The sequence below is a fragment of the Medicago sativa genome, chromosome 3, assembly GCF_051527215.1.
Source record: "Medicago sativa cultivar Bolivia chromosome 3, Bolivia_mono, whole genome shotgun sequence".
Classification (NCBI taxonomy): Eukaryota; Viridiplantae; Streptophyta; class Magnoliopsida; order Fabales; family Fabaceae; genus Medicago; species Medicago sativa.
Window position 1 is genome coordinate 23,559,129 of NC_140751.1, and position 106,322 is coordinate 23,665,450.

A 106,322-nucleotide genomic window follows, 5' to 3' on the forward strand; every position below is an offset into this window, starting at 1 on the left:
TAAAGCTGAATGTTTATAGTGGAGAGCTACTCTATTTATAGCTTTACAATCGACTTAGAAACTAAGCAACTAAAAGGGTAAGACAGTAAAGCTGCAACAGGGTAACTTGGGCTTGAAGAAAAGCAGCAAAAGTGGATTCTGGATCGGGCACGACCGTGCCACATGTTGGCACAGGCCGTGCCAAGCTTCTGACCATGTGGGATTATATTTTTGTCCCATATCTTCGTATTCTTGAACTGTATTTGCTCCAGTCCTCTTTCTTTTGCTCCAAGACACCTTCCACCATATATTCGTTCCTAAAATAAAATAAAAAGCAATTTGTAGTAAATTATTCAAAAAGGAAATAAAATGCAATAAAATAAAATCAAATCTTAAATAAAACTAAACTAAATGATGCATTAAATTAGACTAATTATTGACTCATCAAGATGAAACAAATAATAATTTTGCAGCACTACTTAGGGTGATTTTGAATCTAGGAGGAAAGGACAATTACATCCGAGAAGACTTCCTACGAGGATAGATAGCCCCTAAGCATTTGCAGCCCCTTGTGCTTAATTGTAAATCTAATTTAATTTTAACTTAATTCCCATCACTCTTATATGAAATGAAGAAAAGACTTTTCTCGGTTACTTTAGCACTAAGGATAGAAACTATTCCTCATAATATCTGTCTTATACAGGAGCAAGAAAAGGGTTGGACTGCACACACACTCACTTGAGACTTGATGTTGGGTAGAATAGGTTCATGAGAAGTATTTGAATTTGTAATTAGTGTACTTGGAGCAAAACCTTTCTTTTGAGACATGTGTTCTTAATATTGCCATAATAATCTTTTAGTTGCTGCTATGTCCATTGCCTTTTGCTTGAGGACAAGCAAAGATTCAAGTGTGGGGGAGTTTGATGAGTCATAGAATAGTCTATTTTATTGCTTTATTTAGTTTAGATTTACTTAAGATTTAGTTTTATTTTATTGCATTTTATTTCCTTTTAGAATATTTTACTTTAAATTGCTTTTTATTTTATTTTAGGAACGAATATATGGTGGAAGGTGCCTTGGAGCAAAAGAAAGAGGACTGGAACAAATACAGTGCAATGATACGAAGATACGGGGCAAAAATATGATTCCCCCTTACCAGAAGCTTGGCACGGCCCGTGCCAACATGTGGCACGGCCGTGCCCGTCCCAGAATCCTGTTTTGCTGCTTTTTCTTCGGGCCCAAGTTACCCTGTTACAGCTTTACTGTTTTATCCTTTTAGTTGCTTAGTTTCTAAGTCGATTGTAAAGCTATAAATAGAGTAGCTCTCCACCATAAACATTCACCTTTACTTTGCATATTTTCAGTATTATTTCAATAAAAGTCTTTATTTCCTTTTACTTTCTTTTCTCGCAATTTACTTTATCGCATTCTCTCTTCTTCCCCCATATCTACGATGAACATGAGTGAGTAGACTTCTTTGTCTTGGGATTGTTGGATAAGTCTAATGACGTAATCCGGATCACGCCAAGCCTTAAACCCTAATTATTTGTTACCTTAATTCCTAATCTAAATTCATCGTTTTAACATGAATTAATTATTATCAAACTGTGGAAGCGAACGCGGAGGGTTTGATAATGGTTAATTCATCATCACAGATATCAATTCATAAAGCGAACGCGGAGCTTTGATATCCGAACAAGTGAATTTAGACAAGGTATGCGAAACATGAGAATAGTCTAGCAAACCTTGGGACACATAAAGTTTCGATCTTCAAGGGTCCCAAAGGCAATCACCCATGAGAATAGGTGTGGTTGTTGGAGGGATACACTCACTGACTTCGAGAGAAGCTGTGATATGCTAAAGAGAAACTTGTCCTTAGTAATTAAGATTAACGCATAGTTATAAGTTTAAGGCTTGCTTGTGAAAAGATTCGTTATTATGATGAACCAATGATCCCAAGGCTTTTTATTAATATTGTTATTTACCTTCAGCAAACAAACCTCCCTTTTACTAAACTTTCCTCTCCTCTAATCATTTTCTAAAAGCTAATTAGATTGACCAACTCCCTAGCGGAACGATACTCTTACTTACTACTATTACTTCGATAGGCCGTGCACTTGCGGTTTGGCCCTATCAGAGCAACAACTCATTTCTATAGATAAAAGCAAAAGAGTACAAAATAGAAAAGGGGAAATAACCAAAAACCTTTTCAAAAGGTGATGTATCTAAAGTTGGGCATTCCCAACCTATTCTTGATGTACTCTTCCCTAACAAAGTCAGGGACGATATCAAACCAAAATAAATTTAAAGAAGACAAAGTTAAACCTGTTGGAACAAAATATGTTTAACAATGAACCTTAAAGAGTTTTGATGATAACAAGGTATTAAAAATTGTAAAATTGGTCTAGCTAATATTTCTTCAAGTGTACAGGACCACAGTTAAAAAGTTACATCATTGATTGGTTCTGAATGAGCAAATAAAGAGCAAAAGAAAATGAAGCTTAGATGATTCTGAAGGCAATACGCTCCTGAAAGTAAAAGCGCTCCTGAAGTCAAGCTGCTCCTGAAGAAATAGCGCTCCTGAAGTCAAGTTGCTCCTAAAGATAGTAAAAGCGCTCCTGAAGACAAGAGGTCCAGAAGCCACAATTATCAGAAGCTGCACCATCAGAAGCTGCAGTAGTTGCTTCATCAGAAGCTGCATCATCAGAAGCTGCCTCATCAGAAGTCATTTCACCAGAAGCTGAAGATCAACTGGATTTGCAAAAGATTCAAAGATTGAAGAATCTACATTGCAAAAGCTGTCTATTGGATTCGAAAACATAGCAGAAAATTAGTGGAACATTGCAACGGTCATTTCAAAGGTGTTTGAAGGCATGTGCTTGCAATTTGGACGAAAGCGTTGACATTGTACTATTGTACGAACTGTACAACCACCTTCTCCACTACTCTGTTTTGTGTCCACGCTACAAGACAAGAAAACAGCTCCAGAATACGGTTTCGCCTGCACATATGTTCCTTTGGATAAGGAATGGATTTCAAATTGGTTCTTCATAGGACAACAACCAAATCAGGCAAAAGATCATTGGTGAAAGATCAAGCTTCAACAACGACTCTTTGGTGTGCTGGCAATTTCACAACGTCTCTTTCACACCTCTATATAAAGGAGTGAAGACCTAGAGATTTGGTAATGCAAGAACGCTGAACGAAAGACTCACAACATTTTTACAAGTGCAAACCTCTGCTGAAATTGTTCTGCATTCACTTAGAATTTCTGTGTATTAAAGTCATATCTTAGAAATTCTTAAGTCCATTGAGTCTGTATCTTATTTGTATTGTGAGCACCTCTGATTGTATATCAAGTGTTCAACCTTAAACAATTTTCTGTGTAATTTTGTTTAGTTAGGAAGTCTCTTGCAATTGTGCTTGAGCAGGAAGTCTCTTGATTGTGTTCTTGAGCAAAGGAAGTCTCTAGCTTGTGTGCTTGAGCAAAGGAAGTCTCTTGCTTGTGTGCTTGAGCAATTGTAATCAGATATTACTCTTAGTGAAATCTCCTTGGAAGTGCAAGGGGGACTGGACTACTTCCGGATTGTGGAAGGAACCAGTATAATTGCTTTGTGTCGTTCTTCTTCTCTCTCTCTGTTTTATTCCGCTGCATTTAGATTCTGATTATCACTTCAGAAGTTGTCTCGCTTAGCTTCTGATCAGTGTGTTCAGTTTTTAGGAGAAACGAAGAATTTTTCTAAAACACAATTCAACCCCCCTTCTTGTGTTTTTCTCACCTTCAATTGGTATCTAGAGCCTTGGTCTGTTGTGTAACACTTAACCGTGCAACAGTCAAAGATCTGAGAAAAACATGTCTATTCCTCCTCCTACTGGTTCTGGTGATACTAGCTATAAAAATGTCTCACATGATTATAGTGATAGTAAGAAAACCAGTGTTGGAAAAGTTCCAAAGTTCAATGGAGATGCTGAAGAGTTCTCTTGGTGGAAGACCAACTTTTACAGTTACATCATGAGCCTAAATGAAGAATTATGGGATATTCTGGAAGATGGTGTTGGTGATTTAGTCCTTGATGAAGAAGGAGTTGCTGTGGATAGAAAGAAACATACTCCAGAACTGAGGAAACTCTACAAGAAGCATCATATTATCAGAGGAGCTTTTGTCACTGCCATACCCAGAGCAGAGTACATGAAGATGAGTGACAAATCCACTGCTAAAGCTATGTTTGCTTCTCTCTGTTCAAATTATGAAGGGAGCAAGAAGGTCAAAGAAGCAAAGGCTCTCCTGCTGGTACATCAGTATGAGTTATTCAAGATGAAGGATGATGAAACTATTGAGGAGATGTACTCAAGGTTTCAAACCTTAGTTTCTGGGCTACAGATTCTAAAGAAGAGCTATGTTGCTTCTGATCATGTAAGCAAGATACTCAGAAGCTTACCTACCAGATGGAGACCAAAAGTGACTACCATTGAGGAAGCTAAAGATTTAAACACTTTAAGTGTCGAAGATCTTGTTAGTTCTCTCAAAGTTCATGAGTTAAGTCTTAATGAACATGAGTCTACTAAGAAGAGTAAATCAATAGCTCTTCCATCCAAAGGCAAATCATCAAAAGCTCTCAAAGTGGTTGAATCTGAAGAGGAAGAACAGTCAAGTTCAGATTCTGAACCAGATGTTGCTGAAATGGCCATGCTCTCAAACAGACTTCAATATCTGGCAAAGAAGAACAGAAAGTTTCTCGCCAAAAGGGGTAACTCCAGAAGCTCAAGGAAAGAAGATCAGAAGGGATGCTTCAACTGTAAGAAGCCGGGACACTTCATTGCTGAATGCCCTGATCTTCAAAGAGAAAAGTCAAAGGACAAGTCAAAGAGGTCTACAGTCAAACCAAGCAAATTCAAGAAGCAGATTAAGCAGAGTTTAATGGCAACCTGGGATGATTTGGGTAGTGAATCTGGATCTGATAAAGAGCAAGCTGATGAAGATGAAAAGGTAGCTGTTGGGTTGGTAGCAACAGCAACTTCAGAAGCTGGATCAGATTCAGACTCAGAAGATGAAAACGAGGTATATTCGAAAATTCCCAGAGATGAACTTGTTGAGTCACTTAAAGAACTTCTTACACATTTTGAAGTAAGAACCAATGAGTTGAAGGATTTAAAAGAAAAATATGCTGATTTGGTACAACAGCAAAAATCAACTCTATTGGATCTGAAAGCTTCTGAACAAGGACTTAGGGGCTTTGACTTCATGTGTAAAACATATGAAGATCAGCTCAGGTTCTTATGTCAGAAGCTACAAGAAAAGTGTAATGAAAAACCTTTAAGTAATCATGAAATTGCTCTTGAAGATTTTATTATATCTGGCATTGACAGAAGCAGAGTAGCTTCTATGATTTATAGCATATACAAGAACAATGGCAGAGGAATTGGTTTTCCAGAAGTGAAACTTGAGAAAACCAATCTAAAGTCTTGTTGTGAATACATCAAGGAAGGTCTGAAAACATTCTTTGTACCAGAAGGGGCTGAGTTGCAAACTGTTGTTCAATCAGAACCTGAAGCTTCTAGTTCTAAGGCTAAGATTACTTCAAAGCCAAAGAACTCTAAGTCAAAGGCTATGATCAAATCTGATTCCAAGATTTCAAAGGTTAGGATCCTGAAAAGATCAGAACCTATTCCTCAGAGTCTGGTGAAACCAAAATCTGGGGTTCTGAAGTCTAAATTTCAGAAGAAGTCAGTTACTGCTTCTGAAGTACCAAAACCTAAGGTGATGGTTAATCAGAAGCAACCCAACTCACAGCACAAGGTACAAGAAGTGAAGAGTAAAGCCTTAAGTACTAACCTTCCAGGACCCATAGGACAATGGGTACCTAAATCTAAAAATGTCATTGATGCAGGTATGTCTAAGAGCAGTGCCAAAGCAAAGATCATGGTACCTAGACAGCGGTTGCTCAAGACACATGACAGGAGACAAGTCCATGTTCCTCAGCCTAACAATGAAAGAGGGAGGAAATGTGAAGTTTGGAGGAAACCAGACAGGCAAGATCATAGGTACAGGAACTATTGGTAACTCCTCTACCTCAATTAATAATGTATGGTTGGTAGATGGTCTTGAACATAACCTTTTGAGCATTAGTCAATTTTGTGATAATGGTTATGATGTGCTTTTTGAAAAACTCAACTGTACAGTAATCAACAAGGAAGACAAATCCATTGTGTTCAAGGGAAAGAGAGTTGACAATGTCTATAAAATCAATTTTTCTGAACTGGCTGATCAGAAGGTGATTTGCCTACTATCAGTGAATGATAAGAAATGGATGTGGCACAGAAGGTTGGGACATGCTAACTGGAGGTTAATCTCTAAGCTTAGTAAGTTACAACTTGTGAAAGGGCTACCAGACATTGACTATCATTCAGATGCACTCTGTGGTGCATGTCAGAGAGGGAAAATTGTGAAATCATCTTTTAAAACCAAAGACATCGTTTCAACCTCAAGACCTTTAGAATTACTCCATATTGATTTATTTGGACCAGTGAGTACTGCATCCTTATATGGAAGTAAATATGGATTAGTCATTGTTGATGATTACAGCAGATGGACTTGGGTGAAATTCATAAAGAGTAAAGATGTTGCGTGTGATGTATTCAGTAGCTTCTGCACTCAAATTCAATCTGAAAAAGAATCAAAAATTTTGAAAGTCAGAAGTGATCATGGTGGAGAATTTGAAAATGAGCCATTTGAAACTTTTTGTGAAAAACATGGAATTTTCCATGAATTCTCTTCTCCTAGAACACCACAACAAAATGGGGTTGTAGAGAGAAAGAATAGAACTTTACAAGAAATGGCCAGAACCATGATTCATGAAAACAATTTACCAAAACATTTTTGGGCAGAAACAGTGAATACAACATGCTATGTTCAAAACAGGATCTATATTAGACCTATTTTGGAGAAAACAGCATATGAACTCTTTAAAGGAAGAAAACCCAATATCTCTTACTTTCATCAATTTGGATGTACATGTTACATTCTGAACAACAAGCTCTACCTAAAGAAATTTGATGCCAAGGCCCAAAGAGGAATCTTTTTAGGTTACTCAGACAGGTCAAAGGCATACAGAGTGTATAATTCAGAAACACTCTGTGTTGAAGAATCTATGCACGTTAAATTTGATGACAAGGAGCTTGAAGATAAAACTTCAAAGCAAGGTGAAAGTTTTGCAGAGATACAGGTTCCTGAAGCTACTCCAGAACCTGATCAGATAGCTGAGTCTGAAGATAGTCCAGAAGCTGAACCCACATCAGAAGCGCAAGATGAAGCTGCTTCTGATGAAGCACAAGGTGGCTCACATCAAGCAGATCCTCCCAGAAACACATTCAAACATAAGTCTTCACATCCTGAGGAGCTAATCATTGGAAACAAAGATATTCCAAGAAGAACAAGATCACATTTCAGACAAGTGGAGTCAATGATTGGACTAATCTCAATGATTGAACCTACAACAGTTGATGAAGCACTTTCAGATGATGGATGGATCCTAGCTATGCAAGAAGAGTTGAATCAATTTCAAAGAAATGATGTGTGGGATCTGGTACCCAAACCTCAGCACAAGAACATTATTGGAACAAAATGGGTATTCAGAAACAAGCTGAATGAGCAAGGTGAAGTAACAAGAAACAAAGCCAGGCTTGTTGCACAAGGGTATAGTCAACAAGAAGGCATTGATTACACTGAAACGTTTGCTCCAGTTGCAAGATTGGAAGCAATCAGGTTACTTCTTTCCTATGCAGTTAATCATGGCATAATATTATATCAAATGGATGTCAAGAGTGCATTTCTAAATGGTGTCATAGAAGAAGAAGTGTATGTCAAGCAACCTCCTGGATTTGAGGATATTAAATATCCTGACCATGTTTTTAAACTGAAGAAATCACTATATGGCTTGAAACAAGCTCCCAGAGCTTGGTATGATAGACTAAGTAATTTCTTAATCAAGAATGATTTTAAAAGAGGACAGGTTGATACTACACTCTTCAGAAGGACCCTTGGGAAAGATATTCTTGTTGTGCAAATATATGTTGATGATATAATATTTGGTTCTACTAATGCATCTCTTTGCAAGGAATTTTCTGAGTTAATGCAGGATGAATTTGAAATGAGCATGATGGGAGAGCTGAAGTTCTTCCTTGGCATTCAAATCAATCAATGCAAAGATGGAGTCTATGTTCATCAATCAAAGTACTCAAAGGAGCTTCTGAAGAAGTTCAAACTTGAAGATTGTAAAGTGATGAACACTCCAATGCACCCTACGTGCACCTTAAGCAAAGAAGATGAAGGAGCTAAAGTAGATCAGAAGCTGTATAGAGGTATGATTGGTTCTTTGTTATACCTCACTGCATCTAGGCCAGATATTTTATTCAGTGTATGCTTGTGTGCAAGATTCCAATCAGATCCTAGAGAATCTCATATGACTGCTGTCAAGAGAATTTGAAAGGAACAACTAATCTTGGACTCCTATATAGGAAATCCTTAGATTATAAGCTAATTGGATTCTGTGATGCTGATTATGCTGGTGATAGGATTGAAAGAAAGTCAACCAGTGGCAATTGTCAATTTCTGGGTGATAATCTTATATCCTGGGCTAGCAAAAGACAAACAACTATTGCTATGTCTACAGCAGAAGCAGAATACATTTCAGCTGCAAGTTGTTGTACACAACTACTTTGGATGAAACATCAGTTGGAAGACTATCAGATAACTGCTAACAGTATTCCCATTTATTGTGATAATACTGCTGCTATTTGTTTGTCTAAAAATCCAATTTTGCATTCAAGAGCTAAGCACATTGAAATCAAACACCATTTTATCAGAGATTATGTTCAAAAAGGAATTTTAGATATACAATTCATTGATACTGAAAATCAATGGGCTGATATATTTACTAAGCCTTTAACTGTTGAAAGATTTGATTTTATAAAGAAAAATTTGAACATGCATTACGTGTCTGAGTAGATGTTTGCTTGCTCCTGAATAGGATTTTAGGTTCTGAAGTTAGTTCAGAAGCAGTAGTCCATCAGAAGCTCTTTATTGAGGTTCTGAGGAAAACTCGCTTCTGATGATGACGTCAGCATCTGAAGTCCAGAAGCTGGATTTATTGCTTTCAAATAGTTGAATTAGTGGAAACGTTGGGAGTTACTTTTTAAAGTAACTTCTGGCCCACTAACTTGGTAGTTACTCTATGAACTTCTTACGTGGCCTGTATGTGTTGGTGTATAACTAAAAGGGCAATGATGATTTAATAGCTTTGAAAGTACTTTTCACACGCCCCCAATTTTGTCATTAATGTTATGTTTGTTTGTCTCTTTTGAATTGCAATCGTTTTACTTTTAACACTTTGTCAATTCACACACTACTCACTCACAACAAACACATTTTTCTCTCAAACCTCTTGCGAAGTAAGCGCAAAAACCTTAGAACCCTAAATTCTCTAAATCTTCTTCAATCATCATCAAATGGCATCATCAAGTTCTAAAGTTTCAGAATCTACTTCAAGCAAGCAAGGCGCAACAGAATCTGGGTCAGTCTACAAAGAAAAGACTATGGATATTCCATGGAAATCCTTAATCGTCCAAGTAGAATCGCCAGTGGACTTCACTTCACTCAAGAAGTACGAAGTGGACATGGAAGGTTATGTAGAAACTCAGAAACTGTCCGGATACTTCAAGATGCTAAATGGGCCAACGTATGTGAACTTGGTCAAAGATTTCTGGTTAAGGGCTGAAATCGTCAATGGAAAGCCTGTGAAGGTAGCAGGTAAACAAGCCGGGTCGAAGAAAGGAAAGATGGAGATAGAGTTGAATCCCACTTCCTTCAGTAGCCTTGAGATAAGGTCTGAAGTGATGGGTATTCCCGTAACCATCACAGAGGAGATAATTGCTAAAGCTTGTAGAATGAATGCAGAAGGAAGGTTTCAAGAAATAGTCAGGAAGGAAGATGTCCTGCTGCAAAGCTACTACAACACTCTTCTGGGTGGTAACAAAGATGCTAAGCCTTCAGAAATGGACATTCATCACAGGATGTTGGTGAAATTCTGCACTGATTGCTTCTTTCTAAGAGCAGGAGGGTCTGACCAACCAAATCATCAACAGAAACTGGCAATCTACTTCATGGCCATGCTTGAGAAGATTAATTTCCCCAGATATGTCATGGATTATCTCTGCTGGGCTATTAATGAAGGCACTGTCAAAGGAAGGAAACAAGTGCCCTGTGGAAGATTGTTATCAGAGATCTTTTATCAAGGGAGAGTGCTGGATTTATTGAGAAAGACAAGGGATGCTTCTGATAAATGCTTCGAAGTTTCTACTGCAGAGAAGACTATCAGTAGCAAGACATTGCATTATATGCACATATTCAAGACAGCCCCTAAAGATGAGAAGTGGTTGGAGATGACCACAGAAGAATCTGAGATTATCATGGACTTTCCTTCCATTGTTAAGGAAAGTAATCCTGAACACTTAGCTAAATTAGTAGCTGAGTACGTCTTGGAGGAAGATGCGAGTTCTCAGGAGGAAGCTGCTCTTGCTAAAGGGAAAGGCAAGAAGGCCAAGGCAGTTGCTGTGTCAGAAGCTGTTGTTTCTGATGCACCTAAAGGAAAGAGAGCCAGAACTAGTTCAGAATCTGATGCTGCTCCTACTAAAGGAAAGAGGGCCAGAACTAGTACTGTGTCAGAAGCTGCTGTTGCTAAAACTGAGAAGCAAAAAGTTGCTAAGTCTGAAGCTAAATCTGTTTTTGCCAAGGATAAAGGAAAGATGCAGAAGGTTGGTGCTGCTTCTATTCCTCAGAAAAGAAGAAAAGGTAAGGCAGATTTGGTAATCACCGAAGAGCAGCTGGAGGAAGCTCTTGAAGAAATAGAGAAAGAAGAGGCTGAGCCCAAGCTGAAGAAGAAGAAGGCTCCCCTTCAACTTGTGAGTCTTATGGTTGAGATGACTCCAAGAATGAAAAGGATGGCAGATGAACGTGCTTCTGATATTTTATCAAGCAAAAAGGAACTAAAAGCACAATACATTCAACAAAGAGATGACAAGCTCAAGACTTTGGGTATGGAAGACTGTGATAGGTTCTTCAAAGAGAAATTGGCCGAAGTAAGAACAATTGCTGGTAAGACTGATGAAGACAACGAGGAAAAAGAAATGATGATCATTTTTGAAGATGCTCCAGAAGATGGAACTTTAGAAGCAGTAGATAACTCAGCAATGTTATCTAAGGTACCTCAAGTTTCTCACACATCTTGTACCACATCCTCTATTCCTTCTGAAGACACTTCCTTTCTAGATCACCTAGAAAGTCATTATCTAGGTGAACTACCCCAATTTAACTTTAACTCAACCTCAGAAAAAGCCTCTGAGACAACTCCAGAAGCAGCTGCTTCTGATAAAGTTGTTTCAGAAGACCCCCCTCAACAAAAACCTTTACCAGAAAAAGCCTCTTCACCCCCTACAACTTCATCACCCCCAATTGTTCCTGAACTATCTGTTCCTGAACAACCAACTCCTCAAAAGACCGTTCCTGAACATTCTGTTCCTGAACAACCAGTTACTAAACCCATTACTGAACCTGAACCTGAAACTGCCGCTCCTGAACACATTGTTCCGGAGCTAACCTCTGCTTCCATATCTTCTTCACCAGTTCAAGTCATCAAGATCATCCATCATACTGGTGTATGTGATATGGACACAGACTCTGAGGATGATCAAAATGATCATGCCTCTGATATGGTAGTTGACCCCACTCCTGACCAACCATCAACCAGCCAATCCGTAACTACAAATGACCAATCATCACCGAACCTACCAATTATTCCCTTAGCCCCTCCAAAACCCTCTAAACAACCTTCACCTCCCACCATATACCTGGATTCTCAAGTTCTAAAGGATGTGTGGGAAGATATTGCTTCTGAAGTTCTCAGACTGATAGCAAGTAGAAATGACCTGGGTCATACAATAAGCTATCAGAAGCAATGGAGAAGGATCAAGGAAAGGGTCGTCAACCTAATTTCAGCGCTGCATGATTCCTGTATTGAGGCTCAAGAGCAAGCCAAGCAGAAGCTAGAAGATTGGTTGAATGGCATAGAAGAGAATACTGGAGATGTTGAAATTCTTGGTACTTGGGTGAAGAACCCACTCAGTATCAGAGGCAGAGCACCGGATGAATTCCTGCCTAAGGAGCTGCATCTGAGTATTCCTTCTGAGATCCTAGAGAAGTTTGATGCACCTAACCTGGCTCTAGCTCAGGAGAACAAGGTGCTCAAAGAAGAAAATGAGAGGTTGGAAACAGTGCTAATAGAGCAGAAGCTGAAGATATCAAAGTTGGAAGCTGACATGCAAGAAGCCAAGATTAGAGAAGACAACTACAGAAAAGATATGGACAAGAAGTATGCTGATATTCAAGAGCTTCTGAAGAAGATTTTAGAGAAATAAGCCAAACCCATAGTTGCACACTTTTAGCTTATTTTTCTGTCTTTTTAGGCTTTTGATACTCTTGTTCATTTCTGCTTCTGATTTCTTTCGCTTCTGATATTAGATGCTTCTGAATTTTTCCTGCTTCTGAAAATCTTTAACTGTTTATACCTTGTATGTTATTATTTGCTATGTCTGTTTATTTAATCTTTGAAGATGGTCAATGTGCTTTAAAATGATTTGAATTATGCTCTGAACCTTTAATCTTATGTTTTTCTCATCTCTTCTTTTTGTTTATGTCTTTTTGCTAATGACAAAAGGGGGAGTATATGTGATAGTATTTAAAGGCTCTGAGCCCCATTAATTAATGTTTGAAAATTTTGAAAATTTCTATCTCTTTTTATCGGTGTATCAAAAAGGGGGAGTATCAAATTTCAAATAAAAATTAATTGAACCATTCTTCTTATCTATAAGTCAATTCTTTCAATTTTTTTAAGCTCTGATATTATTGTGCGAAAAATGAATTTAATTAACCTGGATAGAACTTAGGGGGAGCTTACAAACCTCACCTTAAAAACTATCAGACTCAGGGGGAGTTAGAGCTTACAAACCTCAGACTCTGAGCTTACAAACCTCAGAACCCCAAGGTCAACTTGTTAATTAAATTAACAACAATTGATCAATTTTAAATACTATTGTTTGTCATCATCAAAAAGGGGGAGATTGTTGGAACAAAATATGTTTAACAATGAACCTTAAAGAGTTTTGATGATAACAAGGTATTAAAAATTGTAAAATTGGACTAGCTAATATTTCTTCAAGTGTACAGGACCACAGTTAAAAAGTTACATCATTGATTGGTTCTGAATGAGCAAATAAAGAGCAAAAGAAAATGAAGCTTAGATGATTCTGAAGGCAATACGCTCCTGAAAGTAAAAGCGCTCCTGAAGTCAAGCTGCTCCTGAAGAAATAGCGCTCCTGAAGTCAAGTTGCTCCTAAAGATAGTAAAAGCGCTCCTGAAGACAAGAGGTCCAGAAGCCACAATTATCAGAAGCTGCACCATCAGAAGCTGCAGTAGTTGCTTCATCAGAAGCTGCATCATCAGAAGCTGCCTCATCAGAAGTCATTTCACCAGAAGCTGAAGATCAACTGGATTTGCAAAAGATTCAAAGATTGAAGAATCTACATTGCAAAAGCTGTCTATTGGATTCGAAAACATAGCAGAAAATTAGTGGAACATTGCAACGGTCATTTCAAAGGTGTTTGAAGGCATGTGCTTGCAATTTGGACGAAAGCGTTGACATTGTACTATTGTACGAACTGTACAACCACCTTCTCCACTACTCTGTTTTGTGTCCACGCTACAAGACAAGAAAACAGCTCCAGAATACGGTTTCGCCTGCACATATGTTCCTTTGGATAAGGAATGGATTTCAAATTGGTTCTTCATAGGACAACAACCAAATCAGGCAAAAGATCATTGGTGAAAGATCAAACTTCAACAACGACTCTTTGGTGTGCTGGCAATTTCACAACGTCTCTTTCACACCTCTATATAAAGGAGTGAAGACCTAGAGATTTGGTAATGCAAGAACGCTGAACGAAAGACTCACAACATTTTTACAAGTGCCAAACCTCTGCTGAAATTGTTCTGCATTCACTTAGAATTTCTGTGTCTCAAAGTCATATCTTAGAAATTCTTAAGTCCATTGAGTCTGTATCTGATTTGTATTGTGAGCACCTCTGATTGTATATCAAGTGTTCAACCTTAAACAATTTTCTGTGTAATTTTGTTTAGTTAGGAAGTCTCTTGCAATTGTGCTTGAGCAGGAAGTCTCTTGATTGTGTTCTTGAGCAAAGGAAGTCTCTAGCTTGTGTGCTTGAGCAAAGGAAGTCTCTTGCTTGTGTGCTTGAGCAATTGTAATCAGATATTACTCTTAGTGAAATCTCCTTGGAAGTGCAAGGGGGACTGGACTACTTCCGGATTGTGGAAGGAACCAGTATAATTGCTTTGTGTCGTTCTTCTTCTCTCTCTCTGTTTTATTCCGCTGCATTTAGATTCGGATTTAGAAGCTGTCTCGCTTAGCTTCTGATCAGTGTGTTCAGTTTTTAGGAGAAACGAAGAATTTTTCTAAAACACAATTCATCCCCCTTCTTGTGTTTTACTCACCTTCAAAACCAAAGTTAGCCATGTTATCTGCACAAGTGTTTCCTTCCCTGTAAATGTGTGTGGCGTAGAACCTCATCCTGTGAGTTAACTTGAGACAGTTTTCCCACCTATTTCTAAGGCCCCAGGGAACAATGGAGTTGAAAGGAAGAATAACAAGTTGAGAATCAGACTCAAGTCAAATATTGAAGAATCTCATTGAATAAGCTAATTCTATAGCATTCATATCAGCAAGCAATTCGGTATATAGAGCATTTCCATTACCTAGAAATTGAGGTAGACTTACAAAGTTGATGATGTGTATTTACGAATTTTCTACAATGTTTATCTTGATTTTTTTTAAATGTTGTCATGTCTTTTAATAACAAATGCACGTAAAAGTGTTTTAATACAAAAAAAAACTATTTAATACATTTATGGCTAATTTTAAAAAAGAAAAATATACACGAGATATCACTAATGATCATTGCACCATAATGATTCTTGGGGTATAACATTTATGGTGAGAGAGTGTTCATTTTGTCCAATGTAGGAAAGACCTTAGACCATCCACATGGAGCACCTATTTTAGGTGCTTAAGTGGGTCATATGTATACACATCATCAATTTTATAATTTTTTAAATATTAAAACTGAATAAACACTCAATCTCGCCAACCGAGCACCTCACAAAAAAATGACCAAATGTCCCATCTGCACTTCCAAGTTCTTCATGCAAGTTTCGTATCGCTTGAAAATGACTGAAAAACATGCTAAGAATAACGTAAGATGGCATGTCATCGGCAGGACAGAACCCACAATTTTGGAGGTTTCGGAAGTATGGGGTCGTTTTCGAACACCCCTAAGTGTTTCTTTTGATGTGTTTGACTGGTTTTTTAACCTTAAAACCTACTTGAACATCATTTGGATTGGATTAAAATGATTTTATGAATTTGAGATGAAATTTGGTTGAAAATGGTCATGAACTTGGAATTTTCCAAAAATTGTTTTTCTTAAATAAAATGATGGAGTTATGATTTGATTTCTGTAGCAATGAGTTTAGAATGATCATGTAAGGTGTATGTGAGCTTAGGACTTGGTCTTACTTTTAAAATGAGTTGTTTTTAAAAAATGAGGAAAAGGAGACGAACTTGTAAATTTTTGAGAAATAAGCGGAATTGTAAAATGAAAATGCTACATATGCACTACTAAGATATTTTGTGATATATGAAAATGATTTGTTGATGACTTTGAACGTGAATGCTTTATTTTGGTGAAATACTTGGAAATAGGTGTTTTTTAACAAAATAGACGAACTTTGTCGAAATGAGGTTTTATGATCGAATAACTTGCAAATGGATTTGTAAACATAATAACATGGTGAAATAAGAAGGAATCAATAACTACAAACCAATCTCCATTATCCCCCCATTTTCTGCCACCCCGGCTGGACCCCGACCCCCCAGTGTATCTCTCTTCCGGAGATAAGCTCCGTCGCAGTTGCCATCGAACGAACCTAGGACGGCCACCACGTCTCCACTCATCTCTCTCTCTCTCTCATTTTTTTTGAAATTTTTTCCTCGAATAAAAGTCCTATTAGGTATCTCATCGAGGAAGTTTTTTTGGGTTCTTATTAGAGCTGTCAAAACGAGCTATTCAGTCAATTTAGGGTCAGCTCTAACTGACTTTGAGCTTTATCGGGTCGGGTCAAAAAGCGCTATTGAAATATGGTCTTGAAAAAACCTACCTGAGCCCGGCGCTACACGGGCTGGCAAGTATTAAAAATTATATTTTTTTAAATAAAAAAGTACAAGAAAATACTCCTATAGAATTTCTTATACATAACATTTTTTTATATGTTTAAATAATGGCTAACACAAAAAAAAAATTATAAACGTTTTTGTACAAACGTCGTAAACTAAAACAGAGAGGAAATAAAATATGCTTAAATAATACCTAGCCCTTCCTCGCCCTCTAATATCTCCGATGTAGCCATTGATTGTGGTGGTGCGACGAGCTCTACCTTCGCATCACCCACAGATCCCTTGGGGTCGCACAACACTGATTCACTCGAGTTTTGGTGGATCTGGATGTTAAACCCATTTTGGGTATGTCCTTGGTTCTCGATACCAGAGTTGTTTCTCCCGTGTTGAAGTAGTTTGGGTTGTTGTTTCTGATTCAAAAACCCATACAGGTCGGTTATTAGCAGATCCACATATCAGTTTGATTTCTGGTCATGTGGGTCGCAACCTTTTGCTGGTGGTTTAGTTTCCTGACTTTTACTCGATTTCTAACTGGTGTTGTGCTCATCTTGCCTTGGATTCCTGATTCTTACCCAAATCTGTTAAGATTTGCAGGATTCAAAAGTATACATATTTGCATCCATTGTGTTGGAGATACGGGGAAGGTTTTATTTGGTGGTTGTAATGAAGTTCCATTTTCCGGCATGTGTTGATTAAGATTGGGTTGCGACGTCGTGTTCAATTGGATCTAGTTTGGCTTGAAAGAGCGATTATCACTTGCTACTGTTTTTGCAGGGAGTTGATGGATCTTGGATTGATTCTGTGTTGGCAGACGATTCACACGCTAGCTTAAGATTCGCCATTTACTTTGTTTGGTTTGGAATGTAGGTCTCGAAAGAGTCGTTTCGCTTCAGTGACTGAGGGTTCAATAACCGCATCGAAGACCTTTAATTAGTTTTAGGATTAATTAGAGGTTGATACACTTGTGTGTTGTTTTAATTTATGTATCACTCATTTGTGGTCGACATACAATCTCGTGGGATTTTACTAGGTTAGGTTTATGTCACCCCAGCTTTTATGTTATTTTTCCTTTTTTTTAATAATAATTATGAGAATTTGACAAAATATTAGAGTAAGGTACCAACTTAGTAGGGAGCCACTTTTTTATGTCATTTTGCTCTAGCCTTATCAAAAAAATTATGGTTATATATATATTTATATGTTCGATCTTTAAAATTATAACGAGCGAAATGGGTAAATGTAATTTCTTATTATTACTTTTATATTAGTGTGACGATTCATTGAATTTTCACTTTTATTTTTTAATTTAATAATCAACTAAGTAAAAATTTATTTAAAAATATATTTAATATCTAGGAATTTTTGTTATGCAGACTAAACTAGCTATCTGCGGCCCATACGGTCTAGCCCATATGGGTACCAAGTTTTTTAGGTCTAGGCTAAAATGCCCTATTAAAATTGGGACTCAATATTTAAGGTCATGCCTTACAATTAATCGGGCTTGACGGGTCGGCCCATACGAGCTAGCCCGTTTTGACAGCTCTAGATCTTATAAGATCCTAGGTTTCACTTTTAAACCTCACTTATAAAATGGAAATTCAGATTTTTTTTTAATATTAAAAAATTAAAATATAATGATATAAAGTTATTGATAATTGATTAGTGAATCCAATTAAAAAATGGAAAATACTAACAAGTGCCCTAAGGGCATTGTTTAAGCATCTAAAAGTAGCAATTTTTGCATTGAAAATTGTACGGTTATGACTTTAAAAAGTGTTTGACTTGTATTTTCAAGACGTAGTTTCTTTTTTTAGGTTCCTTAAACAATGCCGTCACTTGTCAGCAAAATCCTTAAAAATAATTGTGTGAGATAATGTGGTTATTATGGATGCTTTTAGTCACTCAAGCAAGTGAGAGCATGCTTCCAAGTTCCAAGTGGAACACTCACCACTCTCTGCATCGGATAGACGGAAAGAAGCAGCAGCAGCATTGTGAAGCGATGGACATACCATTTCCTGTTGCCTTGAGACTGAAATCCCTCAACCTAGCAGCAGCAGCAGCAAACCCTTTTCATTTTCGATCCAAACTCTCTCTTTTTCGTCAACTTCACTTCAAACCCACCTCACCTTTTCCCTCCATTTCCTCTTCTCTCACTACCAGTAATCTCTCTCTCTCTCTCTCTCTCTCTCTCTCTCTCTCTCTCTCTCTCTCTCTCTCTCTCTCTCTCTCTCTCTGTGTGGTTAATTTGCTTCTTTTTTCTTTTTCTTTTTTTGAAAACTTTGTATGGACTAGCCCACCGAAATTGCCAGAAGAATTGAACAGGAGACCTTGATTTTGTTGTTTTAATTATTTTCTAATGTTGTTTTGTTTTTTTGTTTAAATGGTGTTCTAGATGGTTCTGTTGCTGCTGCTGCTGCTGAGAATGAGATAAAGAAGGAAGGTAGTTTGCCACATGGTGTTGGAGAGGGGATTAATGAAGCATCACATTCTAAGATTCTTCAAGTTGTGCTTGTTTCACCTCAGGTATAACATTCTATAATTCAAATCCAGATTTACCGAAATATATACGAATAACTACTATCCATTTGAATACTTGAATATATGTCAAGCCATGTCACTGTAGTTCCCGAGTGAGCCACCAAATTAGTCCATGACTTTGTAGGGCGCTCTCAAATAGGTCACTGTTTTTATGAATATTTCAAAAAGGTCCCTAACTTTGTTAAATGTTTCCGATATTAGTTCTTCAAGGAATATGCTAAGGACTAAATTTATAGTATGTGGATAAACTTAGGAGTCAAACTGATAGTAACTTGTTAAAATATTGGGACTTATTTAAGAGTCAGAGACCTGTTTGAAATATTCATAATCTTAGGGACTTATTTAAGAGGGGTAACCTTGGCGCAACTGGTAAAGTTGTTGTCATGTGACTGTAAGGTCACGGGTTCAAGTCCTGGAAACAGCCTCGTGTGTAAAAACAGGGTAAGGCTGCATACAATACACCAAATGGCAGGACCCCTTCCCGAACCCTGCGTATGCGGGAGCTTTAGTGCACCGGATTGCCCTTTTTTTAGGGACTTATTTAAGAGTGCCCCACAAAGTCAGGGACAAATTTGGTGGTTTACATATTCCCCTAAGCATATAAAAATTACAAAAGCATCCACAAATGTGTCTTTTGGTAGTTAGTTTGGTCGTCAATTTGTCTTATGTTAGTTAATTTGGTCGTCAATTTGTCTTTTATTTGTTAGTTTCGTCCATGAAATTAATAACAGAACACACACTGAAGAATGTTGTTTAGATTCAAGAAAAAAACTGAAGATTGTTGTTTAGGTTTCGATACAATTAGAGACTACAATGATACCATCTCCCACATTTAGGGACCAAAATGAATGTTTACTCTTTATTGTATACCAAAGAAAAATAATACACTGATGAAGTAAAGTAGGGGTAGGTGGGTAAAAACTTTATAAAACTAACAGTTACATTTGTCTTTGAACGTGAGGCGGTGTCACTATAGACTATAGTTCTTGAATGTATGAAAGTTACAAAAACATCTTTGAATGTATATTTTGGTAGTTTGTTTAGTCCTCGATATGTCTTTCGCTAATAGTTTGGTCTTCGAATATGTTTTTAGGTAGTTAGTTTGATCCTTGAGATTTCTAACAGAAGACACTCTTGAGGATATTTTTGTATTTTTAGTACTATTAGGAATTATAGTGACAATGACTCACATATTCAGGGACTGTGACGGTTTACTCAAACATAACTTAAGAACAAAGATGATATTTATTGAGTGAATTATCAATTTAGTCTTTGAAATTGTAGGATGTTGAAAATTTGAAAATCTTCGAAATTTTGAAATTTTGTTAATTTCACAGACTAAATTGACACTATCTTACAGTTTTAGAGACTAAATTGGTGATTCAGTTGAAATTTGATAAATCATGGAATTGCAAGGTTATTTTGGACTATGTAGAAAGACTATTGAACTGTCGAGTATAAGCTTTAGCAACAAACATGATAGCAAATAGAAATCATAATCCTCTCATGGGTGTGTCAAAATGTACTCTTCTACAAATGAAAATTTTGATTCTTGGTTAAGGATTGGGATTTGAGTATTTCTAGAATGATGTAATTGTTGTAATTATTATATTGAGAGGGCGGAGAAAGAGGGCATAGAAACTTAATACTCTGAAATCAGATGATGTTAAAGAAAACAGATTTCTGATTTTTTTTATTTATACTAATAAACTAGACTCCTTGAGGAAAGAATCACGAGACACAAGAAAATATGCAACTTGATCTCAACAGATAATCTAAAATCTTCTAAACTATTGTAGTGTAAGATACAATATTGATATTATGAGTTATTTTTTCATCTACTATTAACAGTAGTATTGAATGTGCTAATAATTATATTTTTTGTTGGTTGTGAATGTATACATTCTTAAGGAAGTTGTCATATTGATTAACTGGGGAAGTTTAGTTAGGGCAGTGTTAAGTTTGTGCTATAGGATTGTGGTATGGTATCCATGACCTGTCATGTGCAAAAACCTTCTTGCTCTCAGATTTGAGTTTTTTTATGAATATTATCGGAGTTGGTTAAGTAGCAGGAACTGCATTTGAGCTGGTGATAACCTAGTTCTTACCTCTTTGGTTAGAACTCTGTTGTATAATCTCAAGTGCTATTCAAGTGCCAAGAGAAGAGATTATTTTCTCTATCTTTTTAAAAAATTATAATCATACTTGTCAAACATGTTAGTGCGTCAATCAATATCACAAGAGAGACTAGTTTATCTCATTTTCCTGATGAACTCCTTGATGCGCTAAAAAGGACTTGTATTCCAAAGAATAACCAATATTATGAAAATAATTATTGCAAAATGAAAAACTGTATATATTTTTTGAGGATACTGTATTAAAGTTGAGTACAAGGTTGATCAATAACAAAAAAGAACGAAATAAGTAAAAGTGGGGTTAGAGCAAGTCTTGGCAATTTTGATTTAAATGAATATTCTAAGTTTAAATCACATGCAAAAAAGTATTTATGTTCAACCCCTCTACTGTAAATTTACTTTGGTGTACATATTCTTAGCTTCGATTAAAATCTCTCAATTACCTAAGGGTTCTTTGATATTTATGTTGTTCTTCGTAGATTCCAGGAAACACTGGCTGCATTGCTAGAACATGTGCAGCATCAGCTGTTGGACTACACTTAGTTGGGGTGAGTTTTGTTTTCTAACACAACGGTTCTTTACATTTGATAATATGATTGTCTTCTATTTTCATGTTTGTTGCAAATTACTTGTGTTGTCATTTGTGAATCGCAAAAAATAGCAGTTTGTTCAAATTCTGTTACGCAACACTGCTATAACGGCAGCGCCACTATTTGACAACATTTTGTATTTGATAGTGTATCGTGGAACAATATCAATTCGTCCGAATTCTGCTACGCTATTGTGCTACTATAGCCGCTATTTAAAAACACTGCGAAATACTAATTATTGCCTTTGTATTCCTCTATCTTTTCAGCCATTAGGATATAAGGTGGATGATACCAAACTAAAGCGAGCTGGATTGGATTACTGGCCGTATCCTTGGATATATCATATATGCTTCTTTAACGTTGAAATCTTTATCTCATTTGGATTTTTCATGCTATTCTAGAAAAACTTTTCTACCATGCCGGGTAGTACTAGAATTAAGACTGTTCAACAAAAGCCAAAAACTTATTCGATCCGTTAAATCAAACTGAACGAAATTGAACTGTGATGGGTCATGAACTATCCCACAGTTTGGTTCTTTTCGGTGTAGTTAGCTTAACGGTTCGTTTTAGATTTTGTTTTTTTACCAAGCTTAATATTTGGTTTGTATTTTATATTTTAATATCCTAATATATGTTAATAGTAGCAATTTGGTATGGTTCGTTCACAAAGAATTAGTTTGGTTCGAAAAGGGACATTTCAGTTTTCTATAAAGGACTAAAGGTTGTTCCGGTTAGGATCGGAAACACGGAACCGGTGCACCAAACCTTTGTTATACCCGTTCAGTTTCGTTTAACCGAACTGTTGTAATGGTTTGGTTTTTTTCATGAACTGAATCACGAACAGTCTACTTTTTTTTTATAAGCAAAATTATTAATGTGAATACAGGTGTACTCTGAACCTTTTACAATGGGACGAAGTTACAAGCTTTAAATACAAGCTAGAGGATAATTGAGCCAATCGGAAAAATTAAACAATTTCTCTTACATACGATGTTAACGAACCAGACCTAAGTACTCCTTTTGATGCTATTAACCACTTCCATCGAGTTAGTCACCTTCCCATTAACAAACAGTCTACTAGTACCATTACCTATCTGTCTATCGTGGTTTATTGAAATTGAGTTCTGCTTGACCCTTATTGGCTCCTACGCGTACTCTAAATCTTGATTTTACTTGTTAAAGTGTGTTCCTTTTCAAATTTAGTACATCTAGTAGTTTCACCTGATCTAATATTGTTTCATCTATAAAAAATACTTAATATTGACTTAATTGCATTCCTGTTATATTTGTTTACATTAACAAAAAATTGCAGATATGTGGTTGTTAAAATTCATGATTCTTGGGAAGGTTTTCGTGATTATTTTTTGCAACAGGTGATTATTATCTTAAATGTTATGTTCCTGGAATCTTCGTCATAACTATCTTTTGACTGTACTTGTCTCCATTATTTGGTACAGGAAGGCGAAAAGCGGTTGCTAGCATTTACAAAGAGGGGAACAAAAATTCACTCTGTGAGTTCCTCATCATTAAGTTTAATAGCATAGTCCCTTTAATGATAGCATTTCTTTATTTCATGCATGATGACTGACCTGTCTCTTATTATGTCATTTATCCAAGTTATGTCATTACAAAAGACGTTTTTTTTACTCGAGGTAATTTTTCACGCAATTTCAAAATTGTCGGTGATGGTTATTGTATATTTTTTACTTCAGAACAGTGCCTATAGCACAGTATCTAAGTTTTATCCATTGCAAGCAATATATGGAAAATGAGAATGGATTACCCAGGCCTTTCGGGGGATGTAAATCAAACAATATTGCATGATATTACTTATTGTGTGTTAAATGGATTATCTCTCTTTTCTTCCAAAACAAAGTAATAATATAAGGAAAATGTTTATAGACCGTTAATTATGGTTCCTTTGCATGTTGCAGGACTTTTCATACAGAAAAGGTGATTATCTTTTATTTGGTGCTGAAACTACTGGTCTTCCACCTGAAGCATTGTTAGATTGCAAAACCGAACCATTTGGTGGTGGAACTATCAAGATCCCAATGGTTGAAACATATGTCAGGTGTTTGAATCTATCAGTAAGTGTTGGAATAGCTTTGTATGAAGCTTCTAGACAACTAAACTATGCATCACTTCAGATACCTTCAGAAACATGTATTGATACTGAGGAGGAATCATTCATTACTGAAGACATTTTTGGCTGATCATTATATAATTTATTTTGTTTCAATACAGAGAACATTCCCTTGGCTTTTTTCTTAATTGATTATGCTTGTCATGACCTGAAACCTGATCAAGGGCACAGTCCTACCTTAGGGAGCTTTAAGAAGAATTAATCTGGGTATATCTTATGATGTACATACTTATATTCAATGTTTTAAAAACTAGACCGAATCGGCCAGTTCAACTAGTTGAATCAGGAACTGGCGAGTTCGTCGGTCGGTTTGATCATGTTTACACTGCAGTCTGGTTGAACTGGTTTGTACCACGATTGAAGTGGTTAAACCGCGGTGGATTCAACTAAACTACACGTTTGTTGGTTTGATCATGTTTAAGCAAATTACTAGTGCAATTGTAACTCCCTCATAAATGATCTTGTCTCCTCATAATGTTTTGGAGGTTACATATTACCATGAGATTCTCTTCAGCAAGGTAGCCAGGACTTACTTTCTCTACACCAAATAAGTGTGTTCTTGCACACCCTTTTTAGAAAATTGCTCCTCTCTCAACAAAAAAAGTTCACTCTCATACAAACTGATCAAAATACCTCCCGCGTAAGTTAACTCACGCAGGTGTTAAATCCAACGTGACTTGCTATCCCATGTGAGTTAACTCACGTAGGTTATAACCCTAGCGTGAGTTAACTCATGTAAGTTATAACCCAGTGTGAGTTAACTCACGCAGGTTTAACTCACGTAGGTTATACTTCAGCTTACGGAACGTGGGTTAACTCACGCGGGGGGTATTTTGGTCAGTTTGTATGGGAGTGAGCGTTTTTGTTGGGAGAAGAGCAATTTTCCCATTTTTAAGCTTTCTTGGACACTCCATGCATCAGCCCATTTTTTTCAAACAAAAGCACTTATCTGTCATTGTTTCTCGGGCAAACCATCATTTTGGTCCCTAGATGTGCACCTCATGGTCATAGTAGTCACTAACTCACGCAAAAACACAATAACCCCTGGCTCAAAAATTTGTTAGCCATATTGGTCTGTGACGTTAACTTCAGAAAAATGTGAAAGGAATTTGCTTTCATTTTTGCCCGTGAGGCCACATATTCATATCACTTCTCTAAAAAACAAAAAATTGATAAATCATCTTTTTATCGAGTTAACTGTTGGAAACTAATGTCATGGACCAATATAGCTAATGGATTTATGAGTCAAGGATTAATTTGCGTTTTTGTGTGAGTCAAGGACTACTGTAAGTCTGACAATAAGGTTCACATTTAGGGTCCAAAATGGTGGTTTGCCCTTGTTTTGTAAGTGTTTCATTAATGTTCTTGCTTATTATGTCCTTGTCACTGAATAAGGTCACATTTGAACTTGATTGTAGCTTGTAGTGCATAATGTGACTAAACCAACAAATGATGTTTCTGAATATGGTCCCTTTATTTAGTAAAATGTCAACTTTACTTGACTCTAAACCTAACTTTTTAGTTCTGTTAATAACGACAGGACAATAAGTTTGCTCACTTGTTAGCAAAAATGGCACTATTTTTGCCCAGATATCGATTTTTGAACTATGCTACATCTTTGTACATTCTTGAAGCAATTTCTAACGATATGCCATGAACTTTATCCGGTAAAAATATGCAATATTGAAAATATTGGAGAAAAGAGAAGTCCTAGAAGCACAAGTTCACTTGTAATCTCAATATCTACAAACCTAATTTTTTTCTTTTCAAAAATATCAATTCCTATCTCTAGAATTGTTAACAAAGTTGTCCCGTAAAACATTTCAAATAATAGTTGCAAGAACATTTGATATGTTGAAAGTTATGTTTAAACCTGCAATTTTTCACTTCTCAATGTTTAGTATGTGTAAATTTTACCACTTGGACTCTTTCAAACAAAAGAATCATTTCTCCAACTTATCAATTAACTAATTGTTACTATGAAAAGGGTAATCCATATTAATAGTATAATTTGCACTTGATCATGTTATCTTGTGGAAGTGTGAAACATCGAATTTTTTTTTTCTCTAAGTTGTCACTTGGTTAATGGTGCAGGAGAGAAAAATGGACTAAGGGAAACTTGATTTAACTATAAACTTAACTTATTAATACCAATAAATTTAATATTTTTTTAAACTAACGAAATGACTTTTTGTTCAAATGAAAAAGGTGTAATATACACATGTACGTATTGGTAAAATTTAGTAGAACATCGTCTAAAAATCGTAGAAATAAAAAATCAAATATTTATTTAAAAAAGTTAACCTAAGGAGTTTGTTTTAAGAGTTTAATGATGGTGTGTTGTCAGTTTAAAACAACTTTGCGCACACAAACAATCAAAACAATTTGAATTACTAAAAAAATTTAAAATATTAATTGATGTGGCGATTCTAAATATTACGATTGGTTATGTTTGTGTGTAAAATAGTTTTGGACCGTCAACTCGTCACCATAGTTTAATAGAGAATGACCTAACATATATCCAACATATCGTAGATTTGTGCTTTCATTTCATTGGTTTTCTGTAAGTAAATATAATTTCTTTTGTATTTGTTCACTCATCTCAAAGGTTTTAACTTTTAACTGCCTTGAACTATGCCATCATTTCATCACAATAAATTTGTCTCGAAAAAATATTTAGTATTAGGGGACTAGCCCTTTGCCCCTCAAATAAATTCTAGAATAAAAACTAAATTTTTTTCTCTAATAATTTTTTTAGTGTCCAACTAAAATCTCTAGCAAAAGGAATACGAAATTAGTCTCTCGTATTTTTATATGGGAGACAAATTAGGTCTTCTATTAATTCAATTGAGGGATTGATTTGAAAGGACTAATTTGGTATTATTTTTGGTCAACAATTTGTTTAAAAGGTAAATTAATATATTAGATAAAAAGGAGCATAAAATTATAATGCTCAGTTTGGATACAACTTATGGAACATCATGCAGGACCAAACAATGTTATGCGACCAGACAATGATTCTTCCTCGTAGCTAGTCCAACCACCGCAAGCCAGTACATCGTTGCACTTAGCTTTAGATAATGTCACAAATGAAGTAGGTAATGCTTCTGCTTTGGTAGGACATGCTAGTAATGAGCATATTCTTTTTTATTTTTGAGCTAGTAGTTCAACATGTCAGCCCCCAACATACACCTTCAGTTGTTGAGGAGAACACTAAGTAGCACAACTCCCATTTCAATGGTCCAACTGAATTGGCAGTGCATGAGCATGAAACCATGGGAAGAATTGATACAGTGGGTAAGGTTCAACATTTTGCGCGCAACTTCCCTATTTTGGAGTTGTCTATCATCAATGTCTCACCTTCTCAGGTAGGAGCTGCCTTGGAAGCACAATTTCATGCAAAAATCCATGTTGCATCATCACAAGAGGAATTTGTTCCAGAAACTCAGTTAGCCAAAGCGCCACTAGTGGCAACTCCACACAGATGCCCTATGTTGTTGAAGGATCTTGAATTAGTTCAACAATTTTGGTTACCGTGAACGAGGATTCAAAGGCTCCTTTTACTCCTTATTTGACGAAGCATTAGAAGAAAAATTTAAAATTGTTAGGGACCGAATTGGTTCCCAAAAAATTGTGGGTAACTTTGAGTTTATATTTGTAGTTTTTAAATATAATTTTAACTTTTTTATGAGACTAAATATGATTTTTACTCGTTTTTTTAGGAATAAAAATGATTTTTTTAAGGATGGAAGAAAAATATTTGTTACTCTTAAATTTGTTAAATATACTTTTATATAAACATTTTTTTTAATAGAATGAGGGAAATTTAATTTTAGTTATGATAAAATTAAACACACTATATATTTTTTTTTTATTAAAAAGAACCCACATTTTTGTATCATGTTATTTGTATGAAATTTCCATCATCGTTTAGCACAGACTAATCTCCGTCAAAAAAATTGTATGGCATACAAAGTAAATTTTACCTTTCAATCAAATGTTTTCAATATGTAAAAGTCAATCGTTAAAGGGTCTAAATCTCTAATCATTAGACCAATTCATTAGTCAAATACACTTTATTCCTTCAAATAAAAAAGAATGAAGACTCAATTTAGTCCATTATAACACTTTATTCCTTCAAATAAAAAAGAATGAAGACTCAATTTAGTCCATTATAATTTTTTGACAGGCCAATTTGGTTAATATTTTCATACGAAGAACAAATTGCTCCTTAATTTATTATAACAAATAGACTAATTTATCCATAATATAAAAATGTGAAGGATTAACTTAAGTTATATTTTTATCAAAAACTAAATTGATCCCTTGGAAAATTACAAGGACCAAAACAAGTTTTCACTCAAAATACATTTTTGAATTAACATATCGCAACTATGGTCTAAATATTCTTATGGTAAATATTCGAAGTAAGTAATCAAATAATACCCCTCAAAAAATAAAAAGTAATCTAATTCCAATGAGATTTTGCTTAAATAAAAATTAATCCAATAAGACCCCACCGAATACGTGCTATAACCAATCAAAAACAAGAATCACTCCATTACTCCGTCACTTAACACTTTACTTCGTTTCTTCTTAAACCCCCTCTCTCTCAATTTCCTTTCTCTTCATTCTCATCAAATTGAATCAAAATGCATTCATTCGGTTACAGATTGAACGCTTTGTTCACCTTTGCAGTTACGATTCTTGGTTTCATCTGTGCTATCGCTTCTTTCACTGATACTCTCAATTCTCCTTCTCCTTCTGTTCAAGTTCAGGTACCTCTCTCCCTCTCTCTCTATCTCTATATCACTCGCTCTCAATTTTCTCTCGGCTCAATTTAGTTACGACAAAAAATTAGTCTCTGACATTTTTATACCGAGGACGAATTAGTGTCTGATTTATCATAAGAAATAGACTAATTTGTCCTTGATATAAAAATGTCTGAGAGAAAATTGTGAGGGACTAAATTGAGAATTCACCCGTTCTTAAATTTATATGGGTGTTTGTGTTTGGATGTAGGTGTTGAATGTTAACTGGTTTCAGAAACAGCCCAACGGCAATGACGAGGTAAATCAGTTATTCATCTTTCAATCTTTTTTGGTAGTAAACAATTATTTTGATATGGTCTGACACTGACACGACATTGGATCATGTGATTGCATCTAATTATATCATTTTTTGTTTCGGTTCAAATTATTGTCAGTGTCGTGTCATGTGTCGGTTTATTGACTGAATGTATTGAAATTATAAAAATATTGAGTGAACAGACATTTTGGTTTTTTGGTCATGAGATAAGTCGGTCATTTTCAATGTAGTCTTTGAATGTATGAAAACTACAAAATTATCCTAGAATGTGTCGTTACTAAATGATAAGCTAAAATTACAGAATTAGCTAGTTTGGTTATTGAATGTATTTTTTGTTAAGGCTTTGTTTGGATAAACGTCTTAATTTGCAGCTTGTAGCGAACGCGCTTATTATGATAAATACTTATGTATAAGTTATTTCTATAGCAAAAGATAAAATAAAGCCCTTAGTCATTTTAGTCCATGAAATTACATACAAAAGATACACTCAGGGATGTCTTATAATTATAATGCATTCTGGGACAGTATTGACACCGCCCCAAAATTATGATTTACTCTTACAATACCCCTAATGTTGTATGTTGTTAGTAGTTTTAGACACAAAATTGACTAACCGAAGACAAATTTGAGGACAGAAATTCGACCAACCAAAGACATATTTGAGGATCAAACTAACTAATAAAAGACATATTCAAGGATCAAATTGATTGACGAGAGATGCATTTATGTATGTTTAGGTAAATTTGATATATTAAGAGACTATTGTGACATGGTCTCACATATTTAAGGACCAAAATGATTGTATACTCGTTTTTTATTCTGGTTCTCTCTGTCTCTCTCTGTAAGGTGGTTATATGTGTATAAGCGTAATAAGTTCCATAATTATGAGAGTGATAGGTGGAAATTCAATTCATATTGTGATGTGCTAGAATTATATTGAAAAGGGAATTTAGTGAAGGGGAAAAAGAGAGGAAACAATAATGGTTAGGGTTTGTATTGCCCTTAAGATTGATTTCTGAAGGCTTGCTTAATTTCTGAAGGCCTACTTATTCTTAATTTCACTAAACCTTCCATTTAGACTTGTATGTACTATATGAGATGAAATTCTAAAGTCTGTTTGATCTTAATATATCTAGACAGGCTCCTTTATTTAACATATAAAATTTGTATATCAAATCTAAGATCCAAACTCCTTTTCTGGGTGTGACTTCTATACTATACCCCCGATTGACTTGCTTTTTAGTGTTAAATTGCAAATAGGGGGCCAACCTAAGTTATACTTGTTCCCTTGACCAAAATTCTGGTATACATGTACCAGATTTTGTGCACCTTAGTCGCTAATGAAGAAGACTTGATCCTCATTGTCCAAAGTGAACTATATTGCTGCGGTTGAGCTCAGGTTTCGCATACACACTGTATTAAGGATAACAAAACTGTCAGAAAAGTTTCATCTCAACAGCTTATCTAGTTTAACACTTCTGCTGTCTTAATATTTAGCACTTTTCTAGACTGACACTTGCACATCACGGGTTTCTTATTTGACTTGGTGATTACTTATGGCTTGGCTTTTGAAATTGTCAAAATAACTTAGAAATTGAAATTCAGGACTGGTATGGCAATAATTTGAGTGATTGGATCTCAGTTATACAGAGTGGGTATGTTTAGCTCTATAGTATCCTGGACTTGAAGTATATAACTAGCAGTTCAAACTGCCAATTGTGCTGTCAAACCTCCAAATGATTATGTCTGAATCTTGACAGCACGTCTGTAGTTAACAAAATTTCTGCATAAGTAGGCACAAAATGACTTGTAATATGAGCTGAAGTAATGTTTTGGTATCATAGCAAAGGACTATTTGGCTAGGAAGTAACTTGCATTTTAACCCATTGATTCACTCCTTTGTCGCTCGGTTTACCTATAGATATTCCCTTAACTATTTTACCGAAATTCGTAATGTTTCTTTGTCTGAAGCGAGAGCCTTTCTATTCATGCAGGTTTACTTGACACTTAATATATCAGCAGATTTACAAACCCTTTTCACGTGGAACACGAAACAGGTTCGTGACTTCAATTTGCATTTTTCACCTTTTTTTTTTTTCCTTTCTGAAAAGTATATAGTATATAAAAGCAATAAGTTAATTATCAGGTACGGATGGGAAGTATGAAAACTACATATCTTGTTGTATCATGAATTTAATATGCACTTTGGTTTCACGCATCTTAGTGTTTTGGGGCTGTCCACAGACTTAGTTTTGCTTCTTTTCTATGCTTGCAGGTTTTTGCATTTTTGGCTGCTGAATATGAAACTCCAAAGCATCCCCTGAATCAGGTTAGTTACTTAGTTTGCATCAGTTGAAATACACACATAAGGGTTACTTAGCTAGTTTGCATCTTCTGTTGAAATACAGAGGGCCCGTTTATTGTCCAGGTTTCTTATTTCTTTTCACTTCAACTAATAAACATCTGAGAATACAGATCCGATATTTCTCTCACAATTTTCAAAAGTAGATCTAGTATTTTCAGAAACTTTGAAGAACGCCAAAACACTGTTTTTATTGTTTCTGAAAATGCATTCTTCCTAGCTTGTCTTCCATATTTTTCCTATCATAATTGTTCACTTCATCTCCTTGGAAGCAATTTAAATTCAACACAAATTTTAGAAAATGAAAATCGAAAATAGTTTTTAAAAGTTTACAGACCCTTAAATATTAAACTTGTCAGCTCCTTCTTCTAGAGAGAGAATAGATAAAAGAAAGTCATGGTAATAGATTGGTTTGTGGATCTCAAATTTCCATTGTTGAGATGACAGCTTCAATGTTTGTTTACGTTATTCATGATTTCATGTCCCTCAGATAGATGTGTCTTCGCATATTATGCTCTATGCATCTGTCATGTATATGTTGTGTCATATTGCTTAAACTCTTGAGATGCAATTTTACAGATATCCCTCTGGGATGCCATCATTCCGACTAAAGAGCACGCAAAGTTTACGATTCACACATCAAATAAATACCGTTTCGTTGATCAGGTATTTAACTCTTCAAGAATATTGTGTCTAATCTGAATTGCTTTAAATTTCATTAAGCCTTAATCATGCCATTTTGTGTGTCCAGGGAAGCAATTTGCGCGGAAAAGAATTTAACTTGACTCTGCACTGGCATGTCATGCCGAAGACTGGCAAAATGTTTGCTGATAAATTAGTCTTGCCAGGTTACCGGTTGCCTGCACAATACAGATGATGCCTTTTTGTCATGTTAATGTATTTTGTTGTGTAACTTTAGCCTTTTCTATAACAAAGTATAGAAGGTTTCTTCAAAGAACTAGAATCAGAGGAAAGAAATTCTGGTATTGGATTGTGGAAATGAATAGCATTTAAATACTTGAATATTTGAAATTTTATTGTGGTGTGGTCTCTTAACTGTCTCAAGTTTATAGTTCATCTGGTAAACTCCTATTAGTTTTTGAAACTCCCTACTGTTTTTTAATATTATTTAACATATATATTCGAGAGAGAGAAAAAAACATACCCTTTCTGAGGTCTCTTTGTTCTCTACCTGGATCATCTGCACCAAGTAAATCTTACTTAATTGCAATCCCAAATTAAAAGTATTTTGGCACAAGGAAAAAAAAATTAAAAGAGAATAAATTTAGTCACGTTATTTTTCAATATTTAAAATCTTTTTAATTCTTTTTATTTGTGTTCAAATATTTTTCATTTAGGATTGTGACCAAGCAAAACTTCTCCATCTGCTACGACTGCACCTTGATGCTTCTTATATGTTTGGTTCCACTTCTAAAGTGACTAGAATTGATTCTAGATTGATTCAGAATTGATTCTACTTGAATCTAGGATTTGTAGCTTTTGATTCTAGAACTGATTTTTACACACAAATTTATAGTACAACTTGCATTTTATATGAACGTATCTAAACACAAACCATTTTTAATTAAAATCACATTTAACCAAAATCAATTATACAGAATCGATTCTTCACACCGCACAATCAAAATTTAGGGACCATTAGGTATAGTGATGAAGCACAGCTATAAAGAATCAACCTCTCTTCCCTTGGTTCTCCCTTGTTTAGTACAGTACAGTCTCCACCATCACGTCTGAGCACATTAATATAGGCATGTTGAAGAACTTTATACAGTGTAGAAATTCTTAAAAAAATAATGAATCAGAACCAAACAAATAAGTTAACTTGTCTCCAGAAAGGTTGATTGTGGGCATAAAAATAGGTTGATTGTGACATTTTGTATGTTTTCTTTCAATAATAATTCTAGATTTATTTTATATACCAGAATAATAAACTAAACAAACTTTTACAAATCTAAATACTTTTTAATTTGATTCCATTGAATTATGATTGAACAAATCTAATCCATCTAATGAATCTTCAATATTCTAATACTTCATTTTCTAGCCTAGCATAAATTCTCAATTGTCTAAAAAAAAAAAAATATCATTTGCCGTCATCACAATCCCATTTTTTCCATACACACTCAACCCTCTTTGCAACCACCTTACAAAAGGCAAGACAAATTCCAAATTACACTGGATAGAAATCTTTATGCTATTCATAGACTCACACACATAAACTCAATTCATGAACACCTATGTGAATTTAGTTTATCTATGTGTGTGTGTGTGTGTTTTTTTTTTTTTTAAGGAATGTTTGTCTATGTGTTAAAATTATTGTTTGAGACTTGAGTAAGTTAGTTAAATTTTGGTACGGTTTTCAAACGTAGAACAAAGAAGATAGAAACCAGTAAAAATGATAAAAATGATTTCTACCGATTCAGTAAGTATTAATGCAAGGCTTTATACTTTAATCTTTTATCAATTTTTGGCACTCAATGAATGTTCGTAAGAAAGATCTGAAAACTTAGTGCAAGAGATGAAAACAGAATTTTTTAAGGTTTATTATATAAGTCTCTCAAAAAAAAAAAATTATTACTCCATATAAGTAGTAAATAAGAATATTCTCAGTATTATGAATAATTTCTTAAATAGTGAAAATTCTGGGCAAGTTAGCTTTCAAATGTTTTATACGATGTTTTAGCATCCGACACAAACAGAATGTTGAGATTAATGTTTAAACATCGAGATAGCAGAAAACGTAAATTCATATGTAGAGGCATACATGAATGTCACAATCAACCTATTTTTATGCCCACAGTCAACCTTTTTGGAGACAAGTTAACTTATTTGTTTGGTTCTTATTCATTTGTTTGGTTCTGATTCACTGTACTAAACAAGGGAGAACCAAGCAAGAGAGGAGAGGTGGATTCTTTATAGTTGTGCTCCATCACTATACCTAATAATATGTTGGTGGTTATATTATAAACCTTGAGGAAGAACTATATTCTAGCCTTTCCATTGGGGCAGTTCAGGTTCAATCAACACATGTTGAAGCGATGAATGAAAAATAAAGTGAAGACCAACAAAGCAATGAACTTCCTGATATGCGCATTTTTGGTCTTTGGAGTGATGATGTGGCGGACTTGGATTATATTCAAGATCCCCGTCTTGATATGGTTTGAGTTCTACCAATGTCATGGTTCCAAAAAAAAATGTTTTAGATCCTAAAATCGCTCATGACTTGGAGATTTTGCAACCATATTTAAAAGACAATGATGCTTGTGCAAGTGAGCCTCGGGTTTATACTGATGAAGAAGAAAGAGAGACAGCTATCAACTACTTAAAGAACCGTTTTGCTGCCGGAGAAGAGCCTTTTATTGAGGATTCTAAGACTAAGAAAATGATTGTGCAGAAAGATTTTCAAGTTTATAACACTCGTTCTAAGGGTAGGCCTCCGAATTGATTAGAGTTCTATTTGTGGGCTTCGTTTCGTTCCTTGCTTTCTCTTGGATCTTTGTTGCTTTTTGTTTCTATCTTTCTTTGTTTTTCTTGTTTTCCTTCTTTCTTGTTTGAGAAGGTTCTGGTCTATGTCCCCTTCTCCTTTTGTTCTTGTTTCTTTTTATCTATATATTTTTAAGGTGTTGCGTTTGGTTCACCATATGCACATTTTTTTGCTTAAAAAAAATAATTTACTCATAAAACGTAAACTCAATTAATAATGTTATATGTTTAGCCATAGGTGAATTTAATTGGTAATGGCATTGGCATTGGCATGTGTAGAGACCATACATGAACTCAATTTGCTTAAAAATAAATAGGCATACAAGAATTCGAGTAAACTCTAAAAAAAAAAAAAAAAAAAAAACTAAGTAATAATTATATATTTGAATTTAAATATTAACTTAGTTCTTGTACACTGGATAGAAATCTTTATGCTATTCATAGACTCACACACATAAACTCAATTCATGAACACCTACGTGAATTTAGTTTGTCTATGTGTTAAAATTATTGTTTGAGACTTGAGTTAATTAAATTTTGGTACGGTTTTTAAACGTAGAAAAACAAAGATAGAAACCAGTAAAAATGATAAAAATGATTTCTACCGATTCAGTGAAGTATCAATGCAAGGCTTTATACTTTAATCTTTTTAATCTTTCATCAATTTTTGGTCACTTTCAATGAATGTTCGTAAGAAAGAGCTGAAAACTTAGTGCAAGAGATGAAAAGAAATTTTTTTAAGGTTTATTATATAAATAAGAATATTTTCGGTATTATGAATAACTTCTTAAATAGATTTGAGTGTAAGCTTAGCTCAGTTGACATGTAATGAGAAAACTAAGAACAAGGTGAAAATGAGAGAAAGTAAGAGAAAATGTGAGAGAAAATTAACATTTCATTGAATGAATGAGTTTTACAAGGTCACAACTATTTATACTTGTATACTTGCTGGTCTAAGCTAGCTTATCATGAATTACATAGAGAATATAGCTACTACACTTGCAAGTAACTAACAGAACTGTTATAACTGTTTCTACAGCTTAGGGTTCTGATATCTTGTGTAACTAGTAAGTCTGGTGTAGTGTGTTCCTCTTCCTTATCCTTCAACATCGTTGACTCTAGGCTTTCCTTACTATGTTTCAATAGCCTCCCACAAGCTGGAGGGAAATAAATGTTTATCAAGCCCATCTTGGATACAAAAGAACTAAACTTTGGAGGTGGTAATGGTTTCGTTAGAAAGTCTGCTAGTTGCTCATCAGTAGAAATGGGGAGTAACCTCAATATTCCTTTCTGCACCTTTTCCCTAACCAAATGACAATCAATTTCAAAATGTTTAGTCCTCTTATGAAACACTGGATTAGAGGCTATGTGTATAGCACTTTGACTATCACAATATAATGTTGGTTCTCTGACACATTTAGTTTGCAAATCCTTCAAAAGATATAAGAGTCACTGAAGTTCACAAGTTGCAGTGGAGAGTGCCCTATACTCAGCTTTTGATGAGGATCTAGATACAGTCTGTTGTTTCTTAGCACGCCAAGATATTAAGGATGAGCCTAGAAAGAAGCAAAAACCAATAGTTGATCTCCTTGAATCAATGCATCCTGCCCAGTCTGCATCTACATAGCCATGAACTTGTAACTCTGATTATCTAGGGAAGAACAATCCAAGGCCAAAGTTTTGTTTCAAGTATCTGATGACTCTACATGCTGCTTTGTAGTGTAATATGGTGGGAGCATGCAGAAACTGACTGAGCTGTTGAGTTGCTAGTGTGATATCTGGTCTTGTGGTGTTGAGATATAGAAGTCTTCCTATGAGCCTCCTGTAACAAGACACATCAGCAAAAGGTTTGCTATTGTCTTGATACAACTTTGTGGAAGTGTCTAGAGGAGTAGTAGCAGGTTTAGAGCCAAATAAACCTGAAGATTCCAAGAAATCTAAGCAATACTTTCTTTGTGATATGTAAATCCCCTCCTTGGAATGAGCCACTTCCAAACCTAAGAAATACTTCAAAACACCTAAATCTGTAATCTTAAATTGTGTATCTAAGATGGATTTAATTATAGCAAACTCATTAAGGGAAGATCCTGCTAAGATTATGTCATCGGCATACACTAAGAGAGCAGTAAAATCATTGCCTTGTTGATGAGTAAAAAGAGAATAATCTGAACCTGATTGTGTATAACCTTCTGCTAGTAATAGAGAAGTGAGCTTCTCATACCACTTTCTACTAGCTTGTTTAAGACCATATAAGCTCTTTTGTAATTTACATACTGTGTTAGGAGCACTGGAAACACCTTCAGGGATATGCTTATAAACATTCTCTTGTAAATCTCCATGCAAAAAGGCATTATTCACATCTAATTGATGTAGATGCCAATTTTGAAAAGAAGCAATAGCAGTAACATTCTCACTGTGGTAAGCTTAGGTACGTGAGAGAAAGTGTCAAAAAATCAATACCCTCAACTTGATTATAGCCTTTAGCAACCAGTCTTGCTTTGTACCTTTCAATGCTACCATCAGCCTTATGCTTAATTTTATAGACCATTTGCTTCCAATTGGCTTGATATTAGATGGAAGATCAATAATTGTCCATGTTCCATTCTTAGCTAATGCATCTAATTCAGAATCCATGGCTTTTAACCAATGCTCAGACTGACAAGCTTCTTTGTAGGTTTTTAGCTCAGTACAATTTGTGACAGACATAGAAAAAGATTTGTGTGCAAATGAATGATATGATGAAATAGGGTAAGGAGTACCTGAAGAAATTGATGTTGATGTAGAGGAGGAAGAATTACACACATAATCTTTCAGATGAGATGGGGAATGTTTTGATCTGATGGATCTAGTAGTAACTGAAGGTTCATTGGTACAAAGGATATCAGTGGATGGAATTAATGGAGGTGAAGGGAGTGAGGTGTGTGGATCAGTGATATCTGAATAAAGAGAAAAATCATGATTTTGTGAATTATTTGAGTAGTATTGTCAAGTAGCAGGGGATGAAATAGGTTGATAGGGGAAAATATTTCATGTGATATTTCTAGAGACAAAATTTTCCTTATTGTTAATGCCTAGCAAAACTACTCCTTTGATGCCAGGTTTATATCCCAAAAAAAACACATTTTCTTGCTCTGGAAGCAAGCTTAGTTCTATGTGCTTGTAAAGTAAAAGAAAAAACAAGAGATCCAAAAACTTTTAATGCATGTAAATCAGGTAATTGTTTAGGTAAAAGGAAGTAAGGAGTATTATTATCAATGACAGGGCTAGTACTATTCATAATGAAAACATCATGAATAGCAGCATAAGACCAATATTGTTTTGGAAGATTAGATTGGAAAAGTAAAGCTCTAACAATGTTCAGTATATGTTGGTGTTTTCTTTCAACCCTGGCATTTTGTTGAGGAGTTTCAACATATCTAGTTTGATGTAGAATACCTTTTGAATTATTAAAATTAGACATAGAGAATTCAGGCCCATTATCACTTCTGATAGTTTTAACTTTGCATGAAAACTGATTTTCTACTAAGGTAATAAAATTGATAACATGTTGTCTGGCTTCAGCCCTAGTTTTCATAAGAATTAACCAAGTGAATCTGCAAAAATAATTAACAACAGTTAAGAAATAAGAATGACCATGAATGGATTTAACAGAAATTGGGCCCCAAATGTCAACATGTATGAGCTCAAAAGGCTTATTTGCCTTATTACAACTAGGAACAAAGGGAAGTTTCCTATGTTTTGCATAATGGCATACATCACAAGTAGCTTTGCTATCTATATTGACAAAAGGAAATTGAGAATGTAAAGTATTCATTCTAGAAAAAGAAAGGTGGCCTAGTCTAAAATGCCAAAGTACATTGTCTGGTAAAGGAGGGAATGAAGAGTTGGTTGTGCTTGAAGTGCAAGCAACCTTATCTGAAAGAGTTAAGTAGTATAGTTCTTCTCTTCTTTCACCAAAACCAATCATCTTCTGAGTGTTCCTTGCCTGAATAAGACACTGAGAACCATTAAAATTGACTATGCAGTTTAAAGCATGACATAATTTTGAGACTGATAAGAGATTAAAATGGAAGTCAGTGACATACAAAACATGAGAAATAGAAAAATTTGGTGCAAAATTAATGGTTCCGGCATGCTTAGCTATTGCAAAGTGGCCAGTAGGCAATTTTATATGAATAGCAGTGATTTCATTGTAAGAATGAAACCACTTTAGATTTCCACAAATGTGATCACTAGCTCCTGAATCAATGATCCAGGAGTTTAGAGTAAAACTATTGTAAGTTATGGAAGAAATGAAACTTGTATTGTGCTTACCATTTTATGTATGACCATTTGGTAGTGAAAAATCTTGATTAGAAGAAGCTTGTGCAGGTGTTGAATCTTGTTTAAAAGATGAATTCTGCAGTAAATTCATTAGATGTTCATATTACTCAGTAGTGATAGATCGTGTAGCAGCCAGTGGCGGAGCCAGGAAATTTATGGAGCCCGGGCAAAAAATTTGTTGCAAATTCACATGTGAAATAATATAAATACAATCATAAATCGAAATAAAAGAGGTTCCTCATTTTCTCAACAAAAGTACAATTTAAAATAGCATGTATCCTGAACATGTAATTCGAGATTTTTATTATTTATAACCCAGTAATATACGCGAAGTCCAGAAAAGGAACCAAGGGATTGAATTTTTTTCATTATTTCTTAGAGGCGAGTTAAGAACGTTAAAATATGGCTTTACACTGAAAAAATTATAAATTTTCGACAAACGACAAATTAATTATGAATTTTTAAAGTGTCAAAAACTAAAAAAAAAACGGAAATCTCGACCTATAAATCGAATTTTGAGCTCATTATTTGTAGAGACATCTATAAAAATACATAAAAAGGATATATGTTTTGTATTTTACAGAGTCATTTTTCAGACATAATGTATATTACAGGGTCAATTTGAACAATTAACCCGTTAAAATAAGAGAGATGAATCCGTCAATAGTGTGCTAAATAAAATTAGGAGGTAAATGTCTTTTCCGAGCCTATTTGCGTGTGAGAATTTTCCGATTTTGCCCAAATTTTTCTTTTTGTAAGTGTGTTAATGGGCTTTTGGATTGGGTCTAATGTGCAAAAATTATCGATCGAGCCCGGGCGACCGCCCGGGGTCGCCGGGCGGTGAAACCGCCCCTGGTAGCAGCACTTCCTGATTCATGCTGGGAAGATGAATCCCCATTATCATTATCAATAGAAGCATGAGTAGCTTGTGAACCATTGTAATTTCTCTGAAGATGAGGAGGGTAACCATGCTTCTTGTAGCATGTTTCTACTGTGTGATTGTTTCTACCACAACAAGTGCAAACTCTAGGTTTATTGTAATTGGAATTTGAACCTTGATTCATACCCTTATTCATGCTACCTGAATATCCATTCTTGAATTTACTAGTATTCACAGCATTAATAGAAGACAAAGGATCTTCAACAATAGGTGCAAAATTACCATGTCTTTCATGCTGTAACACAATAGAAAATATTATATTCATAGGAGGAAGAGGATCCATAAGAAGGATCTGTGACTTAACCATGTTGAAATTGTCATTTAATCCAATGAGAAAACGCATAGCATATAGGAGTACATGATTCTTTCGAGCATTACACGTAGATTCACAAGAACACTGAATGCTACAACTACAGCTAGGCATGGGGAGATAAATTTCCAATTCTTCCCATAACACTTTCAATTCAGAGTAAAAAGTAATTACTAATTTTGAATCTTGTTTCAAAGCATAGATTTCTTGCATCAATTATGAAATTCTTACCAAGTCACCTTGAGCAAATTGTACCTTCAGATCATTCCAAACATCCATAGCATTATCCATGAACACAATGGACTGACAGATTGAAGGATCTACTGAATTCAAGATCCATGAATGTATTAACATGTTGCGGCGGTTCCATGCGCGAAAAGAAGGATCAAACACATCAGTAACTGGAGGGATCGTTCCATCAACAAGGCTCGTGATACCATAATGAGAAAACTACGAACAAGGTGAAAATGAGAGAAAGTAAGAGAAAATTAGCATTTCATTGAATGAATGAGTTGTTTCAAGGTCACATCTATTTATACTTGTATACTTGCTGGTCTAAGCTAGCTAATCATGTATTACATACAGAATATAGCTAATACACTTGCAAGTAACTAACATAACTGTTATAACTGTTTCTACAGCTTAGGATTATGATATCTTGTGTAACAAGTTTGGTGTAGTGTGTTCCTCTTCCTTATCCTTCAACATCTTTGACTCTAGGCTTTCCATACTATGCTTCAATAACATGGACAATGCATAATATATGCAAGGTTTGGGGTTCAAACCCCGACCACCACAAACAAACAAAAAAAAATATTTTTAGGGCAGAAAAAAAATTTAATAATGTTTTTTTTTTAGATGGATGAAGGCTTGTTGAGAAAAAAAATTAATAATCTAAACACATTATAATACTCCACCCGTCTCAAAATAATTGTCTCTTTAGCATTTTTTTTCTTGCCTCAAAATGATTGTCACTTTATAATAGCAATACAACATTTTTTTTCCACTATTATACTCTTATCTATTAAATTTAATTCAACTTAATTACCCCACTAACTATAATTAATAAGGGTGTTTCAATAAATTGTACTAATTTTATCATTAAAATCAACAAAATTAATCATTTACTTAAAAAATGATACACAAACCTTAAACACCTATTACCTTGAGAGGGAGGGAGTACAACTTTTATGTTAAGCAAATGTAAAATTTCACATAATGCTTCTTCAAATAGCATATTCCTTATGAAATTTTGAGACCCGTCCATATATACTATCTTTCATGCGTTTCTTTAAATTTTACATGAAAATCCACTTAATTAGAGTATTTTACTTTTAAATAGATCTACATAATATATTCACAAACTTGAATTAATATTTTGACTTTGTTATAAGATTAATCTCAACCAAGGTGATCAGACAATATAGAAATCTCCGCCTCTCTCCCAAATGTTTTTTGCGTACTATATAAGTCACATCTATTAAATTATAGATAAAAAATTATAGATAAAAAAAATCTATTAAATTATTGATAAAAAAATGTATAACTGGTTTTAATATATATGTCCCTCGCATTTAATATATATTTTTAATTAAATTGAAGATTTATTTATGAAAAAGGAAAATAAAAGTCTCAGAGACATGAATATAATGCATTAGAATAGAAAATGAAAAATAACAAGAAAATTAAAAAAAAAAAAAAAACATCTCACATTAGTATGTGTTGTTTAAAGTAAAATTTATCATGTGAGGGACTTATAACAAAGCTCGGTGGCTTTAAAAGGAATGATAATTTGCAAACCTTTTGAAGTGGGCATTTGCTCTCAAACTAGGGTCCATAGTAAATTAAGAGGTAGAAATTTTCAATTTGAGTATGATTTAAGACATTTAAAAAGGATGTTAGTTGTGGAGAAAAAAGTGATCTCATCGTCACTACCTCGGTTAAAATGTTGTCTCGATCAAAGTCATTATCAAGTAGCACTTAGAAACTAATTCCTATATAAACTCAATTGCTACTACACGCCGTAGATTTGGGGTAATCAAGCAAAGGAAAAAAAATAGAGGGTCAACAAGGTAATAGATCCTTATATGTGGATTATATTTCTTCTTATTTTTTGTATGCTACCGCGTTAGGTTTATGTCTCCGACTTTTATTTTTCTTTTTTCATAAATGAGACAAACTCCTCGAGCTGCCTGAATTTGCAACTGACTTCTTGCGTTTTTTATAATCAACGGTCGACATCTGTTGCACACGAAGCAGATTGAAGAACAAAGGAAGAGTAATAGCCAGAAACACATCTCTTGTTGTGTTTTTTGCGTTTCTCGTTGACCTTTTTAATGTTGACTTTAGTGTTGGTAGGGCCGACCCTATACGATTTGGTTGACTTGTATGAAGTTGACTTTAAATGATTTAGTTAGTGTCGGTTGAGCTGACTCTTCATCATTTGGTTGACATTTTGGATGTTGGATTTATTAGCTTGTCTGAGTGTAGAGTCAGGCTTAAACTCGGCTAATCGACATAATATTAGCTTGGGATGTCAAGAAGCCAACACTACAAGTTAGCTTTAGATTTTTTGGCCTTTGCCCCAACTCCAATGCTAACCCGACACTATATTAGTGTTAGCGTCCGTTTTAACCATGTTAGCGTGGGTTTCAGGCCGACACTTGAATGCAGTTTTCTTGTAGTGGTTCTTTTTATGAGTGGGGATAGTTGATCTCCATTAACGTTTTATGCGAAGATTTCAACAAACATGTTGAAGAATTGAGAACAAGATGCAATAAAATCATTGAATGAGTGATGCATGTGGTCACATTATTTATTCAGTGAATCTAAAAAGTAGTTATTTGTTTATAATAGTGGTTGGAGGAAGTAGTTACAATGTCCTACAATGGCTTGTAGCGCAATCAACTACAAACAACTATGCAAAATCACTTAATTATTCTCACAATTAATAGTTACAATGATGGAAATAGTGCGAGTACGGGTGAAGTTCTTTCGTTTGATTATGCTTTTAAAAGGGGTAATAGTCATTTTCGTCTTTGAATGTGCAATGAGTAATCACAATAGTTCCTCGATATATCAAAATTTTAAAATAATCATTGATTATGCGTTTCGTTAGTCAAAATAGTCTTTGATGCTAAAATAGTCCATCAATGTTGACATCTTATTATACAAGGATTGATGTGACAGTGGCGACTGATTTGAGAACAAGTAAATATATTGAAGAAATAATATGACAATATTAACGAAACATTTTGATGTAATGAAATATTTTGACTAACATATTACACAATCAATAATTATTTTAAAATTTTGATACGTTAAAGAACTCTTATAATTATTTATTACACATTCAATGAACAAAATGACTATTAGTACTTTTTTTAAGATTGATCTCATGGTAAAGTTACCCTGACTTTAGTGCCACAAAGTCAGGCAACCTGGATCCAAGTTTATTCTTTATGTTTTGGTACAAGATGCAAGTTTATTCTGCTGCCTGAATAATAATTATCTGAACACATTACAATGACAACTTTTTTTGTGAAGTCTCCTAAAAAGAATATCTTTTTCAGTGATGCCAATGTAAAGTTCCACCACATCGAATATGGATTGGACTTGTGTGACATTATGTCACGGTGACATTAAATCTGGGCCACACAAAGGTGGTGTGTTGTGTGGCCCAGATGTGTTGTATGTGTTGTGTGGCCCAGATGTTGTGTGGCAATGTGTGTTGTGTGGCTCAGATTTAATGTCACCGTGACATAATGTCACACAAGTGCTGTCCCATCGAATATGATGATGATAGAAATAAAATTTGTGACAGGTTTATAAAAATTTCAAGAACAGCCCGTATCTTTCATGTGTTTCAAATTTTTTTTTTGAGAGAATTCATGTGTTTCAATTTGTTTTTTTTTTTTGTTTCAATTTGTTTTTTTTTAAAATATAAGTGTTTCTACATTTGAGACGGGTTTGTGTATAAGTTTAAGATGAGTATTTATATCCTCATTATTTATCTCTTACCTGTATTTTGAAATCGAACACCTACGAATATCAGTTTTATTGTCATGCATGTCCACATGCCTGAATATTTTGAATTTGTTATAAGATTATTCTCAACTAACGTGATTAGACAAAATAGAAATCTCCGCCCCCTCTCCCAAATTTGATAATAAGTGTTACACTCTTTAAAAAGATAATAAGTGTTACACAGATATTGAACCTATATAAGTCACATCTTTTTTTTTTTTGTGATATAAGTCACATCTTTGTTTTAGTACAGCTATATAAGTCACATCTATGAACCCTAAAAAAAAAGAGAAATGATATTTTGACAACCACTTTTTGACAACTTTTGGACAACTTTCTCTCTCATACTCACATGATGTTGTTATCCTCTCTCTTCCTTTTTCTCTCTCCATTGTTTTTGACCAATAAGAAGTGAGAAAATCAAGGTTGTCAACAAAGTTGTCATTAAATGGATGTCAAAATATCATTACTCAAAAAAAAAAAGTAACATAACGTGTGGGTCATATATTCATAAATCAAACATTATTTATACATATTCACTTTAATTTTGGTGCAATCAATATTGTCTCACATTTTAAAAATTGATTCTCACATGAAATAGTGAAATTAGCAATAATTTTATCAATAACTATCAAAATGAGTGTTAAAAATAGAATGTCATAAACATTTAGTAATTTAATAGTTTGAGAACCGCCTATTAACAACGTTAACATTTTGTATACTACTCCCTCCGGTCACATTTATAAGCAAAAAAGCACTTTTTAGGTTCATTGAATATATGATGTATTTGGTCTATATATTGACCAAATACATTATGTATTCAATGAACCTAAAAAGTGTTATTTTGCTTATAAATGTGACCGGAGGGAGTATCATATATTCATAAATCATTATGTAACTTTTCTCTTTAAAAAGAAAAATATCAATCCCTTCAATACCAAATTTTCAAATCTAAATTTACTAATGAAAAACAAAACAAATTCTAATTTAATAGCTCAACTTTCTCCATCATTTTGCAAGGATAGGTCAACTTGCGCCCATAAAAATTAATAAATCATTATGTATAATTTCCAAGAATTAGTTTCTACAATTGACTTCTAAACTTGTGCCTTAGAGCATTTACAATGGTGAAGTCTTCACCATTTAAGACCTGGTACCTAATAGGTACTCCCATTGTGGAAAAAAAAATTGGAGGTCTTAAAAGATCCAAGGTCTAACTTAAGACCTCCATTCTTAAATGAGCCCACATCACTTTTTATTAAAATAATAATTTTCAAGGCTATTAAATAATATTTGTGAGACCCTATTAGACCCTTTGTTAGAGGATCACCATTGGAGTGGTTGAGATCCTATTAAGTACTATTATTAAAAAATTATTAAAAAGTGATGTGTCCATGTGGGACCCATTTAAAACCTCAAAATTGAGGGTCTCCATTGTGGATGCTCTTAAGGGCACAAGTTAACATTTCCCTTAAAGGGTCATGTCTCATACTATATTCTTACCTTTTTTTCGATGAAGTGTCTGACAACTTATTCAAAAAAATATGAGTTTGATTAACAATTCTTGGCCAATCTCATACTATATACTTACCTTTTTTTTTTTTTAAGAAGCGGTATACTATACTCACCTAATGATCGAACTTCAAACTATTAGAATCTCTTTCATGAAAATAGGAGTGTTACCACACCCAAAAAAAATTAACATGCAAAATGAGCTTCTAAAAAATTAAGAATAAAGTGAAATTTTGAAAATTGTACCAAAAAAAATTATTAAAATTGTAACGTCAATATTAAAAATGTTACCCCACCATGTCAAGCACCGGCAACACCACATGGTTAATGACAGTAAAACACAGAGCGCAATAACACCCACACAAGGGGCAATTTCGTCACTCACCTCATATATATAAACCCATGCAAACCCCAACAAAATCACTTAACCCAATAATGGCTTCTTCATTCACAATCTCCGTCGTAACCGTTTTTCTCGCCACCGTCATCCTCACCGTACACGGCTGTTCTCCGTCAGACAGAACCGCCTTATTATCCTTCAAAGCCGCTCTCAAAGAACCCTACCACGGCATCTTCAACACATGGTCCGGCGAAAACTGCTGCGTTAACTGGTACGGCGTTAGTTGCGACTCCACCACCGGCCGTGTCACCGACATCAACCTCCGTGGCGAGTCAGAAGATCCGATCATCTCAAAATCCGGCAAATCCGGTTACATGACCGGAAAAATCTCACCGGAGATTTGCAAAATTGATAGCCTCACTTCCTTCATCCTCGCCGACTGGAAAGCCATCTCCGGTGAGATTCCACAATGTGTCACTTCTCTCTCCAATCTCCGCATTTTGGATCTTATCGGAAACCAGCTCACCGGAAAAATTCCGGCGAATATTGGAAAGTTACAACGACTGACTGTTCTGAACCTCGCCGAGAATTCAATCTCTGGCGAGATTCCAACGTCAGTCGTTGAACTATGTTCTCTTAAGCATCTTGATTTAAGTAGCAACAGTTTAACCGGCTCGATTCCGGTTAATTTTGGTAATCTTCAAATGTTAAGCCGTGCGTTGTTGAACCGGAATCAATTAACCGGTTCGATTCCGGTTTCTGTTACGAAAATCTACCGCCTTGCTGATTTGGATTTGTCCATGAACCGGTTAACCGGTTCAGTTCCTTATGAACTAGGCAAAATGCCGGTTCTTTCGACTTTGAATTTGGATAGCAACTCGCTTTCGGGTCAAATACCTTCAAGTTTGTTGAGTAATTCGGGTTTGGGGATAGTGAATTTGAGTCGAAACGGGTTTTCGGGTACGATACCCGATGTTTTTTGTCCGAATTCGTACTTCATGGTTTTGGATATGTCGTTTAATAATTTGAACGGGCGGGTACCCAGTTCGTTGTCGTCGGCTAAGTATATCGGGCATTTGGATCTTAGTCATAACCATTTGTGTGGATCGATACCGTTGGGTGTGGGATCGCCTTTTGATCATCTTGATGCGACGTCGTTTAGTAATAATGATTGTTTGTGTGGAAACCCTTTGAAGACTTGTTAATAATGTGGGTCATATCTCGCAGTTCTATCAAAGTTTCAGATGGTGTTTGCCACTTAATCTACAGCTCCATCCAAGAATATGTGGGTTACCCATTACTCGAAATAAGTGGATTACCCGATTCGTTTATGATATACTACTAGCTATGAAGTAATGAAGATAAAATGTGGGTCATATCTCGCAGTTCTATCAAAGTTTCAGATGGTGTTTGCCACTTAATCTACAGCTCCATCCAAGAATATGTGGGTTACCCATTACTCGAAATAAGTGGATTACCCGATTCGTTTATGATATACTACTAGCTATGAAGTAATGAAGATAAAGTGTGATATATTTTTTTATGTAATAGTTTTGGTTTTATGAAGTGATGTAACATGATATATTGTAGTGGTAAAGTTGAAATGAACAAAAAGAAGTTTGTTGAAAGGAGCATAGGCAATTGAATGCACGTGCATGGCATCATAATATGGCTTTGAAGGAAAGAATTTATGTTTAATTGTGCATAGTTTAAGCTTTGTACTGAAAATGTTCCTGTTTTGCATATATGTGAGCTTCCTAATATAAAATATTTGAATTTGGATAAGATCCCATTACTACTCTATCTATTCAATTCAAAGTGTTTGATTTAAATATGTTATATAGGGTTTGAATGTTTTTAATGGATAACTTGAATTAGATTTGTGTCAAATCTACATTATTAGAGGATATTATGACATTATTAAAGCCAACTTTCCAAATAGTTTTAGATTCCAAATCTTCACAAAAATAGTAAGACAACAAATATATAAACTTTTTTACTTTAATGTCGGTCAACATTTTCATATTTTCATCTTACCTCAAAATTCTTACTTGCACTAAATACTTCAACAACTTTATATATGCACATTCTTTGTTAAGATGGAGTTTATAGCAGTGTATGAGGGGGCCACTATGGGTTAGATATTTGTAGTTTTGTTAAAAGTATTATCGACATGGAAATAAGATTCCGATGACAACGGTATATACAACAAAATTGTTAAGTAAATTTGGAGGGCAATTGACACAAATGTACAATTTGATGTTGGTAACCTCCAACATGAAGCTTATTAGTATTGTGTTATGGTACACAGGGGCGGAGCCACCCCCCAGCTAGGCTGGGCTAGTGCCCAGGCTCAGCTCCAACTTTCCTTTGTAGCCAGCCCAGCAATTACTACAACTTTGAGCTTTTCCTGCGGAATTTTGGGCTAATTCCTGCAGATTTTCGTGAGCTTTTCCTATGGAAACACATTTCCTGCAGATTTTGCCAAGGATTTAGGTTCCCAGGTGAGGTAATACTAGGATTTTGCCCAGGCTCTAGAAAAATCCTGGCTCCGCCACTGATGGTACATTTATTTATGTTTAATGGCAAATTATAGTGTTAGAATATGTTAGTACATTCTGTTGTTATGGTGCATTTATATGAACTTGAACATATGTTGTTATGGTGCATTTATATGAACTTGAACATAGATTTTGTAGAGAAGAGTTTATTTGTTCCTAAACAATGCATAATAATATATAAGGGCTAGGGTTCGTAACTTCGTATCCTGGACACTTTAGTTACGCATTTTAAAAAGTGAATCCGATCTACTAGGGTATTTGATAAATAAAAAATTAGGAAATATTGTCACTATAAGATGATCTACTTAAGGGTAGTGTATATATCTATATATAGCTGTCTTCAAAGGCCAGAAAGGATTGATACAGTTTTTGTTCTTTTGAGGCAATTTCTCTCAAAGGCTAGAAAGGGTGGATACTCTTTTTCCATTTTGAAGACACTCAAATGCAGAAAAAAGAATAGTGAAATTAAGAGAACAATAATACAAGCCAACTACTACTTGGGGGGCACATGATACTGCCGTGCATATGCATTAACTATGAGCCAGGTCTTTATGTGCTTGCTATTCAAATCCACATAACATGTAAAATAAAGCAGAAATAAATGCAAATCTCAGAAGTAAATAAGGGATGCACTATCAACTCCCAACCATGCATATGTCTTTATTTACTCTACCAAACACATACCATAAATATGGTCCAATCGTTTCCTGGCAAAAATAAGGACATGGACCCTTCATTTCTGTGGCACCCTCATATTCAATGGTCCTCTCTCATGTGGACCTATGCAGTAGCCAATAAGGATTATTGTGATTCTGTGCAATCAATTACAACCATCCTCGGAAATGCATTCTCTATTTTCAAATAGTGAAATCTTATAGAAAAATAATAACAAGTGTCTCTAGATACTCTTTGAGGACTTTAAAAATTAAGTTTTTATGGAAATTCATGTATTTAGTGTATTGAAAATTGAAATGTTAGACTTTATTAAAAATATTTTGAATTTTAGAATGTTAAGTGGTTCGGGGTACTCGTTAGTAAACCACAATTTTATAGGACAAGACTTGTTGTGTTGTGTGGTACCTCTCATCTCAAATTAGAGCACTCTTTTGAAATTTACACAATTACTCCGTCCGGTCACTATTATAAGCAAAAATCAACTTTTTAAGTTCATTCATTAAATGATGTATTTGATCAATAATATAGACCAAATACATCATTCAATGAATGAATCTAAAAAGTTGATTTTTGCTTATAATAGTGACCGGAGGGAGTATTAGGGAAATGATTAGTAGTGCTGATTTCAATGATAAAATGTGTTTTATTTATTAAGGGAAATGTTAACGAGTGATTTCGGGACACTCTTTAAGCACTTTAAATGGTAAATTTTTATGAAAAGTTGTGTATTCAATTTGGAAACTGTAATAGTTGACTTTTTCAAAGAATAATTACTAAATTTGGGATCATTAAAGACTGCTCTGGGGGCACTCGTTAACAAGACCTTTAAAACACCATTATTAATTATATACTCCCTCCGTTTCAAAATACATGTCCAATTTTTGCAATGTGCACTATTCACTTGACTTACTTTGACCATACTTTTTAACTAATGTATAGATACAAATATTAGCATGTAAGATGTTGTTTGATTTGTCTCGACAAATATTTTCAAAATATTAAATTTTTATAATTTTTTACTTTAGATAATTAAAGATATTAACGGTCAAAATTGTGCATTGGCATATGTGAAATGGTTGACTTGGACATGTATTTTGAAACGGAGGGAGTATAGTGTCTGGAGTACTTAGATGATTGAAATGCAATAAATAAGGGTGTGTTAGTGAAAAAAATAATAAATGTTGTATTGATATTATAGAATAGACACATAATTTGAGATAAAGAAAAATACTTCTTCTCTCTCAAAATAATAGTCTCTTTTGCATTTTTTTCTGTCTCAAAATAATTTTCACTTTAGAATATCAATGTAGCATTTATTACTTTTTTCCACTATTATACCTTTATTTATTGAATTTCATCAAACTTAACTACTCCACTAACTATAATTAATAAGGATATTTTAGTAAATGATACTAATTTTACCATTTAAATCAACACAACTAATCATTTCCTTAAAAATTATGCAAAAATTTTAAAAAGATTATTATTTTGAGATGAATATAGTAGTAAAGAGGATATCTATTATGAGACAGAGAAAGTAAGTGTGAGTTGAAACTTGACCGTCTGAAGAAGTGATCGACAATATGCTCATTGATTTCATAAGAATTTGTTAACATATCATCACCATTGGTCATGGAAGTGATTAGGCTAGAAGCAGAACTGATTCTGGCCACTATATAGAAATATGCGGTGTTTCTGTCTCCCTGACTATGCCAATGAGCCTTAGGTTTTTGTTGCCAAAAACTTTCTTCAATATCCAAGACTTTTCTAATTGAACCTATGACAACATCTCTTGATTCAAGGGTTCATCAGTAATTCCAAAACTATCAATCTCCTCTTGAATAACATTCATTTTATCAATTGCAGTTTTGACTTAATCATATGAATATCTAAGCTTTTTAATAGTGGAAAGAGTTACCATGTTGCAAGCATTGAACCAGTCTTGATTACAAATTGCTCTATCAAGTCTTCTTTGAGTGTGATGTTTCCCTCTTGTCCCATTGGACTAGGTAAAGGTTGCTCCGTTAGTAGGAAGATGAATGAGATGATTTCAATATGTGCAATGTTTGAAATCTTGCATTTAGATTGTTGAAGGTTTATAGTTGCTTCTCTACTAATGAGCTCCAAGTATAGTGTTAAATTCTCGTAAACAACACTAGTGGCTAAAAGTACATGGTTAATAGTTTTGGAACAAAAACACAAGAGATTAGGAAGAAGGTTTATTATTTACACAAAAGAGTTTCATTGCTATTTTGTTGAACCAGTTAAAGGAAAAATCCATCTAGGGTTCAGATACAAAACAAAATTCTGGTTTATGAGTAACCAGTAATTTTTTTAGGGCCAACTTAGTAAGGGAGTTGGACAATCCCCTCAAATTCCAAAATTTTCACTTCATTTCAAAGGATTGGAAGGGCCAACATTTGATATGGTAGTATAGTTGCTTTTTAACAAAGCATCTTTATGAGCTTTTCTAATGCCTTTTGATATAATTTGTTGGTAAGCTTGATCATCAACTTCAATTTGTGGTATATTTCGACATTTAAAACTTCTTGTATATTTTCAGTGGAAACAGATGCATGTGCATATTTACCTTTGCTTGTGTTGTTAACTTGTACCTCAAGGCACCTAACCCGCTAATCTTCAGTTTCCAATTCTGCAAGGTTTGCCCAGGACTCCTTAAGACATTAAATATATTTTTGAATCATATGCTTACCTTAGAAAGAAAACTTCCACACTCTTCAATGAACTCTCATGACTCTCTTCCTAAGTAGCCGCCACAAATTCACAATCATCACTACAATCTTCCTTATCCGATTTATCTCCATTCAACATAGAAAAAGAAACATTATGAGCTCATTGATTTCATTCTCTAATGCTATATCTTATTTACTTTTCTCGTGAATAATGAGCACTTACTACATTCTTTACAAAATAAATATAAATTATTAAAGAAATAAAGAGTCAAAGTTTTTCTTTCTTCAAAGTATCACATATATGCTTTGAATTTAAAATTTAATGAAATATAATTAATATTTATAATAATTTTAATATAGTATATTAAATGATAATTATCATACTCTCTTCAATAGTCAATATAAGCAATTTTTGGGTCTCAAATAAAAGAAAATACTCCCTCCATTCTATAATATATGACACGTTTGACAATGTAGACTATTGACTTAATATACTTTGACCACATTTTTCTACTAATATACAAAGATAAATAAGATCACATAAGATGTGGAATAGAGAATTAAAGATATTAGAGCATAAATATCGGTTGACTTGGATGGTGTCTTTACTTTTCCCAAGAACTTTACTACCGTGGTTTACTGATATTTGAGAAACAAAGACACCCTCTGCTATACCATGGTGGTACTGCAATGCAACGGTGCCTTTCACTTTTTGCAATGCCAACATCAATGTTTTTATATTAAAACTCCCAACTTTTCACCTTTTTGCTATATTTTATTAATTTAAAACACAAAGTTGGTGTATATTGTAAGATTAGTGGGATCCATTTTAAAGTTTTAGAATAGTGGTATGAATATTTAGAAAATGTAGTTGAGTGGTTTAAATAATTGAGAAGTGTGAAGTAATATAAAATATTAAGTGGGACCCATTTATACCACCCATATGAATGGCATGGATGTGGGTGCTCTTAAAGATAAAACATATGCATTGGTATGTGTGACAGAGACAACTGTGTCACTTAATATGGGACGAAGGGAGTACTACTTGTTTGACTTTATTTAATAATTTATAGTCAAAATTACTCTCTAATTGCTCCTATGGAACGAGTTCCACAATTTTCAATACTCTTATATTTTTATGAGATGAAAAAAATTAATTAAATATATCTAAATTTCCCCATAATTTTTAAATTAGTTGTTTTTTTTTATGATCAAGACATGAGTTCATATACAATAAGATTATTCATAGTATATTTTTTCTATACAACTATGATTAAGATCGTTTAAATCATTTGGCCTCCCAAGGTATCACCAACAATGTAGACTTTTGAACGTGTTATGAGGTTGATCCTCAAGTTATCGAGACATGTTTTTTTTAGTATTATGAGACTAATCTTCAAGTTAATGTGAGGCATCTGATTTTTACTTTAACATGGTGTTATCTAAAATGAATGACTCTATGAATCGTATTCAATAATATTTTATAATATTATATTATATATATAATAGATTTAATAATAATTTAATCATGTGTAATAAGTATATATTAATAAATAAACACGCTCTGCTAGGGCTTTGGAGAACATGGAGTTTTGTGGAGTTCAACCGCCTAAGCCACCTGATGAGAACAACAGGACCGTTTCCTTCCGTGATAAACTCACCGGAGAGAGGAACCTTCATCCAAGAATGGAGAAGATGAACCTGATTGAAAAGAATCTCTTTAAGATCCAGTTGGAGGGAGGAGATCGCTTGAAACCTAAGTGCTTTCTGGATGAGAGTATCATAGAGGAGTTACGACGACCGATGCAGCAAGCGATTATAGTAAAATTGTTAGGGAAAAAAATTGGTTACTTTGTGATGATGGAAAAATTGCAAACAATATGGAAACCTACCGGAGGTATGGAGATAATAGATATTGGCAATGGATTCTTCATGGTGAAGTTTGATGTGAAGGAAGATTTGGAAAAAGCTATGGGTGGAAGTCCTTGGATGATCTTTGACCACTATCTTGCGATTCATCCATGGACACCTGACTTCGATCCCTTTGAAGTAAGTATTGATCGAACCTGTGTTTGGATCCGTATACCCGGACTAGGCATGGAGTATTATGATGAGAATGTGCTTATGGCCTTAGGTGCAGCAATCGGTCGTCCGATTAAGGTTGACATTCGTACGATTGAAGCGTCCCGAGGAAAGTTCGCACGCATATGTGTTGAGATTGATTTGAACCTTCCTGTTGTTGGGAAAATTTGGTTTCGAAACAAATGGTTTCATGTTGAATATGAGGGATTGCACTTGCTTTGCAATAAGTGTGGATATTATGGTCATGTCTCACGTAATTGCATACATACGACACATGGTAATGTTGAAACTGCGGCAACATTACCAGAATCTGAAACGACGACAAGGCAAAAACAGAAGCAAGATCGCAAAGAAAAATTGAATCTTACTGGTAGTGCAGCTTCAAGCGCTATTGGTGGAGATAATCAAGGAAACAATATCAGTGAAAGTGAGATGATAACACAGGAAAATTATGGAGAGTGGTTGGTTGTTTCTAAACCAAAAAAGAAGGCTAATTCCAAGCCTAATTTAGGAAAGGCAATTAATGCTAATCACGTGACTGGATCTGATCCAAAAGGTCAATATGTTATGCAAAATAAATATGAATTATTAAATCTTAATGAGGAGAAAGAAAGGGATAAAGTGATGGCTAAATTTGTTATGGGTGCAAGTTCCATATCTCATGATAAAAATAATAAGCGAAGCATGGATAGGAAAAAAAGGCCACGACAAGATATTATATCAAAGAAGAACACACCGGAAGCACTTGTGTCCAAGGTTATCAAAATCGGGACTTTACTTCAAGTCGAAAGGGAGTAGCAAAATCGGGACTCGTAAAATCGCAATCAAAATCGAAGGATTTTACTCAAGGACTTTTGTAGAATCGATGTAGGATAGCAAAGTCGGGACTCGTAAAATCGCAATCAAAATCGAGGATTCTACCAAAACAAAAATAATTTTAAATATATGTTATAAATTGCATATAGTCATAAATGACTAAAGTTCAAAGTCCACAAAATACATATACATAAATGTGGGGGAAGTGAAAGAATGAAATTTTTTGGCCTTTTGGGTATTTATAGAACGGGTTATGGATTCAAATCGGGTCAATTTATGAACCGGGTAAAAAATTGACCTTTATAAAAAAATGAACAAAATCCTTCAAAATCCATCAAAATCCTGCGATTTTGAATGGATTTCACGATTTTGTGCGATTTTGATAGGATTTTGCCTGTTTTTGGGACTTTGTTATGGATTTGAGTCGTTGAAGCTACGCAAAGTCGCAAAAACCAGGATTTTGGGACTTAAGTCGCGTTTTTGATAACAATGCTTGTGTCTACTCGTACAATTTCTGTGGGACCAAATAGTAAAAAGTATCCTGGACAATTTCTTCTTGTGCAGGACCACCAAACTAAGTCAGGGAAGGTGATCCCAATAGCTAAGCCGGATGTTCGAAGCCAAAACACGTCCAAAGTCTACGAGCTTCCTCATGGAATCAAAACTACCATGCCAGCTATTGCTGTTAGCCCAAACAGGCTCCAATTTTTTGAAGATACCAAGCCACCAGACCCTTTAAATAACAATACATTTAAGACAGACAATAACATGAATATACTTCATGATGGAGATGGGCGAGAAACAAATGGTGATGAGGATGATTTTGATGAAATGGTGGATGAAACACCATTATCTTGATGGGTAAGTGTATTTCTTTCTCTTATCAATGTTTATGATGATGAGTTTCAAAGATTTTTCTGTCTTATCTTGGAATGTTAGAGGTTTTGCAAATCGCAAAAGTCATACTCATATGCATGAGATTTTAGGACGCTTTAAACCGGACTTTATTTTTCTTAGTGAGACTCATACTCGCTTTGAGAAATCAAAGAGTTTCTGGGATAGAGAAGGTTATGAAAGTGTTGAAATTGTCGAAGTAGATGGCCAAGCTGGAGGTTTGTGGGCCCTGAGGAATCTCACTTCTCCTTTCTCTTTCTCTGTGGTGGAATGTTTTTGTCAATGTATTACAATTAAGGTGACTCGTAACAATGTGTCATGGGTTTTCTCTGGTGTTTATGCTAGTCCCATTATTTCAATTAGAGAAGGACTTTGGAACTATCTTCGCGAACTACGTGCTCGTGTGTCCCTTCCCTGGATGCTACTGGGGGATTTTAATGATATTTTGCTCCCATCAGAACAACGTGGGGGAATCTTTTCTCAGACAAGAGCTTCTAAATTTTCTCAGGTCATCTCAGACTGTGATCTCCTTGACTTGGAGTTTTTTGGAAGTAAGTTCACTTGGCAGGCTAATTGTAGAGGAGGTCGGTTAGTCTCAAGGAGGTTAGATAGGGGTATTAGTGATATGAATTGGAGACTTCAATTTCCCGAGGCGACTATTGAACATCTAGTTCGTCGTCATTCTGATCACAACCCTATTTTATTACGTTGTTGTAATGTTGTTTCAACTAGAGATGGCAGGCCATTTCGTTTTCAAGCAGCTTGGTGTACCCATGCAGATTATCCTACCATTGTTAAGAATGCTTGGAAGAAGGATCACGGTAACATTTCAATTTCTCTTAGGAATGTCAAGGATGAATCTTTGGTTTTTAATAAAGAAACTTTCGGAAATATCTTTCAGAAGAAAAGGGAATATGAGGCTAGACTTCATGGAATACAACGTTCTTTGGAACACGTGGACTCGGCCTCCCTTCTTATTCTGCAACGTAAACTTCTTCAAGAATATGAGAATATTTTGTTTCAAGAAGAGACACTTTGGTACCAGAAGTCGAGAGAAAAGTGGGTTCGTCTTGGGAGTCGGAATACTTCCTTCTTTCATGCTCAAGCAATTATCCGCAGAAAGAGAAACAAAGTTCACGGTCTTACTCTTCCCTCTGGTGAGTGGTGCACTGATACTGACATCCTCAGACAAGAAGCCCTTTGTTTTTTCAAAGGTCTTTTTTGTACAAAAGACGTCTTGATCCGATCTTCGAGGATGATGAGTTCTACTCCTCTCAATTGCAACCAAAAAATAAGGCTTACAACCACCATCACTAAACATGAGGTTTACCATGCTCTCATGGGTATGAAGTCTTACAAAGCTCCAGGTCCAGATGGTTTCCAACCTATTTTCTTCAAGATGTTTTGGGAGGATATTGGAGATGACATCTGGTTGTTTGTGAGGAGTGCTTTTGAACAAGGTTATATGGATCCTCAAGTAACAGAATCTCTTATGGTTTTGATACCTAAAGTTGATAATCCTCGTACCTTTAAAGAGTTTAGACCTATCAGTCTGTGTAATGTGACGTGTAAGTTAGTTTCCAAAGTGCTTGTGAATCGCTTGAGACCCATGCTTAATGATATTGTGAGTCCTTTGCAGAGTAGCTTCATCCCGGGAAGAGGAACAATAGATAATGCTATTATTCTTCAGGAATTTATCTATCACATGCAAAAGTCCAAAAGAAAAAAAGGGGACGTGATTTATAAACTTGATCTTGAGAAAGCCTATGATAGAGTTGACTGGGATTTTCTTCAAGATACTTTGTACTACTTTGACTTTCCTCCTCTTATTATTTCCCTTATTATGAGTAGCATATCTGCAACCTCAGTTTCTCTACTTTGGAATGGAAGTAGGACAGAGCCATTTAAACCTTTACGTGGTCTCCGGCAAGGAGACCCTCTCTCCCCCTATCTTTTTGTTCTTTGCATGGAAAGATTGGGCGACATGATTACTCAAGCAGTTCAAGACGGAAATTGGCAACCCCTACATCTTACCAAGGATGGTCCCAAGATCTCTCACCTCTTCTTTGCAGATGACGTTCTGTTGTTCGCAAAAGCTAAACCATCACAAGCTCACTTTATTGCAAACCTTTTGAAAAGTTTTTGCTCTTTTTCAGGTCTTAAAATTAGTCTGGAAAAATCCAGGGCATATGCTTCGAAAGGTGTGTGTAGAGGTACTAAAGAGTCTCTCGAGTCCATTACTGAAATCAAGTTTACAGACAGATTAGAGAAATACTTGGGATTCAAACTTCGTTATGGACGAACCAAGAAGGATGACTTTCTTGAAACTTATGATAGAGTGGCAACTAAGTTGGCTTCTTGGAAAGGAAAACTTCTAAACAAACCAGGTAGAGTCACCATGGTTAATGCAGTTATTACTTCACTTCCCTCTTACAACATGCAAATTCAGTGGTTCCCGCAATATGTTTGTGATAGATTGGATAGAACAGCGAGGAACTTTATTTGGAAAGGATCAAATGATAAGGGTATGCACATGGTTAGCTAGAAGAAGATGGCTCAACCTAGGAAAATGGGTGGACTAGGAATTCGTACCGCACATTTTCAAAATGTGGCACTCCTTGGTAAGCTTGTTTGGAGCTTATTGCAGTCAGAAAATAAATTATGGGTTTCTTTGTTGACTGATAAATATTTGAAAGAAGGAGCTTTGTTTTTGGATATAGCAACTAATGGGTCACCAACTTGGCAAGCAATTTTAAAAGCGTTGCTTCTCTTGAAGGACGGTTTCACCTTCAAAATAGGAGATGGGGACACAAATATTTGGTTTCGACCTTGGATTTTGAAGCAACCTTTATGTGAAGTGGTCCAGGATATTGCTCCAGGTGATATTTGTTTGAAGATCAGAGACATGTGGGATGGCGAGGTTTGTAATGTTGCAAGTTTACATACCTTGTTGCCTCCTAATATTATTACATCCATCCAACATATAGTTCCATGTTTTGTTGATTCCTTGGAAGATACTTGGGTTTGGAGTGCTAGTCTGAATGGTCAATATACCGCAAAAAATGGCTATACTTGGCTCTTATCTCAACATAATAATGAAGTTTCTCAAGAATCTTGGTCGTGGATTTGGAAATTACATCTCTCAGCAAGTGTGCAATTTTTCTTATGGCAAACATGCCATAAGTCTCTCCCCACTAGAAGTATCTTGTACCATCGGAGAGTACTTTTAACTCCTACTTGCCCTTTCTGCAGTGAAGATGAAACTATTTCTCATTGTCTAATGTTATGTCCACGCTCAATTGAAATTTGGGCTGATTGTGGGTTTAGTGATGTTCAAGCGATGTGTCACAAGGTTGGTCTAGAAAATATTTCAAAGATCCTCGCGACTTTAGTGGATGAAGCGGGTATTTTAGCTCCATTAATAATGTGGAATATTTGGATCTCTCGTAACAAATTTATTTTTGAGGGAACAACTCCTGTGAAGTACCAGATCATAACCTCTATCTTTACTCAGCTACATGTTTCCAAACAGGCGTTTGAAAATCCAACCTCCCACTCCACTCGAGCAATTCGTGAGGTGTGTTGGAATAAAGGGGATGAGGATGCCATGATTCTCAATGTCGATGGAAGTGCTCTTGCTAATCCAGGGAAGGCAGGGTTTGGTGGCTTGGTGCGTAACCATGATGGAACATTTCAATTTGGTTTCTATGGGAGTGTAGGTTTATCTAATATTCTCTATGCAGAAATACAAGCACTTTTAGTGGGCATCAGACTGTGTTGGCAGGCTGGATATAGGAAAGTAATGTGTTTCTCAGATTCCTTGCATATGGTTCAACTTGTCACAGAGGGAACATCTCAGTTTCATCATTATTCGAATGAGCTAGAGATTATTAGAGATTTCATGGCAAAAGATTGGTCAATATCGCTTCATCACACCCTTCGCGAAGGGAATGCTTGTGCAGATGTGCTAGCAAAGTTGGGAGCTAATAACGTAGATCCTTTAATTATGCTCCAAACGCCTCCTTCTAGTTTGTCATTAGCTTTGCTAGCTGATGCTCTTGGGGTGTCCTTTGTAAGGATATAATCCCTTTTTTTTCTTTTCTTTTTTCTTCTTTTTCTTTTCTCATGTAACCAAAAAAAAATATATGGAATTAATATTATAGTGACAACATTTACACTACTTTTTATAATTTGTTCTGAGGATTCATTCCATTTGGCTATTTTTCATAAACTAACATGTTCTAATAAACTTCTCAGCAATTTATATTGATTTTCATAAAAAAAAATATCCATGAGAATACTCTTTTTCCAGAATTTTTTTGAATACCCATTTCAAAATATATATATATATATATATATATATATATATATATATATATATATATATATATATATATAAGAAAAATATAATTCAAAGTCAAATGTATTTAGTTTAAATTTTAAAATAATTACATTTGACTTTCGGAATTATTAAAACTTGTTACAACTTCAATTTTAATTACATTTATTCTAAATTTTAGAATAATTACATTTGACTTATTAAACTTAAATCTCAAGATATTGTTGAAACATTTAATATTTAAAGTTGTTTATAACTAGAGAGATATTTGTACTTATCCAAAGCGGAGCCTGTCAAAGGGTTAGTCTACCAAGACAATGACCTTAGACCTAAAAAATTTAAGAAATAATAACTAATCAATTTATCCCATATTCTTCTATTTTCAAAATTAAATTAACTAATACAAATATTTTGATTATCTTTTCTTTGTATGATAATGAATCAAGTGTAATATTTCTTTATTTTCATAGATATATATTATTCTCTTCTAAGTATGATAACTAAGAAAATAAACTTCATCGTATAGTTAAAAATATATTGTCAAATAACTCCATGTCCTTAACTCAATTACTATTTTATCTAATATTAATATTAATATTACTATATCAACAACCCACTTGGGTTGGCCTAGTGGTAATTGGTTTGGGACCTGGAAGTGTAACCATCCTTAAGATCTCAGGTTCGATTCTCTCTGGTGTCAATTTGGATGGGCTAATTTAGCCTCTTCAAAAAAATATTATTATATCAACAAATTCATTAAAAAAAAACCACAAATTAAAAAAACCACAGATACATAAATCGTAAGAAAAATAAATAGAGAAATTTTAACATGTTCTTGATCATGATCATAAAGTAGACATAAATAATTAAAGAAAGATTAAATTTCTACCATAAACTTAAATGAAAAGATATATTTATTACATGTCCTTGATAATACATGTAAAAAAAGGATCATTCATAATCTATTGTCAATGTCATAAAGAAAGATTAAATTTTTACCATAAACTTAATTCATAAGAATATATTTATTACATGTCCTTGATAATACAAGTAAAAAAAGGATCATTCATAATCTATTGTCAATGTCAAAAATTAAAATCAAAATTTAACTTAAAACTTTTGAGTTATACACAATATCAAAAACTGCATAGAAATAAATCACATAACTAATATCCTAAGAGTAAAAGTTTGGTAGTAGTGGATTTCGTGCTGACATGTTCATACTCGTATCCAAATTTATGCTAGTTGCATTCTTGAATTCTTCCTCGGCAACAGTTCAAACTTCCAACGTATTATTTCCAATTCCCTTAATCTCATAGTTGGTATCAAAATTGTTGTGCTCTCCATATTGACACGTTTAATTTGTCCTATCACATGGATATTCCAGTATGGTCTATGGTAATGTAGAAACATTTCAAGCATGTTTTAGTTGTTTTGTAAAGGCTTAAATATGAAAATAGTCCCTGCAAATATCTGACATTTTGGTTTTAGCCCCTGTAAAAATATATTTTTGGTTTTAGTCTCTACAAATATAAAACATTTGGTTTTGGTCCTTGGTATTTTGTTTTAGTCCTTGTAAAATTGATTCATATTGGATTTGGTCCTTGTAATATGTAGAATATTTGATTTTAGTCCCTCAAAATGAGAACTAAAATGAATATTATAGGGACCAATTTCAATATGAAATGATTTTACAAGGATTAAAACAAAATATCAAAGACCAAAACCAAATATTCTATATTTGCAGGGACTAAAACCAAAAAAATATTTTTATAGAGACTAAAACCAAAACGCCTGATATTTGCAAGGACCATTTCCATATTTAAGCCTTTTGTAAATGAGCATAATGTTTTAGTTTTTGTTATTGTTATTGTTGTTGCTGTTGTTGTTTCTTATCTCAATTCAAGGATTAGTTCAAGAAAGAACAACCATGGAGTAACAACATATCTCACTTGTTAATGATGGTATACTTTTGACCTTTCATTTGACTTCTTTGTTGATCAGTTAGGATTTGGATATCCACGTGTATAAAAGAGGTGGCCACCTCATTTTTCGTGAAAACAACAACATTGAGAGGCAACACCTTGGAAGATAAAACCGTGAATGATTTCTTCACCTGGTTTGCAAAAAATAAGATGTATTATTAATTCCCTTCAATAATAACAATTGGTAGAGGAAAAATATGATCTATGATTCATAATCTTATTTCAATGAGCTTCTCAGTTGGTTCAAGTTTTTTTGCCACATTTTAAACTTATGGCCTTGAAAATTAGAGTAGGAACATATTTAGATTGTGTACTTTTTATCTAGATGGTGTATACTTTTAAAAATTTAGTTAGTAACTTCGATAAAAGAACTATATTGTGATGTATGATTTTGTAGAGTTAGTTATGTTTTTTTGTTATCATGAATCCATTGACTCTGTGATAAACCAAAAAAATGGATCTTGTCATAAAAAAATAAAAAATGAACTACTTCGAATTTTTTTTTAATAAAAATTTATGTGATAAATTTAATTTTTAAATTACAATACATGATTTGTATTTTGTGTGTGTAATAGATTTTAAAACAACTACACATCCATGAATCATTTACTATACTCTATAATATTATTACTTACATTACAACCACTCTTGTTGTTGTTGCTGCTTCAATCATGCTTCTGAACATGCAAATTATGTGTCAAAGTCGAGAATATCAATCAAATTTTCACATTAAAAATATTGATAACAAATGAAAGTAAAAACACTATCAAAAGGAAGTCTAACCTGCGTTGGCCTAAAGCTTTGATGGTAGCCTCTCCAATATTGTGTATGCTCCCCATTGACCTTGACAATACTTGTTTGGTAATTCGTCGATTTGATAATATGATATGAAAATATAGCCGTATACTATATTTGAAAATGGTACATGTAAGGTGTTTGAGGAAAACAATATTTTTTCACAAAAAATATGAAGAACATGCATCTTCTCAGACATGGTAGCATGTATCAATGAAAGTGTTTCGCAAGAAGCTTGTTTGTTGTGTGTGTGTGTGTGTGTGTGATTCCTCTACCACAATATTAGTGATAATTTATTGGGAGGAAATGGTGAAATATTTCTAGTATAACATGAAGATATCCACGAAGAAGGAAAAAAAGGGTAGAGAAGAAGAGAGAAAGAAGAGTATATAATAATTTGAGTAGCATTGTAAAGTCTACTTTATAGATGGTCACCACTATCTTACAATTGATTTTCTTTAATGAGCACTTATTATATTTTTTACAAAGTAAATATAAATTATAAAAAAAATAAAGAGTCAAAGTTTTTCTTTCTTCAAAGTATCAAATATATATTTTAAAATTAAAATTTAATGAAATATAACTAATATTTATATTAATTTTAATATATTATATTAAATTAAATTTATTACAGCATTATACTCTCTTCGATGGTCAATATAAGCAAACAAAATTCATATATTTTTTTTTGACCGAAACAAAGTTAACTATTATCATTAATCAACTAATGTTCAATACAAGAAGGATAAGAATCAAAAACTCATATTGTTTGGTATCAAATAAAAGCAAATATAACTTTTTTCATATTATTTAATAATTTACAGTCAAAATTACTCTTTAAATAATAGGTCAAATACAACTTTTGGTCCTTTTAGTTTGACAGAATTTCCAAGTTAGTCCTTTAAGTTTAGAAAGTTTCAATTAGGTCCTTTTAGTTTGACAGAATTTCCAAGTTAGTCCTTTAAGTTTCAAAAGTTTCAAATAGGTCCTTTTTGTTTGAATCAGATTTCATCAAAAAAAAAGAACCTATTCCTGGTGGTGTCAAATGTATTTAGTCTAAATTTTAGAACAATTACATTTGATTTTTTGGAATTATTAAAACTTATTATAACTTCAATTTTAATTACATTTAGTCTAAATTTTAGAATAATTACATTTGACTTATTAAACTTAAATCATTAGATATTGTTGAAACATTTAACATTTAAAGTTGTTTATAACGAGAGAGATACGGCTCACAGAATAAGACAAAAAGTTACGTAGATTTTGGGTCCCTTAGATCCAAGTATGCCAGTCAAATTCTCTATCTGATGTCCATCACATAATCTGTTGAGATCACTCTCCAGCTTCTGTGAGGAATCCTTCTTCTAAGGATGTTGACTTCTAGTTGACCTTCCTTTAGTTCTTCCACCATAATCTTCTAAGCTTCCCACACCCTTCTGATGCTCTTCATATGTCCTTTCTTCATAATAGATAGATTCTACACACTTGAACATATGTTAGTATTCCAATTGTTCTTCAATACTTTGTTATCATTAAACCCCTAGAGGACTTGTATGAATCATTCTTGTTCTAACAAGAATAACCAAACAACCTAATCCGTTTGTCTGATTCTGAAACCCCTGGTGGATTGATGGTGCTGCAAGCATCCAGAAAGTGTGTCAAGTGAGCGTTGCAATCTTCCGACACCTTACCCTAAAATTGATTAGATTTCAAATTAATCATGACACTGTTCTTAATGTCAAACACCACCAGGTTGCTGGTTGGAACACAAGAGATACTTCATCCAAGTTATCCAGCCTCACATAGTCTCCTAGAGTTATGCGAGAATTTGCGTCTCACATTTCTGACTCATCTAATGAATAGTCGTTAATTAGGATGATCTCTATTTGATTTTTGCTTTCTATTGCAATTTAGGCTACTTTCTGAAGTGCTCGTTTAGTTTTGTATATGTCTGGATCTAGCGGGAGAATACCTGTTTTAGTATCACGCATGAAACAAACTAAACAAAGTTCTTAGTAGGATATAGTCAATTGGAATTATATTATTTTTTTAATTTTTATTTTTGAATGAAAATAAAATGATAGAAAAATAAATTAGCGAAAAATTAAATAACAGTTATGAGTAAATAATTGTCAAAAATATCAACAATCCCCTTCAACGGCGCCAAAAACTTGATGGTCGGATTTAGGCAAGTGTAGCAAATCCTTTACCAAGTAGTAAAGTGTAAGTAGAGTATCACATTCACTTGAATTGCAGTTGCAACTAGGAAATTCACGTTACTTAAATATAATTTTGATGATGGAATTGATCTATCGGTGGAAATTCAAGACTAGAAAGGTATTCACTCATTACTCAATAACATTCAAATACAACGGTGTTAAATATCTTTAAGTGAGGCCGTTGTCATCATCGAATTTCTATCCGACTCGAGGATGAATCTCTACCGCATAAGATATCTTTTTTAACAAAAACAAAATATATACAAATGTTGCTAGTTTGTTTATTGGCTTAAATATGGGATTCGTCCCTGCAAATAGGGGTCGCTTAAAATTTCGTCCCTGCAATCGCTAATCCTTTTTTTTTGCCCCTGCAAAATTTAATCAGTTAAAAATTCGTCCTTTGACCCAGTTAATCACTGCCACGTCAGCAATTTACAAAAAATGGCATGGGAATTGACGAAAATACCTCTGGCTTATTTTTTTTCCTTAAATTAAAAAAAATCTGAAAAAATAATTAAAAATCATAAAAAATTTCGGACAAAAAAATGTTAAAATTAAAACTGAAATTTTTCGGAGAAAAAATTGCAAAAAAAAATTCGGGAAAAATCTGGAAAAAAAAAATTTTGAAGGAAAAAAAAAAAGCCAGGGGTATTTTCGTCAATTCCCATGCCATTTTTGGTAAATTGCTGACGTGGCAGTGATTAACTGGGTCAAAGGACGAATTTTTAACTGATTAAACTTTACAGGGGCAAAAAAAAAAGGATTAGCGATTGCAGGGACGAAATTTTAAGCGACCCCTATTTGCAGGGACGAATAACATATTTAAGCCTTGTTTATTTAAGTAACAAAGTTCATTTCAATGGCTTCATGGATTACTCAAACTAGATATGTTTAGGTTATTCCATGCAACATTGAAAACTTGCATGCTCCTACAACATCAACCAAAGCCTCTAACGTATTGTTCACTTCTCTCTCAAACCTCTCTCCAATTCCACGCCATTTCCACACACCATTTTGACCCTTTTCTATCCACTCTACTTCTTCATCTGAAATCTTCATCATCTGTCTCCATTTGCAGAATCATTCATGCCCATGTGATCAAATCTCGTGATTACCGTGATGGGTTCATTGGTGATCAGTTGGTATCTTGTTATCTTAAAATGGGTGCAACCCAAGATGCATATTTGCTGTTTGATGAAATGCCAAAGAAGGATTTTGTCTCATGGAATTCTTTGGTTTCTGGGTTGTCGAAAATTGGAAAGCTTGGTGAGTGTTTGAGTGTGTTTTGTAAGATGAAATCTGATTTAGGATTGAAATTGAATGAGTTTACTTTTTTATCGGTTATCTCGGCTTGCATATATGCGAAAGCGCGTGATGAAGGTTGTTATGTTCATTGTTGTGCAATGAAATTGGGTTTGGTGTTTGAGGTGAAGGTTGTTAATGCTCTTGTTAATATGTATGGGAAGTTTGGCTTAGTTGAATCGGCTTTTAGCTTGTTTTCGGAAATGCCTGAGAGTGAGAAGAGTATTGTGTCCTGGAATTCAATTGTTGCTGTTTGTGCCCAAAATGGAATGCCTAATGAGGCTTTTAATTGTTTTGATATGATGAGGGTTAATGGTTTTTTTCCGGATGATGCCGCAATGGTGAGTTTGCTTCAAGCTTGTGAAAATTTTCCTTTGGGAAGAATGGTAGAGGCTTTGCACGGCGTAATCTTTACCTGTGGTCTTGATGAAAATATAACAATTGTGACTACCCTTTTGAACTTGTACTCAAAATTAGGGAGATTGAATAATTCTCGTAAGGTATTTGAAGAGATAAGCAAGCCTGATAAAGTGGCATGGACTGCGATGCTTGCAGGCTATGCGATGCACGGGCGTGGGAAAGAAGCAATTGAGTTCTTCCAATGGATTGTAAGGGAAGAAGGCATGAAGCCTGATCATGTTACTTTTACTCATTTGTTAAGTGCTTGTAGCCACTCAGGGCTTGTTAAGGAAGGAAAATACTACTTCCGAGTTATGTCTGATGTTTACAAAGTTCAACCACGATTGGATCATTATTCGTGTATGGTTGATCTTCTTGGTCGATGTGGTCTACTCAATGATGCTCATGAGCTGATTAAGAACATGCCATTCGAGCCAAATTCTGGAATCTGGGGTGCCCTTCTTGGTGCTTGTAGAGTTCATCGAAACATTGATCTAGGGAAGGAAGCTGCCGAGAATTTGATAGCGTTAGATCCGTCAGACCCTAGAAACTATATCATGCTGTCTAACATGTATTCTGCTGCAGGTTTGTGGAATGATGCATCAAAAGTGAGGACTTTAATGAAGAATAAGGTTCTTACTAGAAATCCGGGATGTAGTTTTATTGAACATGGAAATAAAATCCACCGTTTTGTTGTCGGTGATTACACTCACCCTGATTCGCACAGAATACACAAAAAGTTGGAAGAGGTTATGAAAAAAATTCAAGATGTTGGATTTGTGCATGAAACAGAATCGATTCTCCACGATGTTGATGAAGAGGTGAAAATAGATATGATCACCAAACATAGTGAGAAGATAGCTCTTGCATATGGTCTTCTGGTCACCAATGCAGATATGCCGTTAGTTATAATAAAAAATCTAAGAATATGTCGTGATTGTCACAACACTGTAAAATTTGTGTCGATGGTAGAAAAGCGAACTATCATTATCCGAGATACAAAGCGATTTCACCAGTTCTCAGATGGGTTATGTTCTTGTGGTGATTATTGGTAGTGTTCATCATTAGAGAGAGAGTTTAAGAGATAACTGAATGTGTTACTCTGGAACAAGAGTATATGAAGAATTACATAGGGTGAAAGTCTTTGGCTCACATGATGAAGTGTAAAGAGACGATTTCTTTCTAACAGGAGATCATGCTTTATATATATATATATACTTGGTTCTGTGAAGTGGAGCCAACACAGTCGCTAAAAATATCACAAAATATTATACAGAAGGTGTAGCAATTGAAACCTGGAGTTCATAAAGGAAGGATTACACTCAACGTGATTTCGCTGCAGAAAGAGTCAAGCTTTGATGTTCAATCTCGGTGCTAGAACGAGCTACAATGATTGTTTCTTAGAGCACTAAGATTCAGTGTTTGGGCCGAGGAAAATGTAAGAACGATAGATGGATCGTCTATCTTATTGACTATTTTGGCCAATAAGCACTGCACAGAAGGCGTAGGCATGAAACATTAAGGGGAATATCAAGTTTGCAGGATGAAGAACATGGGTTGAGAGACAGTACTACCTTTTAGTGTTTGTTTGGATAGAGTAACTTTAGGACTTGGTGTATTTTTAGGAAGTAATTAAATGATTTGGGTTAAAATTCACTGTTTGGATGGTAAATCCAAAGATATTTAAAATTGCAGAACATTTATAAATATTCTCACCAGTCCAAAGATTATCTTGGTGATTCTCAAAATCTCTCTGATTAGTGTTCTTGTCTGCTGGAAATTTGGGGCTTATTCTGATTGGGCATTTTGCCAGCTTGGTAAGTTGAGTTACTGGACAAACTGAGAGTATCAGTCAGTATCCCTTCCTTGATATATGAAGATAGTCTTTCAGTTACAGGTGTTCATCAAGGCTAGTGTCTCATTCATTAAAGACATCCTGAAAAATAGTTTAGCCAATCAAATGAGTGAAGATAAAATATGATCAAGTGGTTGAGCTCAAGTCATTAATAAGCTTCAGTGATTAATGAGCTTCAGCTTTCAGTGAAAGTCGAATTGATCGAGAGTAAACAATAATTGGTTAGACTTCATTCACTTGTCATCTGAACTTCGAATTATCCCTGTCCACTGGTAAAGACAAAAAAAAGTGAAGATAATCAGTTAGTTTTGTATACCATGACATACTTCTGACTTCTCGGTATGCTAGAACATGATTTTATTTAAAAGTCATTATTAACATTAGGGTCATGCTAACCAGTGCCTCGAAAAAGTAAATTTTAGGCCAAAAGGGAAATTTTTAAGCTTTTAATGCGTTCACTAAACAACTTTCAATGCAAAATATTACTATATTTGACTCCTTAACTTGTGCCCCGTGCCCTCGGGGCTCTGATTAGCATTTCCCTTAACATTATTATCACAAATCTAATTTGAGTATACCATATGTTACAAAATCAAATAATGATGACCATGGTGTTTCTGGTACTCCCTTGTTGGGGTATGAGTAGAAGATTTATTATTATTTTTTTTATTTCTAATGATATCTGCTCTGATATGTAGCTTTTTCCTGTAACATGCTCCATTTTTGTATGTATATGTGTGTGTATTAACTTTCGGTGGAAGTGTAATGGATTATGAGGATATGATTTGAATCAAAAATCATACAACACTAGCTGAGAGGACCTTCAACCATGTCTATCTTTTGCCTTTTCTATTGTTATATAATTATGTATTAATTTAACCTATTTTAGTGTGCTACTAATTACCTATTTTTGTAGATAGCTGAGTGGTAAATTTATTTATAATAATAAGTTTAGAACAAAAAAAAAAAAAAACTACACTAAAATTTGCTTTATCTTGAAGTATAAAAAAGATATGTCTAATTTGACCAGCAGATATGCTGTTTTTTTCAACTTAGTCAAGTACTTGTAATTGCTAACAGCTTCCTTCCATTAAAGTGGTTTTTTTTTTCTTTCAAGAGAGCAAGGAAGGCATCTAGGAGAAGTTAGACATATCAACTAGGTTGGCACCCCGTAGCTGCTCCCATCCTTTACCATTTGCTCTGAAATTTTATTAAAAAAGGGAAAACTGTGCAAGAAAGGGGACTATGCCAAAACGCTTGGAAATAACAACAAAAGTAAGAACTAATGGATTCCAAAATTCAAAAGACCATGTCTTTCCTTGTAAAAATCCTGCCTAAAAAAGATAAAGAATCCCACCGGACAGCTTATGTGATAACATGTAACTAATTAACTTATCAGCACAAGCGTCGAAGCCTTGAATATTCCAATAGAAAACCTTCATTGAGTCAGAAGAGTAATGGCACCCTTAGACCGGGTTTTGTAGAAAATTCGATAGAATTCTTTTTTCTACTTCTTGGTTAAGTAAGTTGTAAATTGTTCATTAGAATTTTTCAAATCAGATTAAGATCCTTTTGAACATTAGGTAATGTAGGTCATTACCTTTTTTTCTACCTTTGCTTTCTTTTTTTCAATTGATAAACAAATCTGAAGCTACAAGTTCCATTATTACACGTGGGATCTACAAAGTTTTCTTTACTTCTCCACCATCCTTTTCTCTTTGAAAGCTTCATTTTCTTCCACTTACGTTGTTTGCGTCTGCAGTGATTGTACAAACAACAATGTTGCCCGTATCTGTAATGAAGTATACTATTAAATAATAAGCAACTATTGATATGAAACATTCTATTGAAGCTTCCATTGAAGTGAATGCTTCCGTTGTTTCCATGCTTCCTAACAATTAAGTAAAAACCACGCCTTTTTTTTATACCAAAGATAGATGGAAAGTCCGAGATGATATGATTAATTGGTTCGTCAACAAGCAACAAAGACGAGATTTACTATAGCTATAAGAAGATCCAATCTCCAAAAACCAATGTTAATGTTGTGTTGTGAAAAGAGCGGTGAATACAAACCACCGAAGAGGAAGACGAAATCGAAGCTTGAAGACACGTGTTCAAGGAAATGTGTATATGAGTTTAGGTTGCGTGGTTACTTAATGGTGTTCACCACCATAAAATGGAGCCAAAGTTAGACGATCACCTTCTTGCGGGTAGATTAAGATATGAAAACAAGAAGAATGTTGCTGACCTGACAAAGAGTTTGGTGCAGCCCAGACATATTCTATTTGATTTGAAGGCTAAAAACAAAAAGAGTTTGACGAATATAAAGCAACTGTATAATGCACATTGTTTATGCAAAAAGTCTGAGATGACAAAATAGAGCTGCAACAAAGACGAGATTTCCTTTAAACATCTCTCTCGCATACTATCAATGTGTTCTTACTCTCTATCTTTACAACTTTTGTGCAAATATTATTTTAAAAGGGTTAAATATGTTTTTTGTCCCTAAAATATACCAACTTTTCGTTTTAGTCAATCTAAAATGTTCCTTCAACTTTCAGTCCCTATAAAATTTTCAATCACTACTTTTGATCCCTATTTTTAAGTAAATTTTTGTATTTTTTAATGAAATTGTGCAGAAATGTATAGAATTTTTAAAAATCACTCAAAAAAAATTTGAATTTTTTAACAAAACATAAATTAAATATGAATTTTTTACCTCCAAAAATATAAAAATTCATATTTAATTCATAATTTGGTAAAAAATTCTAATTTATTTTGGGAGAGATCCTTATAATATTCTAAATTTTTCTGCAAAATTTTATTTAAAAATATGAATTCTACATATGAATTAAGTTTAAATGATGGACCAAAAGTGAAGATGAACAATTTTGGAGGAGTAAAAGTTGAAAAAAAATTTAAAGGGACTAAAACGAAAAGTTAACATATTTTTGGTCCCTATAAATATGTCAACTTTTCGTTTTAGTCCCTCTAAAAAATTTCTTCGACTTTTAGTCCCTAAAATTTTTTTCATCTTCACTGTTGGTCCATCCTTTAAAGTAAACTCATATGTAGAAATCATATTTTTGAATAAAATTTTGCAGAAAAATTCATAATATTATAAGAATCTCTCCCAAAAAAATAGATTTTTTAACAAAACAATTCAATATAAATTTTTATATTTTTAACGGTTAAAAATTCATATTTAATATGTGTTTTGTTAAAAAATTTCTAATTTTTTGGGAATTTTTTTTTTTTACAATATTTTACACATTTCTACACAATTTCATTAAAAAAAATACAAAAATTTACTTAAAAATAGATACCAAAAGTAATGATTGAAAATTTTATAGAAACTAAAAGTTGAAGAAATTTTTTAAAAAGATTAAAACAAAAATTTGATATATTTACACGGACTAAAAACACATTTAACCCTTCTTTAATTTCTATCTCTTGGATTGTGTGAATGAAGTACATGGCTATAATCCATAATTTGGCTCCTTCCACCGTACACCCAAATATTTATACGTACCAATACTCCAAACTAAAATGACCAATAGTTTTTTGACAGCATGGAACAAGTAAGTTTGAGTAGATTATAGAATTAACACCACCAAACTTGTGAGTTTTGCACTTTGAGGCTTTTATTTTATGATATAATTAATTTTAATTTGATTTAATAGAAAACAAATTTCAATCGTTGAACTCCATTCTTCTACTCCTTCTTTTTTTTTGGTTACAAAAAGTTTAGGTGGGTTCGGCTCCGGTAACCACCAGGGTCAGGGCAGGCCTCAGGGCTCAGAGGAATCTCTTCCCAAGAGCGCTTATAGAGGTACTTACAGATCACCCACCAATCCCATCCTCACATCGGCAGCGGGAGTCGAACACACAACCTTCTGCAAGGAAGTGGCCCGCTCCTTTTGCCAACTGAGCCAATGTGGATTGGCATTCTTCTACTCCTTCATCCCAGTTCTTCTTCATCCCAAATATGAAGATTACACTTTAAACTAACCCATGTCATGAAACAATTGGCTCTAACATTAACTTTCAATTAAAGAAAAACATCATGGATCATGATCACGTACCTTCCCTTATTTATAATGCAAAGCAGAAATCATGTATATTTGAAAATACCGATAGAAAAACAAATAAAAAATACATAAAATTGTACCATGAAAATATAAGAAAAAGGGTCACACAAGAAAGCCATGCCATCAATTTTCCAATTAAAATCCAGTACTAGTATTTCAACCAAAATTAATGGAGAGAAAGAAACAAAGGAACATAAATGAAGTTTTGTTCAAAGATGTTTGAGATGAAATTGGTACATAGATGAAGTTTTGTGTTCTCATAAAGGAAAAGGAGGAGGTTAAGTTTGAGATGATGAAGGCTGGAGAGAAAATTGTGATGGCGGTTAATGATTTGGTTTTGTTTTAATTAAAATCCTTTCAAGATTTTTTTTTTTCCATTTTGTCAATGAATTCAATGAACTATATTAAATTATTAATATCATCAAAATTTGAAAATCATTCTTTAAATTACAAAATTTTAATGGGATATTCTTGAAAAAAATGGGATCCTTTTTTTATTTATTTATTTGAAGCATGTCCAAAATTTGTTCCGTGTTTAAAAAAATATTATATATATTTTGTGTTATTGGCGTTGAATATTCATGAGGAGTCTTCCACCTATGTCAACTCTGTTGTTAGGGATTGTATTAATTTTAATGTTTGTTTTCATAGTTTAATTTTTTTTTACATGTTAGACATAAAAGTCAATCAAACAACTCATTATTTTAGGGAAATGTTAACTTATACTCCAAGGCCATAAGTTAAGAAATTAAATGTGGAAGATTTTTCTTGAAAATTGTTCATTCAATGTCTTAAAAGTTTTAAAAGTTACTTTTTCAATATAAAATTTATTACTTAATTATATTTTGGGTTATGGGTCTTGCTAACAAGTGCCCTAAGGGCATTGTTTAAGGAACTCATAAAAAGAAATTATGTCTTGAAAATACAAGTCAAACACATGTTAAAGTCATAACCGTACAATTTCCAATGCAAAAGTTGCTACTTTTAGATGCTTAAACAATGCCCTTAGGACACTTGTTAGCATTTTCCTTATATTTTAAGCTCCTTAAGTTGTGCCCTCAAGTCACAAGTTAGCAAGGGTCATGTAACCGGTGTCTCTAGGACACTGAGTAAGGATATCAAAAAAAGAAAGTTTTAAATTAAAAATAACACTTTTTAGACTTTTAAGAAGTTGATTGTATAAGTTTCGAAAGCATCAATTAACATTTCCTTTTTACTAAATATGCTCTACATTATCTAGATCGCATATAAATCGACTAAACTCCCTCTTATATTTCAAGAGTCCTATATTGATTTATTATACTTTCATTGATGAAATTTGTCTTTAACGTTAAAAAAAATAGCATTTGAATGAGATACTAATATTTTTTTTACAATTTATCTAAATGTCTTGATTGGATTCAATGTACTTATTGAAGGAAATAATCAAGAGTTTCACGGTTCAATGTACTTCCACCTAATTAGTCTCTACTAGTATAGTACCCATAGGCTAGGATATCCAACGAACCTAATGTTTTTCTTAATTAACATAAGAAATATCAGAAACAACAACAACAACAAATAATCATTTCAAAATTCATACTAAAAAAAATCAAAATCTGAAATGATCAAAGCATATGATCAAACACATAACAATTCACCTTCTTCATTCTTTTTCTGTTACAAATAACAATCCCTCTCTCTCTCTAAAACATTACACACAACCTCTTAAAATCTATCTTAAAACTAACAATTATCATTCTATTTATATTTATATAAATAAAATCTTAAAAAAAAGTAAAAATAAAAAACAAACACGTGTAACCCGAACCCGATCAACAAGAACCGGGTCAACTGAAACATTTCTTCTTCATCTTTTTCTTCAAATATTGATCACTTCAATTTTCACACCTTCACAATTTTTGCAGCTCTGATAATAGGATTCTCCCTCGCAATCGCTTCTCTACCAACGTTCTTATAATCATACCCACAATCATGTCGATCAGAGTATCGATGATCTGCACAAAACAACTCCCCACATCCAGGGGCGGATCCAGACTTTCATTATACGTGGAGCTAAAATTTCTAGGTCCTTAGATTCACTACAATCCAATCATACAATCCAATCAAACAAATTAAACCAATTCTTACAAAATCTACGTCTTTGTCTACCATGATCAGACCAAGGGTAAACGAAATTGCTAGGTTTATAACAACCTTTTTTAAGGTAAGCTTTACGTACCTCATCTTGGATGTTAGGATGATAGCTTGAAATTGGAGACCTAAGTTCTGGATCCGTTTCCAACAAATTGTAATCAACAACTTGAATACTCTCATTGGCCGAGTTAGGTGTAACTTCATTTTGTGGTTCACTTGGATGTCGAGTATTTGATGGTTCTTGACTAGCCGAAGAACTAGCTTTGTCTCTAGAAAGCACGGGAAAAAATTTCTTCATCCTATAAAAGTAAAACACACAATCATTGTTACAAGTAAGTAACAAGAATATCACTAGTCATTAAATCATAAACAAATACAAAATACATATATATCGGGATACATTATAACAGCTTCATAGAACTCTGTCACATTTGATATAGCAGCATTATCAATTGTTCAATAAAAGATGGCTAGTTCAACCATTACAATTCTTAGTATAGTTTTCTACCTTATGTTCATTTCACAAGGTAATATTTTCTTCCACAATTTTTGTAAATTATTATTCAAAACTGTCATAATTTTTTTTGGTGATTATCTCAGGTTATAGCCTATGTTCATTGAAAGATATTTCAGTAACCCAGTATGAGACAGGAGTAGTGGAGAATAAGCCAGAATGGACTGTATATATCTCCAAAAAATATCATTATGCTCAAAGAAAATTGCTTTTCTGACCCAGCCACTTATTACCATTTCCACTTATTACCTTTGAGAGAGATTGCAATTTAAGAGAGAAAGGGGCGTGTTTAGTTACGGTACAAGAAGGAAATTGGAATAGAAAATGAAAGAGAGAGAGTGAGACACACATCTGTCTTTTGTTTAATATACCCTCCGATCACTATTATAAGCAAATATTTGCATTTTAGATTCATTCATTGAATGATGTATGTGACCTACAACAAAGACCATATATATCATTAATTGTTGAATGATCCTAAAGTGTAAACTTTTGCTTATAATAATGACCGGAGGGTATATTTAAAAAAAAAAAAGGGAAAAGCATGTGGAGCTATAGTCCCACATTGCTCCTACATGCATCCGCCCCTGCCCACATCTACATCTAAATCCAGCCAACCCAACCTTTTTTTCGACAACTGGAACATCTACTCACAACCCTCTTCGCCTCAGAAACCATCTTTTCATCAACCAAACCACGATCCGTTGACCCTTCTGATGATGATGATGATGATTCTGGATGAGATCTCTTCAGTGACCGAACAGATCTAGAAGATGAAGGTGGTACTGGTAAGATTGTCGTTGAAGCTGTGAAACAATTTTGACACATGTTGTTTGTTGAAGGGTTTTCGATGACACCACAGTTTTTGATACAAAGATTTATTAATGTTGTTTGTTGAAGGGTTTCTTGAACTACCTTAAATTCGGTTTCTTCATTTTCTGTTCTTTGAACCATAATTATAATAATTTATATGGTTTTTAAGGGTTTTTTTTTATTTATGAAGAGAAAATGAAAGAGAGAGAGAGAGAGAGAGAGAGAGAGAGAGAGAGAGAGAGAGAGAGAGAGGAATAGAAGATATGAAGAAAAAGGTGTTGTTTGTTGAGTTGTTATGTTTGTGTTTGTGGTGTTGTGAGGAAATGGAATATGGGCCAAGTAGAGAAAGCGTATCAAACATTTCTTTGTTGTTTTATTTTTTGAATTAAATCTCTACAAGTGGGTTTCTCTTTCTACCTCAACTCAAGTTGTTTCTTGTTCCACTTTTTCTTGTCCAAGAGGTATGTGTGACGTGTTTATGTCACTTGTGATATGATATGATGAAATTAAAAATAGTAATGTGTATTTTACTTATTTTTAGATAAAGAAAATATGAATTAAATATGAATTTTATAGGGTTGAAAATATAAAATTTATATTTTCGATAATAGATTTTTTATAATATTTTAAACTTGATTGCAAAAAAAAACGTAGATTGTGAATGATTAGATTGTTAAAAATGGTTAGAGCGACCAAAGAAAGTTCGCCACTCTCCGGTGGCTTGAGCCTATGCATGGTAATGGGGTAAGGTGGAGACGAGTTTTGTCTTCCCTCTCCATATATCATACTCTCAAATACTTACATGTTACCCTACTCATATCTAATGGGGTTGAGAAAACGAATCTCAACTTCATCTCTGACGCATTATAATCACCCTGCCACATCCCCATCCCCGTAGTGGATATTTTTTTTAATAAAAAAACTTTTGAGCTTCGTGCTCAATGTTGTAATGCATTATCCAGCATAGAGATGATAGCGATCGATGACTATGATGATGGAGAAGAGAGACCGAGGGTGTGAGATTTGGAAGGAGAAGAAAAGTAGAACTTAAAGAAGTGAGTGTCGTTTGAAAGACTGAGACTTTCATTATGTGAGTGAAATGATTTAGAGTTTAAGTTTCTATTTATATAAAAGGGATAACAAATTGATTTTTTACATTTGGGACAGGTTTGGGGTGGGTACTTATATCCCCATTACATGTTTTGTACTTGTGTTTTGAAATCGAGAAAACCCAAACTCATACACAAAATCAGTGAAAACGGGAGGAACCTGTCAATTTGGGTTTGGTTCGGGCGGGTGCCCACGGGTATGGGCTTTGTTGTCATGTCTACTTGAGCCTTCTTTGGAGATTGATGGCATTTCTTCTGGATGATGTATTTTGTTTAAGGATTCACATTAAGTTTGTGGTGTGCTACACTGTGGTCTATCATTGATATCTCCTCTTGGGAACACACAAAGAGATCTATATTCGCCCTTAGGCATTTCATGAGGCCTTCTTCGACTAACATAGGTATATTATCCTCGATCTTTACTTTCTACGCAGTATTATCGTCTAGTTGTACGATTTTGAATTCTCCATCTGGTGTGTGTCTTTCAAAATAAAGTTTCACTTCTAGTGGAGTGGCATCTCCTGACTTTTCTCTTCTTTTGGTTGTGTTTCCTCATGACGCACATCAAAATTGACAACGTTGCAATCAAAGAGGTGTTGCAGAGGAGAGTCAACGATTTCCGCCACAACCCCTTTGAAGATGGTCGTGGAGTCTGTTCCGTTGAAACCTTGGAGTTATGTGTCATCGTAAGATTTCAAATCTTCCTTCCTAAGACCCAGTTTCTCGAAGGCATCTTCATACATAATGTAGACGAAACTTCCCTCATCAATTAGACAAATGGCTAAATTGTGGTTACTCATGCCTACTACCGCTATGAGTGGAAAAATCTTGTTGGGCACTATATTGACCTTCTCATCATCAATCAGGCTAGGTTTAGTCTCTTTTTCAAATTGCTGGTTGGTGGGCTGGCCACATTGACAGCCAGAATCTGTTCTATTTTTTCTTTTGGAGATTCCCTTTGAAGCGTTCCTATGGGTTATGAATCCTCCCATGATGGCACCAAGGAAAGTGCGTTTCCCATTCTGCTTGCTTTCGCTCTCGCTGTCTAGGTTCTTGGATCCTCCATCGACGACATTCAATATCTTTCTTGGAGGAGGACACTCTTCTCGAGCTAGAGATCGCTTCCTCTTAGGAGATTTTGTGACACCCTAAATCTCAATAATTATTCCTATTATTTATTCAAAAATACAGTTTGATTCGCAGCGGAGAGTATCTAATAAAAACTTTTCTATTAACATAAGAATTCTTCCACAAGATTTAGGATACCACATTGACTCGTAACAAACATAATTCACATTTCACTTCTGATGACATGCTGTCATTACGTAATTTTTAGGACTTATTTTGACATTTTGATAGAGTTCTAAGCAACATTAAGTGTCCAGGAGCAGTTAAAAGCATCAAATATGGAAGAACTAGAAGAAGCCAATCGTACTGCGATTTGCTAATCGCAATACGATTTCTTGAAGTCAGAAAGCATGTTTTTTGAAGAGTGGATCGCAATACGATCCATACCATCGTGATACGATTTCAAGGAGGGCTTTAAAGGAAATTAGGGTTCAAAGTACCAATCGTGGTACGATTTGTGCCATCGTGGTACGATTTTGGGCGATCAGAACTTGCCTATTTAAGCTGAAGTCAGTCTCAAACAAAGGGGATTACGATTTTGGAGAGCTAAAGTGCGATTTTAACACCCAGAAGGCTGCAGCGGAGAGGATTTCATCATCTCTAACCCAGTTTATGTATGTTTTAATTCTTCCATTGATTATGCTATTTGTAAACTCAATTATGAGTAGCTAAATCTCTTAGAGATTAGGTCGGAGATGAACCTATGTAACCCTAATTGATCATATGTTGCTGTGAAACTCTATTATTTATTAATGAATTTCTAGTCTTTATTCAATTCAATTGTTCTTAATGCTTTTTATATCCTGATCAAATATAAACATGATTTTGTGAGATCGAATGACTACTGACCATAGCTTTCGACTTAGACCTAATTGAATTGTTCTGATAAACATGGTTAGTCTAGGAATAGATAATCGTTTGTTAGTGATATTAGGTTAACGTTCATAAAACCTTCAAGGATTATTAGACCACCTAAGGAATTAGGGGCTGTAGTTTAAGAAGAGGGTCCTAACTCAAGGGATTGATTAGGGCTAATTTGTTAACTATCGTGAAACTAGAAAATCATTAGTAATAATAGGTGCAGTAACCAATTAGGGGAAACATAGAGGATTCGAAGACCTGATCTCATCTCTCTCCATATTTTCTTAATCAAATCTTATTCTTTTATTTGATTTCATAAAATCAAACCAAATCTACTGCCTAGTGGCAAACAAAAATAAACCTTTATACATCCTATTTTTATAACGCGATTGAATTATTGAAGTTAAAAACAGTCCTCGTGGGAACGATATTTTTACTACTTCGATAGTATTTGGTGCACTTGCCAGAGATCTATCAAGTTTTTGGCGCCGTTGCCGGGGACTGTTGAATTATTTCAACAAGGCAATTACGTTATAATTTAGGGTTTTTCGCAATTTAATTTTCTGTTTTTAATTTTTATTTTTCTGTTTTCATATTCACTTGATTACTTTGCGTTGTGCAGTGCTACTAAGGTATTTTGCTGTTTATGCGAGGTAAACAGAGCTCAGAGGACTTAGAGTACGATCCGGAAATTGAAAGGACTGCTAGAGCACTTCGGAAAGCTGTCCGGTCACAAAGGTTAGCTCAGTCCGTTCCACCGGGTGTTCGAGAACAAATACCGGAGCCACTCTCAACTGAATCTGAAACTATCTCTTCTCCTAAATCTGCAACTATGGACGGAGAAGGAGTTGTACCACCGAGACCTAAGCTAGGAGACTACGGGTTAGCCACTCATCGTGGTCAACTGACCCACACTTTTCAACCAGCTAACCCCGTAGCTTTTGACATCAAGACAACTGTCCTCAACGGTTTGAGGGACAAGCAATTCGATGGGACTGAAGCTATGAGTCCTCATGAACACTTGAGCCGTTTTGCTGAAACCTGCGAGTTTTGTGTGCAACCAGCCACCGTGACTGAAGCACAAAAGAAGCTAAGGCTGTTTCCTTTCACCTTGACGGGAAGAGCAAAAGATTGGTTGCTAACAATACCAAACGGGACTGTCCAAACATGGGAAGAGTTAGAGCTGAAGTTCTTGGAGAAATATTTCCCTATGTCTAAATATTGGGAAAAGAAGATGGAGATCTCTAACTTCAAGCAAGGAGAAGGTGAATCATTGTATGATGCTTGGGAGCGATTTAACTTACTTCTTAAGAGATGCCCGAATCATGAGTTCACCGAGAAGCAATACCTCCAAATCTTCACTGAGGGGGTAACACCAAACACTAGAATGTTCTTAGATGCTTCCGCGGGAGGTAGTCTCAAAAGCAAAACTGATCATGAAGTTCAAGCTCTAATTGAAAACATGGCTGGCAATGAGTATCGTGATCAAGCTAAAAAGAAAGAAAGATGAGTGTTTGGGGTGAGTGAACAAACTGCTATCCTTGCTAACCAAGCAGCTATGAACAAACAAATTGAAGCTCTAACTAAGGAGTTTCAAGGCTTCACCTTGGCTCATAAGCAACAACAAGTGGCTGCAATTAAGTGTGACTTATGTGGTGAAGAACATCCCAACGGTGAATGTGTTCCGGAAGGATCAAGTGAAGAAGCTAACTTCATGGGAGGTTATCAAAGGCAGAATCAATACTACAATTCAGGCATTAATAAGCATCCAAATCTAAGCTACTCAAATAACAATGCTTTGAACTCTCAGATGCTCACTCCTCCTCAACAACAACAAAGGAAGCCATCAGCTCTTGAGGAAACTATGAAGAACTTCATGAAGATGACTCAAGGCAACTTTGAAGAGATGAAGAAGAGTCAAGAAGCTGAAAGAAAGAACAATGAAGCTTCTAGGAAGATGCTTGAAACTCAACTGGGGCAATTAGCTAAGCAATTGGCTGAACAAAGTAAAGGCGGATTCTCAGGTAACACTAAAGACAACCCTAAGAATGAGTCTTGTAATGCTATTGAATTGAGGAGCAAAAAGGTTTTGACACCTTTAGTTCCAAAAGCTCCAAAGAAGGTTGATGATGTAGTTGAGGTGGAGGAGAATGATGTAGTTGAAAAAAATGATGAGGGTGTAGTTGAAAAAGAAAATGATCAGGGAGTAGTTGAAAATGAAAGGAAGAAAAAAATAGAGGGAGAAAAAAGTGAGAAGTTAATTGATGAAGATTCAATCTTGAGGAAGTCGAAGAGTCAAATTTTGAAAGATGGAGACAAACCACAGGTTATTCCATCATATGTGAAGCTTCCATACCCTCACCTTTCAAAGAAGAAAGAAAAGGATGAAGGGCAATTCAAGAAGTTCATGCAACTTTTCTCACAACTACAGGTGAACATTCCTTTCGGTGAAGCTCTTGATCAAATGCCGTTGTATGCTAAGTTCATGAAAGACTTGTTAACCAAACGAAGGAAGCCTAAGGATGATGAGAACATAGCACTTTCTGAAAATTGTAGTGCTATTCTTCAAAAGAAGCTGCCACCTAAGTTGAAGGATCCTGGTGCCTTTACTATCCCTTGCTCAATTGGACCGGTAGACATTGGAAGAGCTTTATGTGACTTGGGAGCAAGTATAAATCTGATGCCACTTTCAATGATGAAGAAGCTTAAGTGTGGGGAGCCAAAACCAACAAGAATGACCATTACTTTAGCTGATCGGTCAATCTCTTATCCTTTCGGTATACTTGAAGATGTGCTAGTCAAGGTTAATGACTTGGTATTTCCGGCAGATTTTGTGATCTTGGATATGGCTGAAGATGAAGATATGCCACTCATTCTAGGAAGACCTTTCCTTGCAACTGGCCGTGCTTTGATTGACATTGAGAAAGGAGAGCTAATGTTGAGATTCCATAAGGAGCAAGTAGTGTTTAATATATTTGAGGCCATGACGCACAAAGATGAAAATCCCAAGTGTTACCGGATTGACATTGTTGAAGAAATAGTTAAAGATGACTCTTGTGAACATCAACCAACACACCCTCTTGAACGTGCAATTGTGAATTCTATAGCAAAAGGTGAAGATGATGAAGATCTTGAAGTAAGTGATTGTGTGAAGCAACTAGCAGCAAGCAAGCAAGAGTTGGGTCCGGTAAAAATAGAAGAATTAATGGGTAAGCACTCTATGGATGCTCATATTTTGAGTGGAGAAGGAGAGAAAGATCCAGAATTAAAAGAACTCCCTTCTCACTTGAAATATGTTTTTCTCACTAAGGATGCCTCTAAACCAGTAATCATCAGCAATACCTTGACACCTTTGGAAGAAGAAAAATTAATGAGGGTGTTAAAAGACAATCAAGGAGCTTTGGGGTGGAACATTTCTGATTTAAAGGGTATTAGTCCAGCTTATTGCATGCATAAAATACACATGGAGGCTGAATACAAACCGGTGGTTCAACCTCAAAGGAGACTTAACCCAACAATGAAGGAAGTGGTAAAGAAAGAGGTGCTGAAGTTACTAGATGCAGGTATGATCTACCCTATCTCAGATAGCTCATGGGTAAGTCCAGTTCATGTGGTACCCAAGAAAGGAGGAATGACGGTGGTAGCAAATGAAAAAAATGAATTGATACCTACCCGCACCGTCACTGGTTGGAGAATGTGTATAGACTACCGGAGGTTGAATACCGCAACAAGAAAGGACCACTTTCCATTACCATTCATGGATCAAATGATTGAGAGATTGGCTGGCCAAGCCTTCTATTGCTTCTTGGATGGGTATTCAGGGTATAATCAAATTGCAGTAGCTCCGGAGGATCAAGAAAAGACTGCCTTCACTTGTCCATTTGGAGTGTTTGCTTATCGAAGGATGCCCTTTGGGCTGTGTAATGCGCCAGCAACCTTTCAAAGGTGTATGCTTTCCATCTTCTCTGATATGATAGAGAAGAACATTGAGGTATTTATGGACGACTTTTCTGTTTTTGGTAAGTCTTTTGATCAATGCTTGTTCCATTTAAATGCTGTACTTAAAAGATGCACCGAAACTAACCTTGTTTTGAATTGGGAGAAATGTCATTTTATGGTAACTGAAGGTATAGTTTTGGGGCATAAAATAAGTGCTAAAGGCATTGAAGTGGACCAAGCCAAAATAGAGGTTATAGAGAAACTTCCTCCACCTGTTAATGTTATAGGAGTAAGGAGTTTCTTGGGGCATGCCGGTTTCTATCGGAGGTTCATAAAAGACTTTTCTAAAATTTCCAAACCCCTCTGTAACCTCTTGGTCAAAGAAAACGAGTTTAATTTTGATTCTGAATGTCTAAATGCTTTTTCTTTGATTAAAAACAAGTTGGTAACTGCACCAATAATCATTGCACCCGATTGGGATTTACCTTTCGAACTTATGTGTGATGCAAGTGATTATGCTGTTGGTGCAGTCCTAGGCCAACGCAAGAACAAATTTTTTCATGCAATTTACTATGCAAGCAAGGTTTTAAATGAAAATCAAGTTAACTATTCCACAACTGAAAAGGAATTGCTTGCGGTAATCTTTGCATTGGAAAAATTTCGTTCTTATCTAATAGGCTCCAAAGTTATTGTTTTTACAGATCATGCAGCTCTCAAATATCTCTTAACTAAAGGGGATTCAAAGCCTCGACTGTTGAGGTGGATCCTATTATTGCAAGAATTTGATCTTGAAATTCGTGACAAGAAGGGAGTCGAGAACGTGGTAGCTGACCACCTCTCAAGGCTGGAAAATGATGAGGTAACAAAGAAGGAGAAGGCCATCAAGGCCGAGTTCCCTGATGAACAGCTGTTTGCTATTGGAGAAAGACCTTGGTTTGCTGACATGGCAAACTTTAAGGCCGGCAACATAGTTCCTGATGATATGACCTATCCTCAGAGGAAAAAGTTCTTCAAAGATGCAAACCACTACTTATGGGATGACCCATATCTGTTTAAGGTAGGTACTGACGGTTTGATTAGACGTTGTGTTGCAGGTGAGGAAGCACATAGTATCATGTGGCACTGCCATAGCTCAGCTTATGGAGGCCACCACAGTGGAGAAAGAACAGCTGCAAAAATTTTGCAAAGTGGATTCTGGTGGCCCACCCTTTTCAAAGATTGCCACGACTTTGTCACAAGATGTGACAGATGCCAAAGGACAGGTAACATATCAAAGAGGAATGAAATGCCCCTAAAAGGAATCATTGAAGTTGAACCATTTGATTGTTGGGGTATTGATTTTATGGGACCATTCCCTTCCTCTTACTCTTATCTCCATATTCTAGTCTGTGTTGATTATGTCACAGAGTGGGTTGAAGCGATACCATGTGTTGCTAATGATGCCAAAACGGTTGTCAACTTCCTTCAAAAGAATATTTTCACTAGGTTTGGAACCCCTAGAGTATTGATCAGTGATGGGGGGAAGCATTTTTGCAATAATTTTCTTGAAAATGTGCTCAAAAAGTATAACATTAAGCACAAAGTTGCAACTCCCTATCACCCACAAACTAGTGGTCAAGCAGAGGTTTCAAACCGACAGTTGAAACAGATTCTGGAGAAGACAGTTGCGTCAAATAGAAAAGATTGGTCTAGGAAATTAGATGACGCACTGTGGGCATATAGGACAGCCTTTAAGACCCATCTTGGGTTCTCACCCTATCAGTTAGTCTATGGGAAGGCATGTCATCTTCCAGTCGAGCTAGAACATAAAGCTTATTGGGCCATTAAGGCCTTAAATTTTGATCAAATAGCCGCTGGTAAGAAAAGAATTTTGAAACTTAATGAACTTGAGGAGATGAGGCTTAGAGCGTATGAAAATGCGCTCATCTATAAAGCCAGGACAAAAAGGTATCATGACAAAAACTTAGTGTCTAGGGATATTAACTGTGGACAACTAGTTTTGTTGTATAATTCCAGGTTGAAGCTGTTTCCTAGGAAGCTCAAGTCAAAATGGTCTGGACCATTCTTGGTCAAAAGTGTGTCACCATATGGAGCTGTTGAACTAGTGACACCTGAAGGAGATCGAAGTTTCAAAGTGAATGGACAAAGAGTTAAACCATACCTAGGTGGCGACCTACCAAAAGGAAGGGTGGCACTCATTCTGAAGGACCTCTAAGGATCCTTAGCAGTCAAGCTAGTGACGATAAAGAAGCGCTGAGTGGGAGGCAACCCACTAGATTTACTTTGTTTTCAATCTATTGTCTTTATTTTCTTTTTAATGTCGAAGTCCATTGAACTTATTTCCCTATTGTAACTGCTCCTGCACTTGTTTATTATTGACGAATTTGTTTGTTATGTGACCTATTCCAGTTTAGTAACAGTTGTCTGATGAAACGGTATTCTAAAAGTTCAAAAGGAGGGGTGACTTGATTCAAAGGCGAAGTGTACGGCGTTGCTAGGTAGTCACATACTCCCAGAAATCTCAGCCATAAGGTTCATTGCCAAATTTGTTTTTCAATTTACTTATATTTAGATTAGTTTTCCATGCAACTACATTTCTAGAACTTGCATTGTTTCTCTATTATTGATTGGTCTTTGTCAATTACACACTGAGGCAAAAGTGCTTGGTCCTGTGAGCCTTTTTGAAGCCTACCCTGTTTTAATTTGTTGAATTTATCCTTTCTTAACCAATTGTGAGCCGGTAGGATTAGAACTTTTTGTTCGGTGACAAACTACATTACAAGCCTAGAGACTTTTAGGACTTGTCCCTTAATGTATTTTCTGAGTTAAGGCATTGTAGAATGTTGCTAAAGATTAAGTTTGGGGTTGCTATTGGAATTTGCAACCAACTAAGTTTGGGGTGGGGGTACTAGAGAATAAGAGAACAAAAATGAAAGAAAAAGAAATTGTCATTCAAAATACACACAAAAATGGTGTATAAAAAAAAAAAAAGAGAGAAATTGAATGATGAAAAAGGGACAAAACATTGAAAATCCGAGTAACTTCAAACTCGAGTGTCCCTAAATGTTAAAAATGTTCTCTAGTACCTTTGCATTGATTGTATTTCCACAAGGTGAATGAATGAAGGAATGAATTTTGTGCTTTAACTTCCGTAGGAATGCCTAACTCAAATTTTGTGTAGCCTACTTATCCAAATATATCCCACCTTTCACCTAAGCCCCGTTATAACCCTAAAGACCTCAAAAGTGTGTAATGATATTGACTTTGATTGATGTTTAGAAACTTTTCAAGCGTATGGTAATATGTAGACCTGCATGTCGACTGGTAGAACCCTGTTCCAATTGAATGCGTGGAGTTGTGAATTGGTGGATGCGAACAAGTCAAACTAGCTCATCTTTAGCTAGAAGGAGAATGAACTTTTGGGTACTATCGTTTTGTCAGGTAACTGTTATTTTACTGTCGTTTGTCACTGTTGCAAGCAAATTCCTTGAGGACAAGGAATGGTTTAAGTTTGGGGTTGTGATGACATGCTGTCATTACGTAATTTTTAGGACTTATTTTGACATTTTGATAGAGTTCTAAGTAACATTAAGTGTCCAGGAGCAGTTAAAAGCATCAAATATGGAAGAACTGGAAGAAGCCAATCGTACTGCGATTTGCTAATCGCAATACGATTTCTTGAAGTCAGAAAGCATGTTTTTTGAAGAGTGGATCGCAATACGATCCATACCATCGTGATACGATTTCAAGGAGGGCTTTAAAGGAAATTAGGGTTCAAAGTACCAATCGTGGTACGATTTGTGCCATCGTGGTACGATTTTGGGCGATCAGAACTTGCCTATTTAAGCTGAAGTCAGTCTCAAACAAAGGGGATTACGATTTTGGAGAGCTAAAGTGCGATTTTAACACCCAGAAGGCTGCAGCGGAGAGGATTTCATCATCTCTAACCCAGTTTATGTATGTTTTAATTCTTCCATTGATTATGCTATTTGTAAACTCAATTATGAGTAGCTAAATCTCTTAGAGATTAGGTCGGAGATGAACCTATGTAACCCTAATTGATCATATGTTGCTGTGAAACTCTATTATTTATTAATGAATTTCTAGTCTTTATTCAATTCAATTGTTCTTAATGCTTTTTATATCCTGATCAAATATAAACATGATTTTGTGAGATCGAATGACTACTGACCATAGCTTTCGACTTAGACCTAATTGAATTGTTCTGATAAACATGGTTAGTCTAGGAATAGATAATCGTTTGTTAGTGATATTAGGTTAACGTTCATAAAACCTTCAAGGATTATTAGACCACCTAAGGAATTAGGGGCTGTAGTTTAAGAAGAGGGTCCTAACTCAAGGGATTGATTAGGGATAATTTGTTAACTATCGTGAAACTAGAAAATCATTAGTAATAATAGGTGCAGTAACCAATTAGGGGAAACATAGAGGATTCGAAGACCTGATCTCATCTCTCTCCATATTTTCTTAATCAAATCTTATTCTTTTATTTGATTTCATAAAATCAAACCAAATCTACTGCCTAGTGGCAAACAAAAATAAACCTTTATACATCCTATTTTTATAACGCGATTGAATTATTGAAGTTAAAAACAGTCCTCGTGGGAACGATATTTTTACTACTTCGATAGTATTTGGTGCACTTGCCAGAGATCTATCAACTTCCTTAAAAATTATAATAATATTAACATCGAATCCTTTGCTTTTGAAAATCCTTTCTTTTACATCATAGAAAATGGTTTTCTTGTACAAAACTAATAATTAAGTATATCCCTTTCCTAGTGTCACTATCAGAGCGGAACTTTTCCCACACTTGAACTTTAAGACTCGTAAACCTGTATGTAGACTACGGTTTTGCAACCGCAGGGTCAAGCCAGCAAACACAAACAACGAAGGAGTGAGTTTCGAGAACATGTAATAGTATAAAATATATGAAAAGAATACGCAAGTACTTAAGCCAAAATCGTATCACATCACAAACATAATATTCATAATCTTAAAGAATATACTATATATCTGTCAGATTCACATTAGTCAAGAAAATTATTACAACATAAGAATTAAAACCTTCACAAACATAATGTTCCAATTTGATCCAAGATAGTCATAACAAAGATGGTCACAAATAATAATCAAGACAGCCAAGAACATATTCTCACAAGGTAATCAAAAACATTCATAATGGAACGGTCACAATTCAAACAGTGATAAAAATAGTCACATATGACATTCAAGACAGTTAATAGTACACTCTCACGAGATAATCCACATCATTCGTAATAGAACAGTCACAATTCAAACAAATGATATGCATGCTCTTAGACTCTAGACATCTCTTTATTTGGTACCAATTCTACTCCGAAGTACTTGGTTAGGAGGTCGATAGTACTATGCCACCATCCCGGTGGACGGATAATTCAAAAATGGACGAGTCATTACTGACTATTCAAGGTTGGCCGAGTCACTACAGACTATTCAAGATTGGCCGAGTCCTTACGGACTATTCAAAATTGGCCGAGTCCTTGCGGACTATTCAAAGTTGGCCCTGCCCTCATAGACCCCCTCCTCATCCCCGAGACAATATGCCTCATTCATTAGTACTTCCCCAATCATATTAGGTTTGTCAAACCCTACCTAGATGATGACCAAACACTCCACTAGGTCCTATACCTTATCATTCAATTCATATTCATTCAATAATCACAATTCACAGTGTATGCTTCACACAATTCAATAAAAATCCATATGCATTTCAGTCAATCTCAATCAAGTCTCAACAGTTCAAACATATATAATCATGATCATAACTAGTTAAATTCTACCAGTCAGTAAGAGATTCAACAGGCAGTGCATTTTTAACATAATTTCATACTAGTTACCACAAATCTGCACACACACATCTATCACACAATAATTAACCATTAGAACATGATCTCACAAAGATAAAATAATAAACAATCTTAACATAATTTCATTCACGGCAGCTTGGAGGTTTCTGAATCATATTTTTAATCCTCGTTATTACCATCAACATATTCTTAATAAGTTATCATTCATGAATCAAACATTCTCATACTCCTTACATCTTACATCTAACTCCCCTCGTTGGTCTAGGATACACTTTAAGAGCAAACACAATCAAAATTAACACTAACTCCTGGTTTAAGGGTAATCAATAACATTCATTCGTCTCCAATTAGTCACATCAATCTGAATCGAATAAGGGTAATCAAGAATATTCATTCATCTTACGACAACATCTCATTTGTCAAACTATATTCACATATCATATTTTCGACAACACCTATTCATTGTCCAACTAATATCTTAGCATCCGAAGTCATTATATATATGTTCCATACCGAAAATTCATTTCAATAAGATTCAACATCACTTTTATATTCATCATCGAATAATTCATCAATTGTAATAAATGCAATAGATCAAACATAGGCACACCATAAAATTTAACATCAATTAGCACACATTCAACATAATTTAAATCAATCAAGACCTTAATAATATTTCTAATTCCTCTTTTAATCTCCCACTTTTAACTTTGCACATTAATTAATTATTCTCTCAAAGGGCCACAACCATCGCAGCGTGCCCCGAATGAATTTTGGGAAATATAGTTTTCCCGTTTATCACAGGTATTTTACACTCGTGTACTCGAACTCTTTTCTCTCACCCCATACCTCAGCAATGTGCAAGGAACAGTTTCAAAACAAGATTTCATAGCGGCAAGTTTGCAGAGTCAACGAAACAAGACGACACAGAAACGAAACATCGACATAATCCATATTTTCAACATTCCCGAATGAATAGTTCTACCACAAGGTGTTGATGAGGAAAATGTAAAAACTTAAATCTATTTTTCAAAACGACTAATGAAGTGGCCAGGAATTAGAAAAATATTGGCACATATGCAAGTGACCTATTTTAATAACCTAACGGTTTGTGATTCCTAGAATAGAGAATGAAAAAGGCATCAAGAGGAGTACCAATTTGGTCTTAGTTTATGGTGTGGTAAGGGACACTGATGAAATAAAATGCATGGGTTTTTCTAAATCACACGATGGAGGAGATTCAATTATCATCATAGCCGCCGAAGAAGAAGTGATATAGCAGTTTATTTGCAAGGAATAATACACACATAATAACCGATAGCATGAGAGGAAGTAGAAGGCCAAACCTTATTATTTTATTCAATTTTTTTGGCATTCAATTTAAAAAAAAAAAAAAAAACTTTTAACACTCCTATACGTGGAAGTACTACTTTCTAAACACTTAATTTTTTATAAGTTTTTTTTTTTCCTTCAAAGATTATAAATCATAAGGTTAAAATATATAGAAATATGGTAATCATAATATGTGGAGAAATTGGGGTGTTACAGATTTGCTGCGGTGCGAAGACTTTCGTGGCAAGTCTCTTCGCTTCTTCCTGTCCCCTTTTTGGAAATCATCTTTTGTAAATGGTTGAGTTTCCCCTTTTTAATCAGTTCTTCAATTGCATCTTTCAGATGTAAACATTCAATAATATTTGTGGAACTTTGGTCATACTTTAGAGCTACTTTACTACAAAATATTAGTTTTCATTTTCAGGACAAATAATGAAGAAAAGGAAGAATTTTCAAGACCAGAAAACTTATCACGACCTTGAGCACGACCGTGTGCATGTGCAGAGAAAAGAAGTAAGAAAGGACAGGAAGTTGGGCATGGTATGTGCGCATACCAAGCACGATTGTGCGCCTTCTGGACACAGGAATATGAAAAGATGTGAAAGAGCACGACCCCTAGGCACGACCATGTGTCCTGTGCCTTCTCTATGATTTTAGACTATAGACCGGCCTTATATCAGACTTGAAAAGAATCTTGAAACACTTGTATTCTTACTCTCTAGTAGAAAGCAAACTTTTGGATTGTTATATGTTTCTAGTTTTTATTTTTTTGCATTTTATATTTATTGTTCTGTACATTTTTGGTCTTTGCATTTCTGCACTTTATATTCATGCTCTTTACATTTTCAGTTGTTTAGTTTTATTCCTTTTTTTTTTTTTAGTTTTATGCCTTTTAATTTCATGTCTTTACATTTTAACTCATTGTCGACTATGATCATGAGTCAGTAGACTTTTTTAGTCTTGGGATTGTTGGACCAATCTAATGATTGAATCCTACTCTACCCAAGTCTAGAATATGTTTTATAAAAATTCATTTTCTAATCTAATCTCATCATTGTTAAATTTTATAACAAATATCAAACAAAGAACCGAGAGGTGAAGTTTGATATTGTTATCTAATCATACCTCAAATATCAAACGAAGAACCGAGAAGTGAAGTTTGATATTGGATCAAATTAGATTAGACAAGATAACAAAACATGAGGATAGTTTTGTGAGTTTTTGGACAATAAGGTTGCACTCAAAGGGTCTCAATGATAATCAACCATGAGTATAGACTTAATTATTGTTGAGATGCTTTCATGTATTATGAGAGGAAACATGAAATACCAAAGAACACATTGTCCTTAGAAATGAATTCATTATAAAATAGAGAAATAGATAGTGTTTAGAATTTATTCCTTTTAATCCAAACAAATATTACTCTTAAAAATTATTCCTTTTCAGCTAATCAAAAAAGAGAATCATATTGGTAATCACATAAAACTCCATGTGGATCGATATTTTTACTACTTGATAGAACTATGCACTTGTAGAAACGAATCAATGGTGTTTAACACTGCCATTGTTTTTTGTTGTTTCCTTCCTGCAGTAAAATGGGAAGTAAATTCTTCACAGATCTCTCTAAGAGTCAATGAAGTTATCTTTAAGTTTTTTGAACCACGTCATCTCAGCCCCCTTCATGGTTAATACAAAAAGCTTCCATTTCATTGCTCCTCTTCCCTAGTGATAGTCAAGGAAGGTATCAATGTGTTCTATGTGTTCTTTAAAATCATTCGTTCCATCATAGTTTTCAAGCTTTAGAGGTTTCTCAAAGGCGCGTGGAATTGGGCATTCAAGGTTTCTTCTTGTGAAAGGCCCTCTTCTATGGTGGTTGTGACGTCGTGTTGGGGAACACTCCTCTCGTCTTATGTCACCATGACGATGAGGTGGGGAGCCTCTCTTGCTTCCTTAACAACAAGAGGACCGACTACTACTTCCTTCGTCGGGATCCTCCAGAGGATTATTCTTCTTTGTTTGTGGCTTTGCCGTAACATAGATTGTGTCATCAACTACCGTTGGAGACTGTTTTGCTAGTTACATTGCACCACTTCAAGCTGTGTAGAAATTTCCGTGGGAATCTTCTCTTGATTCTCTTCCACTCGCCTCAACCTATCGTTCTATTATTGGATTATACTTGTGAGGTTTTTCAAGAGTGTGTTCGCATCTGGAGGTGGTAGCAGAGGATTCTACTTTGTCTTCTGATTGCGATTTCAGTTCAGAACGAACAGCGGTGGTCCTGACGGAGGAAGCACCATTGCTGCAGGAATCACATTATTCGTGGTCGTTGGAGAAGCTTCAGTGTCTTTCTCATTTTGTCCCACCGGCATGAGAATTGGAATCGAACGATCTTGCAAAGTCTGAATCGCTGATCGAATTTCCACGACGGTGGATGTTCTGCTTCCAGTGTTTCTCTTTCAAGTTCCGACCATGGTTTCATGCGTATATAGGTGATTGTTTGACCCATTACGGTGGAGGAACATGTAACCAAAAACAGTTACGCCAAAAACAATTATGGTGGAAAATCGTTTGAATCGATGGGACTCAGTGAATGATCCCTTCTTTCTAGTGCCAACTGATCTGTCCTGTGACGATCAGGGAATCTTAACAGTGGTTCTCGATGCTTCGGTGCAAGTTAGCACTCTAACGCTCAAGTTAGTATCTGAAAGAGGTGGTTATGTGTGAAATGTGGTAAAAGTGAAGTGTACCTTGAGGGTGACGCTGAGTCACCTTTATATGGGTTGAGAGGACGCTTGACGATCTCCATGAAATGCGGCGTAATCTCAGGAGGCGTGCTTATGTGGGATGCACCGCAAAGGACATCGCATGTTCCATCATCGTGTTTTGCCTAGTTTTTCTTGGGCTTTGGGTTAATGGGCCTTGCTTTGTGGGCTTCTAGCCAGCCCGAAACATTTATATTTCTATATCTTAACTTATAGTTATTTTACTCTCACGCTCGTTTAGTTCAAGTATCATTTTCTCTCAAGTTATTTAATCTCCAACAAAATCAACCATAAACCTTTTCAACCAATTTTAACCATAAAACCCAAATCAAATTCAAAGACATTTTTAAAACCAAACCTTAACTCCAAGAATCTTATCTATTAACTTGTTCGGACTCCCTCGGTCGCACTAATCAAACATTTAATTATATTTTAGAATTGGTTAAATTTCTGAAGACTAGAACTATCTGTAAACAACTTTATATATTGGTTACATGAATTTGCATTTAACAAATTTCCTATTGAATGTATGCTAATTAAGTAGTGAGAGTTTGACCTCATATAAATAATGGAGAGAATTCAAAATATTATCTAATACAAGTGTAATATTTTCATTTGTATCAATTTCACCCTTCACCATTATTTATGAAACATACTTTAGTAACAAAATTATAAATAATTTAAAATCTAAAATTCAATGAAATATATCTTAATTTAGTTAATTAATCTTTAAGAAAATATTCATAATTACAAATTTTTCTAACATGCTAAATATTTTACTTTTAGTTTTATTTTTAATTTATAATATTTTTGCTCCTTTTCTATTTGTGCTCTTTCTCTATTTGAATGTAAAAGTTGTTGAAAATATTTTTTTTGGAATCAATGAAATATATTTTACTTTAGTTAATTAATCTTTTAGAAAACATTCATAATTACAAATTTTTCTAACATGCTAAATATTTTACTTTTAGTTTTACTTTTAATTTAGGGTTAATTATGTTTCTAGTCCCTATAAAATAGCGACCTTGTAAGTTTAGTCCCTACTTAATTTTAATAGCATTTTTAGTTTCTAATGTTGTGACTCATTCCATCAATCGTGCTCATTATCTGAATCATGTGCTTTCTTTTTCACATAATGACTTGCCAAAACCCACTATAATACCGTATGCGGGTTCCTATTATGCCATGAGTTATTCAATTGGTACCCCACCATTTCAGCTTTATGGTGTTATGGATACAGGCAGTGACGGAATATGGTTTCAATGTAAGCCTTGTAAACCATGTTTGAACCAAACATCTCCAATATTTAACCCTTCAAAATCATCAACCTACAAAAACATCCATTGCTCTTCTCCCATACGTAAACGTGGAGAAAAAACACGTTGTTCATCCAATCGTAAAAAAAAATGTGAATATGAAATTACATATTTGGATAGGTCAGGGTCACAAGGAGATATTAGTAAGGATACTCTTACTCTAAACTCAAATGATGGCTCTCCTATCTCATTTCCAAAAATCGTGATCGGATGTGGGCACAAGAATAGTTTGACAACTGAGGGGCTTGCCTCTGGCATTATTGGTTTTGGACGCGGAAATTTTTCATTAGTATCTCAGTTGGGTTCTTCAATTGGTGGAAAATTTTCTTATTGTTTAACGCCATTGTTTTCAAAGGCTAATATTTCAAGCAAACTATATTTTGGTGATATGGCAGTGGTTTCTGGTCATGGGGTTGTATCAACTCCTTTACTACAATCCTTTTATAATGGTAATTACTTCACAAATTTGGAAGCATTTAGTGTTGGAGACCACATTATAAAATTGAAGCATTCATCATCAATACCAGATAATGAGGGCAATGCCATAATTGATTCAGGATCAACAATAACCCAGTTGCCAAATGATGTTTATTCTCGGTTAGAAACTGCAGTAATATCTATGGTTAAGTTAAAGCGTGTTAAAGATCCTACTCAACAATTGAGTCTTTGCTACGAAACAACATTGAAAAAATACGAGGTACCGATAATCACTGCACATTTTCGTGGTGCTGATGTCAAGTTGAATGCTCTTAACACCTTTATTCAAATGAATCACGAGGTTATGTGTTTTGCTTTTAATTCAAGTGCATTTCCTTGGGTCGTATATGGGAACATAGCTCAACAAAACTTTTTAGTTGGTTATGACACCCTAAAGAACATTATCTCTTTTAAGCCCACAAATTGTATCAAGCTATAAAATTGTACTTGTTTATTAATTGATAAGTACTAATAAAAGTAAGGCTTAATTGAACATATGGTCCCTTAACTTAATTCTTTTTTCAAATTGGTCCCTTAACTATTAAACGTTTCAATTTGGTCCTTTTTATTGTTCCATCATTCAATTTGGTTCTATTTCATTAATTTTAACCCTCTAAAAAAGGTGATCATTGGATAAATGAGGTCTATTAGATATAACTGTGTATCACCAACACCTAATTTATTTTACTTTACTTCATCTTCTTCCTTCATATTCATCTTCATACAAAAGAGTTGATTCTTGTTGATGACCCAATTAGACCTAGGGATGGCAGTGGGGATTTTTTACAGCGGATCCCCGCGGGGATTCCCCATTCGATGCCCCATTTTCGGGGAATTTTCCCCCGTTGGGGCGGGGACGGGGAGAAATATTCCCCCGTAGACATTTCGGGGCGGGGATCGGGGAATTTTCCCCCGCCCCGTGGATTCCCCGAACCCCGTGAAAATACTGTAATGTCCTTGTGTTTTTAAATAGCTTTAATATTTTTCGATGGGTTTTTGGACTTTTCACATATGGTTTAATAAAATAAAAAATAAAAAAAATGTAAAATAATGGTTTTGGTTGTTTCATCCACACAGTACACACACTAAACGAGTATCACAATTCACAACCTCACACACACACTTTCAATTTTCCTTCTTTCTCGTTTCATCCAATTTTCATCCACACAGTACATCACCGTCCGCCTCCGTTTTTTACTCACTCTCCGCCATAGTCAAACACAACCTTTCCTCGATCGCCTATTCAGAAGAAGGTTCACCAACCTCAATTCCATCAGATCCAGTTTACGGTTATACTGTTGGGGTTATACTGTTTAAGGTTTCGTTTCTTCAGATCCAGTTTATGCTGATTGAGTGATTGATGCTGATCCAGTTTATACTGCAGATCCAGTTTCGGTTTACTGTTTGAGTGATTTATACTGCAGATCCAGTTTCAGTTTATACTGATTGAGTGATTTACGGTTTACTGTTTACTGTTTATACTGCAGATCCAGTTTCCGTTCTTCATCTATACATACCTTAATTTCTTATTCTATGCATACTTCATTAGCTTCTGAATGAAAAAGCTGTTGCAGAAATAATGGGGACGGGGATAAAAAAAATAACGGGGATCCGCGGGGATCCGTGGGGACGGGGATCGGTGAAAATATTCCCCCGTGGCGGGGATCGGGGACGGGGACGGGGAACGAATACATCGGCGGGGCGGGGATCGGGGATGTATCCCCCCGCCCCCGATCCGCCCCATTGACATCCCTAATTAGACCAACAGAAACCACATAAGTGAGATTAATATCACATCTTCACCCAAAAGTCTTAAGGCATTAGATATACATCTAACCTATATGTTGTTCAAATTCTACTCTTTCATCCAATATAAAACTTTAACACACACTTGACATATTAGCATCTCTTAATTACAACTATTTTGAATGAAGCCAATTCCAAGTGCACATTTTTATTGTTCTGTCAATGCTTCTTATGAAAACTATTTATCTTCAAAGCTAATAAGGCATTAGATATACATCTAACTTATATGTTGTTCAAAACCTACTTTTTCATCCACTATAAAATTTTAACACACACTTGATATATTAACATCTCTTAATTAAATTTGCAACTATCCGCGTTCGTAATTAGGTAACATAGTTAAATAAGCTCAAACGGAGACACTACATGTTCAAAAAGGTTGGTTAGTGGTGGTTTCATAGAGAGAAGTTTATGTTTATTTCTTTCATGAGAACAAAGAAAATAAATTAGAAGAAGAAAAAAAAAACAGATTTGAAAAAGGAATTTGAACATGAGTGAATATAAAAGAAAAAAAAAATAACTATTGTGCATCTTGTTTGTGACAATATAGGAAATAATGTCAATTGCCGGTAATTTTATGAGCTTGTTGAAGAAATTGAAAATTATTCGGTAGCTATTTTACTAAAAAATTATATTCAATTAAAAAAATACTACATAATTTTAAATATATATTAAACATGCATTTTGTCAACTCAACATAATACATTTGCAATTTTCCATTTTCACTTGCTACCAAAGATAAAAAATGAATGAATTTGAAATAATAGAGGTTGAATGAAAAAAATCATATAAAAGAGAATGACACTCAAAAACGAATTGATTAATTGCTAAAGAATAAAAAGAATTAAACTATAAAAATGATTGGAATCATATTAAAGAACCATGAACCCTAATTGTTAAAATCCCTTATCTTCATTCATCCTCCTTTTTTTCCAATTGGAAGAAGCAATCATTGTAACACCCTATACTCTTAAAACGATAAAACATGCAAATGATACAATCATACAAAAGATTTAGATGATGCATCTTTAATTAATCCAAAACATGCATAAATAATTTTTCAAAACTCGTAGCGGAATAATATCATAACAACTCAACATATAATAAAATCTCCAAAATAGTCATGTCACATGTATCATAATACATCACCAAATATAAATCTCAAATCTCAACATACTGAGTGATAGTTTCATCAAAACATGATAAATAATGACAAAAATCTGACACCCTAATTAGAGCCCTAAACTAAGATTCCAAAGCAAAGAGACGAGGTAGCTCTAAAGCTAGCCTCAAGCATACTCACAAGCAAAGCAAATCAAAACAACTAATCCTGCAAGTCGTCTACCCATTCATACAAATAGGTAGGCGGTCAATCAAACGACTACTGGGGTTAGATAACATTCCACAAATAAAATATAATCAAATGAAAGTAAAATGACATATTTAATTTCAAATGATTAATAAAATTTCATATCATTATAAAACATCAAGTATACAAGCCTAATCAAGCAATGCATACAATTCACCTTTTTCATGTATTCACAACATTCACCAAGTTTCGCCAATTCACATAAACACCAATTCACATATCCAAGTAAGACATGACTCAGCAATTATAAAGTGCATGCAATGTTCTAGACTCTTCTAGATGCATGTGGTACCAATTGGATTCCGAATATAATTTTACCGTATTGATTCCACACCCACGTAAGAGTGCACCTCCACTTACTTATTTCACCAACGCAATGTAAAAGTACACCTTCTATTACATTCGTCAAAAGACTCAAAATGACTATGAATACATGAACTTCAAGTAAGACTCGACAATGCACCTAACACCAGCTATATATTCACCAAAGCAATGTAAAAGTACACCTCCAATTACATTCTTCATAATTCAACACCATATGCATTATCAAGTTTTACATTCACACAATCAACAAGTCACAATTCAACAAGAGTCATTATCAAATCATCAAATTAAATTCACCAAAGAAATCATTATCATAATCATCATCAACAACTATCACCTAAAGAAACAATATCGTTTCAAAATCACGATTTGCTTAAAAGACGGACAACTAATCACATCATGACATTCATCATATTAAACACTCAATTATCATTGATTCATTCTTATTCTATCCTATTATCATGAACACAAACCCATTTACAAGTTATCCGATCTTAAAATCTCATTTTGACAAAGTTCATCTATTTTCACAAAAACTAACATTTTCCAAATAATTCACCGAAAGCAAAGCATCCATGTTCAAACTCATCAATGAAGCATATCCACATATCACATATGATCACAATAGCTCATACATATTCACATCATAGCTTGATTCCGTTTAATTTCAAAATTCCCTAAGTTCGTCTCATTTTCCCCTTTTTCAAAAGAAACTCATTTTTCAAAGCAACACCATGTTTAAACTCATATACACCACATCTAATCATTTTAAAATCATTGTTACAAAAAATACACCCTAACTCTACCATTTTCCTTGAGAAAAACGAGTTGCGAAAATTTTCATGTTCTTGAACATTTTTCACCTAAGTTCAATTTGATTCACAAAATTAATCTTAATCCAGTCCATTTGATGTTCTAGTAGGTTTATAAATGAAAACAACAATCAAAAGAAGCATTTAGGAAAGTCCGGAACGACCCCTAACTACCTGGAACACCCAAAATCATGGGTGCTGCATTGAGCAACTCGCCATGGCAAGCTCCAGCTCGCCAGGCGAGTTGCACCAAACATGAAGCCCAAAATTTTGGGTTTCCTCTTGGGAACCCACTCCAATTTTTCACAAAACCCCGATTTTGATTCAATTTGACCGAAATTCGTTTCCCAAACTTTGTAATTAGTTAATATACATCAAAAGACAATCAAAACACTTACAAACATGAAATCATAACCTCAATTCATCACAAAATCATCATCAGACTCATTTTTCACCAAAAACTTACATTTTCACATTTTCATTCAAACTTCACAAACAACAACAATTCAAACCCCAACAACATACCAACATATATAATCATATATTAAGTGATTAGGAACATGTTTGAACAATAATTACTCACAAATTCATGGTTTACACTTAATTGAGCAAAAATCACCAAAACAACTTATCACAAACATCAACTATGAACTTGAACATATAAACACATCAATTCCATGAAATTTAACATACCCATAATTACATATAATTTAGGAGCACGAAATTCAACATCAAAAGTCAAAAAAATCATAATTCACACAAAACACTTATGATTATGAGCCATAAGCAAAAAGATGAGATTATAACTTATTTGCTAAAACACCAAATAATTACCATCTTGAAATTATTACCTCAACTCACTAGTAACTTAGTAAAAATAATTATTCTCACTAAAGCATAAAAAATAACCTTCCTATTAAAATTACCAATTTACCCTTACTCGCAAATGACCAAAATACCCCTTAATTTTAAAATGACTAAAATACCCTTTTAGGCTAAAAATCCACTAATCCCAAATCAAATACACACAAAGACAAATAAGCACATATAATTCCATATGATAAATAATCAAAATAATTTTAGCTAAAAACGAGTTGTTACAATCATCCTCTTTTATTTTTGAATTCATTATCACAATTTTCATAATTTATGACAACTCACACACGAGTGGAGAAACCAAAGTTCGATTTCCAATTACAACTTCCGACATAACAATCTTATTATTTTTACCAATTAAACTAGAATTTATGAAGATGCGTTTCTTTTTTTATTTAAAAAAAACCACAAATACATAAAATCGTAAGAAAAATAAATAGAGAAATTTTAACATGATCTTGATCTTAAAGTAGACATAAATGATTAAAGAAAGATTAAATTTCTACCATAAACTTAATTCATAAGAATATATTTATTACATGTCCTTGATAATACATGTAAGAAAAGGATCATTCATAATCTATTGTCAATGTCAAAAATTAAAATCAAAATTTAACTTAAAACTTTTGAGTTATACACAATACCAAAAACTGCATAGAAATAAATCACATAACTAATATCCTAAGAGTAAAAGTTTGGTAGTAGTGGATTTCGTGCTGACATGTTCATACTCGTATCCAAATTTATGCTAGTTGCATTCTTGAATTCTTCCTCAGCAACAGTTCAAACTTCCAACGTATTATTTCCAATTCCCTTAATCTCATAGTTGGTATCAAAATTGTTGTGCTCTCCATATTGACACGTTTAATTTGTCCTATCACATGGATATTCCAGTATGGTCTATGGTAATGTAGAAACATCTCAACCATGTTTTAGTTATTTTGTAAATGAGCATAATGTTTTAGTTTTTGTTATTGTTGTTGCTGTTGTTGTTTGTTATCTCAATTCAAGTATTAGTTCAAGAAAGAACAACCATGGAGTAACAACATATCTCACTTGTTAATGATGGTATACTTTTGACCTTTCATTGGAACAGAATGAGAAATGTTTATGAAATGTATCGTCATAGGAGAGATGAGAACCATCCTTCTTTGTTGATCAGTTAGGATTTGGATATCCACGTGTATAAAAGAGGTGGCCACCTCATTTTTCGTGAAAACAACAACATTGTGAGGCTACACTTTGAAAGATAAAACCGTGAATGATTTCTTCACCTGGTTTGCAAAAAATAAGATGTATTATTAATTCCCTTCAATAATAACAATTGATAGAGGAAAAATATGATCTATGATTCATAATCTTATTTCAATGAGCTTCTCGATTGGTTCAAGTTTTTTTTGCCACATTTTAAACTTATGGCCTTGAAAATTAGAGTAGGAACATATTTAGATTGTGTACTTTTTATCTAGATGGTGTATACTTTTAAAAATTTAGTTAGTAACTTCGATAAAAGAACTATATTGTGATGTATGATTTTGTAGAGTTAGTTATGTTTTTTTGTTATCATGAATCCATTGACTTTGTGATAAACCAAAAAAATGGATCTTTTCATAAAAAAATAAAAAATGAACTACTTCGAATTTTTTTTAATAAAAATTTATGTGATAAATTTAATTTTTAAATTACAATACATGATTTGTATTTTGTGTGTGTGTGTAATAGATTTTAAAACAGCTACACATCCAAGAATCATTTACTATACTCTATAATATTATTACTTATATTACAACCACTCTTGTTGTTGTTGCTGCTTTAATCATGCTTCTGAACATGCAAATTATGTGTCAAAGTCGAGAATATCGATCAAATTTTCACATTAAAAATATTGATAACAAATGAAAGTAAAAACACTATCAAAAGAAAGTATAACCTGCGTTGACCTAAAGCTTTGATGGTAGCCTCTCCAATATTGTGTCTGCTCCCCATTGACATTGACAATACTTGTTTGGTAATTCGTCGATTTGATAATATGATATGAAAATATGGCCGTATACTATATTTGAAAGGCTTAAATATGTTATTCGTCCTGCAAATAGGGGTCGCTTAAAATTTTGTCCCTGCAATCGCTAATCCTTTTTTTTTGCCCCTGCAAAGTTTAATCAGTTAAAAATTCGTCCCTTGACCCAGTTAATGACTGCCACGTCATCAAAATTACCATAATGGCATGGAAATTGACGAAAATACCCCTGGGCTAATTTTTTTTCCTTCAAAAAATTTTTTTTTAAAAATTTTGAAAATTCTTTTTTAAATTAAAAAAATCTGAAAAAATAATTAAAAGTCAAAAAAAAATTCGGAAAAAAACTGTTAAAATTAAAACTGAAAAATTTTCGGGAAAAAATCGTAAAAAAATTCGGGAAAAAACTGAATTTTTTTTTGAAGGAAAAAAAATAAGCCAGGGGTATTTTCGTCAATTCCCATGCGATTTTGTTAATTTGATGACGTGGCAGTGTTTACGTTGGATTTTCGTAAACAACCGCTGGTTTACACATGGTAACTTGCAAGATCAACCAGTAAATCTTAGGACATATTGTGTTTGTTCTTGTTGTTAGAAATTCTGTGTTTTTTGGTGTCGAAAATATAAGAAATACAATAAAAACAATCAAATTCAATCCACTTGAACTCAATCGAACTTAACAAAGTAAAGTGCAAGAACACTTAAAGAAAAAAGGGTAAATTGTATTGATTAAATAAAAGTTGGTACACAGATTCATACATTGCAACTTGTGACTCGTTTCTCGCTTCCATACGGATACTTTGAGTGTAAGTTTGTATGATGGAATTGTGACCCGTTTTTCCTATGAAAAACTACTATTTATACTAAGTCTAGAAATAACTACACTTCTTTGAAATTCAAACTACAACTGCCACAAGTCGACAGTTTTACTTATTTGAAAACAAACTTAAAATACAAACTGACTTAAAGAATAACTGTTGATAACCACTTTCGAAAACTGCTCTATCGAAGTCTTCTACCATCTTCGAACCCATATTTGCTTTCAATACAACACTCTGTTCGAATCTTCTTTAAATCTAGGTCAACTATACTTTGACCACATTTATTACAGCTAGTAAAATATATTGGCTAACAAATTGCCCCCCAGAAACGCCATTTTCGATTTCACCGAAGAAGAAAAAGACGTTTTTGAAAAAAATAACTAACATTCTCCATCGAAATGAATGATGTCAGTATTTAATTCAAAACTAATTCAAATTTCCTTTAAATACTGACCCCACAATCTTAGTTAGTGGGCCACGTTCTCTAACATTGGAAAAGACAACACTTTAATGGTAAAACTGTCAAAATAAGATCTTGACATGTGTCATGATCAAAGGTCCATATAGAAACAAACTCACCTTTACTCTTCTCACTTTTCACCATTTCATTTTCACTTTCACTGTTCCTCTTCTCCGCCACAAATTCTCTCGAAAAAACTTTGAATTTTCTGCAACTCCTATCTTTAAACACGAAATCTTCACTATTCATCAACTTCTCACAAAAACACTTAAATAATGACGAACGCAGCAGGAACTTCTCATGTGAATCGCGAAGAACCCATTGATTTTACTAAAGAAATCGCCAGTGCTGCTCCTGCTTTTGTGAACGAACCAGAGATCAATGAAGCTGAAAAAGCTATCTGGAAAACCCAGGTAATCATCCCTTGTACTGATACTCCACATGCATTCTTAGGCCCCATTTCTCTAGAACCTGAAACTCCAGAGATTAACTCTCTTTTCCCATGTATTGAAACTCAACCTCCTTTAATTTTCACAAAAGGTCCTTTTGACCTAAGTTTTGTAAAATCCAAAATTAGGACTGAACCAAAAACTTATCCAGAATACATTGCTTGGTTAGACAAGGTTCAAAAACAAAAGGGACAATTCTGGAAGGAGAAAGGGATTTTTGATCTCATCCAAATATCTCGATATGGTCCAAAATACCATAATGAATTGATATTTGCTGCTTTACATTTTTGGAACCCATCGAACAACAGCCTTCACTTGAAATGTGGAATGCTCACTCCTACCCTTTTAGATGTGGCTGGCCTTACTAGCTTAAAACCAACTGGATACACCTTTAATCCAGATGTTACCACCTCTCAATACTCAGTAAATTTCGATAGCCCTGCCTATGGTTTGTTTATAGCTAACAACCATGATACCAAATGTGCTGAAGTATCTGCAGATGAACATGTAGCTTTCTTGACCTACTGGTTATCTATGCATGTTTTTTGCTCAAGGTCAGTACAAGTCCCTAAGAAATTCATGTGTCTAGCTAGTCAGTTACATGAAGGAACAGATATCTGTTTAAGCAAACTGATTCTAGGTTCTTTATATGAAACCCTTAACCATACAACTAATAATCTTAGAGATTATCCCCAAACTGGTGGGAATTTAGTTGTATCAGGACCCATATGGTTGTTCCAACTATGGCTTTTAGCCATTTTTGGATCAAAACTTGCTTCGATCCTACCTTCCTCTTACACATCAGCATACTCAGAAAAGACCACTGAAGGTATAGGCTTAGCTATGTTTCACCCCGATGGGAACAAGTCATCACAACAACTTTTTGAGAATGCTTATGAAACCCTGCTTGATTGTCCCATTTTCACCCCTATGATGGCACCATTTACCACTAGGAAATATGGACCTAACTGGTTCAAAGAGGACTTTCCCACTACTTCGAAAACAGCCAACAAAACAGAAATCAATGCTATATGGGAAGCTTATTTGACCCCTACCTATCTATCTAGCAGACTTACACCTGGTAGCCCTTATGGAGTATATGGTTATCAACCTAACCATGTAGCTAGACAGTTTGGTATGGTTCAATCGAAACCCAGCTCTTTGTTCAAAAGTATAAGTGAATGGAAAATTCCTCTGATCGAACCTGTGTGGAAATCCATAATTCAAGCCAGGAGAACAACTGCGTTCGAGCCTACATATTTCTCAACATCATTTGCATGCTCTGAAGCATTCTTTCGATGGTGGCGAAATTATTACACACGCCAATCCAATCGAGGGAATCCTGATGAATTGCTGCCTCAACTGACCAGTACTTTTCACACTTTGCAGAACAAAGACAAGAAGACTAGAGGTACGCACATTAAAGAAATTCAGCAATTTCAAAGATATTATCAAACAGCATATGACCCTTTACATCCAAAGAGGACAGTATATTATGCTGCTCAAACTTTGAGAGATAAAGTTCGAGAAAAAATTCCAGAAACAATTTTTCCCCCTGGAACACCCAATAAATATCTTTATGTTTTAGAAAAGAAAATGAGACTAGCAAGACTTCCATCTTGTAATCTTGCTTTGGCCTTTAGGCCACCATACCCAAAATGGTTACTTTATAATTTCAAATTCCCACAGAATAATTTAGTAACCTATGCTAAATGCAATTTATACCAATATAATGGTGAACTTGGCTATGAATTATCCCAAGTTCGAATCGAAACTCCCAGTATCATGGGTATGATTTTTTCTTTTACTAAAATATATTAATACTATTTTTAGAAGAAATAGTACTTATCTGTATAATCACATATTTCAGCTTTGCCTTTAACTCCAGGAGAAGCAAAGCTCGATGATGCCAGCACCCAGAACACTTCGAAAAGCAAGTCTGACAAGAAGAAAAAGAAAGCTTCCCAAACTAAAGAAGTTGAATCGAAGAAATTTGAGGCTGCATCGAAGGAACCTCCTAAATCAAAGGAACCCAAAGTGAAAACAACTTCATCAAAAGGACCTTCTAGATCGAAGAACAAGAAAGAACAAGCAACTGTCGATCTCTCTGATGATGATAGCGAGGTGGAGATAACTAAAGAACAGATCGAAGCTTCCAAAGTAACACTTCCCAAAGTCAATACTGAAGGAAGAAGGAAAAGAAAACAGGAACAAATATCACTTGTCCAAGAAAAGGAAGTCGAAGTGGAAGCTTCTGAAGGTTCTCCCCCCATCTCA

The 106,322-nt window shown here is 34.6% G+C and overlaps 6 protein-coding genes, 2 long non-coding RNA genes and 2 pseudogenes across 8 annotated transcripts; 6 read left to right on the forward strand and 4 right to left on the reverse strand.

The window, feature by feature from the left end:
- Window positions 1-18,192: 18,192 nt before the first annotated feature.
- Window positions 18,193-23,897, forward strand: AGL26 (tRNA (cytidine(34)-2'-O)-methyltransferase). Its single transcript, XM_085751293.1, has 7 exons — window positions 18,193-18,493; window positions 18,727-18,857; window positions 21,487-21,555; window positions 21,864-21,922; window positions 22,910-22,970; window positions 23,055-23,108; window positions 23,532-23,897. Exons 1-7 carry the CDS (start codon window positions 18,208-18,210, stop codon window positions 23,811-23,813), a joined length of 942 nt encoding a protein of 313 aa, XP_085607419.1. The 5' UTR covers window positions 18,193-18,207; the 3' UTR covers window positions 23,814-23,897.
- Window positions 23,898-28,308: 4,411 nt separating this feature from the next.
- Window positions 28,309-32,230, forward strand: LOC146936493 (signal peptidase complex subunit 3B-like). The gene is made up of 6 exons (XM_085751294.1): window positions 28,309-28,521; window positions 28,766-28,813; window positions 30,826-30,888; window positions 31,107-31,160; window positions 31,773-31,859; window positions 31,945-32,230. Exons 1-6 carry the CDS (start codon window positions 28,396-28,398, stop codon window positions 32,068-32,070), a joined length of 504 nt encoding a protein of 167 aa, XP_085607420.1. The 5' UTR covers window positions 28,309-28,395; the 3' UTR covers window positions 32,071-32,230.
- A 3,916-nt stretch (window positions 32,231-36,146) lies between these two features.
- On the reverse strand, window positions 36,147-40,267 carry LOC146936494 (uncharacterized). The gene is made up of 8 exons (XM_085749224.1): window positions 39,868-40,267; window positions 38,788-38,936; window positions 38,554-38,682; window positions 38,398-38,471; window positions 38,133-38,290; window positions 37,202-37,633; window positions 36,449-37,120; window positions 36,147-36,253 (listed from the first exon to the last, which is right to left on the reverse strand). Exons 1-8 carry the CDS (start codon window positions 40,265-40,267, stop codon window positions 36,147-36,149), a joined length of 2,121 nt encoding a protein of 706 aa, XP_085605350.1.
- Window positions 40,268-46,230: 5,963 nt separating this feature from the next.
- On the forward strand, window positions 46,231-47,933 carry LOC146936495 (uncharacterized). Its single transcript, XM_085751295.1, has one exon. The coding sequence runs from the start codon at window positions 46,244-46,246 to the stop codon at window positions 47,351-47,353; it is 1,110 nt and encodes a 369-aa protein (XP_085607421.1). The 5' UTR covers window positions 46,231-46,243; the 3' UTR covers window positions 47,354-47,933.
- A 5,728-nt stretch (window positions 47,934-53,661) lies between these two features.
- LOC146936496 (uncharacterized) lies at window positions 53,662-55,833 on the forward strand. Its single transcript, XM_085749225.1, has 2 exons — window positions 53,662-54,915; window positions 55,540-55,833. The coding sequence occupies exons 1-2, from the start codon at window positions 53,662-53,664 to the stop codon at window positions 55,831-55,833; spliced, it is 1,548 nt and encodes a 515-aa protein (XP_085605351.1).
- Window positions 55,834-62,196: 6,363 nt separating this feature from the next.
- On the reverse strand, window positions 62,197-63,205 carry LOC146936497 (uncharacterized). The gene is made up of 3 exons (XR_015033191.1): window positions 62,977-63,205; window positions 62,829-62,870; window positions 62,197-62,324 (listed from the first exon to the last, which is right to left on the reverse strand). It is a non-coding gene; the product is annotated as an uncharacterized LOC146936497 (long non-coding RNA).
- Window positions 63,206-66,047: 2,842 nt separating this feature from the next.
- Window positions 66,048-68,659, forward strand: LOC146936498 (pentatricopeptide repeat-containing protein At5g40410, mitochondrial-like). The gene has a single exon (XM_085751296.1). It carries the CDS (start codon window positions 66,098-66,100, stop codon window positions 67,964-67,966), a length of 1,869 nt encoding a protein of 622 aa, XP_085607422.1. The 5' UTR covers window positions 66,048-66,097; the 3' UTR covers window positions 67,967-68,659.
- Window positions 68,660-74,474: 5,815 nt separating this feature from the next.
- On the reverse strand, window positions 74,475-76,668 carry LOC146936499 (zinc finger A20 and AN1 domain-containing stress-associated protein 5-like; annotated as a pseudogene).
- LOC146936500 (uncharacterized) lies at window positions 74,986-75,967 on the reverse strand. The gene is made up of 2 exons (XR_015033192.1): window positions 75,757-75,967; window positions 74,986-75,292 (listed from the first exon to the last, which is right to left on the reverse strand). It is a non-coding gene; the product is annotated as an uncharacterized LOC146936500 (long non-coding RNA).
- A 17,726-nt stretch (window positions 76,669-94,394) lies between the features above and the next one.
- LOC146936501 (aspartic proteinase CDR1 pseudogene) lies at window positions 94,395-95,553 on the forward strand (annotated as a pseudogene).
- The last annotated feature ends 10,769 nt before the right edge of the window (window positions 95,554-106,322 follow it).

What these genes read in the sequence shown, in the direction of transcription:
- LOC146936493 (XM_085751294.1), top strand. Translation starts at nt 28,396, where the DNA reads ATGCATTCATTCGGTTACAGATTGAACGCTTTGTTCACCTTTGCAGTT. An exon ending in AGCCCAACGGCAATGACGAG is followed by an intron (nt 28,814 to 30,825) that starts GTAAATCAGTTA and finishes CTATTCATGCAG; the next exon opens with GTTTACTTGACACTTAATAT. An exon ending in CAAAGCATCCCCTGAATCAG is followed by an intron (nt 31,161 to 31,772) that starts GTTAGTTACTTA and finishes GCAATTTTACAG; the next exon opens with ATATCCCTCTGGGATGCCAT.
- LOC146936495 (XM_085751295.1), top strand. Translation starts at nt 46,244, where the DNA reads ATGGCTTCTTCATTCACAATCTCCGTCGTAACCGTTTTTCTCGCCACC.
- AGL26 (XM_085751293.1), top strand. Translation starts at nt 18,208, where the DNA reads ATGTGGTTATTATGGATGCTTTTAGTCACTCAAGCAAGTGAGAGCATG. An exon ending in TTCCTCTTCTCTCACTACCA is followed by an intron (nt 18,494 to 18,726) that starts GTAATCTCTCTC and finishes ATGGTGTTCTAG; the next exon opens with ATGGTTCTGTTGCTGCTGCT. An exon ending in GCTGGATTGGATTACTGGCC is followed by an intron (nt 21,923 to 22,909) that starts GTATCCTTGGAT and finishes AAAAAATTGCAG; the next exon opens with ATATGTGGTTGTTAAAATTC.
- LOC146936498 (XM_085751296.1), top strand. Translation starts at nt 66,098, where the DNA reads ATGTTTAGGTTATTCCATGCAACATTGAAAACTTGCATGCTCCTACAA.
- LOC146936496 (XM_085749225.1), top strand. Translation starts at nt 53,662, where the DNA reads ATGGAGTTTTGTGGAGTTCAACCGCCTAAGCCACCTGATGAGAACAAC. An exon ending in CGGAAGCACTTGTGTCCAAG is followed by an intron (nt 54,916 to 55,539) that starts GTTATCAAAATC and finishes CTTCTTGTGCAG; the next exon opens with GACCACCAAACTAAGTCAGG.
- LOC146936494 (XM_085749224.1), bottom strand. Translation starts at nt 40,267, where the DNA reads ATGGTTAAGTCACAGATCCTTCTTATGGATCCTCTTCCTCCTATGAAT. An exon ending in TTGTTCCTAGTTGTAATAAG is followed by an intron (nt 38,291 to 38,397) that starts GCAAATAAGCCT and finishes TTATTTTTGCAG; the next exon opens with ATTCACTTGGTTAATTCTTA. An exon ending in TAATTTTAATAATTCAAAAG is followed by an intron (nt 37,634 to 38,132) that starts GTATTCTACATC and finishes CTCTTTATTCAG; the next exon opens with ATATCACTGATCCACACACC.